At 44.2% G+C, this 114,988-nt stretch overlaps 1 protein-coding gene across 2 annotated transcripts; it reads left to right on the top strand.

Moving 5' to 3' along the window:
- The first annotated feature begins 8,124 nt into the window (after positions 1 to 8,124).
- On the top strand, positions 8,125 to 79,921 carry LOC311148865 (inositol hexakisphosphate and diphosphoinositol-pentakisphosphate kinase 2-like). 2 transcript variants are annotated; one of them, XM_084185859.1, is made up of 28 exons: positions 8,125 to 8,212; positions 18,115 to 18,761; positions 19,045 to 19,240; positions 19,659 to 19,749; positions 19,848 to 19,933; positions 20,400 to 20,554; positions 22,774 to 22,875; positions 27,883 to 28,044; positions 28,277 to 28,398; positions 33,690 to 33,791; positions 34,209 to 34,295; positions 39,966 to 40,041; positions 40,743 to 40,852; positions 45,159 to 45,244; positions 45,417 to 45,542; positions 55,859 to 55,980; positions 56,157 to 56,339; positions 57,006 to 57,147; positions 58,773 to 58,996; positions 59,456 to 59,583; positions 59,777 to 59,891; positions 60,194 to 60,301; positions 60,383 to 60,499; positions 60,595 to 60,732; positions 67,423 to 67,522; positions 77,829 to 77,966; positions 78,418 to 78,524; positions 79,773 to 79,921. In XM_084185859.1, exons 2-28 carry the CDS (start codon positions 18,606 to 18,608, stop codon positions 79,830 to 79,832), a joined length of 3,339 nt encoding a protein of 1,112 aa, XP_084041985.1. In that variant the 5' UTR covers positions 8,125 to 8,212; positions 18,115 to 18,605; the 3' UTR covers positions 79,833 to 79,921. The 2 variants fall into 2 exon arrangements, with proteins under 2 accessions (XP_084041985.1, XP_084041984.1); XM_084185858.1 differs by lacking the exons at positions 67,423 to 67,522; positions 77,829 to 77,966; positions 78,418 to 78,524; positions 79,773 to 79,921 and having other exon boundaries at positions 19,045 to 19,252; positions 60,595 to 61,284.
- Positions 79,922 to 114,988: the final 35,067 nt, after the last annotated feature.

Here is a 114,988-nt window from a genome sequence, read left to right as displayed (position 1 = left end):
GCACACACGCACACACACACACACTCACACATGCTCACACACACACACACTCACACACACACACACACTCACAGACAGGCAGACAGACAGACCCTGGTGTACTTTTATAAAGGCTGATTTATGACACTCCAAAATACCTTCATGATTTTGAAACACCCCTCTGAATGAGGCTGCATTCACACCTGAAATAGGGATTCTCAAATAAGACTCCCTGAGCCAGAAATATTGTCACAAGGCTCGGTTCATACATTACAGTCCCGTCATCTGGCATTAGTTACTCTGTTTGACTACGTCAGAATGCTTACATTACAAGCGCATTATAATGTTTGATAAAAAAAATCATTAGTATTTCATTATTAATTTAGTAGTCCTAATTCAACAAACCCACAAGGATGACACAGACGTATCACAATATAGTACTGTTTATTGGTAAGTATATTCATATATTAATAAAGAGCAGACATATGTTAAAAGTATTTGTATTTGAAATACTTGTTTTCTGTGTATTTGAGTATTTTTAAATAATGTGGCCAAATCAACTACTTATATTTGAAGTACTTAAAAGTATTTTCAAATAATTTCCTATAAATACTATTTACAACTTTTTTGAAATAGTTGTTTCCAAATACATTTCAAATACCCCTAGGACCAAACAGACCTGGGTTCAAGTATTTCAATATTTCAATATTTGTATTTTAAAATACATGCCAAGACTTTCCAAGTGTATTTCCAAATACAATTCAATATTCAACTACTTGTACTTTTTATTTTTTTACCCAATTTCGTGATATCCAATTACGATCTTGTCTCATAGCTGCAACTCCCCAATATGCTCGGGAGAGATGAAGGTCGAGTCATGCGTCCTCAGAAACATGACCCGCCAAACCGCGCTTCTTAACACCCGCCCGCTTAACCCGGAAGCCAGCTGCACCAATGTGTCGCGGAAACACCGTTCAACTGACGACCGAAGTCAGCCTGATGGCGCCCAGCCCGCAACAAGGAGTCGCTAGAGTGCGATGATCCAAGTAAAGCCCCCCCGGCCAAACCCTCCCCTAACCCGGACGACGCTGGGCCAATTCTGCGCCGCCCTATGGGACTCCCGGTCACGGCCGGTTGTGACACAGCCTGGGATCGAACCCTTCAAAATGTATTTGAAAGTAATTGAAATACAATATAAATATAATTTGAACCCTGGTCTGATAAAGAGAAAGAGAACATTACAATATTTCCAACGGACATTAACAGTAACACACAAATACAAGCACACAAACAAACTCCAGACTTCATTTTAAGAAGGTGGGATAAATGAATTCTCATTGATGGATTCCTGCCATTCACTCCTGCAGTTAATCTCCACAACCAACAGATGGCGCTGTCACTTGGAGACAGCAATGAGCCGCAGGGGATTATCCAAACTCTCCAGTCATCTATATGGGGTTTAGCTGTATGCTGCACTGTAATAGTCCCTCCCCTGGCGTTAATGCTTCTACTCATCACTCTCCTCCATCATGACGTGGGACCACAGGGCTAAACATAATGGCTCCTTTCACTCAGCCTTCAATCTCCTCTCCTCCGCTCAGGGCTCTGTTGACACAGCCTCTCACTGTCTGTCAGGGGAAAAGACTGCTTTTTTTTTTTTTACAGCCCTCCATAGAAATGAATGGCTGTATTATGGAAGGCAGGGCCTAGTCACTAAATATATAGTCTACATACGCTACCATTCCAAAGTTTGGGGTCACTTAGAAATGTCCTTGTTTTCGAAAGAAAAGCTATTTTTTTGTCCATTAAAATAACATCAAATTGATCAGAAATACAGTGTAGACATTGTTAATGTTGTAAATGGCTATTGTAGCTGGAAACGGCTGATTTTTTTATGGAATATCTACATAGGCGTACAGAGGCCCATTATCAGCAACCATCAGTCCTGTGTTCCAATGGCACGTTGTGTTTGCTAATCCAGGTTTATCATTTTAAAAGGCTAATTGATCATTAGAAAACCCTTTTGCAATTATGTTAGCACAGCTGAAAACTGTTGTGCTGATTATTATTATTATTATAAAAAAGCAATAAAACTGGCCTTCTTGAGACTAGTTGAGTATCTGGAGCATCAGCGATTCTGGATTCGATTACAGACTCAAAATGGCCAGAAACTCGTCAGTCTATTCTTGTTCTGAGAAATGAATGCTATTCCATGCGAGAAATTGCCAAGAAACTGAAGATCTGGTACAACGCTGTGTACTACTCCCTTCACAGAACAGCGCAAACTGGCTCTAACCAGAATAGAAAGAGGAGTGGGAGGCCCCGGTGCACAACTGAGCAAGAGGACAAATACATTAATGTCTAGTTTGAGAAACAGACGCCTCACAGGTCCAGGTTAATTAAATAGTACCCCTAAAACACCAGTCTTAGAGTCAACGGTGAAGAGGCTACACCGGGATGCTGATCTTCTAGGCAGAGTTGCAAAGAAAAAGCCATATCTCAGACTGACCAATAAAAATAAAATATTAAGATGGGCAGTCTGAGATATGGCATTTTCTTTGCAACTCTGCCTAGAAGGTCAGCATCCCGGAGTTGCCTCTTCACTGTTGACGTTGAGACTGGTGTTTTGCGGGTACTATTTAATGAAGCTGCCAGTTGAGGACCTGTGAGGTGCCTGTTTCTCAAACTAGACACACTAATATATTTGTCCTCTTGCTCAGTTGTGCACCGGGGCCTCCCACTCCTCTTTCTATTCTGGTTAGAGCCAGTTTGCGCTGTTCTGTGAAGGGAGTAGTACACAGCGTTGTACCAGATCTTCAGTTTCTTGGCAATTTCTCGCATGGAATAGCCTTCATTTCTCAGAACAAGAATAGACTGACGAGTTTCAGAAGAAAGTTATTTGTTTCTGGCCATTTTGAGCCTGTAATCGAACCCACAATTGCTGATGCTCCAGATACTCAACTAGTCTCAAGAAGGCCAGTTTTATTGCTTCTTTAATCAGCACAACAGTTTTCAGCTGTGCTAACATAATTTCAAAAGGGTTTTCTAATGATCAATTAGCCTTTTAAAATGATAAACCTGGATTAGCAAACACAACGTGCCATTGGAACACAGGACTGATGGTTGCTGATAATGGGCCTCTGTACGCCTATGTAGATATTCCATAAAAAATCAGCCGTTTCCAGCTACAATAGCCATTTACAACATTAACAATGTCTACACTGTATTTCTGATCAATTTGATGTTATTTTAATGGATAACAAATAGCTTTTCTTTCGAAAACAAGGACATTTCTAAGTGACCCCAAACTTTTGAACGGTAGTGTATGTGTTTATGCAATTTATACCTCAATTTATGGCCCCCATAATGTTGCTATGCCAACTTATTGGGATGTCTGCAAACTGGACGTACTGGAAATCATCTCTTGAACTGAATTATGGGAATAGACTGGTGAATGACATATGTAGAGTTACAGGTAGGTAGTTAAAGGCACAGTTCATTGATATATTTTTAAATATTTTGCCAGGCGACAAAACAGTGGATCAAAAGTGACGTTTTAATCATACACTGAGACTAGAGTGAAAGTTGGAGCTGTTATAGCTAGCTTAGCTACACGTAGCTTAGCGACACAGGAACACACGTTTGTATCACATTGTAAATCACTATGAATAATGAGTGAGAAAGTTACAGAGGCATACATATCATCCCTCCCACCCCAAAACGGAACCTCCCCTGTTGTAATGGTGAAGGGGTTAGCATGTCTTAGGGGTATGATATTTGTGCGTCTAACTTTCTCACTCATCATTATTCACGATTCATTCAGGATTATCCGTAATCATGGTAGCATCCACACTAATGTAGAAGTGTTTAGATATAATTTTCTATTGTTATTTACAATAAAAGTGACCCCAAAATGACACTACATTATTTACCATTCATTTCTATTGGGCACAAAATAATAATCTGAAACACAACCAAAACAAACAGAAAATGCATCCAACAAGTTTGTAGAGTCACAAGCTTGATGTAATCTTTGCATGCTAGGAATATTGGACCAAATAGCCGACTAGGTGAAAAATCTGTCGATGTGCTCTTAAGCAATGCACTTAACCCTAATTGCTCCTGTAAGTCGCTCTGGATAAGAGCGTCTGCTAAATGACTAAAATGTAAAATGTAAATACTAAACTTTTGACTACTTTAGTACACATAAGTTAATTTGTCCCAATTTCTAAACGGTTCACCCGATATGGATGAAAACACCCTCAAATTAAAGCTCACAGTCTGCACATTAACCTTATAGTGATTGTATCATTTCAAACCCAAAGTGCTGGAGTACAGAGCCAAAACAACAACAAAATGTTAACTGTCCCAATACTTTTGAAGCTCACTGTAAGTCTCCAACTGGACACGTTTCCTTTTTTACCATTGACTATGTGGCTAATTTAGTCAGGACAAACAACAACACACACAGAGTTTATCCAACTTTTTTCCCAAAGCTTACATCCCTCTCTGATGGTTCTAAATGTTCTAAACGGCTCACCATGGAAACCGGGGCTAAATGACATGCCGCTGCGTTCTTTACACAAACCTATTCACCCCAGATTTCCTCTAGTTCTCTTTCCTTGTAAACCATATACTAGGAACAAGGCCCTGGTTTCTTCCCAGGAAAACCAAGATGGCCACCACTGACCCAAGTGCACTGGCACCAGAGGCGGCCGGTCGACCAATTAGGCTCTGGGGAGAAGAAAGTGCGCCTAAAGAGGGTATTACTGCTTTCACTTTTATTACATAATCATATCCAAATGTACACTGTAGAGCCAGAGTGGTGTCTGAGAGGTGGAGAGTGGTGAGTATTGGTTTTTAGGGAACACTGATTCCTTATGCCACAGTACAGGCTGGCCTCTTATGTCCTGTTGCATGATGGGACAGGGAGCCTCCCCACACCGGCTTCTTGACAGAGAGCCAGACCCACACAGACCCGTCTGCAGCCACGCCAGTGCTGTCTATGTCTTTGCCTGAGTGTCAGTGTGCAAATGGATCATCCTCAATTATACAGTATATCTACTGTATGACCATGGAAATTCATAAGGGCTGTTACTAATTTCACGCCTCATGTGGCCATGTTTGAATTTTACTGTATTTAGCTCATTCAACTTGTATTCAGCTTGAATTCTTAACGTTTTATACTTGATTCAACACTACTTTATACTTGATTCAACACTACTTTATACTTGATTCAACACTAATTTATACTTGATTCAACACTAATTTATATTTCATCCAACACTACTTTGGTCACACTACTTTAGTCATTACCTTATTCAGCTGTTGATACAGTGGTAGTCAAAGTAATACTTTAAAGAAAAATACATTATTCTTAAAAGTATATACTTTTGTTCATATGTCATTGTCATGGCTATAGTGATCAACGTTGTCCAGAAGATATTGCTGTTCATATTTTTAATCCATGGATTTTCCAGACCTCCTGTACTGTTGCTGCACTGGCAACATACTTTGATATCACTGCATAGTCAACCAGACTGAGCTTACCATTATATAACTTTATATATGTTTTTGAAGTCACTAGGTTTAATGTCTTTGTTTAGGGTCAATTAGTCTCTCTTGGGAGAGAGAGGGGAACACTGCCTCTAAAATGAGTTTTTCTGAGGAACATGACACCGACACCAAAGCTAAGAGGTGGGGGAGAAGGGTTTGTTTGTGTGTGTGTGTGTGTGTGCGTGCGTGCGTGCGTGCGTGCGTGCGTGCATCAATAACTTTATGTTCTCTCTGTTGTGTTGAAGCCCAATCCTGTACCCAGCTGTGTGTCAATGAAGAGACCAGACTCACCTGTACCCAGCTGTGTGTCAATGAAGAAAGACCAGACTCACCTGTACCCAGCTGTGTGTCAATGAAGAGAGACCAGACTCACCTGTACTCAGGTGTGTGTCCATCAGGAGAGACCAGACTCATCTGTACCCAGCTGTGTGTCAATGAAGAGAGACCAGACTCACCTGTACCCAGCTGTGTGTCCATCAGGAGAGACAAGACTCACCTGTACCCAGCTGTGTGTCCATCAGGAGAGACCAGACTCACCTACACCCAGCTGTGTGTCCATGGAGAGACCAGACTCACCTGTACCCAGCTGTGTGTCCATGAAGAGAGACCAGACTCACCTGTACCCAGCTGTGTGTCAATGAAGAGAGACCACACTCACTTGTACCCAGCTGTGTGTCCATGAAGAGACCAGACTCACCTGTACCCAGCTGTGTGTCAATGAAGAGAGACCAGACTCACCTGTACCTAGCTGTGTGTCCATCAGGAGATACCAGACTCACCTGTACCCAGCTGTGTGTCCATGGAGAGACCAGACTCACCTGTACCCAGCTGTACCTGAGAGGGCTGGATCTGAGTGACAATGACCTGCAGGATTCTGGAGTGAAGTGGCTCTCTGCTGGACTGAGACTCCACAATGTAAACTGGAGACACGGAGGTCATTTGGCTATATGGAATTTGTTTGTGAACTTTTTGTTTATTTGTGCATTTCTTGTTTAGGTGTTGATTGTTTGAGGAAATGTTACATGACCTATCAGGAAGGCTCATAGCAGGTTGGATCTTTATTATATTGAGAAAAATTTTGAGTCTAGAGACCATTTTGATTATTTTAGTAACACAGTTATGGTGACAAGAGTCCCGTGGAGTCTGGTGGGAGGAGCAATAGGAGGACAGGCTCACTGTAATGGCTGGAATAGAATTAATGGAATGGAGTCAAACATGTGGTTTCTATATGTTTGATGTGTTTGATACGTTCCATCAATTCCATTATAGCCATTACAATGAGCCCATCCTCCTATAGCTCCTCCCACCAGCCACTGCAAGAGTCGTAGCCTTATCAAGTTGAAATATGATATTTACAGCCATTTTATGATGTTCATCTCTGCAGGTGTCATACCCCTGAAATAAATGACACGGCGATGTAGCTTGCTTCGGCTTCAAGTCACTGGTAATGAATCAGCTGGGAACACGGTCTTTGGCTGGGAAGCCCCATGCGCCCCTATAGGAATTCCTAGGTATATCAAGTCAAACTCAGAAATGGTCACAGGTGCTGTGTAGAGATGGTCTGACTGAGCAATGTTACTGGGAGGTTGAGTGGAGTGGGCCAACCGCTTATATAGGAGTGGCATATGAAAGAATCCACAATGACATATCTTGGAGCCTGAGGTGTTATGATGGCATGTACACTGCTGGCACAACGATAAGGGCACTTTCTTCAGTAACCCCTTCTCCAATATAGTAGGAGTGTGTCTGGCCTGGCAAACCAGCATGCTGTCCTTCTACCGCATCTCCCATGACACAGTGACCCTCCTGCACACATTTGAGACCACATTCACTAGCTTAGTGGTTAAGCCGAGCCGACTAGGTGAAAGAATCTGTCGATGTGCCCTTGAGCAATGCACTTAACCCTAATTGCTCCTGTAATTCGCTCTGGATAAGAGCGTCTGCTAAATTACTAAAATGTAAAAATGTAGATGCCATGGCAAGAACCCCCCACTTAACTCAAAGGTTATCGGGCAAGAGTTCTCCAAGGAACCTTAAAAGCTTCATTTTTTTCAGTGTAGGTAGAATGTTTATTTTTCAGGTTGACACAACAATACTGTTTCTCAGTGAACTCTTTTACACTGAGTGGAATTTATATGTTGTGACATTTGATTTTGCTGTTTTTTTTTAACCGATGAGAGAAGATTATGGCTTTTCAATCAATTGAGTCCTACCAACCTGTGCTCTGTACCAATCTTTCAGCCTAAGAGGTTTTTCTTGTCATTTAATTGTATTTTTATTTACAAAGGCAACATTGTAAATCGAATGCTTGTCAAAGACACCCTCCCCACGATTTCATATCCCTAGCCTGTCAAATGGATAATAGGTAGCAGAACTCTCCTTCTAAATAGAATAAACATACCAAGAACGTAATAATTTCAAACATTGTAAATCATTTGTTTCTATATACTTATGATAGCAGTGTCAGCTCATGATCAGAAACACAAATGGATTTTCAATCAATGTCATGTTTCCACACACTCCAGACGGTAGATGGCAGTGACCAAGCCCTTTGATTTTAAAGGACAAAATCATACTTCAAAGGAAAGAGGAAGCCCCCGGAGGTCACCGTTCGCGCGTGCACGACAAAACAACTACCCAAGGGACAAGGAAGTTGACAGCTGGTTAATATTTAGCGGTACGTAACTTTATTTTAACACCGCAACACTCATTACCATTCTTTATTGTCACTGCAGTGTGTTGGCTGTAAGGTAAAGTTAACTAGCGAAGTGGGCTACGTTGTAACTATTTATTTGCACACTAAACACCTTGGCATGGGGGCAAGGTTGTTACAGTGTACACGCAGTTCGCGCCCGGCAGCAAGAACATTGAAAATTGTCACTCTTCTTGACATGAATACACACGAACCATTCGTGACAGACAGGTTCCAAAGCTTGTTCCCAAAAGAAACACAGCTGACTAAACTCAACTCCATGGTGAAGAAAGTTTCTGATGAACTCCAACGGAGTGGAGCAGAGACCTGGGGCGTATTTCCATTACGGAAACCGTTTACCGTTTATGAACCAAACGGAGCAAAACGAGAGTTTATATTGGACACATTCAGGTAGGTCCCTCCCTGTTGCGTTCCGTTTGCATCTGTTTAATAAACGTTTTACAACAATTGCCCCAGGGGTGCATTCATTTACCATTTAAGAACCAAACAGGAGCAAACAGAACGAAACGGGAAGGGAACTACCTGAATTTGTCCAATAGAAACGATCGTTTCGAGTAAACTGTTTACAACAGAATGGCATAATGATTACAGGATTTGTGGAATTCAGCTCATACTACATCAATTCGCCCAAGGTCAATACTTTTGTTCTCTGTAGTTGTGTGCCTTTTTTCATTTGCTAAAATCCACACTTTTTCATTAAACGTTAATCAAATACAACCACCAACTGTTTCCATGTTGAGATTCAATTGGCACACGCCACTTGCGCTGAGTTGGCATCTTACAGCAACAGTAATGAGCAAACAGTCGGTGGTTGTATTTGATTAACGTTTATTGAAAAAGTATGGATTTCAACAAACAAAGGCACACATCTACAGAGGTTAAAACAAAGGTAAAAATGTTTTGAAGTGTTGACCTTGGGCGAATCCATGTAGTTGGAGCTGAATTCCACAAAAGCCTGGTCTTTGTTCCACTCCATTGGTGGAGTATCGGAGTGGAGCTGGAGCGGAGCGAGTAGTTGAGCATGCCCAATTTGACTGGAGGTCGGAACGAAATTCCCAAAGGCTGAAGCATTGGCCTTCATGCCCGATCCAGTAGCGCTCACTTCACGAGCTCAGGTCATGCCGGCCCAGCATGCATTTGTGTGCTGCTATTGCTTTAGCTACTGTCATGGGGTTTGCTAAATATTTTTTTATTATAAAGAAACTGATAAGACACATGTGCTAAATCAAGGTGACTTACAAAGATGAGGACCAAGAGCAAGAGGGGGAGTGCGGGGATGTAGTGTCCACAACTAAATAATCATTATCTGAAAAGACCGGTATCCCGAAAGCATGATGTTGTAGTTACTACGTCCACATGCTACAAGGTGGGTAGATAATTTAAGTGTTATTGTAGTAAATTATTTATTTTTAAAAAGCAGATCTCTTAAAATGTTTGTTCATTTTTGTTATATTATCTATACAAGGAAATGTTGTTTAAATGCTGAGAGCTTTATGTCCCAACCAGCCTAGTGTGTCGCACTCGCTTCACAACGCGTTTCTTTGTAGGATATAATATAGCCTAAATAATTGATTTTCCTTCCTTCTAAGGCTCCCTGTCTGGCTCCTGACCTATTTAGAGTGTTTATATGCTGTTTAATATGACATGTAGACTATTTGAAATTATGTTCGCTTCTTACTTTCACCTTTTCATGTTTATTCAAAGACTTTTCATTCAGTTTCAATACTTCAAAACCAAATAGTAGGTCCATCTAGTCAGAAAAATAGATGGGTGTTGGTTAAATTGTGATTTTAATGAATGGAGCGAATTTGGAGCGGCAGTTTTTTTTCTCCCTGTGAGCTCGGAGTGATTTTTAGCAGAGCAGTTGGAAAAGAACGTGGAGCACAGGAGTGATGCGCAAGCACTGATCCATGAGCTATGAGTGGGATTTACAACCACTCAACTCCACTCACATACTGGAGTTCATCAAACTTCCTTCACCGTGGAGTTTAGACAACTAAAGTGATGTATGGTAATGTCCAATCAGTCAGTTGTGATGATTTTGACTTCTGTTTCATTGTTTGACAATTGCCTTGCTTTCCCCTTGTGTAATGCAGCTGGGTCACCAACTCTCAGGTTGGTTGCCTAGAGCTTCATAACTAACCACTCAGATGTGTTACAAAATGTCAAATTTACTCTAACCGTAAGAGGGTCAAGGAAAACAAATGTCTAATAGTTAATAGAGGGTTCCGAAGACCGCACTTCAACTGGCATAGTTCCAAGAAGTGCAAAATGGGATGTCAGTGGGCGTCCTCCCACCTTGTACAATGTCTCGGGTGGCATAGGTAAAGTTGGCTCACTTGAGGTGACGTTTCCATACGTTGCCTTGTCTTCTGCTCAAGGTACTGTATGCGGGCCCTGTGGACTAGGACTGCCCACATCTTGACACACCTCTGACGTCTTTCTCTGCTCACTTTTTTACTAACTCACCTTTGACACATTCATGCTTGGTCTCTACCAACGGAGGGTTCACATTTTAAGGCATTGTCAGAATTCACATGCCTCTCGACTAAACAGCTGCTTCCTGCAGTGCTCTGGTCCTTCTTTACCCTGGCAGAGAGGCATAGAGTGTATATAAAACACTGCAGGTGGATTAACCCTTGGCTGTATGGCTGAGCTACACTGAATGCGCTCAACACTCACTAGCACAGATTGGTATATCTTGTTCAATATTGCTGGTATTTGTAGGCATGTAGCGATAATGATTGGGACATCTTTATATGCTTGTACAGTAAGCATTTGTCATGCATTCCTCAAAACCTTGAGTATTGTCTGTGCTGTAGATATCATCTGGGTCAAGGAGTGTTGGTGTATGGAGACTAGGGGGCTTAGGCTATTTTTGTGATGGGTGGCTGGTGGGGGGAATGAGGTATTGGCATTCCTCTTCTGTACGTTCACAACTTCAGGCCTTCAGTCCACTCCAGACTATTGAACATAATGATCAACAGTTTTGTTAAAGATTTAGCATTTTTAAATATAAAAATAATTAATTAATTAATCGCCTGTGCAGAGTAAAGACAGTCTCGCTTCAGTCTCAGTGTTCTGATAATAACTGTTAGGCTGTATGACGTCTCAGTGTTCTGATGATAACTGTTAGGCTGTATGACGTCTCAGTGTTCTGATGATAACTGTTAGGCTGTATGACGTCTCAGTGTTCTGATGATAACTGTTAGGCTGTATGAAGTCTCAGTGTTCTGATGATAACTGTTAGGCTGTATGACGTCTCAGTGTTCTGATGATAACTGTTAGTCTGTATGACGTCTCAGTGTTCTGATGATAACTGTTAGGCTGTATGACGTCTCAGTGTTCTGATGATAACTGTTAGGCTGTATGACGTCTCAGTGTTCTGATGATAACTGTTAGGCTGTATGACGTCTCAGTGTTCTGATGATAACTGTTAGGCTGTATGATGTCTCAGTGTTCTGATGATAACTGTTAGGCTGTATGACGTCTCAGTGTTCTGATGATAACTGTTAGGCTGTATGAAGTCTCAGTGTTCTGATAACTGTTAGGCTGTATGACGTCTCAGTGTTCTGATGATAACTGTTAGGCTGTATGACGTCTCAGTGTTCTGATGATAACTGTTAGGCTGTATGACGTCTCAGTGTTCTGATGATAACTGTTAGGCTGTATGACGTCTCAGTGTTCTGATGATAACTGTTAGGCTGTATGAAGTCTCAGTGTTCTGATAACTGTTAGGCTGTATGACGTCTCAGTGTTCTGATGATAACTGTTAGGCTGTATGACGTCTCAGTGTTCTGATGATAACTGTTAGGCTGTATGACGTCTCAGTGTTCTGATGATAACTGTTAGGCTGTATGACGTCTCAGTGTTCTGATGATAACTGTTAGTCTGTATGACGTCTCAGTGTTCTGATAACTGTTAGGCTGTATGACGTCTCAGTGTTCTGATAATAACTGTTAGGCTGTATGAAGTCTGTTCTGATAATAACTGTTAGGCTGTATGACGTCTCAGTGTTCTGATAATAACTGTTAGTCTGTATGACTAACTAGTCATATGATGGCCTACTTTGCATCTATGCTGCTGTCAATCAGCACAAGTAAATGGCAAGTGGCAGACAACAATACTCTGACTGTGCCGGTCTTTGCAGTCTACTTCAATCCCTTTAGAAATGAAACACCCTTAACCTCTTAAGGATCTAACCCCTTTTTTTTTTTTTTTCAATTTTCGCCTAAAATGACATACCAAATCTAACTGCCTGTAGCGCAGGACCTGAAGCGAAGATATGCGTATTCTTGATACCATTTGAAAGGAAACACTTTGAAGTTTGTGGATGTGAAATGAATGTAGGAGAATATAACACATTAGATCTGGTAAAAGATAATACAAACAAAAAACATGCGTTTTCTATTATTATTTTTGTTCCATCTTTGAAATGCAAGAGAAAGGCCACAATATGTGTGCAAAGTTTCAGATTGATCCAGTGAAGCATTGCAATACTGGACTATTTTGTATAAATAATATAATAATAATATGCCATTTAGCAGACGCTTTTATCCAAAGCGACTTAGTCATGTGTCCATACATTTTTACGTATGGGTGGTCCCGGGGTTCGAACCCACTACCCTGGCGTTACAAGCGCCATGCTCTACCAATTGAGCTACAGAGGACCACAAAGTCTGCCCAAATGTGCCGAATTGGTCAATTGATACATTTTCAAGTACATAACTATAGAGAACATACATTTCTGTATTACCATATCATTTTTGTAATTTTACACACTCCCAGGAATGTCATACATGATGGATCATTAGCTTATACACAAACCTTCACACATCAGACAGCAGGGGTTCAAACTGTAGAACCCAGTTCCTATATTTGAATATAGAAATTGATTTTATCAAACAAAACTATGCTACATTTTATCTCTGGGACCCTCAGGATGACAAATCAGAGCAAGTTTACTGAATGTAAGTACATTATTTACCTTCAGTGGTGAATATATCAAACCAGTTGCCGTGATAAGTTGTTTGTTGTTGTTCACTCTCCTCAAACAATAACATGGTATTTTTTTTCACTGTAATAGCTACTGTAAATTGGACAGTGCAGTTAGATTGACACAAATCTAAGCTTTCTGCCCATATAAGACATGTCTATGTCCTGGAAAGTTTGCTGTTACTTACAACAGTCATGCTAATCACATTAGCGCACATTAGCTCAGCCGTCCCGTAGAGGTTAATGGACAGCATATTGCTCCTCTATTTGCACAGACAGTTTTCTGTGTCAATGGCAGTGGCGGCCCCCCCCCGAAAAAATTGTTGAATTATGTTTTAAATGCTCATAAAAGTGCGGTAAATGTGTATCCTGTAAAAATATATATTTCGTTGTAAACAAGCTGTGCAGTTACTTACTACTCTGCCCCTCAGTGACTGGCTGCAGCTGCAGCTCTACCTCCGCGGACGCATAGGCCGTGCGGACATTGCTTGGACTGTTTTGCCAGCTATTCGCTAGGAAGGAGAACTGCCTCAAGGAAATGGCAGGATTTCATGGCATAAATTATAACATCACGAAGTAAATGGACTGTCCTGGGATGCTCAAATGTACGTTCAGTCAGAACTTCTGGGTATGCTCTAGTCTTCCTCCCAATGAGTCTCTCGCAAACAGACTGCTTACTTCTGCACATGACACTAGATCTGCTCTATCAGGTACAGATGGTGCTAAAGCAAAAAGCTAATTGTAATTAACTTAATATAAATAATCATAATAGTCATGGGAGCCTGGGACCTTATAATCCGGATATAATATCCAACACGAGTCGAAGGACAGAAGGATACACTAGCTAGAACCTCATCGCAGAGCTGGTAGGTTAAAAAAAGCATGATGGTGGCTGGCCAATTTTATTGTTCCCCACCAATGTTGTTCATCAGGTTCTACTGTAGCTAGGCAACGGGGCGACACGTTGTGTGGACTAAAACAGCATAAAACCTGGTGTATCACAAAGCATAATCACATTAATTAGCCAACTGCAGTCATGAGAAACATTAAGAAATAGTTTGGTCGACGTTTGTTGTTGTTGGTCAAATTGACCAGTTATCTTCTGTTGATAAGCAGCTAGCTGGTAGTTTGCTAACTAGTTAGCTCCCATGCCAATTTCAAGTCTTTCTAAACTAATATCTGACTAACTCAGAAATATGAAGTTATTTCAGAATGAAATTTGGCTAGCGCATCATGCTTTGTGACATTGTTAGCTAGCTATCCCCAGTTAGATAATGTGTTTTCACTTATTGTATCTGCGTGCTTGTTGCGTTCTCCCTGGTGCACTCGTTAATTCGTGAGCTGACTGCTCATTCTACATAGTATAATCTAATCAGTGGCAGAATGTGCAGCAGTGGTCATTCGGGTTTTGACATGCAAAATTGAAATGTGTATTTATGCTGTTGTTCAAATGCACAGATCACTTTATATATGTTCTCCAAAAAATTACAGCTAGTTCGAAAACTTGCCATCATATTTTTTTCATGCTGCTTTGTTGACAACTCCAACCACCTCACTCCCCGTGTATTCAGCCAATCAGCAGCCGCCACTGGTCATTGGGCCTGTTATCAGTGAGTGTGATGGTGAGTGCCTTTCTGAGAGCTCAATTGATGATCCCACCCTAATCATAAACATTGGTGGAAGCAAGGCCTTTCTACAGGATACTGTCTCAAAGGTTAAAAGCCTTTATTGGGGTCGTCACACTTTGGGTGGCGGAGGTGACTGACTGCCAGACAGCCAGTGGGTCGGTCAATGCCAGAGGGAGATGGGGACTTGTTCTATTAGCCCTTTGGTTTATTAGTCGGAGGACGTCATGCCTTTTAATGAAGGAAGAAGAGAAATGTATGGCGAGGTAAAGGGATGAATGAGGCTCAGCAAGGAACGGAAGGTTGGAGACTAGAAACAAGGAGTGTTGTGCAGGCAGACACAGACATAACGACCGACACAGGCAGGCAGACACACAGACATCAAATCAAAATGTATTTGTCACATGCGTCAAATACAACAGGTACTTGCAAGCCCTTAACCAACAATTCAGTTAAAGAAAGAGTTAAGAAAATATTTACTAAATAAACTTAGGACAGGCAGACCGACAATGACACAAACTCCTAATACTTTAAAGCGGCAATCTGCAGTTGCTACATCCCATTTTTGCACTTTTTAAAATAATGACGTATACCCATTGATTCTTGAAGGGTATAACTTCATAATAGAATATAACAGTAATATCAGTAATCTACCAGATTGAAAGACAACCATCACTAGTTGTTCAACCATCAACACTAGGTGTTCAACCATCATACATTAGCCATCAATTATTAAAGGAAATGGAAGAGGCCAGCATTACAGTACCTAGGACTCACTAATCTCCTCATCCTCAACCCAGTAGTCCTATCTCCCCCAGTAGTCCTATCTCCCCCAGTAGTCCTATCTCCCCCAGTAGTCCTATCTCCCCCAGTAGTCCTATCTCCCCCAGTAGTCCTATCTCCCCCAGTAGTCCTATCTCCCCCAGTAGTCCTATCTCCCCCAGTAGTCCTATCTCCCCCAGTAGTCCTATCTCCCCCAGTCACTCAAGGCCGGATAGCCTTACTACTGTGTGGCTTAGAGAATGGTGGTGTCGAGTGTCTTCACACTGTCGTTGTATCTATGTATTTATGAGTTTGTTTATCTCCTGTCCTCGGGTGTCCGTGATGGGCTTCCACTTGGTTTAGTGCGGCCTGTCGGTGTCAACGCCTTAGAGGAGAGCGATGAGTTATGTTTGGGTAGCGTTACTAGTGTAGGCCTCCGCACCCGATACTTTCTCTACCCCGTCACCCCCACCCCTCTTATGCCGGTTTCCCCTTTCAACCCCTTGAAAGGAGGGCATGCTATTCTGGGGACCAGGGTTACCAGTGGTCACACGTTATGTGTGGGCAGGAGCATGTGGTTTTAGCTAGCATGCTAGCATTCTATAGCATGATATAGTATGTCATGAAAGGAGTTGGTTTTGTTTCAAATCAGATCAAATTTTATTTGTCACATGCTTCGTAACCAACACGTGTAGACTAACAGCGAAATGCTTACTTACGGGCCCTTCCCAACAATACAGAGAGAAATATAATAACACAAAGAATAAATACACATAAAACGGGGGGTGTTCCTAATGTTTTATATACTCAATGTATTTAACATTCTTATGGCTTGGGGGTAGAAGCTGTTTAGGGTCCTGTTGGTTCCAGACTTGGTGCATCGGTACCACTTGCTGTGCAGTAGCAGAAAGAACAGTCTATGGCTTGGGTGGCTGTAGTCTTTGACAATTTTTAGTGATGTACTGGGCCGTACGCACTACCCTCTGTAGCGCCTTGTGGTTTGGATGCCAAGTAGTTGCCATATGAAGCGGTGATGCAGCCAGTCAAGATGCTCTCAATGGTGCGGCTGTAGAACTTTTTGAGGATCTGAAGGCCCATGCCAAATCCTTTCAGCCTCCTGAGGGGGAGGAGGCGTTGTCATGCCCTCTTCACGACTGTGTTGGTGTGTGGACTATGATAATTCCTTATTAATGTGGAAATTTGCAGCTCTCGACCTGCTCCATTACAGCCCCGTCGACGTGGATGGGGGGGGGTGTTCGGCCCTCCGTTTCCTGTAGTCAGCTCCTTTGTCTTGGTGACGTTGAGGGAGAGGTTGTTATCCTGGCACCACACTGCCAAGTATCTGAACTCCTTCCTGTAGGCTGTCTCATCATCGTCGGCAAACTTAATGATGGTGTTGGAGTCGTGCGCAGCCATGCAGTCATGGGTGAACAGGGTGTACAGGAGGGGACTGAGCACACACCCCTGGGGGGGGCCCTCGTGTTGAGGGTCAGCATGGCGGATGTGTTGCCTACCCTCGGCCCATCAGGAATTCCAGAGTCCTTAGCTTAGTGATGAGCTTGGAGGGCACTATGGTGTTGAACGCTGAGCTGTAGTCAATGAGCAGCATTCTGTCGTAGATGTTCCTTTTGTCCAGAAGGGAAAGGGCAGTGTGGAGTAGGGTTGGGCGGTTTCCAGATTTTAATATCGTCATACCGTCCTACTCTCAATAACTAACCATCCAACGTTATACCTTTTTGAGTTTAGCTTCTTCAACTTGCTTAATGGTCACAACCTTTATGCATAACTCCAGTTGACGTTTAGGTCTTACAAAATGTTTTGAACCAAATATAATGCTTTAAGTTTTGAGCTGTATTTAAGACCAGTTTATTATTAATCAGCCATTCTGATACTGACTGTGACTCCTTATTTAGAATTTCAGTGAGCTCACCGGCTTTGGGTACAGACATGTAGTGTGTGGAGTCATCCGCATACATAGTCATTCTAGCTTTGTGTAAGACCAGTGGCAAATCATTTGTAAAATAGAGAAGCGTAACGGCCCAAGGCAACACCGCACTGCACATATGTGACGCGCTCTATCATAATCAGTTGGAAATTGCTATGGCTAATTTGCATATAAAATGATGTTTTTGTCAATTGACATTTGCTCACTGTTTGGGGATTTCATCTGGTTTTAACAAAACAATGTCTTTGCAATGAGGCTATGTGATTTCGGGCTAGAAAATAAGGATGGACTAAGACTTTAACGAAACGACTGTATATCACAGGACACAAAATAAGGACAGTTTTATTTATGCTCTTCACGGCATGTGGCCATAGCAACTCCAAACAGTGGTACGACACCCAGCAGATGAGTAGAGCTGAGTTAGTTGGAGAGATGAGGCTGCATTATTAGACAGCATGCTGACTTCTTCACAGGCACTGAACTCTGTCTCTCAGGGTTGGTCTGTTTCTCAGTCTTTCTTTCTGTGTTGTCCTCTGTAGGTGGTAACTGGTGGTGAGACTGTGGAGGAACCTTTGTGAACCAGTCATCTCATCTCATCGCCCTAAGCCCAGAGCGATGCCACTTTGCGGGATGAGACCGTTCTCCTGACACAGGGAGGGTACTCCTCCCCCAACCTTAGCAACCCGGACTCTGTCCTCTACCTACCTACCTACCTCAACCCTGACCCCCATTACCTCACCCCTGACTAACCCATAAACCCTCCCCTCGAATTACTACCTCAGCACTCTCCTCTATGTAAACCTGCTGCTCTTAAACCGCTCTGTCCCCACCCTCCTGAGTATTTCCCTCACCCAACTCAATTCAATTACATTTTATACACCTATATCAACCCCTGAGGGGCAATTAAAAAAGCATTGTCAGTGCCAGGTGTCCATTTTGTACCCAGAGTGGAGTCCTCAGTAGGATGCTCTAACCTGTGTACTGGCACGCAACGATGCTGCTGAACTTCCAGTGACGTCCCCACTCTGTGATGTCAGAGGCTAGAGGAGAGGGGCGGGACCAGAGTGGGAACCCCACGTTTGTGGTTGGCTGTGTCGATGAAGACCACCGAGGCTCAGAAGGAGGAGGAATGAAGAACGAGGGAGAGATGCGAAAAGGAGAGGAGGAGGACGAGGATTATGACTCGGTGTGTACATGGAAGCAGAGAGAAAGAGGCTCTTCATCTTTCCTTGCTTCCTCTCTCCTCACCTCCTTGTCAAAACGCATTTGAGGAGCAGAATCCAAGATCCCGTCTCCTTGGACCTTCTCCTCCAATAGATTTTGAGAAGGAGGCGAGGAGAGATGACAAGACAGGAAAAAACTTGCCTTTGCCTTCACCTCACACAAGTAATCTTATAACACATCATGTACATTTAAATGACAAACGGTGAACTTTACATCCACTTCCCCCCTTCTCTCTGGTCCCCCAGCCTCCAGAGAGGCAGATTGTGGTGGGCATCTGCTCCATGATGAAGAAGTCCAATTCCAAGCCCATGACCCAGATCATGGAAAGGCTGTGCAAGTTTGAGTACATCACGGTGGTCATCTTCCCCGAGGAGGTCATCCTCAACCAGCCCGTTGACAAATGGCCCCTGTGTGACTGCCTCGTCTCCTTCCACTCCAAAGGTACAAACCAACGTACGTATGTGCAACCACCGCACACTATTAAGTGCATCAGGCACTGGCTTTCTCACATGTACATTGCACAGATACAGATGAATACTGTATATGCATGTCTATAGTAGACGTGCATACAAATCTCTACATTAAGCATGCGTATGCACGAATGAAGGATATACCGAATGCACACACACACACACACTGTCATTCCTGTCTTGCCAGTGTTTAGTCATAGTGTACATCTGACCTGGTTTATATTGGCCCAGTCTTAGAACAGAGATCAGTAAAAAGGAAATGTACATGGGGGAATGGAAACGTGTTTAGCTCTATACAAATAATGTAATGTTTAAGAAATGTATTTCCTGTATTTATTTACATGGTTGTGCTTGTGTTTATGAATGTATGTATGGGGGTGGATGTGTAGGTTTCCCATTGGACAAAGCGGTAGAGTACGCCAAACTCAGAAACCCACTTCTCATCAATGACCTGAACATGCAGTACTATATACAGGACAGGTATGATGGGAAACACACTCAGTCATTCCTGTCCTGCTCATACTTTGTAAAAGTGTACTGACTCGTTCCGTCATAAACGTTGTATTATGTCTCTTCAGGAGGGAGGTGTATCGTATCTTGCTGGAGGAGGGCATTGATCTTCCTCGTTACGCTGTGTTAACCCGAGACCCAGACAGACCTGAAGGTAGGCGTTAGAACGCAACTTGTCTCTTGCGACAGACTGGTACTATTAAATCAATTAGCTAGCTAGATAGCATGCATGCTACCAAGATTTGGTTGTGGGTGCCAAGATTATAAGTGTAGCCTCTTGCACTGCTGAATTGGGCCTTTTTCCATAGCGCGATTGGTTAGAACGCTTCAGCCGTGCGGTTCAATGTGCTTGAGTCTCGGTATGAGCTAGATCGGGAGGAAGTGTTGCGGTGGCACAGTGACTTCCTTTACATTTTCTAGACTTTCTGTAGACCTCAGATTCTGCCTAAACTAATGAAGATGAAGGCTGTTACTGTATTACTAACCCCTACCCAATACTTTCAGATCTAAAAAGTGCCTAGGAGTAGGGGTGATAGGAATTGGGCCATATTTGAATGGGGCATAATTCAAGTGTGCTTCGAGGCCCTGTCTCTGATTGGCTGGGTGATGTGTCCTTCTAGAGTGTAACCTGGTGGAGGGGGAGGATCATGTGGAGGTGAACGGGGAGGTGTTCCCCAAGCCCTTTGTGGAGAAGCCTGTGAGTGCTGAGGACCACAACGTCTACATCTACTACCCCACCTCAGCTGGAGGGGGCAGCCAGAGACTCTTCCGCAAGGTACTGAGGGACTAGGGAGGAACAGTCTGCTTGAAACGAGTCCGACGCTGTATTGTATAGGAACTGCTGTTGGAATTCTAGTGGATGGGTGGAGGCTTTTGGAGCCATGCTGTACAGAATGGGCTGAAACTCAACTATACACGCTTAACAAATACAACACCCTTTCTGCCAGTCACATTCTGTTAAAAGGTCCCCAAAGCACACACACCCCTGGGTCGTTCCTCTTTTCAGTTCGCTGCAGCTAGCGACTGGAACATGCTGCAAAAAACACTCAAACTGGACAGTTTTATCTCCATCTCTTCATTCAAAGACTCAAATCATGGACACTCTTACTGACAGTTGTGGCTGCTTCGCATGATGTATTGTTGTCTCTACCTTATTGCCATTTGTGCTGTTGTCTGTGCCCAATAATGTTTGTAGCATGTATTGTGCTGCTACCATGTTGTGTTGCTACCATGTTGTTTTCATGTTGGGTTGCTACCATGCTGTGATGTCATGTGTTGCTGCCATGCTATGTTGTTGTCTTAGGTCTCTCTTTATGTAGTGTTGTGTTGTCTCTCTTGTTGTGATGTGTGTTTGGTCCTATATATATATATATATATATATATATATAACAGCTCTGGAAAAAAGTAAGAGAGCACTGCAAAATGATCAGTTTCTCTGGTTTTACTATTTATAGATACAGTTGAAGTCGGAAGTTTACATACACCTTAGCCAAATACATTTAAACTCAGTTTTTCACAATTCCTGACATTTAATCCTAGTAAAAAAAGTCCAGTTATGATCACCACTTTATTTAAAGAATGTGAAATGTCAGAATAACAGTAGAGAGAATGATTAATTTCAGGTTTTATTTCTTTCATCACATTCCCAGTGGGTCAGAAGTTTACATACACTCAATTAGTATTTGGTAGCATTGCCTTTAAAGGTTTAACTTGGGTCAAACGTTTCGGGTAGCCTTCCACAAGCTTCCCACAATAAGTTGGGTGAATTTTGGCCCATTCCTCCTGACAGAGCTGGTGTAACTGAGTCAGGTTTGTAGGCCTCCTTGCTCGCACACGCTTTTTCAGTTCTGCCCACAGATTTTCTATAGGATTGAGTTCAGGGCTTTGTGATGGCCACTCCAATACCTTGACTTTGTTGTCCTTAAGCCAGTTTGCCACAACTTTGGAAGTATGCTTGGGGTCATTGTCCATTTGGAAGACCCATTTGCGACCAAGCTTTTACTTCCTGACTGATGTCTTGAGATGTTGCTTCAATATAGCCACATAACTTTCCTTCCTCATGATGCCATCTATTTTGTGAAGTGCACCAGTCCCTCCTGAAGCAAAGCATCCCCACAGCATGATGCTGCCACCCCCGTGCTTCACGGTTGGGATGGTGTTCTTCGGCTTGCAAGCATCCCCCCTTTTCCTCCAAACATTACGATGGTCATTATGGCCAAACAGTTCTATTTTTGTTTCATCAGACCAGAGGCCAAATTCTCCAAAAAGTACTATCTTTGTCCCCATGTGCAGTTGCAAACCATAGTCTGGCACCAAAGTACGTTCATCTCTAGGAGACAGAACGTGTCTCCTTCCTGAGCGGTATGACGGCTGCGTGGTCCCATGGTGTTTATACTTGCGTACTATTGTTTGTACAGATGAACGTGGTACCTTCAGGCATTTGGAAATTGCTCCCAAGGATGAACCAGACTTGTGGAGGTCTACCCTTTTTTTTCTGAGGTCTTGGCTGATTTTCCTATGATGTCAAGCAAAGACGCACTGAGTTTGAAGGTAGGCGTTGTAATACACCTCCAATTGACTCAAATTATGTAAATTAGCTTATCAGAAGCTTCTAAAGCCATGACATCATTTTCTGGAATTTTCCAAGCTGTTTAAAATATATATACTTTTTTTTCATCCCAGTCCCCGTCCCCGCAGGAGGCCTTTTGCCTTTTGGTAGGCCGTCATTGTAAATAAGAATTTGTTCTTAACTGACTTGCCTAGTTAAATAAAGGTTAAATAAAATAAAAAAGATACTCTAACTTTCAACACCTTATTCAGATATTTTAGCTGCACTTGATTGATTTTCCCTGACAGAATAAAAAAAAAATGGAATAGTCCCAAAAGTGCAAACCTGTCCCATCTAGCTGGCTCAATCAAACGCTCTGTCAATACTATTTGAACCCAGGTCTGATTGTCCCCTCTCTCTTATTTGTGATTCCCTCTCTCCTGTAGATAGGGAGCCGCAGCAGTGTGTACTCCCCGGAGAGCTGTGTGAGGAAGACTGGCTCCTACATATACGAGGAGTTCATGCCAACGGATGGCACTGATGTCAAGGTAACATCTTAAGTTGGTGTGTGTGAGCCTGGTTGTGTGTTTGGCTTTATGGTGTGTCTTTGTTGTTGATGTTTAGGTTAATTGGTTGGTGGACTGTATACAGTGTGTGTATATATATAAACAGTTTTTTTGAATTTTTTGCAAATTTACATTTTACATTTACGTCATTTAGCAGACGCTCTTATCCAGAGCGACTTACAAATTGGTGCATTCACCTTATAGCCAGTGGGATAACCACTTTACAATGTAATTTTTTTTGGGGGGGTGGGGTAGAAGGATTACTTTATCCTATCCCAGGTATTCCTTAAAGAGTTGGGGTTTCAAATGTCTCCGGAAGGTGATGAGTGACTCCGCTGTCCTGGCGTCGTGAGGGAGCTTGTTCCACCATTGGGGTGCCAGAGCAGCGAACAGTTTTGACTGGGCTGAGCGGGAAATGTGCTTCCGCAGAGGTAGGGGAGCCAGCAGGCCAGAGGTGGATGAACGCAATGCCCTCGTTTGGGTGTAGGGACCAGTGGCGGCTCCTGAAAAAATTCTCAGGAGGGGCAATTTTTCTGATGATTTAGGTGACCTACACACATTTTTAAAAAGATATGTCCAGCAACAACATGAAGACAGGGGCAGCATATAAGTCAATACCAGAAGCATTTATTGACTGATCTCAAAAGTGTTGGCTTACAAAAGCAAAATAAGTTATCACAGTAAAAATAATCAAGGGTGTTCTTTCACATTCCTCAACACTGCATAAACAATATGTATGGCTTTGTAAAAATGAACAACCATATTCTGGCCAATTGTATAGATTTGTAAATATGAACAACCATATTCTGGCCAATTGTATAGATTTGTAAAAATGAACATGAACAGATTTTTTATTTTTTTGAATGGCAGTACCTTTCAAACATGTCTGCTTGCAGTAAGGTAGCACTCACAAGGTGGCCAGAGAAAGAGAACCTTTCTTTGGTGTGATCCAGGATGGTGTTGCAGACATCTTCAGACAGCCTCTGCTTCTCCTCTTCTCTCAAAGCTGTTCTGGGTCTTTTGGCTCCTGTTGCTTCTTGCAGCTGCTGTTGAGAGGAGTCCCTGAAGGCAAACAGACCAATGTGTTTGTTGGCTTTGTACAGTATTGTTGTCTATGTGATGCACAGGTATATGCAATGTATCCATGTATAGTACAAATACTTCAGTTCCACTTAAAATGGGCAGGGATGCATAAAGTCTTTAGTGTTTAAGTTAGCCTTTGTGTCTCACATAGCCTGGATGTTCAGCACAGTATACAGTGGTGCTCATAAGCTTATGATCCCATGCTAAAGTTGACTAAAAAGAGGAATAAAAAAGAAAAGAAAATTGGTGTCCTTAAAGGTTGGATTTTCCAACTTTTTTAATTAAGTCATTAAGATCAATTTACAAAAGATGATTTTTTTATTTTTGTATTCCTCTTTTTAGTCAGCTTTAGAATGTGTTCATACACTTATGAGCACCACTGTACAGTACACATAGTATATAAAATAAGATAGATTACACCACTGGCCATATATAATGACAATAATGTAATTTCAAACACAAATGCAGTCTCCTTTCATGCATACATTTTCAAATAAAGCTCTGCTTTGAGAAAGATCGAATGATATTGTTTAATCTTTATCTTACCTTATGGCCTGCACACTGCTTGCGAAGCTGTCGAGGGCACGTTTGATAAAGACAGCATCGATGTCCTTATTCTGTAGCTTCTGGTACGGTGGGCTGGTCAAATGAACCCAATGAACCCGTCCGGATGGCTTCAAAACATTCTATGAGGTCGTCTCGATTCTCGTAGACAGTGTTCACGACTCTGCTGTTGCTAACCTCATCGTTGTGGCGGCGGACAGCTAGCCTGTATCCCTCATCCAGTTGAGTGGCAATATTCACTCTCACCAAAGCAGACAATCTCAAACAGCTATCAATGTGGGTCTTTGACAGCTCATTTTTCTTAATCTTTTCTGAAAGATGGTGCATGTCGGTTACACCAGTCGCTGTCCAAGCGTTGCTGTCTGCCGTTCATGGTTACGTTACGTTACGTATGACGAAAGCGCGTAAGTGCAAGCCCTCAGACACCCATAGAGAATGTATTGAAAGCTCAGAAATTTGAAAAAAAAAAATTTTACATTAGAGGCTATGAGAGACTTCTGGGCGATTTTCAACCTGACTGAAATCGCCCCAAAACGGGCGGGGACATTTGAAGCACGACTTTAGCCTGATTGGACATTTAGTGGCTGGCAGATCAGACGTGAACACTGAACTACTGTTGCCATGATATAATTGATTAGAAAAAAAATCCCTTCCTTTTCCCGTTTGGCAGTGCGTCGCCCATATCGCCCTATTGAACACACCGCCCATGGTAGGGACTGATCAGAGCCTGAAGGTACGGAGGTGCCGTTCCCCTCACAGCTCCGTAGGCAAGCACCATGGTCTTGTAGCTGATGCGAGCTTCAACTGGAAGCCAGTGGAGTGTGCGGAGGAGCGGGGTGATGTGAGAGAACTTGGGAAGATTGAACACCAGACGGGCTGCGGCATTCTGGATGAGTTGTAGGGGTTTAATGGCACAGGCAGGGAGCCCAGCCAACAGCGAGTTGCAGTAATCCAGACGGGAGATGACAAGTGCCTGGATTAGGACCTGTGCCGCTTCCTGTGTAAGGCAGGGTCGTACTCTCCGAATGTTGTAGAGCATGAACCTACAGGATCGGGTCACCGCCTTGATGTTAGCGGAGAACGACAAGGTGTTGTCCAGGGTCACGCCAAGGCTCTTCGCACTCTGGGAGGAGGACACAACGGAGTTGTCAACCGTGATGGCGAGATCATGGAACGGGCAGTCCTTCCCCGGGAGGAAGAGCAGCTCCGTCTTGCCAAGGTTCAGCTTGAGGTGGTGATCCGTCATCCATACTGATATGTCTGCCAGACATGCAGAGATGCGATTCGCCACCTGGTTATCAGAAGGGGGAAAGGAGAAGATTAGTTGTTTGTCGTCAAATCAGGTTACCATGTCAGTTTCTTTAGGATGAGGGTGTGTGTACAAAGTGCACTGATGATTACTTGGTGGATGAAACGCTTCTGTCTCAGCGGAGTAAGGGATGTACTGCTGGTGGTGTGGGTTTGGCTCCTCTGCCCAGTACCCTGCCCTGAACCTTAGTCACTTTTACTAGCCGGCTACCACCACTCAACCCTGCACCTTAGAGACTGCTGCCCTATGGACATATATCATTGACCATTATGGACATATATCATTGACCATTATGGACATATATCATTGACCATTATGGACATATATCATTGACCATTATGGACATATATCATTGACCACTGGTGACTTTAATAATGTTTACATACTGTTTAATTATACATACCATCATATACAGTGCCTTCAGAAAGTGTTCATACCCTTGACTTATTCCACATTTTGTTGTTACAGCCTGAATTCAAAATGGATTAAATATATTTTATTTCTCACCCATCAACACACAAAATACCCCATAATGACAAAGTGAAAACATGTTTTTAGAAATGCTTGCAAATTTCTTAAATGAAATGCAGAAATATCTCATTTACGTAAGTATTCACACCCTTGAGTCAATACATGTTACAATCACCTTTGGCAGCGATTACAGCTGTGAGTCTTTCTGGGTAAGTCTCTAAGAGCTTTCCACACATGGATTGCGTAACATTTGCCCATTTTCTTCAAGCTCTGTCAAATTGGTTGTTGATTATTGCTAAACAACCATTTTCAGGTCTTGCCATAGATTTTCAAGGAGATTTATGTCAAAACTTTAACTCGGCCACTCAGGTACATTTACTGTCTGGTTGGTAAGCAACTCCAGTGTAGATTTGGCCTAGTGTTTTAGGTTATTGTCCTGCTGACAGGTGAATTAATCTCCCAGTGTCTGGTGGAAAGCAGACAACCAGGTTTTCCTCTAGGATTTTGCCTGTGCTTAGCTCCATTCCATTTATTTTTGATACTGTATCGGGTGTACACTGTGGGGACTAGGGCTGGGAATTTTTAAGGACCTCACGATATGATATTATCACGATACTTTGGTGCCGATACGATATGTATTGCGATTAGATACTGTGATTATATTTTTTTTGTATTGCGATTCAATGTTCCAAACATATTGCTTACCATATGTATGCTGCGGAAGGTCACGATAGATGCCATGAGAAAACCAAGTTTTGATCAGTCATGGAAATAAACATGCAGGTACACCCAACTAGCGCAAAAATAATAGTCAAAACGATACGATATATCGTCAAAAATAATATCCCGATATGTCACTGTATTGTCCCCCCTACCCCCTCATCACTACTGGGGACCTGAATGTGTGTATGATGTCAGGTGAACACTGGGGACCTGACGATGTGTTTATGGTATGATGTCAGGTGAACACTGGGGACCTGACGATGTATCTATGGTATGATGTCAGGTGAACACTGGGGACCTGACGGTGTGTCTATGATGTCATGTGAACACTGGGGACCTGACGATGTCTATGGTATGATGTCAGGTGAACACTGGGGACCTGACGATGTCTATGGTATGATGTCAGTGGAACACTGGGGACCTGACGGTGTGTCTATGGTATGATGTCAGGTGAACACTGGGGACCTGACGATGTATCTATGGTATGATGTCAGGTGAACACTGGGGACCTGACGATGTATCTATGGTATGATGTCAGGTGAACACTGGGGACCTGACGATGTCTATGGTATGATGTCAGGTGAACACTGGGGACCTGACGATGTGTCTATGGTATGATGTCAGGTGAACACTGGGGACCTGACGATGTATCTATGGTATGATGTCAGGTGAACACTGGGGACCTGACGATGTGTCTATGGTATGATGTCAGGTGAACACTGGGGACCTGACGATGTGTCTATGGTATGATGTCAGGTGAACACTGGGGACCTGACGATGTATCTATGGTATGATGTCAGGTGAACACTGGGGACCTGACGATGTGTCTATGATATCAGGTGTATACAGTGGGCCCTGACTATGCCCATGCTGAGGCAAGGAAGTCCCCAGCCCTGGACGGGAAGGTGGAGAGGGACAGCGAGGGGAAGGAGATCCGCTACCCTGTCATGCTCACCGCCATGGAGAAACTGGTGGCCCGCAAGGTCTGCCTGGCCTTCAAGGTGAGGCTTTTCAACCAATCAGACCACTCTGTGTGTGTCTTATCAACCTGAAGCCATCTTAAACTCGCGGAGCATCCCAATAGTCTGAAGAGGCTTCCTCTCCTCAACCTCGTCTTATCAGATGAATGAAAGTAGATGAAGGGAGGAAATCTCTTTAGACTATTGGGATGCACTCGACTTGATTGGCTACGTTCAGTTTCAATGTCTGACTGACACTCTCTTTCACTCCCAGCAAACTGTGTGTGGCTTCGACCTCTTGAGAGCAAACGGCCACTCCTTCGTCTGTGACGTCAACGGCTTCAGCTTTGTGAAGAACTCCATGAAGTACTATGATGACTGTGCCAAAGTCTTGGGGTAGGTGAGGCAGGCTGTCGTGCTGAAGGTTCAACTAGCGCTCATCCTTGCATCTCAGTTCCTAACTTTACTTTAGTACATTTAGTTTTACAGGGACAGTGCACATTAATCAACATTACTAGAAAAGTGCCAGTTTTAGCCAGCCGGCTAATTGTCAACTGCAGTCCCTGGTTTAACCCCTGATTTCCACATTGACACCCAGGGGTCAGCTGGGTAACTAGAGCCATACTGTACATTGACACCATGGGGTCAGCTGGTTAACTAGAGCCATACTGTACATTGACACCATGGGGTCAGCTGGTTAACTAGAGCCATACTGTACATTGACACCATGGGGTCAGCTGGTTAACTAGAGCCATACTGTACATTGACACCCAGGGGTCAGCTGGTTAACTAGAGCCATACTGTACATTGACACCATGGGGTCAGCTGGTTAACTAGAGCCATACTGTACATTGACACCATGGGGTCAGCTGGTTAACTAGAGCCATACTGTACATTGACACCATGGGGTCAGCTGGTTAACTAGAGCCATACTGTACATTGACACCATGGGGTCAGCTGGTTAACTAGAGCCATACTGTACATTGACACCCAGGGGTCAGCTGGTTAACTAGAGCCATACTGTACATTGACACCATGGGGTCAGCTGGTTAACTAGAGCCATACTGTACATTGACACCATGGGGTCAGCTGGTTAACTAGAGCCATACTGTACATTGACACCATGGGGTCAGCTGGTTAACTAGAGCCATACTGTACATTGACACCATGGGGTCAGCTGGTTAACTAGAGCCATACTGTACATTGACACCATGGGGTCAGCTGGTTAACTAGAGCCATACTGTACATTGACACCATGGGGTCAGCTGGTTAACTAGAGCCATACTGTACATTGACACCATGGGGTCAGCTGGTTAACTAGAGCCATACTGTACATTGACACCATGGGGTCAGCTGGTTAACTAGAGCCATACTGTACATTGACACCATGGGGTCAGCTGGTTAACTAGAGCCATACTGTACATTGACACCATGGGGTCAGCTGGTTAACTAGAGCCATACTGTACATTGACACCATGGGGTCAGCTGGTTAACTAGAGCCATACTGTACATTGACACCATGGGGTCCGCTGGTTAACTAGAGCCATACTGTACATTGACACCATGGGGTCAGCTGGTTAACTAGAGCCATACTGTACATTGACACCATGGGGTCAGCTGGTTAACTAGAGCCATACTGTACATTGACACCATGGGGTCAGCTGGTTAACTAGAGCCATACTGTACATTGACACCATGGGGTCAGCTGGTTAACTAGAGCCATACTGTACATTGACACCCAGGGGTCAGCTGGTTAACTAGAGCCATACTGTACATTGACACCATGGGGTCAGCTGGTTAACTAGAGCCATACTGTACATTGACACCATGGGGTCAGCTGGTTAACTAGAGCCATACTGTACATTGACACCATGGGGTCAGCTGGTTAACTAGAGCCATACTGTACATTGACACCATGGGGTCAGCTGGTTAACTAGAGCCATACTGTACATTGACACCATGGGGTCAGCTGGTTAACTAGAGCCATACTGTACATTGACACCATGGGGTCAGCTGGTTAACTAGAGCCATACTGTACATTGACACCATGGGGTCAGCTGGTTAACTAGAGCCATACTGTACATTGACACCATGGGGTCAGCTGGTTAACTAGAGCCATACTGTACATTGACACCATGGGGTCAGCTGGTTAACTAGAGCCATACTGTACATTGACACCATGGGGTCAGCTGGTTAACTAGAGCCATACTGTACATTGACACCATGGGGTCAGCTGGTTAACTAGAGCCATACTGTACATTGACACCATGGGGTCAGCTGGTTAACTAGAGCCATACTGTACATTGACACCATGGGGTCAGCTGGTTAACTAGAGCCATACTGTACATTGACACCATGGGGTCAGCTGGTTAACTAGAGCCATACTGTACATTGACACCATGGGGTCAGCTGGTTAACTAGAGCCATACTGTACATTGACACCATGGGGTCCGCTGGTTAACTAGAGCCATACTGTACATTGACACCATGGGGTCAGCTGGTTAACTAGAGCCATACTGTACATTGACACCATGGGGTCAGCTGGTTAACTAGAGCCATACTGTACATTGACACCATGGGGTCAGCTGGTTAACTAGAGCCATACTGTACATTGACACCATGGGGTCAGCTGGTTAACTAGAGCCATACTGTACATTGACACCATGGGGTCAGCTGGTTAACTAGAGCCATACTGTACATTGACACCATGGGGTCAGCTGGTTAACTAGAGCCATACTGTACATTGACACCATGGGGTCAGCTGGTTAACTAGAGCCATACTGTACATTGACACCATGGGGTCAGCTGGTTAACTAGAGCCATACTGTACATTGACACCATGGGGTCAGCTGGTTAACTAGAGCCATACTGTACATTGACACCATGGGGTCAGCTGGTTAACTAGAGCCATACTGTACATTGACACCATGGGGTCAGCTGGTTAACTAGAGCCATACTGTACATTGACACCATGGGGTCCGCTGGTTAACTAGAGCCATACTGTACATTGACACCATGGGGTCAGCTGGTTAACTAGAGCCATACTGTACATTGACACCATGGGGTCAGCTGGTTAACTAGAGCCATACTGTACATTGACACCATGGGGTCAGCTGGTTAACTAGAGCCATACTGTACATTGACACCATGGGGTCAGCTGGTTAACTAGAGCCATACTGTACATTGACACCATGGGGTCAGCTGGTTAACTAGAGCCATACTGTACATTGACACCATGGGGTCAGCTGGTTAACTAGAGCCATACTGTACATTGACACCATGGGGTCAGCTGGTTAACTAGAGCCATACTGTACATTGACACCATGGGGTCAGCTGGTTAACTAGAGCCATACTGTACATTGACACCATGGGGTCAGCTGGTTAACTAGAGCCATACTGTACATTGACACCATGGGGTCAGCTGGTTAACTAGAGCCATACTGTACATTGACACCATGGGGTCAGCTGGTTAACTAGAGCCATACTGTACATTGACACCATGGGGTCAGCTGGTTAACTAGAGCCATACTGTACATTGACACCATGGGGTCAGCTGGTTAACTAGAGCCATACTGTACATTGACACCATGGGGTCAGCTGGTTAACTAGAGCCATACTGTACATTGACTGAGAGTAAAGGTCTCTAGCCACAACTCATTCCTTGAACTGGCTAGAATCCAAACTCTGCTATAACTCACGCCATTGGTTGGTAGGACCTAAACACTGCTATAGCTCACGCCATTGGTTGGTAGGACCTAAACACTGCTATAGCTCACGCCATTGGTTGGTAGGACCTAAACACTGCTATAGCTCACGCCATTGGTTGGTAGGACCTAAACACTGCTATAGCTCACGCCATTGGTTGGTAGGACCTAAACACTGCTATAGCTCACGCCATTGGTTGGTAGGACCTAAACACTGCTATAGCTCACGCCATTGGTTGGTAGGACCTAAACACTGCTATAGCTCACGCCATTGGTTGGTAGGACCTAAACACTGCTATAGCTCACGCCATTGGTTGGTAGGACCTAAACAATGCAATAGCTCACGCCATTGGTTGGTAGGACCTAAACACTGCTATAGCTCACGCCATTGGTTGGTAGGACTTACAGTGCCTTCGGAAAGTATTCAGACCCCTTGTTTTTTTCCTCATCACACAATACCTCATAATGACAATAATAAATAAAAATTGAAATATTAAATTTACATAAGTATTCAGACCCTTTACTCAGTACTTTGTTGAAGCACCTTTGGCAGTGATTACAGCATCAAGTCTTCTTGGGTATGACGCTACAAGCTTGGCACACCTGTATTTGGGGAGTTTCTCCCATTCTTCTTTGCAGATCCTCTCAAGCTCTGTCAGGTTGGATGGGGAGGGTTGCTGCACAGCTATTTTCAGGTCTCTCCAGAGATGTTCAAGTCTGGGCTCTGGCTGGGCCACTCAAGGACATTCAGAGACATGTACCGAAGCCACTCCTGCGTTGTCTTGGCTGTGTGCTTTGGGTCGTTGTCCTGTTGGAAGGTGAACCTTCGCCCCCAGTCAGGTCCTGAGCGCTCTGGAGCAGGTTTTCATCAAGGATCTCTCTGTACTTTGCTCCGTTCATATTTCCCTCGATCCTGACTAGTCTCCCAGTCCCTGCCGCTGAAAAACATCCCCACCGCTTGATGCTGCCACCACCATGCTTCACCGTAGAGATGGTGCCAGGTTTCCTCCAGACGTGATGCTTGGTATTCAGGCCAAAGAGTTCAATCTTGGTTTCATCAGACCAGATAATCTTGTTTCTCATGGTCTGAGAGTCTTTAGGTGCCTTTTGGCAAACTCCAAGCGGGCTGTCATGTGCAGTTTACTGAGGAGTAACTTCCGTCTGGCCACTCTACCATAAAGGCCTGATTGGTGGAGTGCTGCAGAGATGGTTGTCCTTCTGGAAGGTTCTGCCATCTCTACAGAGGAACTCTAGAGCTCTGTCAGTGACCATCGGGTTCTTGGTCACCTCCCTGACCAAGGCCCTTCTCCCCCGATTGCTCAGTTTGGCCAGGCAGCCAGCTCTAGGAAGAGTCTTCGTGGTTCCAGACTTCTTCCATTTAAGAATGATGGAGGCCACTGTGTTCTCGGGGACCTTCAATGCTGCCAAAAAATGTTGGTGCCCTTCCTCAGATCTGTGCCTCGACACAATCCTGTCTCGGAGCTCTACAGACAATTCCTTTGACCTCATGGATTGATTTTTGCTCTGACATGCGCTGTCAACTGTGGGACCTTATATAGACAGGTGTGTGTCTTTTCAAATCATGTCCAATCAATTGAATCTACCACATGTGTACTCCAATCAAGTTGTAGAAACATCTGAAGGATGATCAATGGAAACAGGATGCACCTGAGCTCAATTTCGAATCTCATAACAAAGGGTCTGAATACTTATGTAAATAAGGTATTTCTGTCTTTTTATAAATTTGCAAACATTTATACAAACCTGTTTTTGCTTTGTCATTATGGGGTATTGTGTGTAGATTGCTGAGGATTGTCATTTATTTAATCAATTTTAGAATAAGGCTGTAATGTAACAATGTGGAAAGTCAAGAGGTCTGAATACTTTCCGAAGGGACTGTAAATATTACTCTAGCTCACAATCGATTGGTTGGTAGGACCTAAATACTGCTATAACTCACTCCATTGGTTGTTCCCTCCACAGGAACATGGTGATGCGAGAGCTGGCCCCTCAGTTCCACATCCCCTGGTCCATCCCCTTGGAGGCTGAGGACATACCCATAGTCCCCACCACCTCAGGAACCATGTGAGTCCTCCTCCCTCTCCTCCTCCTCTCTTCTTCTCCCCCTCTCTTCCTCCTCTCTTCTCCTCCTCCTCCTCTCTTCTTCTCCTCCTCCTCTCTTCCTCTCTTCTTCCTCCTCTCCTCTTCTTCCTGTCCCACCCTCATCTCTTCCAGAGGTAGTCTGAGGTGTTTTAGTGAACTATACTCACGTCATGACTAACCTCTCTTGAGACTTGAAGACTTGTTTGCTCTCACATCTAACTCCTAGGCTTCATCTCATTGGGCTAACACAGTCCTGAGTCACGCACATTACCTAGTTTGATACCCGGTATAGAACTGCTTTCCATCTCCATCAGCCTATTGGTTTTCAAGCCCTCATCCTATTGAGATGATCAATAATAAACGATGAATACAATAAACATAATGTCACATGTCCCGCAGGATGGAGCTGCGCTGTGTCATCGCCGTCATCCGCCACGGAGACCGCACCCCCAAACAGAAGATGAAAATGGAAGTCAGACACCCTCTGTGAGTCTAAGCATTTCACTGTAAGGTCTACACCTGTTGTATTCGACGCATGTGACAAATACAATTTGATTTGATTAAATATCTATATACCTCAAATACCCCCCTCTCCCTATTCAGAGTGGGCAAAATTTGACACACTGATGTATTAATGACTTCATGTTCTGTTTGTCATATAACAAATACAACTTGTAATTCACCTTCCCCAGTCCTGTTCCATTTCAATGTTGTATCGGTTGTCTTTAGATTCAATGTTGTATCTGTTGTCTTTAGATTCAATGTTGTATCGGTTGTCTTTAGATTCAATGTTGCATCTGTTGTCTTCAGATTCAATGTTGCATCTGTTGTCTTTAGATTCAATGTCGCATCTGTTGTCTTCAGATTCAATGTTGTATCTGTTGTCTTTAGATTCAATGTTGCATCTGTTGTCTTTAGATTCAATGTTGTATCGGTTGTCTTTAGATTCAATGTTGCATCGGTTGTCTTTAGATTTAATGTTGCATCTGTTGTCTTTAGATTCAATGTTGTATCGGTTGTCTTTAGATTCAATGTTGCATCGGTTGTCTTTAGATTCAATGTTGTATCGGTTGTCTTTAGATTCAATGTTGCATCTGTTGTCTTTAGATTCAATGTTGCATCGGTTGTCTTTAGATTCAATGTTGTATCGGTTGTCTTTAGATTCAATGTTGTATCGGTTGTCTTTAGATTCAATGTTGTATCGGTTGTCTTTAGATTCAATGTTGCATCGGTTGTCTTTAGATTCAATGTTGCATCGGTTGTCTTTAGATTCAATGTCGCATCTGTTGTCTTTAGATTCAATGTCGCATCTGTTGTCTTTAGATTCAATGTTGTATCGGTTGTCTTTAGATTTAATGTTGCATCTGTTGAATTTAGATTCAATGTTGTATCGGTTGTCTTTAGATTCAATGTTGCATCGGTTGTCTTTAGATTCAATGTTGCATCTGTTGTCTTTAGATTCAATGTTGTATCGGTTGTCTTTAGATTCAATGTTGCATCGGTTGTCTTTAGATTCAATGTTGTATCGGTTGTCTTTAGATTCAATGTTGCATCTGTTGTCTTTAGATTCAATGTTGCATCGGTTGTCTTTAGATTCAATGTCACATCTGTTGTCTTCAGATTCAATGTTGTATCTGTTGTCTTTAGATTCAATGTTGCATCTGTTGTCTTTAGATTCAATGTTGTATCGGTTGTCTTTAGATTCAATGTTGCATCGGTTGTCTTTAGATTTAATGTTGCATCTGTTGTCTTTAGATTCAATGTTGTATCGGTTGTCTTTAGATTCAATGTTGCATCGGTTGTCTTTAGATTCAATGTTGTATCGGTTGTCTTTAGATTCAATGTTGCATCTGTTGTCTTTAGATTCAATGTTGTATCGGTTGTCTTTAGATTCAATGTTGCATCGGTTGTCTTTAGATTTAATGTTGCATCTGTTGTCTTTAGATTCAATGTTGTATCGGTTGTCTTTAGATTCAATGTTGCATCGGTTGTCTTTAGATTCAATGTTGCATCGGTTGTCTTTAGATTCAATGTTGTATCGGTTGTCTTTAGATTCAATGTTGTATCGGTTGTCTTTAGATTCAATGTTGCATCGGTTGTCTTTAGATTCAATGTCGCATCGGTTGTCTTTAGATTCAATGTCGCATCTGTTGTCTTTAGATTCAATGTTGTATCGGTTGTCTTTAGATTTAATGTTGCATCTGTTGAATTTAGATTCAATGTTGCATCGGTTGTCTTTAGATTCAATGTTGCATCGGTTGTCTTTAGATTCAATGTTGCATCGGTTGTCTTTAGATTCAATGTTGTATCGGTTGTCTTTAGATTCAATGTTGAATCGGTTGTCTTTAGATTCAATGTCGCATCTGTTGTCTTTAGATTTAATGTTGCATCTGTTGTCTTTAGATTCAATGTTGTATCGGTTGTCTTTAGATTCAATGTTGCATCGGTTGTCTTTAGATTCAATGTTGTATCGGTTGTCTTTAGATTCAATGTTGCATCTGTTGTCTTTAGATTCAATGTTGTATCGGTTGTCTTTAGATTCAATGTTGCATCGGTTGTCTTTAGATTTAATGTTGCATCTGTTGTCTTTAGATTCAATGTTGTATCGGTTGTCTTTAGATTCAATGTTGCATCGGTTGTCTTTAGATTCAATGTTGTATCGGTTGTCTTTAGATTCAATGTTGCATCTGTTGTCTTTAGATTCAATGTTGTATCGGTTGTCTTTAGATTCAATGTTGCATCGGTTGTCTTTAGATTTAATGTTGCATCTGTTGTCTTTAGATTCAATGTTGTATCGGTTGTCTTTAGATTTAATGTTGCATCTGTTGAATTTAGATTCAATGTTGCATCGGTTGTCTTTAGATTCAATGTTGCATCGGTTGTCTTTAGATTCAATGTTGCATCGGTTGTCTTTAGATTCAATGTTGTATCGGTTGTCTTTAGATTCAATGTTGCATCGGTTGTCTTTAGATTCAATGTCGCATCGGTTGTCTTTAGATTCAATGTCGCATCTGTTGTCTTTAGATTCAATGTTGTATCGGTTGTCTTTAGATTTAATGTTGCATCTGTTGAATTTAGATTCAATGTTGTATCGGTTGTCTTTAGATTCAATGTTGCATCGGTTGTCTTTAGATTCAATGTTGCATCGGTTGTCTTTAGATTCAATGTTGTATCGGTTGTCTTTAGATTCAATGTTGCATCGGTTGTCTTTAGATTCAATGTCGCATCTGTTGTCTTTAGATTCAATGTCGCATCTGTTGTCTTTAGATTTAATGTTGCATCTGTTGTCTTTAGATTCAATGTTGTATCGGTTGTCTTTAGATTCAATGTTGCATCGGTTGTCTTTAGATTCAATGTTGTATCGGTTGTCTTTAGATTCAATGTTGCATCTGTTGTCTTTAGATTCAATGTTGTATCGGTTGTCTTTAGATTTAATGTTGCATCTGTTGAATTTAGATTCAATGTTGCATCGGTTGTCTTTAGATTCAATGTTGCATCGGTTGTCTTTAGATTCAATGTTGCATCTGTTGTCTTTAGATTCAATGTTGTATCGGTTGTCTTTAGATTCAATGTTGAATCGGTTGTCTTTAGATTCAATGTCGCATCTGTTGTCTTTAGATTTAATGTTGCATCTGTTGTCTTTAGATTCAATGTTGTATCGGTTGTCTTTAGATTCAATGTTGCATCGGTTGTCTTTAGATTCAATGTTGTATCGGTTGTCTTTAGATTCAATGTTGCATCTGTTGTCTTTAGATTCAATGTTGTATCGGTTGTCTTTAGATTCAATGTTGCATCGGTTGTCTTTAGATTTAATGTTGCATCTGTTGTCTTTAGATTCAATGTTGTATCGGTTGTCTTTAGATTCAATGTTGCATCGGTTGTCTTTAGATTCAATGTTGTATCGGTTGTCTTTAGATTCAATGTTGCATCTGTTGTCTTTAGATTCAATGTTGTATCGGTTGTCTTTAGATTCAATGTTGCATCGGTTGTCTTTAGATTTAATGTTGCATCTGTTGTCTTTAGATTCAATGTTGTATCGGTTGTCTTTAGATTTAATGTTGCATCTGTTGAATTTAGATTCAATGTTGCATCGGTTGTCTTTAGATTCAATGTTGCATCGGTTGTCTTTAGATTCAATGTTGCATCGGTTGTCTTTAGATTCAATGTTGTATCGGTTGTCTTTAGATTCAATGTTGCATCGGTTGTCTTTAGATTCAATGTCGCATCGGTTGTCTTTAGATTCAATGTCGCATCTGTTGTCTTTAGATTCAATGTTGTATCGGTTGTCTTTAGATTTAATGTTGCATCTGTTGAATTTAGATTCAATGTTGTATCGGTTGTCTTTAGATTCAATGTTGCATCGGTTGTCTTTAGATTCAATGTTGCATCGGTTGTCTTTAGATTCAATGTTGTATCGGTTGTCTTTAGATTCAATGTTGCATCGGTTGTCTTTAGATTCAATGTCGCATCTGTTGTCTTTAGATTCAATGTCGCATCTGTTGTCTTTAGATTTAATGTTGCATCTGTTGTCTTTAGATTCAATGTTGTATCGGTTGTCTTTAGATTCAATGTTGCATCGGTTGTCTTTAGATTCAATGTTGTATCGGTTGTCTTTAGATTCAATGTTGCATCTGTTGTCTTTAGATTCAATGTTGTATCGGTTGTCTTTAGATTCAATGTTGCATCGGTTGTCTTTAGATTTAATGTTGCATCTGTTGTCTTTAGATTCAATGTTGTATCGGTTGTCTTTAGATTCAATGTTGCATCGGTTGTCTTTAGATTCAATGTTGTATCGGTTGTCTTTAGATTCAATGTTGCATCTGTTGTCTTTAGATTCAATGTTGTATCGGTTGTCTTTAGATTCAATGTTGCATCGGTTGTCTTTAGATTTAATGTTGCATCTGTTGTCTTTAGATTCAATGTTGTATCGGTTGTCTTTAGATTCAATGTTGCATCGGTTGTCTTTAGATTCAATGTTGCATCGGTTGTCTTTAGATTCAATGTTGTATCGGTTGTCTTTAGATTCAATGTTGTATCGGTTGTCTTTAGATTCAATGTTGCATCGGTTGTCTTTAGATTCAATGTCGCATCGGTTGTCTTTAGATTCAATGTCGCATCTGTTGTCTTTAGATTCAATGTTGTATCGGTTGTCTTTAGATTTAATGTTGCATCTGTTGAATTTAGATTCAATGTTGCATCGGTTGTCTTTAGATTTAATGTTGCATCTGTTGAATTTAGATTCAATGTTGTATCGGTTGTCTTTAGATTCAATGTTGCATCGGTTGTCTTTAGATTCAATGTTGCATCGGTTGTCTTTAGATTCAATGTTGTATCGGTTGTCTTTAGATTCAATGTTGCATCGGTTGTCTTTAGATTCAATGTCGCATCTGTTGTCTTTAGATTCAATGTCGCATCTGTTGTCTTTAGATTTAATGTTGCATCTGTTGTCTTTAGATTCAATGTTGTATCGGTTGTCTTTAGATTCAATGTTGCATCGGTTGTCTTTAGATTCAATGTTGTATCGGTTGTCTTTAGATTCAATGTTGCATCTGTTGTCTTTAGATTCAATGTTGCATCGGTTGTCTTTAGATTCAATGTTGTATCGGTTGTCTTTAGATTCAATGTTGTATCTGTTGAATTTAGATTCAATGTTGTATCGGTTGTCTTTAGATTCAATGTTGCATCGGTTGTCTTTAGATTCAATGTTGCATCGGTTGTCTTTAGATTCAATGTTGCATCGGTTGTCTTTAGATTCAATGTTGCATCTGTTGTCTTTAGATTCAATGTTGCATCGGTTGTCTTTAGATTCAATGTTGTATCGGTTGTCTTTAGATTCAATGTTGCATCTGTTGTCTTTAGATTCAATGTTGCATCGGTTGTCTTTAGATTCAATGTTGTATCGGTTGTCTTTAGATTCAATGTTGTATCTGTTGAATTTAGATTCAATGTTGTATCGGTTGTCTTTAGATTCAATGTTGCATCGGTTGTCTTTAGATTCAATGTTGCATCGGTTGTCTTTAGATTCAATGTTGCATCGGTTGTCTTTAGATTCAATGTTGCATCTGTTGTCTTTAGATTCAATGTTGCATCGGTTGTCTTTAGATTCAATGTTGCATCTGTTGTCTTTAGATTCAATGTTGCATCTGTTGTCTTTAGATTCTTTTCGCTGTTTGAAAAGTATGGAGGCTACAAGTCAGGGAAACTGAAGTTGAAGAAGCCCAAACAGCTACAGGTCAGTCCAAATATCTCTTATTTGCCTATAACACAGAAAACCCTCTGTTGAGGGGAAGCCTATTTGCGGTGTTGGGGATGCTACTCTGAAAATATAGTTCACCAGGCTACCAATAACTTCACACTGGAAGAAGTTAAGCTACGCTAAAGCTAACCATAAGTAAACTAACTATATTTTACTTAAGTTTGAAAAAGTAGTTCACTACATCCAAACTACAGTACTTTGTGAAAAATTATCAAAATCTGAAATGGTGAGAATTAGGCAAGTCTAATGCCGAAAAATAAAGGAAATTATTGCCCATATTTTATTATATTTTTACAAAAAAGAGTGTGACGTACCAGTAGTTAGCTACATCGCTACATGCCAACAAAAGTTATTAACTACTGAAAACACTACGTAGATTTGAATTTAGTTCAACTACCACCAAGCTACTAGAAAATGTAGTTTAATTACTAGTTTAACTACAGGTACTTCACTACTCCCCAGGACTGCCTATTTGTGACAATAAGATAGTATTGCATATGGCCTCTACTTCTAATCCAATTATTTTCAAGGTTTGCATCACCTGGAAATTTTCCTGGCTACTGTCGCCTCTTTGTAGGGGTTAAATCCCTGGTTGATGTTAAGCACTTTGTGAGAAATGTCAGTTCGATTGACTGATGTCAGTCCTGTGTGTGTGTGTGTGTGTGTGTGTTGTGTAGGAAGTGCTGGACATTGCCCGGCTCCTACTGGCTGAGTTGGGACAGCACACAGACTATGAGATCGAGGAGAAGAAGGGTAAACTGGAGCAGCTCAAGACGGTCCTAGAGATGTGAGAGACGCTTATGGCTTGATTATGTGCACACCACACACACACACACACACACACACACACACACCAGGTTTGTCACGTGACCAGTATTGCGATATTCAGAAGTATCGTGGCAAGGAAACAACATGAAGTGGACTTCATTTCTTATGGAAAACAGTCCTAATGTTGACCCAAAAACAAAACATGAAGTGGACTTCATTTCTTATGGAAAACAGTCCTAATGTTGACCCAAAAACAAACATGTTTTTTTTTAAAGGACTGCTTTTAAATGTCTGCTTCGTGTTTTATTTTCTGCCATGGAAAATCTGGTATCCTAGTATACACTCACACACGTCAAGCCCTGATCTGTCCATTTGAACATCCATGCATCAGGTAGTGATCTGCTCTGCTGTGTGTGATGCTTGGTGGAGAAACCACCTCCATGTTGCTGTGTGTGATGCTTGGTGGAGAAACCACCTCCATGTTGCTGTGTGTGATGCTTGGTGGAGAAACCACCTCCATGTTGCTGTGTGTGATGCTTGGTGGAGAAACCACCTCCGTGTTGCTGTGTGTGATGCTTGGTGGAGAAACCTCCATGTTGCTGTGTGTGATGCTTGGTGGAGAAACCACCTCCGTGTTGCTGTGTGTGATGCTTGGTGGAGAAACCTCCATGTTGCTGTGTGTGATGCTTGGTGGAGAAACCACCTCCGTGTTGCTGTGTGTGATGCTTGGTGGAGAAACCTCCATGTTGCTGTGTGTGATGCTTGGTGGAGAAACCTCCATGTTGCTGTGTGTGATGCTTGGTGGAGAAACCACCTCCATGTTGCTGTGTGTGATGCTTGGTGGAGAAACCACCTCCATGTTGCTGTGTGTGATGCTTGGTGGAGAAACCTCCATGTTGCTGTGTGTGATGCTTGGTGGAGAAACCACCTCCATGTTGCTGTGTGTGATGCTTGGTGGAGAAACCACCTCCGTGTTGCTGTGTGTGATGCTTGGTGGAGAAACCACCTCCATGTTGCTGTGTGTGATGCTTGGTGGAGAAACCACCTCCGTGTTGCTGTGTGTGATGCTTGGTGGAGAAACCTCCGTGTTGCTGTGTGTGATGCTTGGTGGAGAAACCACCTCCGTGTTGCTGTGTGTGATGCTTGGTGGAGAAACCTCCATGTTGCTGTGTGTGATGCTTGGTGGAGAAACCACCTCCGTGTTGCTGTGTGTGATGCTTGGTGGAGAAACCACCTCCGTGTTGCTGTGTGTGATGCTTGGTGGAGAAACCACCTCCGTGTTGCTGTGTGTGATGCTTGGTGGAGAAACCACCTCCATGTTGCTGTGTGTGATGCTTGGTGGAGAAACCACCTCCGTGTTGCTGTGTGTGATGCTTGGTGGAGAAACCTCCATGTTGCTGTGTGTGATGCTTGGTGGAGAAACCACCTCCGTGTTGCTGTGTGTGATGCTTGGTGGAGAAACCTCCATGTTGCTGTGTGTGATGCTTGGTGGAGAAACCTCCATGTTGCTGTGTGTGATGCTTGGTGGAGAAACCTCCATGTTGCTGTGTGTGATGCTTGGTGGAGAAACCTCCATGTTGCTGTGTGTGATGCTTGGTGGAGAAACCACCTCTGTATTGCTGTGTGTCTGTAGCCCGGTGCTCCACACAGATTGACTTAGCCTAGTCCTTGTATTCCTGTAGCACTCTACCCTAGCAGAACACCCCCCTCCTCCTCTGTGTCTCTAATGCTGTTTTCCTCCCTCCTTTCTCTCTCCTCCTCTCTCTTTCCAAAGGGAATCCAGCTTGAATGACACTCGGTACGCACTCCCCATATTAACCAGTTACCAATGGCACCTTTTTGACAATAACCAAGGATCAAAACACAAAGGTCCATGACCTGTCTGGTTATTGATCTGCGAGGGTTATTGATGTGAGGGTCGGGGATTGGGGAATCCAGGAACAGTTTTAAAAAACACAGACCGTATCACCTATCAAACCCATTTTCCATCACGGGGCTATCATGTACTTGGTCTGTACGTCGTGTCAAACCAGATGCTCGTCCCGAGGAATCGTAATCTCTTTCCTATTACAGGACGGTACGTTTCCATTAGCGGCGGATATGCTAAATTATTACAATAGCCGGAGCATTGAACAGCTGAAGTTAGCCTAGTGCTGTCACAGCACTGTATCGTAAACCACGGGGGAGGAAGAGATAATTTCCCCCAACCGGGTGGGGTGTTATGCACTTACCAAAGACCTGTCACATCCAGAAGGACAGCGCTGGTATGGCACATAAGGGATTGACAGCAACACACAGTGACAGCGGGCTTCCAAAGGTCACACAACAACACAAAACATGTTTCCAGAAACCAGGCAGCTACAGTGGCATGCGAAAGTATTCACCCCTATTGGCATTTTTCCTATTTTGTTGCCTTACAATCTGAAGATGCAAAATAGAAATAAGACAAAAAAACAGAACTTGAGCGTGCATAACTATTCACCCCCCCCCCCCCCCCCCCCCAAAGTCAATACTTTGTAGAGCCACCTTTTGCAGCAATTACAGCTGCATGTCTCTTGGGGTATGTCTCTATAAGCTTGGCACATCTAGCCACTGGGATTTTTGCCCATTCTTCAAGCAAAACTGCTCCAGTTCATTCAAGTTGGATAGGTTCTGCTGGTGTACAGCAATCTTTAAGTCATACCACAGATTCTCAATTGGATTGTGGCATTTTCCTTGATGGCCAAAAAGCTCAATTTTAGTCTCATCTGACCATAGTACCTTCTTCCATATGTTTGGGGAGTCTCCCACATGCCTTTTGGCGAACACCCAACGTGTTTGCTTATTTTTTTGTTTAAGCAATGGCTTTTTTCTGGCCACTCTTCCGTAAAGCCCAGCTCGGTGGAGTGTACGGCTTAAAGTGGTCCTATGGACAGATACTCCAATCTACGCTCTGGAGCTTTGCAGCTCCTTCAGGGTCATCTTTGGTCTCTTTGTTGCCTCTCTGATTAATGCCCTCCTTGCCTGGTCCGTGAGTTTTGGTGGGCGGCCCTCTCTTGGCAGGTTTGTTGTGGTGCCATATTCTTTCAATTTTTTTATAATGGATTTAATGGTGCTCCGTGGGATGTTCAAAGTTTCTGATATTTTTTATAACCCAACCCTCATCTGTACTTCTCCACAACTTTGTCCCTGACCTGTTTGGAGAGCTCCTTGGTCTTCTTGGTGGCGCTTGCTTGGTGGTGCCCCTTGCTTAGTGGGGTTGCAGACTCTGGGGCCTTTCAGAACAGGTGTATATATACTGAGATCATGTGACAGATCATATGACACTTAGATTGCACACACAGGTGGACTTTATTTAACTAATTATGTGACTTCTGAAGGTAATTGGTTGCACCAGACCTTATTTAGGGGCTTCATAGCAAAGGGGTGAATACATATGCACGCACCACTTTTCCGTTATTTATTTTTTAGAATTTTTTGAAATAAGTAATTTTTTTTCATTTCGCTTCACCAATTTGGACTATTTTGTGTATGTCCATTACATGAAATCCAAATAAAAATCCATTTAAATTACAGGTTGTAATGCAACAAAATAGGACAAATGCAAAGGGGGATGAATAATTTTGCAAGGCACTGTACTTAGGCTAAACTAGCTAACTAGCTTGGCCTAGCCTGACTGACTGAGCACCTGCTAGCTAGCGTTTTGAAGCTTGTCGAAGACCTCTGAACCATGGTTCTGAAACGAAACGTGTCGTGTCCAACAGGGTTGGAGTCAGTTCCATTTAAAAATGGTCAATTCAGTCCAATAATTAATTGATTTCAGTCCACAGAAAAGTGTCATTTATGTTTTAAATACGGATATTTAAAATGTACTTCCTAAATTGAGTTCGATTGGAGTTGAGCTTAACGCTGGTCTTGACATATGTCACATGTCTGTAAGGTGTGTGTGTGTACTGCCCCTGTGTAATGATGACTTGAGCATCATTAAGGGTAGATCCCTGCCCCTGGGTAATGATGACTTGAGCATCATTAAGGGTAGATCCCTGCCCCTGGGTAATGATCCCTGCCCCTGGGTAATGATCCCTGCCCCTGGGTAATGATGACTTGAGCATCATTAAGGGTAGATCCCTGCCCCTGGGTAATGATGACTTGAGCATCATTAAGGGTAGATCCCTGCCCCTGGGTAATGATGACTTGAGCATCATTAAGGGTAGATCCCTGCCCCTGGGTAATGATCCCTGCCCCTGGGTAATGATCCCTGCCCCTGGGTAATGATGACTTGAGCATCATTAAGGGTAGATCCCTGCCCCTGGGTAATGATCCCTGCCCCTGTGTGTGTCTTCCAGGTATGGCCATTTCTCAGGCATCAACAGGAAGGTGCAGCTGACCTACCTGCCCAACGGACAGCCCAAAGCCTCCAGTGAGGAAGAAGGTAAGGAGGAGTTCATGCTCAAACTCATACACATACGTTTAACATGCACATTCTTGGCCTGCAGCAGGAACTAATGCAGTCGTGTGTGTGTGTGTGTGTGTGTGTGTGTGTGTGTGTGTGTGTGTGTGTGTGTGTGTGTGTGTGTGTGTGTGTGTGTGTGTGTGTGGTTCAGAGGGTCCAAAGGAGGGTCCGTCTCTGCTGCTGGTGTTGAAGTGGGGCGGGGAGCTGACCCCGGCAGGCAGGGTACAGGCTGAGGAGCTGGGCAGGGCCTTCCGCTGCATGTACCCTGGAGGACAAGGTACAGTATTCTACTACCTCTACACTATATACTACCTGTGGTTACACACCTCACCTCACCTCAACACTATATACACTGCTCAAAAAAATAAAGGGAACACTTAAACAACACAATGTAACTCCAAGTCAAATCACACTTCTGTGAAATCAAACTGTCCACTTAGGAAGCAACACTGATTGACAATAAATTTCACATGCTGTTGTGCAAATGGAATAGACAACAGGTGGAAATTATAGGCAATTAGCAAGACACCCCCAATAAAGGACTGGTTTTGCAGGTGGTGACCACAGACCACTTCTCAGTTCTTATGCTTCCTGGCTGATGTTTTGGTCACTTTTGAATGCTGGCGGTGCTTTCACTCTAGTGGTAGCATGAGACGGAGTCTACAACCCACACAAGTGGCTCAGGTAGTGCAGCTCATCCAGGATGGCACATCAATGCAAGCTGTGGCAAGAAGGTTTGCTGTGTCTGTCAGCGTAGTGTCCAGAGCATGGAGGCGCTACCAGGAGACAGGCCAGTACATCAGGAGACGTGGAGGAGGCCGTAGGAGGGCAACAACCCAGCAGCAGGACTGCTACCTCCGCCTTTGTGCAAGGAGGAGCAGGAGGAGCACTGCCAGAGCCCTGCAAAATGACCTCCAGCAGGCCACAGATGTGCATGTGTCTGCTCAAACGGTCAGAAACAGACTCCTTGAGGGAGGTATGAGGGCCCGACGTCCACAGGTGGGGGTTGTGCTTACAGCCCAACACCGTGCAGGACGTTTGGCATTTGCCAGAGAACACCAAGATTGGCAAATTCGCCACTGGCGCCCTGTGCTCTTCACAGATGAAAGCAGTTTCACACTGAGCACATGTGACAGACGTGACAGAGTCTGGAGACGCCGTGGAGAACGTTCTGCTGCCTGCAACATCCTCCAGCATGACCGGTTTGGCGGTGGGTCAGTCATGGTGTGGGGTGGCATTTCTTTGGGGGGCCGCACAGCCCTCCATGTGCTCGCCAGAGGTAGCCTGACTGCCATTAGGTACCGAGATGAGATCCTCAGACCCCTTGTGAGACCATATGCTGGTGCGGTTGGCCCTGGGTTCCTCCTAATGCAAGACAATGCTAGACCTCATGTGGCTGGAGTGTGTCAGCAGTTCCTGCAAGAGGAAGGCATTGATGCTATGGACTGGCCCGCCCGTTCCCCAGACCTGAATCCAATTGAGCACATCTGGGACATCATGTCTCGCTCCATCCACCAACGCCACGTTGCACCACAGACTGTCCAGGAGTTGGCGGATGCTTTAGTCCAGGTCTGGGAGGAGATCCCTCAGGAGACCATCCGCCACCTCATCAGGAGCATGCCCAGGCGTTGTAGGGAGGTCATACAGGCACGTGGAGGCCACACACACTACTGAGCCTCATTTTGACTTGTTTTAAGGACATTACATCAATGTTGGATCAGCCTGTAGTGTGGTTTTCCACTTTAATTTTGAGGGTGACTCCAAATCCAGACCTCCACGGGTTGATACATTTGATTTCCATTGATAATTTTTGTGTGATTTTGTTGTCAGCACATTCAACTATGTAAAGAAAAAAGTATTTAATAAGATTATTTCATTCATTCAGATCTAGGATGTGTTATTTTAGTATTCCCTTTAATTTTTTAACCTCTGGTTACACTCCTCACCACTACACTATATACTACCTCTGGTTACACTCCTCACCTCTACACTATATACTAACTCAGGTTACACTCCTCACCTCTACTCTATATACTACCTCTGGTTACACACCTCACCTCTACACTATATACTACCTCTGGTTACACACCTCACCTCACCTCTACACTATATACTACCTCTGGTTACACTCCTCACCTCTACACTATATACTACCTCTGGTTACACTCCTCACCTCTACACTATATACTACCTCTGGTTACACTCCTCACCTCTACACTATATACTACCTCTGGTTACACTCCTCACCTCTACACTATATACTACCTCTGGTTACACTCCTCACCTCTACACTATATACTACCTCTGGTTACACTCCTCACCTCTACACTATATACTACCTCTGGTTACACTCCTCACCTCTACACTATATACTACCTCTGGTTACACTCCTCACCTCTACACTATATACTACCTCTGGTTACACTCCTCACCTCTACACTATATACTAACTCTGGTTACACACCTCACCTCTACACTATATACTACCTCTGGTTACACACCTCACCTCACCTCTACACTATATACTACCTCTGGTTACACTCCTCACCTCTACACTATATACTACCTCTGGTTACACTCCTCACCTCTACACTATATACTACCTCTGGTTACACACCTCACCTCACCTCTACACTATATACTACCTCTGGTTACACTCCTCACCTCTACACTATATACTACCTCTGGTTACACTCCTCACCTCTACACTATATACTACCTCTGGTTACACTCCTCACCTCTACACTATACTACCTCTGGTTACACTCCTCACCTCTACACTATATACTACCTCTGGTTACACTCCACACCTCTACACTATATACTACCTCTGGTTACACTCCACACCTCTACACTATATACTACCTCTGGTTACACTCCTCACCTCTACACTATATACTACCTCTGGTTACACTCCTCACCTCTACACTATATACTATCTCTGGTTACACTCCTCACCTCTACACTATATACTACCTCTGGTTACACTCCTCACCTCTACACTATATACTACCTCTGGTTACACTCCTCACCTCTACACTATATACTACCTCTGGTTACACACCTCACCTCTACACTATATACTACCTCTGGTTACACTCCTCACCTCTACACTATATACTACCTCTGGTTACACTCCTCACCTCTACACTATATACTACCTCTGGTTACACTCCTCACCTCTACACTATATACTACCTCTGGTTACACACCTCACCTCTACACTATATACTACCTCTGGTTACACTCCTCACCTCTACACTATATACTACCTCTGGTTACACACCTCACCTCTACACTATATACTACCTCTGGTTACACACCTCACCTCTACACTATATACTACCTCTGGTTACACTCCTCACCTCTACACTATATACTACCTCTGGTTACACACCTCACCTCTACACTATATACTACCTCTGGTTACACTCCTCACCTCTACACTATATACTACCTCTGGTTACACACCTCACCTCACCTCTACACTATATACTACCTCTGGTTACACACCTCACCTCTACACTATATACTACCTCTGGTTACACTCCTCACCTCTACACTATATACTACCTCTGGTTACACTCCTCTCCTCTACACTGTATACTACCTCTGGTTACACTCCTCACCTCTACACTATATACTACCTCTGGTTACACTCCTCACCTCTACACTATATACTACCTCTGGTTACACTCCTCACCTCACCTCTACACTATATACTACCTCTGGTTACACACCTCACCTCTACACTATATACTACCTCTGGTTACACTCCTCACCTCTACACTATATACTACCTCTGGTTACACTCCTCACCTCTACACTATATACTACCTCTGGTTACACTCCTCACCTCTACACTATATACTACCTCTGGTTACACACCTCACCTCTACACTATATACTACCTCTGGTTACACTCCTCACCTCTACACTATATACTACCTCTGGTTACACACCTCACCTCTACACTATATACTACCTCTGGTTACACACCTCACCTCTACACTATATACTACCTCTGGTTACACTCCTCACCTCTACACTATATACTACCTCTGGTTACACACCTCACCTCTACACTATATACTACCTCTGGTTACACTCCTCACCTCTACACTATATACTACCTCTGGTTACACTCCTCACCTCTACACTATACTACCTCTGGTTACACTCCTCACCTCTACACTATATACTACCTCTGGTTACACACCTCACCTCACCTCTACACTATATACTACCTCTGGTTACACACCTCACCTCTACACTATATACTACCTCTGGTTACACTCCTCACCTCTACACTATATACTACCTCTGGTTACACTCCTCTCCTCTACACTGTATACTACCTCTGGTTACACTCCTCACCTCTACACTATATACTACCTCTGGTTACACTCCTCACCTCTACACTATATACTACCTCTGGTTACACTCCTCACCTCACCTCTACACTATATACTACCTCTGGTTACACACCTCACCTCTACACTATACTACCTCTGGTTACACTCCTCACCTCTACACTATATACTACCTCTGGTTACACTCCTCACCTCTACACTATATACTACCTCTGGTTACACTCCTCACCTCTACACTATATACTACCTCTGGTTACACACCTCACCTCTACACTATATACTACCTCTGGTTACACTCCTCACCTCTACACTATATACTACCTCTGGTTACACACCTCACCTCTACACTATATACTACCTCTGGTTACACTCCACACCTCTACACTATATACTACCTCTGGTTACACTCCTCACCTCTACACTATATACTACCTCTGGTTACACACCTCACCTCTACACTATATACTACCTCTAGTTACACACCTCACCTCTACACTATATACTACCTCTGGTTACACTCCTCACCTCTACACTATATACTACCTCTGGTTACACTCCTCACCTCTACACTATATACTACCTCTGGTTACACTCCTCACCTCTACACTATACTACCTCTGGTTACACTCCTCACCTCTACACTATATACTACCTCTGGTTACACTCCTCACCTCTACACTATATACTACCTCTGGTTACACTCCACACCTCTACACTATATACTACCTCTGGTTACACTCCACACCTCTACACTATATACTACCTCTGGTTACACTCCTCACCTCTACACTATATACTACCTCTGGTTACACACCTCACCTCTACACTATATACTACCTCTGGTTACACTCCTCACCTCTACACTATATACTACCTCTAGTTACACACCTCACCTCTACACTATATACTACCTCTGGTTACACTCCACACCTCACCTCTACACTATATACTACCTCTGGTTACACTCCTCACCTCTACACTATATACTACCTCTGGTTACACTCCTCACCTCACCTCTACACTATATACTACCTCTGGTTACACTCCTCACCTCTACACTATACTACCTCTGGTTACACTCCTCACCTCTACACTATATACTACCTCTGGTTACACTCCTCACCTCTACACTATATACTACCTCTGGTTACACTCCTCACCTCTACACTATACTACCTCTGGTTACACTCCTCACCTCTACACTATATACTACCTCTGGTTACACTCCTCACCTCTACACTATATACTACCTCTGGTTACACTCCTCACCTCTACACTATATACTACCTCTGGTTACACACCTCACCTCTACACTATATACTACCTCTGGTTACACACCTCACCTCTACACTATCTACTACCTCTGGTTACACTCCTCACCTCTACACTATATACTACCTCTGGTTACACTCCTCACCTCTACACTATATACTACCTCTGGTTACACTCCTCACCTCTACACTATATACTACCTCTGGTTACACTCCTCACCTCTACACTATATACTACCTCTGGTTACACTCCTCACCTCTACACTATACTACCTCTGGTTACATTCCTCACCTCTACACTATATACTACCTCTGGTTACACACCTCACCTCTACACTATATACTACCTCTGGTTACACACCTCACCTCTACACTATATACTACCTCTGGTTACACTCCTCACCTCTACACTATATACTACCTCTGGTTACACACCTCACCTCTACACTATATACTACCTCTGGTTACACTCCTCTCCTCTACACTATATACTACCTCTGGTTACACTCCTCACCTCTACACTATATACTACCTCTGGTTACACTCCTCTCCTCTACACTATATACTACCTCTGGTTACACTCCTCACCTCTACACTATATACTACCTCTGGTTACACTCCTCACCTCTACACTATACTACCTCTGGTTACACTCCTCACCTCTACACTATACTACCTCTGGTTACACTCCTCACCTCTACACTATATACTACCTCTGGTTACACACCTCACCTCTACACTATATACTACCTCTGGTTACACTCCTCTCCTCTACACTATATACTACCTCTGGTTACACACCTCACCTCTACACTATATACTACCTCTGGTTACACTCCTCACCTCTACACTATATACTACCTCTGGTTACACTCCTCACCTCTACACTATATACTACCTCTGGTTACACTCCTCACCTCTACACTATATACTACCTCTGGTTACACACCTCACCTCTACACTATATACTACCTCTGGTTACACTCCTCACCTCTACACTATACTACCTCTGGTTACACTCCTCACCTCTACACTATATACTACCTCTGGTTACACTCCTCACCTCTACACTATATACTACCTCTGGTTACACACCTCACCTCTACACTATATACTACCTCTGGTTACACTCCTCACCTCTACACTATATACTACCTCTGGTTACACTCCTCTCCTCTACACTGTATACTACCTCTGGTTACACTCCTCACCTCTACACTATATACTACCTCTGGTTATTCTCCTCACCTCTACACTATATACTACCTCTGGTTACACTCCTCACCTCACCTCTACACTATATACTACCTCTGGTTACACACCTCACCTCTACACTATATACTACCTCTGGTTACACACCTCACCTCTACACTATATACTACCTCTGGTTACACTCCTCACCTCTACACTATATACTACCTCTGGTTACACTCCTCACCTCTACACTATATACTACCTCTGGTTACACACCTCACCTCTACACTATATACTACCTCTGGTTACACTCCTCACCTCTACACTATATACTACCTCTGGTTACACACCTCACCTCTACACTATATACTACCTCTGGTTACACTCCTCACCTCTACACTATATACTACCTCTGGTTACACTCCTCACCTCTACACTATATACTACCTCTGGTTACACACCTCACCTCTACACTATATACTACCTCTGGTTACACACCTCACCTCTACACTATATACTACCTCTGGTTACACACCTCACCTCTACACTATATACTACCTCTGGTTACACACCTCACCTCTACACTATATACTACCTCTGGTTACACACCTCACCTCTACACTATATACTACCTCTGGTTACACTCCTCACCTCTACACTATATACTACCTCTGGTTACACTCCTCACCTCTACACTATATACTACCTCTGGTTACACTCCTCACCTCTACACTATATACTACCTCTGGTTACACTCCTCACCTCTACACTATATACTACCTCTGGTTACACTCCTCACCTCTACACTATACTACCTCTGGTTACACTCCTCACCTCTACACTATATACTACCTCTGGTTACACTCCTCACCTCTACACTATATACTACCTCTGGTTACACTCCTCACCTCTACACTATATACTACCTCTGGTTACACTCCTCACCTCTACACTATATACTACCTCTGGTTACACTCCTCACCTCTACACTATACTACCTCTGGTTACACTCCTCACCTCTACACTATATACTACCTCTGGTTACACTCCTCACCTCTACACTATATACTACCTCTGGTTACACTCCTCACCTCTACACTATATACTACCTCTAGTTACACACCTCACCTCTACACTATATACTACCTCTGGTTACACTCCTCACCTCTACACTATATACTACCTCTGGTTACACTCCTCACCTCTACACTATATACTACCTCTGGTTACACTCCTCACCTCTACACTATATACTACCTCTGGTTACACTCTTCACCTCTACACTACACAGTGAGGGGAAAAAAGTATTTGATCCCCTGCTGATTTTGTACGTTTGCCCACTGACAAAGACATGATCAGTCTATAATTTTAATGGTAGGTTTATTTGAACAGTGAGAGACAGAATAACAACAAAAAAATCCTGAAAAACACATGTCAAAAATGTTATAAATTGATTTGCATTTTAACGAGGGAAATAAGTATTTGACCCCTCTGCAAAACATGACTTAGTACTTGGTGGGAAAACCCGTGTTGGCAATCAGAGGTCAGACGTTTCTTGTAGTTGGCCACCAGGTTTGCACACATCTCAGGAGGGATTTTGTCCCACTCCTCTTTGCAGATCTTCTCCAAGTCATTAAGGTTTTGAGGCTGACATTTGGCAACTCGAACCTTCAGCTCCCTCCACAGATTTTCTATGGGATTAAGGTCTGGAGACTGGCTAGGCCACTCCAGGACCTCAATGTGCTTATTCTTGAGCCACTCCTTTGTTGCCTTGGCCGTGTGTTTTGGGTCATTGTCATGCTGGAATACCCATCCACGACCCATTTTCAATGCCCTGGCTGAGGGAAGGAGGTTCTCACCCAAGATTTGACGGTACATGGCCCGGTCCATCGTCCCTTTGATGTGGTGAAGTTGTCCTGTCCCCTTAGCAGAAAAACGCCTCCAAAGCATAATGTTTGACAGTGGGGATGGTGTTCTTGGGGTCATAGGCAGCATTCCTCCTCCTCCAAACACGGCGAGTTGAGTTGATGCCAAAGAGCTCAATTTTGGTCTCATCTGACCACAACACTTTCACCCAGTTCTCCTCTGAATCATTCAGATGTTCATTGGCAAACTTCAGACGGATATGTATATGTGCTTTCTTGAGCAGGGGGACCTTGCGGGCACTGCAGGATTTCTCTGCGATCTCCCCCACCGAAGGCACTCCACCATGACGTCACGTTGCTGCTGAGCTTCACATACAGGGCGTCATTGGAGCGCTTGTTCTAGGTTCAGTGGAAGAGACAGATACTCAAGCTTTTCTCTCTTCCTAAATCATATGGACATTTTTAGAAGATGCACTGTATTGCCGAGATGATCATTAATCCAACTAAATTTCTAACGGAAGTTGTGCAATTTTGTTGCATGGGTATACACAATGCAAATGTTGAAGTTCATGTGGGAGAAATAGTTGAAGACGCGCATGGAAGACTGTTAAACAACCTGCAGGAGTATTCATCATGGAAGACTATTAAACAACCTGCAGGAGTATTCATCATGGAAGACTATTAAACAACCTGCAGGAGTATTCATCATGGAAGACTATTAAACAACCTGCAGGAGTATTCATCATGGAAGACTATTAAACAACCTGCTGGAGTATTCATCATGGAAGACTATTTGTATTTATTATGGATCAGCCAAGGCAGCAGCTACTCTTCCTGGGATCCAGCAAAATTAAGGCAGTTAATACAATTTTAAAAACATTACAAAACATTCACAGATTTCACAACACACTGTGTGCCCTCAGGCCCCTACTCCACCACTACCACATATCTACAGTACAAAATCCATGTGTACGTGTGTGTATAGTGCGTATGTTATCGTGTGTGTGTATGCATGTGTCTGTGTCTATGTTTGTGTTGCTTCACAGTCCCCGCTGTTCCATAAGGTGTATTTGTTTCTGTTTTTTTTTTTTTTATGCTTGCATGAGTTACTTGATGTGGAATAGAGTTCCATGTAGTCATGGCTCTATGTAGTAAGGTCCTCCTCCCATAGTCTGTTCTGGACTTGAGGACTGTGAAGAGACCACTTGTGGCATGTCTTGTGGGGTATTCATCATGGAAGACAATTAAACACACTGCAGGAGTATTCATCATGTAATTTCCCAGGTCTTTAAGAGTAGTGGTTTAGGATTTCAACCTCATTCCTTGTGTTTTGAACCATTTTTTATCCCAGGTATGAGATGCACGAAGGACTGTTTCCTTTTCAGGTGAACAGAATTCAGTTGACATGTTTTTCAATCACCAAATAACCAATGTTACCTCCCTTATCAACTGCAGATGCACACCTACAGTGTATATTTGTTTTTGCACTGAGTCTGTGCTGTTGGTGGGTACCCTTTCTCCTCTCTCTACCTTACTTCCTCTGTGATGCCCTGTAAGCCTGATGTCACTTCCTCTGTGATGCCCTGTAAGCCTGATGTCACTTCCTCTGTGATGCCCTGTAAGCCCGATGTTCCTTCCTCTGTGATGCCCTGTAAGCCCGATGTTCCTTCCTCTGTGATGTCCTGTAAGCCCGATGTTCCTTCCTCTGTGATGCCCTGTAAGCCTGATGTCACTTCCTCTGTGATGCCCTGTAAGCCCGATGTCACTTCCTCTGTGATGTCCTGTAAGCCCGATGTCACTTCCTCTGTGATGTCCTGTAAGCCCGATGTTCCTTCCGCTCTGCTGTCCTGCAAGCCTGATGTTATTGCCTTGCTGTGTGTGACCCTGTAGGGGACTACGCCGGTTTCCCTGGCTGTGGTCTGCTCCGTTTACACAGCACCTACCGCCACGACCTCAAGATCTACGCCTCAGACGAAGGCCGTGTTCAGATGACCGCTGCCGCTTTTGCCAAGGTGTGTGTGTGTGTGCGCGCACCTGTAGATATTTCAGTATACGTGTGTGCAGTATGCTCACTAGCCTTGTTCCTTTAATTTGTGTTCAGTGTCATATCTCCAAACCTTTGCATATATAAACCCTTTCTGTGTACGGTATGTGTGAACATATGTGTATCTCTTAACTGTGTGTGTAGGGTCTGCTGGCTCTGGAGGGAGAGCTGACGCCCATCCTGGTGCAGATGGTGAAGAGTGCCAACATGAACGGCATGCTGGACAGCGACAGTGAGTCTCTGACCGACTGCCAGCAGAGGGTGAAAGTGCGACTCCATGAAATCATGCAGAAAGACCAGGACTTCACTGAGGCCGACTACGAAAAGGTACAGTCAGCAGACCCCTTACATTTACATCATTTAGCAGACGCTCTTATCCAGAGCGACTTACAAACCTTAGACCGCTAGTACCCAGTCAATCGTGGTCGAAAAAGCATAGGAGGAAAGCCCTGTTTTGAAATGGTTAACGACACTTGACTTACTGCATGCAGGTAGGTAGGTATAATGCCTTTATAAGTTGTTATCAGCATGAATGAGCTTATAATGTCTCATAAGGCATTCAACTAAGAATCGTTGAGATGTTAAGACATCATACATGTCCATTACAATTTTTACAATACATTATACTATACAATATTATATATTATTATTATATATTATTAGTAACTGCATCATATGTATTGTACCTGCAGGGTTTAAGTAAACTATTAGACAAATTGTTACCCACTACATATTGTTTCACTCCATCGACAATTCCATCAACTTGAGCAGTCTTTCAGTGTTCTTGAGATTAGAAACAATCTACCACCATGTTTCCTACTCATTCCTTACCGTACAGCCATCGACTGAGCATGACATCTCTGTCAATCTCCAGATAAGTCTCGCAGAGCATTTCATCACTAGCTGTTATGGATACCAACGTTTACTATTATTACTATTACGTTCACTATTAGTACCACTGTAATAACGTGTGACTGTTACTATGTGTTGCAGCTGGCCCCTACAGCCAGCCCCTCCCTGGTCGGCTCTATGAAAATCATAGGGAACCCAGTGAGGACGTGTGACCAGGTCTACGCCCTCATCCAGAGCCTCACCTCCCAGATCCGCAGGAGGCTGGAGGACCCCAAATCTGCAGGTCTGTCCTCTATCCCCCACCCTGTCGCAATGTAAACCAGGGCTCTCCAACCCTGTTCCTGGAGAGCTACCATCATCTAGGTTCTCTCTCCAACCCTGTTCCTGGAGAGCTACCATCATCTAGGTTCTCTCTCCAACCCTGTTCCTGGAGAGCTACCGTCCTCTAGGTTCTCTCCAACCCTGTTCCTGGAGAGCTACCGTCCTCTAGGTTCTCTCCAACCCTGTTCCTGGAGAGCTACCGTCCTCTAGGTTCTCTCCAACCCTGTTCCTGGAGAGATACCATCCTCTAGGTTCTCTCTAACCCTGTTCCTGGAGAGATACCATCCTCTAGGTTCTCTCCAACCCTGTTCCTGGAGAGATACCATCCTCTAGGTTCTCTCTAACCCTGTTCCTGGAGAGATACCATCCTCTAGGTTCTCTCTAACCCTGTTCCTGGAGAGATACCGTCCTCTAGGTTCTCTCTAACCCTGTTCCTGGAGAGATACCGTCCTCTAGGTTCTCTCTAACCCTGTTCCTGGAGAGCTACCGTCCTCTAGGTTCTCTCTAACCCTGTTCCTGGAGAGCTACCGTCCTCTAGGTTCTCTCTCCAACCCTGTTCCTGGAGAGCTACCATCATCTAGGTTCTCTCTCCAACCCTGTTCCTGGAGAGCTACCATCATCTAGGTTCTCTCTCCAACCCTGTTCCTGGAGAGCTACCGTCCTCTAGATTCTCTCCAACCCTGTTCCTGGAGAGCTACCGTCCTCTAGGTTCTCACCAACCCTGTTCCTGGAGAGCTACCGTCCTCTAGGTTCTCTCCAACCCTGTTCCTGGAGAGCTACCATCATCTAGGTTCTCTCTCCAACCCTGTTCCTGGAGAGCTACCGTCCTCTAGGTTCTCACCAACCCTGTTCCTGGAGAGATACCGTCCTCTAGGTTCTCTCCAACCCTGTTCCTGGAGAGCTACCGTCCTCTAGGTTCTCTCCAACCCTGTTCCTGGAGAGCTACCGTCCTCTAGGTTCTCTCCAACCCTGTTCCTGGAGAGATACCATCCTCTAGGTTCTCTCTAACCCTGTTCCTGGAGAGATACCATCCTCTAGGTTCTCTCTAACCCTGTTCCTGGAGAGATACCGTCCTCTAGGTTCTCTCTAACCCTGTTCCTGGAGAGATACCGTCCTCTAGGTTCTCTCCAACCCTGTTCCTGGAGATCTACCATCCTCTAGGTTTTCACTCCAACCCTAATCTAGCGCACCTTATTCTAATATTTGGCTGGTTGATAAGCTTAATCAGGTTAGTCACAACTGTAGTTAGAGAAAAAAACATATAGGGTGGTAGCTCTCCAGGAACACGGTTGGAGATTGTAGTGGAGACCCTTTGCTAGCTTTGGAGTCACTGTTACATTTGCTACCAAAGACTGGTGCGGTAGCTAACAGTAAATACGTGAATTGTTTCACCACAGTTAGCTAGACAAGTTAGTTCAGAAATGTACTGGTCATAGAACCACGTTTACTTGAGTAACCTACGATATCTGCTGAATGCTGTTGTGACAGAGCGGTTTCTGTTTTCAGACTTGGGTAAAAAGAACAACACTGAAAGCAATGGTTTTCTACACAGAAGTACCTGTAAGCTAAGTCCGTTCCTGTTCCCAGACCTGCAGCTGTACCACAGCGAGACCCTGGAGCTGATGCTGCAGCGCTGGTCCAAGCTGGAAAGGGACTTCCGGAATAAGAGCGGCCGCTACGACATCAGCAAGATCCCGGACATCTATGACTGTGTGAAGTACGACACGCAGCACAACGCCACGCTGGGCCTGGAGGACACGCTGGAGCTGCTCAGGCTGTCCCGTGCCCTGGCCGACATCGTCATACCTCAGGTGAGGGGAAGACACACACACATTCACCTTTTACCTACTAAGTCGGGACGAGAGCTGTAGTGTAAAAGACCTTAAGTGGTGACCCATGACCCTTGGATGTTTCTATGCCTCTGGTTGGATAGAGAAATGTGAACCCGCACGCACAGAGGGAGGAGGAGGGATTCTAGACGAGCCTGTTACTTCAAACTCTCATCCCCTCAGTCTCGGTGGATGATTATGGCTCAATATTGCATCTACCTCCTTTCTACCTCCCTTGTCATTTCCTTTTTCAATTCTTAATGCGGACCAAGCTTACTTTGCTACCCCTTCAAGTACAGTAATCCTGGCTCCTGATTACTGTTCTGTCTTTTCAGAAAATTATCAACAGAAGTAAAAACTTGAGCTGAGTCTTATTTGAAGGCAAAAATAATGTATTTATAACATACCTTTGAGCATGCATTTGTCTGTTTCTCTCTCTAGGAGTATGGCATCAATAAGGCAGAGAAGATGGACATCGCCCAGGCCTACTGCCTGCCCCTGATGAAGAAGATCCAGCTGGACATGCAGAGGACCCATGAGGACGAGGCCGTCAATAAGCTGCACCCACTGTGAGTTGCAGTGCCACTGTATGCAATGCGCTGGTCTGGATTCTGGAGTCACTCTGATACACTCCCACTGCTTGTGGCCACTGTTGGAGGCTCAGTGCCACTGAGCTAGGATCAGTTAACCCTCCTTTGAGGTGTGTCTCTCGAGCCCCAGTGAGTGATCACCCTTTGTCTTTCATTCCCTCTGGTGTTCCAGGTACTCGCGGGGGGTCATGTCTCCGGGGCGCCACGTCAGGACCCGCCTCTATTTCACCAGCGAGAGCCACGTCCACTCACTGCTCAGCATCTTCCGCTACGGGGGACTGCTGGACGTAAGTATCTTGGTCCCAGATTTGGCATGACAATGATCATAGGTCAAGGAGTTTGCAAGATGGCACAAACAGATCTGGGACCAGGTTTTGTTGTTGTAATGTAAAGGGATAGTTCACTGAAAGTACCAATTGTGATACTAGACGTGGTCATGAATATTGCAGACTTGGGTTCCCATACTATTTTTTTATTTTGCAGTTGTCTCATACAGACAAAGTACTGGCAGGATCCAGGTATCTCTGGTTGTAATGTCGTGTGTGTGTGTGTGTGTGTGTGTGTGTGTGTGTGTGTGTGTGTGAGACAGGAGGTGAAGGACCAGCAGTGGAAACAGGCCATGGATTACCTCAGTGCCGTCTCTGAACTCAACTACATGACCCAGATAGTCATCATGCTATATGAGGATAACAACAAGGTTAGTTAGGCCTGTCTATCTGTCTCTGAAGTTTAACATAATGTTTAATGTTTTGTGTTTCTCTGTGTGTGTGTTGATCAGGACCCTGGCTCAGAGGAGCGTTTCCACGTGGAGCTCCACTTCAGTCCCGGGGTGAAGGGCTGTGAGGACGAGGAGAACATCCCTCTGGGCTTTGGCTTCCGGCCAGCCTCCGCTGAGGTCTGTGTGTGTTGTCTGTGTGTGTTGTCCGTGTGTGTGTGTGTGTGTGTGTGTGTCTACAACCCCCCCTTATCGTTTTCTCTGATCCAAACCAGAACCAGGAGAAGCAGACCAACCAAGGAAGTCTGGAGGACCTATCACAGGACGAGACTGACCGGGCCCTGCCTCTCTCTGAGACAATCAGCATCAAAAGATCCCCCATGAGCCGCAACCGTAAGACTGGCTCCATGGAGGTACCTGACCAGGGTCACATCCATTACTGTGTGCCCTCTCTAACCCTAGCCCTCTCTCCCACATTCAGTACAATCCACCTCTGAATCACAGGCATAGCGTGAATCTGTTCAGATATTGAGTCTCTGGGATAGACCTGATTTTCTAAGACTGATGTTCATAGGTACCAAATAGAATAAAATAATTTGAAACAGAGAGTGACTATCTGGACAAATGTCTGTTTTCCGTTGCTAAACGTTTTGAAATGTTTTCTGTTGTGTAGCCTGATGAACAACACCCAGGCATTTGTGTGTGCTTTGCATCAAAGGCTCAGTAGATTACATTGTCTGTGTTCTATGTCCCTATTAGTGATGATTATTCACAGTGGTGGAAAAAGTACCCAATTGTCATACTTGAGTAAAAGTAAAGATACCTTAATATGAAATGACTCAAGTAAAAGTAAAATACTACTTGAGTAAAAGTCTAAAAGTATTTGGTTTTAAATATACTTAAAGGAAATGTTCAGCCATTTTGAATGTTATATTGTTTTTGTGCATCTCTGAGTGATGTTCTATTCAATCAATTTCAATCAATTTTATTTTATATAGCCCTTCTTACATCAGCTAATATCTCGAAGTGCTGTACAGAAACCCAGCCTAAAACCCCAAACAGCTAGTAATGCAGGTGTAGAAGCACGGTGGCTAGGAAAAACTCCCTAGAAAGGCAAAACCTAGGAAGAAACCTAGAGAGGAACCAGGCTATGAGGGGTGGCCAGTCCTCTTCTGGCTGTGCCGGGTGGAGATTATAACAGAACCATGCCAAGATGTTCAAAAATGTTCATAAGTGACAAGCATGGTCAAATAATAATCAGGAATAAATCTCAGTTGGCTTTTCATAGCCGATCATTAAGAGTTTAAAACAGCAGGTCTGGGACAGGTAGGGGTTCCATAACCGCAGGCAGAACAGTTTAAACTGGAATAGCAGCAAGGCCAGGCGGACTGGGGACAGCAAGGAGTCACCACGGCCGGTAGTCCCGACGTATGGTCCTAGGGCTCAGGTCTCTCAGTTGGCTTTTCATAGCCGATCATTAAGAGTTGAAAACAGCAGGTCTGGGACAGGTAGGGGTTTCGTAGCCGCAGGCAGAACAGTTGAAACTGGAATAGCAGCAAGGCCAGGCGGACTGGGGACAGCAAGGAGTCACCACGGCCGGTAGTCCCGACGTATGGTCTTAGGGCTCAGGTCTCTCAGTTGGCTTTTCATAGCCGATCATTAAGAGTTGAAAACAGCAGGTCTGGGACAGGTAGGGGTTTCGTAGCCGCAGGCAGAACAGTTGAAACTGGAATAGCAGCAAGGCCAGGCGGACTGGGGACAGCAAGGTGTCATCATGCCCGGTAGTCCTGACGTATGGTCCTAGGGCTCAGGTTCTCAGAGAGAAAGAGAGAACGAGAGAATTAGAGAGAGCATACTTAAATTCACACAGGACACTGGATAAGACAGGAGAAGTACTCCAGGTATAACCAACTAACCCCAGCCCCCCGACACATAAACTACTGCAGCATAAATACTGGAGGCTGAGACAGGAGCGGTCCGGAGACACTGTGGCCCCATCCGAAGAAACCCCCGGACAGGGCCAAACAGGAAGGATATAACCCCACCCACTCCGCCAAAGCACAGCCCCCGCACCACTAGAGGGATATCCCCAACCACCAACTTACAATCCTGAGACAAGGCCGAGTATAGCCCACAGAGGTCTCCACCACAGCACAAACCAAGGGGGGGGCGCCAACCCAGACAGGAAGATCACGTCAGTAACTCAACCCACTCAAGTGACGCACCCCTCCCAGGGACGGCATGAAAGAGCACCAGCAAGCCAGTGACTCAGCCCCTGCAACAGGGTTAGAGGCAGAGAACCCCAGTGGAGAGGGGAACCGGCCTGGCAGAGACAGCAAGGGCTGTTCGTTGCTCCAGCCTTTCCGTTCACCTTCACACTCCTGGGCCAGACTACACTCAATCATATGACCTACTGAAGAGATAAGTCTTCATTAAAGACTTAAAGGTTGAGACCGAGTCTGCGTCTCTCACATGGGTAGGCAGACTGTTCCATAAAAATGGAGATCTATAGGAGAAAGCCCTGCCTCCCGCTGTTTGCTTAGAAATTCTAGGGACAATTAGGAGGCCTGCGTCTTGTGACCGTAGCGTACGTATTGGTATGTACGGCAGGACCAACTCGGAAAGATAGGTAGGAGCAAGCCCATGTAACGCTTTATAGGTTAACAGTAAAACCTTGAAATCAGCCCTTGCCTTAACAGGAAGCCAGTGTAGGGAAGCTAGCACTGGAGTAATATGATCAAATTTCTTGGTTCTAGTCAGGATTCTAGCAGCCGTATTTAGCACTAACTGAAGTTTATTTAGTGCTTTATCCGGGTAGCCGGAAAATAGAGCATTGCAGTAGTCTAACCTAGAAGTAACAAATGCATGGATTAAATTTTCTGCATCATTTTTGGACAGAAAATTTCTGATTTTTGCAATGTTACGTAGATGGAAAAAAGCTGTCCTTGAAACAGTCTTGATATGTTCGTCAAAAGAGAGATCAGGGTCAAGAGTAACGCCTAGGTCCTTCACAGTTTTATTTGAGACGACTTTACAACCATCAAGATGAATTGTCAGATTTAACAGAAGATCTCTTTGTTTCTTGGGACCTAGAACAAGCATCTCTGTTTTGTCCGAGTTTAAAAGTAAAAAGTTTTCAGCCATCCACTTCCTTATGTCTGAAACACAGGCTTCTAGCGAGGGCAATTTTGGGGCTTCACCATGCTTCATTGAAATGTACAGCTGTGTGTCATCCGCATAGCAGTGAAAGTTAACATTATGTTTTCGAATAACATCCCCAAGAGGTAAAATATATAGTGAAAACAATAGTGGTCCTAAAACGGAACCTTGAGGAACACCGAAATGTACAGTTGATTTGTCGGAGGACAGACCATTCACAGAGACAAACTGATATCTTTCCGACAGGTAGGATCTAAACCAGGCCAGAACTTGTCCGTGTAGACCAATTTGGGTTTCCAGTCTCTCCAAAAGAATGTGGTGATCGATGGTGTCAAAGGCAGCACTAAGGTCTAGTAGCACGAGGACAGATGCAGAGCCTCGGTCTGACGCCATTAAAAGGTCATTTACCACCTTCACAAGTGCAGTCTCAGTGCTATGATGGGGTCTAAAACCAGACTGAAGCATTTCGTATACATTGTTTGTCTTCAGAAAGGCAGTGAGTTGCTGCGCAACAGCTTTTTCTAAAATTTTTGAGAGGAATGGAAGATTCGATATAGGCCGATAGTTTTTTATATTTTCCGGGTCAAGGTTTGGCTTTTTCAAGAGAGGCTTTATCACTGCCACTTTTAGTGAGTTTGGTACACATCCGGTGGATAGAGAGCTGTTTATTATGTTCAACATAGGAGGGCCAAGCACAGGAAGCAGCTCCTTCAGCAGTTTAGTAGGAATAGGATCCAGTATGCAGCTTGAAGGTTTAGAGGCCATGATTATTTTCATCATTGTGTCAAGAGATATAGTACTAAAACACTTAAGTGTCTCTCCCGACTATCTATTGATTCCCAGGGTCATTTCATGTTTTCATGTGTATCTGAGTTATTGGTGTTCAAGCAGGAACAAATATGTCTGGTATGACATAGCACTGTGATAAAGTCGCTCTCACTACACTAGAGTGCGAAAACATATCATACATGTCAGATTTCAATACTGGCAGGTGTCATAACTCAGGAGGATGTCTTCTCTCGAATGAGCCATTGATCATATTTTTGCGATATTCCTACCTCGAGAAATGTGTAATTTAACGGAGGGTCTAGCACATTTTTCCTATCTGTCTGCCTCTAGTCCAGGGTGCGGTGCATTGTATGGTGCCGTAGCCAGAGAATTTGACATACCAATTAGGATCTGGCTAAAAATACTTGAATCAGTTATAGAACCCATTGCCCTTTATGGTTCTGAGGTCTGGGGTCCGCTCACCAACCAAGAATTCACAAAATGGGACAAACACCAAATTGAGACTCTGCATGCAGAATTCTGCAAAAACATCCTCCGTGTACAACGTAAAACACCAAATAATGCATGCAGAGCAGAATTAGGCCAATACCCGCTAATTATCAAAATCCAGAAAAGAGCCGTTAAATTCTATAACCACTTAAAAGGAAGCGATTCCCAAACCTTCCATAACAAAGCCATCACCTACAGAGAGATGAACTTGGAGAAGAGTCCCCTAAGTAAGCTTGTCCTGGGGCTCTGTTCACAAACACAAACAGACCCCACACAGCCCCAGGACAACAACAACAACAACACAACTAGACCCAACCAAATCATGAGAAAAAAAAAAGAGAATTACTTGACACATTGGAAAGAACAAACAAAAAAACAGAGCAAACTAGAATGCTATTTGGCCCTAAACAGAGAGTACACAGTGGCAGAATACTTGACCACTGTGACTGACCCAAACTTAAGGAAAGCTTTGACTATGTACAGACTCAGTGAGCATAGCCTTGCTATTGAGAAAGGCCGCCGTAGGCAGACCTGGCTCTCAAGAGAAGACAGGCTATGTGCACACTGCCCACAAAATGAGGTGGAAACTGAGCTGCACTTCCTAACCTCCTGCCAAATGTATGACCATATTAGAGACACATATTTCCCTCAGATTACAGCGATCCACAAAGAATTCGAAAACAAACCCAATTTTGATAAACTCCCTTATCTACTGGGTGAAAAACCACAGTGTGCCATCACAGCTGCAAGATTTGTGACCTGTTGCCACAAGAAAAGGGCAACCAGTGAAGAACAAACACCATTGTAAATACAACCCATATTTATGTTTATTTATTTTCCCATTTGTACTTTAACTATTTGCACATTGTTACAACACTGTATATATACATAATATGACATTTGAAATGTCTTTATTCTTTTGAAACTTCTGAGTGTAATGTTTACTGTTAATATTTATTGTTTATTTCACTTTTGTTTACTATCTACTTCACTTGCTTTGGCAATGTTAACACACGTTTCCCATGCCAATAAAGCCCTTAAATTGAAATTGAATTGAATTGATATTATAGAAAGGAGACAGGAATCCAATGAATGGAGCAACGTATAACGCCCCACCCAGCAGACTGTCGACCAATCGCGTTCACGATGTCATGCTGCGTCACGCGGTTGCTAAGCCAATCGTCACGCAATCCCTTCTCAAAGTCAGTGTATATGTCGAGAAACGTGCCTATTTTCCTCGAAAGTACGCAATGTCACGATTCCAAAGCTATATGATACTACAGTTAGAAAGTTCATTATCTCAAATCTCTGAAAACATTTGTAATGTTGTACTTCTTGTTGACGAAATTTGTGCTAATGTTGGGTTTTTGAGCTAGCGCCCATTAGACTCCCATTCTCTCCTCGAAGGAGAGCTCTGCTTGTCCCAGAATCGCCCAGAATGCACCGCGTGGCCCACTGACGTAGCATGGGCAACGTTTCCTATCTCCTCAAAAGTATATCTGCTGTTGCGAATGTTAGACTCCACTCTGTGAGGCACGTCGATCTGCAGGTTCAAGATGGTGATATTGTAGACTCCTAAATTGATAGAGCAATTTTAGGTGATTTTACAGCTAGCTAGCTATGTTACATGCTGATATCGTCTTTGGTATTATTGTGTGTAGCCATGTTTGCTAGCTAGCCAGCCAGCCCATAGAGAGAGCATTGCATTGTGGATTTTGTAGTAGATTTGAGATGCAATAGATTTCCACAACGATCCATTACATTTTAGTAATTTAGCAGACGCTCTTATCCAGAGCGACTTACAGTTAGTGAGTGCATACATTTTTTCATACTGGCCCCCCGTGGGAAACGAACCCACAACCCTGGCGTTGCAAGCGCAATGCTCTACCAACTGAGCTACAGGGGACTAACGGCAAAATGAAACATTTGTTGACAAAAAAATATTGTTCTCACATATTAGTGTTATTTAACACTGTAAATTAAAGGAATGAGTGGTTTTGGGTGGATTTTTCTTTTAAGTATCAAAAGTAAATGTAATTGCTAAAATATACATAAGTATCTAAAGTAAAAGTATATAAATAATTTCAAATTACTTATATTACGCAAACCAGACGTCACTATTTTTGAGTTTATATTTAGGGATAAACACATTCCAACACTCAGACATAATTTACAAACAAAGCTTGTGTATGTAGTGAGTCTGCCAGATCAGAGGCAGTAGGGATGACCTGGGATGTTCTCTTGATCAGTGCTTGAACTGTACCATTTTCCTGTCCTGCTAAGCATTCAAAATGTAACAAGCACTTTTGGGTGTCAAGGAAAATGTATGATGTAAAAAGTACATTATTTTCTTTAGGAATGCAGTAAAGTGAAAGTTGTCAAATATAAATAGTAAAGTACAGATACCCATAAAAACTACTTAAGTAGTACTTTAAAGTATTTTTACTTAAGTGCTTTACACCACTGATTATTAAACTTGGGCTCAGTAGACTACGTGGTCTGTGTACTATGTCTTTATTAGTGATGATTAGTCAAGTCATTTTTGTGTTTTTACAAGTAAATCCAGACTGCATGTCTGCCTGGTTATTTAACTACCTGTCTGACAGTCAGCTGTTTGTCTGTCGCTGTCTGTCTCACTGTGACCATGTCTCCCTGTCCCCACCCAGGCCCTCTCCGAGACCCTGCCCACCTCCTCCAAGGGTGCCTCCTACCGCCTCTTCCCCTCATGCTCGCGCCAGTCCCCCGAGATTAAACAGACTGGCCTAGGTGGGTATCTGGTTTCTGCTCCCCTGTGCCAACCACTGCTGCCACAGTCATATTTCTGCCCCCCTGTGCCAACCACTGCTGCCACTGTCATATTTCTGCCCCCCTGTGCCAACCACTGCTGCCACTGTCATATTTCTGCCCCCCTGACATCAGCACTATCTTACTGATCTCTCTGGGTCATGTGAATGACCTCACTATCTGTTCGTTCTCTCGCTCTCGCACGCTCTCTGTCGGTCTGCGTGTCTTTCTGTCTCTCCCTCTGTCTGTGGCTGTCGCTCGCTAGCTCTCTCTCTCTTTCTGTAGCTCTCGCTCTCTTTCTTTATCTCTCTCTCTCTCTCTCTCTCCCTTTCTGATGGCTGCATAGCTGACATCACTGCATACAGTAGGTAGGTCCAGCAGCCAAAGCTCCCAGGTCAGAGTAGCCTGGGCTATGTAGGCCAGAGGTCAGAGTAGCCTGGGCTATGTAGGCCAGAGGTCAGAGTAGCCTGGGCTATGTAGGCCAGAGGTCAGAGTAGCCTGGGCTATGGGGGCCAGAGGTCAGAGTAGCCTGGGCTATGGGGGCCAGAGGTCAGAGTAGCCTGGGCTATGGGGGCCAGAGGTCAGAGTAGCCTGGGCTATGGGGGCCAGAGGTCAGAGTAGCCTGGGCTATGGGGGCCAGAGGTCAGAGTAGCCTGGGCTATGGGGGCCAGAGGTCAGAGTAGCCTGGGCTATGGAGGCCATAGTTCAATAGAGAGTCAGAGTGGAGAGAATGTATCTAAGTCTGCGGAGGCCAGAGGTCAATAGAGAATGTATCTATGGCTGCGGAGGCCAGAGGTCAATAGAGAATGTATCTAAGGCCCCCCTCTTTCCCTCCTCCTTTCTTCAGTCTCTAGAACAGGGATGTCAAACACATTTTGCCCCAGGGGCCGCATTCGGTCTTCAACGAGGTCCGGAGGGCCACACTGAAAATTGGTTGTTACCTTGCCGTCAAAAGTTGCCCCAAAAAATGTGGGGGATTTTTCGATGCTCCCTGACTGTCTAGCTTTCATTTAGGTAATTATTAGCGTGCTGGACACGGTCAAGAAACTGTAGGAATTTAGTAGGTCCATTATCATTTCTACAGTTTCAATGTGGTTTTAGTCATTTGACACCCCTGCTTTAGAGCAATCCTCTGCTTGAGGGATTCCCCCCAACAGCATGACAGAGACCGCATTCGTGATTATATGCTAAGAATTGTTTGACTACACAGTGTATGCTGAGCATGATTGGTATTGGACACAATCAAACACGTTACCCATGACCAATAATCTCGCTTTTCCTAATCAAAGCAATATGGCCATTCGTTGATTACGTGACATAACCTGTGTGTGATTAGGTAAATCTTGTCTATATTTTTGATATGCTCTGTGTCAGTGTGCATGTCATATGGTAGTCATAGCTAGGGGGGGAAAGGATTTGTTAATCAACAGGGAATTTTCGCTATCAGACTGCTATCTACAGAAATGTCTGTTTTTAATCGTTAACCCTTTAATTTGGGGAAACCCTGGATTGTAAATGGATCAAATCTGTTTTGAGATCGATTTAATCCAGCATTACATAATTCCCAGTTGCTTACCACAATTTCCTGACTCACTATAGAGTGAGACAGTGAGTTGACTATTATTGGAGCCATAAACATGAAACTCTGATTATCCCAATGTTTTCATCAGGGCATAACTGGTATGACTGGGAATGTTGGAGCGCATAGATTGGCCAAAAGAATTGTGACCAACTTTTTTTATTTAGTTTTGTATTTTTTCTTCGGGGGGGGGGGGGGGGGGGTGACTGGTACAAAAACAATCAAACAAATGCGTACAAAGATAACCCCGACCCATCCCCCCCCCCTCAGTCCCCATCCACCCGCCCGCATCCTCCCACCCCACTGGATTGGCTTAAAGGACATACTTACTGTATGACCTGCCCCATGCATGTGGAGAGGATAGGTTGTCCCACTGCGGGTTGAACTGAAGTTCCCATTTTGTCCACTGGCCGTCACTGTGTACTTTGTTTCCACCATACAGGTGATGTCACGCTTCATGAAATGGTTGCTTTAATATTATGATTTGAGATGTTATGGCATCTTTTGCTTTTATGAGACTAGAGAGTTTGACAAGTGTGTTTTTTTTAGAATAACACCAAAGCTTTTCTCTGATGGTGTGTGTGTGTATAATGGGGTGTGTCTCCAGTGTTTTAAAGTGTGATTTTGCAACCCTCTATTTCTCACAATTCACTGGTAGGTTACAAAGACGAATAAGCAATAATGATTGTGTTTACAGACACAAATCCAGATGATTACAGTATTTCAATATAGGCGTATTGGTGTTCAATTTCACTTGCCTTCATCGTATGTTTAATTTCCAGATCATTCCAGATCATTTTGTCATAGACTGAAAAGTCAGTTAGTGTTCCAGAAAGATTAAAGTTGAGCTAAAGGACATTTTTAGGCAATCGGTGATGTCTTCAAAAGCCCACTTCACCAGTGCCTAATGTCAGTCCTCTGTCTGCACACCGTTCAGAACAACCACAGCTGAGTTGTACATTCACTTTGTGATCCCATCCACATTCTCTGTTATTCCTCCGTTAGCCCTTCCCGTGCTGCGTATGGCTCACCACGGACAGAGACACACACACCCACCCATAATGTAGCTGCAGCATCCGAGAGGGGCCCTACTTCAGAGAGTTTGAAGACACGCATGGGGTCAGGAAAACAGACACAGACACACACACACACGTACACATGCACTCAGACACTAGATACGGGCGTGTTAACAGTAACACCCTTCTTATTTCCTCAGAGCTGTTCTCTACGCCGGCAATAAAGAGATTTTCTGTGTCGTATGCCAGGCATCCGACTAATGGTATGTCTGCTTTTTTTTTTCCCCCACAAGTATACCTCGCCACTCCTCAGTTTCCCTTCATCTTGCATGTATTTTAGGGGAAACTATTTGGGTTTGACATTGGCTGCATAATTACATCATTATATCAGGATCTCCATTTCTCTTGAGTTTCTACTTCACAAAACGTCCTGTCTCCATCTGTTTGGTTTGGACCCTCACTCTTAACACCATCTGTGTTCTGCCTTGACACTGATTTCACCTGTTAATACACGTCTCTCTGACCCGCCGTTTTCCTGCAGGGTGTATGTACATGGAATACATCGCCTTGTGTGGCTGTGTGTACATATCATCACATGCTCCTTTTGTTCATTCAAACCCATTCTCTGGAGAGATGGTTAGCCCCTCCACCATTCCAGTCTACTTTTTGATAAGCACAACCCACGTGTTTAAAGCTAATTCATCGCCTTTCAAAAACAACCTTTTTATTTCTGAAATAACTGGCAAATCTCTTGTTCAACTCTTGGATGAGAGCTCATTCATTTTGACCCAATGAAAACTATGAGTTCATGCTAAACCTACTGATTTAATACGATGGGTAAAGGATGAAAGGGTTAACATGAAACCTGGTCCCATCACTCACACTCATAACCATGTCGGTGAATCTATCAAATTCATTTTAATGAATGGTTGGTGTTCAAACGTGGCCGAACCAATTAGTGACTGACTGAGAGAAAGGGTATTCACGTTACACCGTGCGCTATAGAAGAGATGTTGCAGTATACGTGTTGCTTTATGTGAACGTGTTCACAATAATGTTTTCCCCATCTGTTTTACTGGTCTGAAGCGAGTCGTGTTGCTATGCACTGTGCTATGAAAGATATTGGTACGGTATAGATGTCCAGGCAGCGGTTGGATGAGTTTGTAATGCATGGATGAATCCTTTGACATGTCAGACAATGTTTAGGAGCTGAGCTGCTGTGGTATGAAAGTAAGAGTGGTTGAATTCAGCATTTTTGCCCGACACAATGGCTTTAGTGTTATATACTGTACAGATATAAATACATGTTTTGTGAATTACACCTGATGGTATTTTCCTGTAGCTTGGAGAATGAAGAGGTAGAGGGACACATTCAAACTGCCGACCCTGGGCCTGGCTTTCACTCAGTTAAACAGATTGAGTGAGTCTTGCATTGAATTAGGGTAAAAAAAGCACTATTAGATGTTATCCAAGTGCCTGGGTCATCTGGCTACTAGGACCAGACTGGACACAGCCTCTGTACTGGGACCAGACTGGACACAGCCTCTGTACTAGGACCAGACTGGACACAGCCTCTGTACTAGGACCAGACTGGACACAGCCTCTGTACTAGGACCAGACTGGACACAGCCTCTGTACTAGGACCAGACTGGACACAGCCTCTGTACTAGGACCAGACTGGACACAGCCTCTGTACTAGGACCAGACTGGACACAGCCTCTACTAGGACCAGACTGGACACAGCCTCTAATTGCGATATTCGATACATGGTTTCTGCGTCTGTGTTGACAGATTTGGACGAACTTCTACTGGCACTCACTGCAATGTGGTTTTATACTAGGCCCTAGGCCTAGGGTCTGTGCAGCCCACGCCGAGAGGTGGGTTGGTTTCAGTAAGGTCTGGCCCTGCATCAAGTATGAAGCATAAATAAAGCTGTGTAATCTGGCAGTACTTACTGAAAAGTGGGGTGGACAAATGGTGTAGTGTCTCCACACTCCATAGTGTGCCGCCACCTCTTTCGGGACACCCTCAGAATGGAACGTACAGTATGTTCCTGAACCGGGCGAGAACAGGGATATGCTCAGTTTGTATTTTATTAGGGATCCCCATTACTACTCTTCCTGGGGTCCAAACACATTAAGACACTTACATCACACATAAAACAAAATATAAAACAGGACATCATATAACACTGTCAGACCACCACATATTCACAACACAAAATGTATGATGCCACCATACAACAATATTACAATGTACGTGTGTGTGTCTGCTAGCGCCCGTGTGTGTTACTGAGGCACAGTAACTCTTCTGTTCATACGACCTACGGTTCCCAACAGACCTCCTCATCCATGTAGCGAACCTTCTCCATCTGCCCATTAACAACTGTTGTCTTTGGGTTCAGACCTCTATGCAGACGGTGTTTTGACTTTTGAAGTTAGACATCACACAGTCAAGGTGTCACCATACTGTGTTGGAACGAAAGATGCCTTTAGATCAAAGGTAGATATATTTTGAGATTGACATTGTGCTAATATCTGAGGCAGATATCTCTGTCTGTGCAGTAGTTTAGTCTTTCTGAAGGTACTAGGTACTACTCAGAAGTCTCTGTTCCCATTGTCTGGTATTCTGGTTGACCTTTCTATGAACTCTATTCCCCTTGAGATTACACTTTGGATTCTAAATGAAAACATTGATGCCTCGTTTGTAGTTGCAGTTCAGTGTTATGTCTGGATAGAAAGCATTGTCCTTTCTTTGATGTTGAGAAGCCTTCTCTGTCTCTGGTGATCATGACTAGCAAGGAGGCATTTTGACTGACATGCCTGTCATTGCATTTTAAAGCTTCCAATGTGCATTACCCCATGAACATCAAAGATGGTGACTCTGTCAATTGAGTGGATGAGAGAGCCTGGGACATGCAGCCTTCTTTATTTTGAATGATTGAATGAATTATTGTGAACATGCTTGTCCACCTACAGCCTTTCACTCCTCCTACGCCTCCTCCTCCACCGTGATCTCTTCTTCGCTCCGCCTCTTCCATCTCAGAGGCCCTAGACGAGCACCATGTAACCCAGCTGCTGAAGGGGTTCTCCACTGACCCGGCCCTCCTGTGTTTTTCCTCTCTGGACGGGGCCGTGGCCCTCCACCTGCAACAGTGCCCTTACCACCGGTGCCGCCTCAGGCACTGTCTGGTGTCCGGCCAAGACCTCCCTGAGTGCCTCTACGGTCAGCCTGCCCCCTGTAGACCTCTCATGTCCTGTCCTACCCTCCACCCCTTCGTGCTGGGGCTGGGGTGGTGCAGCTGCAGACTACTCCTTTCTCTCTCTTCTCTTTTCTCCCGTTGTCTTTCTCTGTCCCTCTTCCTGTTTTTGTCTCTGTCCCTCTTCCTGTTTTGTCTCTGTCTCTCTTCCTGTTTTGTCTCTGTCCCTCTTCCTGTTTTGTCTCTGTCCCTTATGTCCTCCATGACTTTTTGATATCTAATTCAGTATCACTGTCTACATGACCTTTGTTGGCCTATTTCCCTTCATGTTGTTCTCTTAACCTGTCTGCATGCCTGCCAGAGAATGCAGTCGTGGCAACTATATAAGTGTTCATTCTCCAATCAATGGATCAATATCCTTTACTCATTTTTCTGCCGAGGCTTTTCATCCAAAAGGATCTTTGCCAGTTTTAATTTATTTTCGAGATCTTTTGATCTTTACGATAAAAATGTTTTTAAAAAAGTCCCTGCTCTTGAAACTGCATGACAAGGAGTACAATGCTTCTGCATTAATACTGAATGACCATGGACAAACCTCTTCTTCTTGAAGGGTTTCAGCTGCTGAGTGAAGCGTTTGCAATGCATGCTACTCCCTAGGTTGGAGTAACACACAGCAAACACTATGAAGAGGTGGGAATGAATGGGAAATGGCACACACAACTACTGTAATGTGAAATGGGCGGCAGGTAGCCTAGTGGATAGAGCACGGCTAGGTGAATAATATGGTGATCTGCCCTTGAGCAAGGCACTTGACCCTAATTGGTCCAGGGTCGCCGTCAATAATGGCTGATCCCTGGCCGATCCCTGGCCGTGACCCCACTCTCCGAGGGTCTCGCAGGGGAGTGGGATATGCAAAAAAAACACATTTCCATTTCACACCACTCACGTTTACAGTGGGGAAAAAAGTATTTAGTCAGCCACCAATTGTGCAAGTTCTCCCACTTAAAAAAATTAGAGAGGCCTGTAATTTTCATCATAGGTACACGTCAACTATGACAGACAAATTTAGAAAAAAAAATCCAGAAAATCACATTGTAGGATTTTTAATGAATTTATTTGCAAATTATGGTGGAAAATAAGTATTTGGTCACCTACAAACAAGCAAGATTTCTGGCTCTCACAGACCTGTAACTTCTTCTTTAAGAGGCTCCTCTGTCCTCCACTCGTTACCTGTATTAATGGCACCTGTTTGAACTTGTTATCAGTAAAAAAGACACCTGTCCACAACCTCAAAAAGTCACACTCCAAACTCCACTATGGCCAAGACCAAAGAGCTGTCAAAGGGCACCAGAAACAAAATTGTAGACCTGCACCAGGCTGGGAAGACTGAATCTGCAATAGGTAAGCAGCTTGGTTTGAAGAAATCAACTGTGGGAGCAATTATTAGGAAATGGAAGACATACAAGACCACTGATAATCTCCCTCGATCTGGGGCTCCACGCAAGATCTCACCCCGTGGGGTCAAAATGATCACAAGAACGGTGAGCAAAAATCCCAGAACCACACGGGGGGACCTAGTGAATGACCTGCAGAGAGCTGGGACAAAAGTAACAAAGCCTACCATCAGTAACACACTACGCCGCCAGGGACTCAAATCCTGCAGTGCCAGACGTGTCCCCCTGCTTAAGCCAGTACATGTCCAGGCCCGTCTGAAGTTTGCTAGAGTGCATTTGGATGATCCAGAAGAGGATTGGGAGAATGTCATATGGTCAGATGAAACCAAAATATAACTTTTTGGTAAAAACTCAACTCGTCGTGTTTGGAGGACAAAGAATGCTGAGTTGCATCCAAAGAACACCATACCTACTGTGAAGCATGGGGGTGGAAACATCATGCTTTGGGGCTGTTTTTCTGCAAAGGGACCAGGACGACTGATCTGTGTAAAGGAAAGAATGAATGGGGCCATGTATCGTGAGATTTTGAGTGAAAACCTCCTTCCATCAGCAAGGGCATTGAAGATGAAACGTGGCTGGGTCTTTCAGCATGACAATGATCCAAAACACACCGCCCGGGCAACGAAGGAGTGGCTTCATAAGAAGCATTTCAAGGTCCTGGAGTGGCCTAGCCAGTCTCCAGATCTCAACCCCATAGAAAATCTTTGGAGGGAGTTGAAAGTCTGTGTTGCCCAGCGACAGCCCCAAAACATCACTGCTCTAGAGGAGATCTGCATGGAGGAATGGGCCAAAATACCAGCAACAGTGTGTGAAAACCTTGTGAAGACTTACAGAAAATGTGTGACCTGTGTCATTGCCAACAAAGGGTATATAACAAACTATTGAGAAACTTTTGTTATTGACCAAATACTTATTTTCCACCATAATTTGCAAATAAATTCATTAAAAATTCTACAATGTGATTTTCTGGAATTTTATTTCTCATTTTGTCTGTCATAGTTGACGTGTACCTATGATGAAAATTACAGGCCTCTCTCATCTTTTTAAGTGGGAGAACTTGCACAATTGGTGGCTGACTAAATACTTTTTTCCCCCACTGTATGTGTGTGAAACAGGACAAATATAAGCACCCCACTTATTTGACCTTTGTACAGTCCAGTTGGGACTTTTGGCTGTCAAGTTAGTTGCTTTACATATGGACCCTTGATTGGAGTGATGGGGAGATTGCACTTTGGGAGGCCCTGACTGGCTACCATTTGAGAATCCCTTAGCTCTCATGAATTATGTTTTGGTATTTTGGCCAGATTTAAGATCTCAGATCTGTGAATAATATTTAGGTTATCTTGTCATCCCTCATTTTTAATTAGCCAAGTAAGCTGTAGTCTGTCCTTAAACTACAGATTTTAGGGGTGTTTCTGGAGCAAGAATCGATGCTGTGGTCCCCCTTTTTAAGCCTACGCATCCCCACATGAGCGTACTAGACATCAGCCCAGAACTCTGTAGCCGTACAGGAAATCACTGAGAAATACCTCATAACTTATTTATATTCCCTTGGTAGACTTGGAAGAGATTGATAAGAATATTACATTTCCATAGGTAATTGACTGGGCACACTTGGAGTTGTCAAAGCCTGACGTTTTTTCTCTCTTCCATTTCCCTCCTCCCTACCACTCCCTTGTTTCATTCCATATCTTCATTCGCTGTGTCTCTCTCCCTCCCTTACCTTTATTTAACTAGGCAAGTCAGTTAAGAACAAATTCTTATTTACTGTAATATAATATAATATGCCATTTAACAGACGCTTTTATCCAAAGCGACTTACAGTTATGCGTGCATATATTTTTAGGTATGGGTGGTCCCGGGGATCGAACCCACTACCCTGGCGTTACAAGCGCAATGCTCTACCAATTGAGCTACAGAGGACCACAATGACGGCCTACACCGGCCAAACCCGGACGACGCTGTGCCAATTGTGCGCCGCCCTATGGGACTCCCAATCACGGCTGGTTGTGATACAGCCTGAAATCGAACCAGGGGGTCTGTAGTGACGTCTCAAATACGGAGATGCGGTGCCTTAGACCGCTGCGCCACTCGGGAGCCCATGTAGCATCAGTGTCTTCTGCTATATCTGGTGTGTGAGCTGAATTTAATATCCATATGGAGGGAAAATGGTTGCAACACGTAGCGAGAGAAGGGGTAGAGACAGACCGAGGCAAGCGGAGAGAGAAGGGAAAGGCAAAGAAATCTAGAGATCTGATCAGGCCTTCTCCACAGAAGTCTGGGCCGATATTCTTTAGCGTTGTCATCAGAGACTTTGACAGGAATAACCCTCTCATGTTCTACTCTGACCTTGTCTTGCCCAGGTGAATAATGAAGCTGAAACTGCTTCTGGTTGAAACTCGGCAAGCTCAAAGGCTCCAGTAAAGGCTTCACCAATCACAACACTCAACAGAATCTTTGGGGTTGGTGAAAGTCCATCCTGACCAAGTTGACTTGTTATTTGTGACATTAACACGTTGATTAATCTCAATTAAACTGTCAGTTGGTTGGGGAAGATTAAGTACGAAACATTACGTCAGAAGACTGTAAAATGTGGACCTTGGAAGGTTTGTGCTGACCGTCAAGTGCTGTTGGGATTTAGTTTACAACAGTTGGACAGTTCGGGGAGAAGGCTGACGGCATGCATTCTGAGAAATGGATGGATGGATGACTCATTGCTTGACCTCATTCATTCCTTGTTTTCGTGTGGTGGTGTAACTTCCATTGTGGTGTTCTTTTGGGCTGCACTGAATGTCAAAGGATTGAATGGCCGCACAGGCTGTCGTCACACACCACAAGGCCTCAGTGCAGGACGTGTGTACTGTACGCCGTTCACGATGCAAAGCCTGTCCTTGGTCGAGCTGGTCTATGGCTTGGTACTTTTGCGTGAATGACTGGGCTGGATTTTTTGGCATGGTCCTTGCACAGTGCTCTGAGGGACGCCCAATATCTATCTTTCGGTGGTACCACCGTGTGTTTGTGTGTCTCCTCTCCCCTGCAGGCTTTGAAGGTTGCTCCATGGTGCCCTCTATCTACCCGCTGGAGACGCTGCACAACTCGCTGTCCCTCAAGCAGGTGGACAAGTTCCTCAATGCCGTGTGTGAGCACAGCAGCGATGCCCACGCCAAGACCATGAAAGGTAGGCATTATAGCCAGAGCCATGCATTTAGAGAGTTGGGCCATTGAGGTTTCTGCATTATGATGCATTTACATGACACTACAACGTTTTATGGCTGCCATGTTAGCTCCACATTAACATTACATGGGGAATAGAATGTCTAGAATGAGTGTTATGAAGCATTTACATGACACTACATCATTAATTCTAGGAGCGACATACCTAGCCTGTACGCTACAGACCTGATCCAAGATCTGTTTATGCTGTCGTACCAACTCCTATGGTCATTGGCCTGATAACGACCATAAGAGTTGGCAAGACGGTACAAACAGATCTGGGACCAGGCTGACAAATTAACATATTTGGTGTCAGTCATCACTGTCTTTCTCAGTGGTGTATATAATACATATCTACTAATATGATGTTTAGTAGCGAACATCTTGTATAAATACCATTCATCGTTTCTCTCCAGCTCTCTCTGCCTTGTTCGACACGTCGAATCAGGGGTACGGTCAGGCACCCCCCAGCGAAAGCCCTGTGCTCAAACTCCTGTCCGGCCCCTCGAATGTCCGCTATGGCGTGAGTATACTGTACCGATGTCCATGTTCTTCCATCCGTCCGACCAATCATATCAAGCTCTTTTTTTTAAATGCGAGAATATTAAACGTAAATGCTAAACTAAATACAGAGCACTAAACGTCACCATACTTGTACCACGGAGTAACGTACTGCTACAGTAGGCCTAACTGACAGTCTGGCGCCTCGGCTTCTTGCACTGCTGTAGTGAGTTGGATGCGTACGCAAACCTTTACAATCAACGCAGGTTCAAATGCATGTCCGTCCGACCACAACCCGTAGCCCTTGCCTAAATGGGTTTGAGCAATATGGCGGAAGCGTCCCCCCAACCCCATGGGTAGGTTAGGTTGAGATTACACCCACTCAGTCCCTTCAGATCTGCAAACGTGAAAGTGATGGTAGGGGCTTGGGAAAGGGTTTGTTTTAGAACCCAACACTACAGTGGCAATGCACATTTCCATTGTCCTAGAACAGGGTCGTGTTCAACGGGGCATGCAAATGTTTTACAACAAAACAAGTGTCTTATTGAACAGTCTGTTTTCTTCAGTTTGGAGCCTATTACTGCCTAATGAACACGGTTAACAGGCCAACCAGCACCAATAAGACCGCAAACACTCTGCCTTGGCCAAGAGAGACAGTTTTCCTAGAGTAGGACATGATAAAAAGCCTAAAACTGCCAGACTAACTGAGAGCCCTTTATTTTTTGTCTTTCATTGACAAGAAGAGAGGCACTATTAATTAAGACTTCTGTAAAATAGGACTCAGGATAATAACCCCCCTTAGTTTTGTCTAGCCATCCATTGTTGTCGGTGCCCCACCCCCCACCTCTGCCTCATCGTAACTCCAGTGTTGATTAATTTGTCCCTTCACCAGTCTTTTAGGATTGTTTCAACCCAGCACTGTGTCCAGTGGTAGAGTTTCACCCAGCACTGTGCCCAGTGGTAGAGTTTCACCCAGCACTGTGCCCAGTGGTAGAGTTTCACCCAGCGCTGTGCCCAGTGGTAGAGTTTCACCCAGCACTGTGCCCAGTTGTAGAGTGACTGATATTCAATTTCAAACTCGATGTGTTGTTTATTAATGTTTGACACATTGTAAATAATAATTTGTTCTTAATTGACTTACATGTATAAATAGAGGTAAAAAGAGAAAATCTATCACAACTCAATTACTTGCTTATGTTCATGTTTGTGTGGGTCTCTCTCTCTCTCTCTCTCTCTTTCTTTTTGTGTGTGTGTGTGTGTGTGTGTGCAGACAGCAGTGGCCCGTCTAGCACAGTGTCCAGTTCAGGGCCCTCCTCCCCCACCTCAGTGAACCCAGCCATACATTTCAGCTTCAGTGAGTACACCGCAACCCCTTCACCGGATCCCACAGAGGAACTAGAGGACAACACAACACCTGGATCCACTCCCTATTAATCCATCCATCCACCCATTCATCCATCCATCCACCCACCCATCCATTCATCCATCCATCCATCCATCCATCCACCCACCCATCCATTCATCCGTCCACACTGTTCTACCTGCCTGTGAGTGCCTGCAAACTAGTAATCACAGTCACATACAGTGCGGGACGCTGAGGACCGTCCATCTCATTCTGTGGACAAAAACAAACCAAAACCAACTGGCTTCTCCCCTCAGGCAGATGTATGTCCAACCAACACTCTGCCTCAGTTGAGCTACAGCCAGGGGAGCCTTTCCCCAGGCTCCTTTGCAGGGTTTATACGGGCCTGAGGCTGGAAGCATCCCTGCTGTCTGTCCTGGATTCGTACTGTGCTGTCCTGCCGTCTGTCCTGGATTCAGACTGTGCTGTCCTGTCGTCTGGCCTGGATTCAGACTGTGATGTCCTGTCGTCTGTCCTGGATTCAGACTGGCCTGGATTCAGATTGTGCTGTCCTGCCGTCTGTCCTGGATTCAGATTGTGCTGTCCTGGATTCAGACTGTGCTGTCCTGCCGTCTGTCCTGGATTCAGATTGTGCTGTCCTGGATTCAGACTGTGCTGACCTTCCGTCTGTCCTGGATTCAGACTGTGCTGTCCTGCTGTCTGTCCTGGATTCAGACTGTGCTGTCCTGCCGTCTGTCCTGGATTCAGACTGTGCTGTCCTGCCGTCTGTCCTGGATTCAGACTGTGCTGTCCTGCAGTCTGTCCTGGATTCAGACTGTGCTGTCCTGCCGTCTGTCCTGGATTCAGACTGTGCTGTCCTGGATTCAGACTGTGCTGTCCTGTCGTCTGGCCTGGATTCAGACTGTGCTGTCCTGCCGTCTGTCCTGGATTCAGACTGTGCTGTCTTGCCGTCTGTCCTGGATTCAGACTGTGCTGTCTTGCCGTCTGTCCTGGATTCAGACTGTGCTGTCCTGCCGTCTGTCCTGGATACAGACTGTGCTGTCCTGCTGTCTGTCCTGGATTCAGACTGTGCTGTCCTGCCGTCTGTCCTGGATTCAGACTGTGCTGTCCTGGATTCAGACTGTGCTTTCCTGGATTCAGACTGTGCTGTCCTGCTGTCTGTCCTGGATTCAGACTGTGCTGTCCTGCTGTCTGTCCTGGATTCAGACTGTGCTGTCCTGCCGTCTGTCCTGGATTCAGACTGTGCTGTCCTGCCGTCTGTCCTGGATTCAGACTGTGCTGTCCTGCCGTCTGTCCTGGATTCAGACTGTGCTGTCCTGCCGTCTGTCCTGGATTCAGACTGTGCTGTCCTGGATTGACTGTGCTGTCCTGCCGTCTGTCCTGGATTCAGACTGTGCTGTCCTTCCGTCTGTCCTGGATTCAGACTGTGCTGTCCTGGATTCAGATTGTGCTGTCCTGGATTCAGACTGTGCTGTCCTACTGTGCTGTCCTGGATTCAGACTGTGCTGTCCTGCCGTCTGTCCTTGATTCAGACTGTGCTGTCCTGCCGTCTGTCCTGGATTCAGACTGTGCTGTCCTGCCGTCTGTCCTGGATTCACTGTGCTGTCCTGCCATTTGTCCTGCATTCAGACTGTGCTGTCCTGGATTCAGACTGTGCTGTCCTGCCGTCTGTCCTGCTTTCAGACTGTGCTGTCCTGCCGTCTGTCCTGGATTCAGACTGTGCTGTCCTGCCATCTGTCCTGCTTTCAGACTGTGCTGTCCTGCCGTCTGTCCTGGATTCAGACTGTGCTGTCCTGTCGTCTGGCCTGGATTCAGACTGTGCTGTCCTGTCGTCTGTCCTGGATTCAGACTGTGCTGTCCTGTCGTCTGTCCTGGATTCAGACTGTGCTGTCCTGGATTCAGACTGTGCTGTCCTGGATTCAGACTGTGCTGTCCTGGATTCAGACTGTGCTGTCCTGCCGTCTGTCCTGAATTCAGACTGTGCTGTCCTGGATTCAGACTGTGCTGTCCTGCCGTCTGTCCTGAATTGACTGTGCTGTCCTGGATTCAGACTGTGCTGTCCTTCCGTCTGTCTTGGATTCAGACTGTGCTGTCCTTGATTCAGACTGTGCTGTCCTGCCGTCTCTCCTGGATTCAGACTGTGCTGTCCTGGATTCAGACTGTGCTGTCCTGCCGTCTATCCTGGATTCAGACTGTGCTGTCCTGGATTCAGACTGTGCTGTCCTGCCGTCTGTCCTTGATTCAGACTGTGCTGTCTTGCCGTCTGTCCTGGATTCAGACTGTGCTGTCCTGCCGTCTGGCCTGGATTCAGACTGCGCTGTCTTGCCGTCTGGCCTGGATTCAGACTGTGCTGTCTTGCCGTCTGGCCTGGATTCAGACTGTGCTGTCCTGCCGTCTGTCCTGGATTCAGACTGTGCTGTCCTGCCGTCTGTCCTGGATACAGACTGTGCTGTCCTGCTGTCTGTCCTGGATTCAGACTGTGCTGTCCTGCCGTCTGTCCTGGATTCAGACTGTGCTGTCCTGGATTCAGACTGCTTTCCTGGATTGACTGTGCTGTCCTGCTGTCTGTCCTGGATTCAGACTGTGCTGTCCTGCCGTCTGTCCTGGATTCAGACTGTGCTGTCCTGCCGTCTGTCCTGGATTCAGACTGTGCTGTCCTGCCGTCTGTCCTGGATTCAGACTGTGCTGTCCTGCCGTCTGTCCTGGATTCAGACTGTGCTGTCCTGGATTGACTGTGCTGTCCTGCCGTCTGTCCTGGATTCAGACTGTGCTGTCCTTCCGTCTATCCTGGATTCAGACTGCTGTCCTGGATTCAGATTGTGCTGTCCTGGATTCAGACTGTGCTGTCCTGCCGTCTGTCCTGGATTCAGACTGTGCTGTCCTGCCGTCTGTCCTTGATTCAGACTGTGCTGTCCTGCCGTCTGTCCTGGATTCAGACTGTGCTGTCCTGCCGTCTGTCCTGAATTCACTGTGCTGTCCTGCCATTTGTCCTGCATTCAGACTGTGCTGTCCTGGATTCAGACTGTGCTGTCCTGCCGTCTGTCCTGCTTTCAGACTGTGCTGTCCTGCCGTCTGTCCTAGATTCAGACTGTGCTGTCCTGCCGTCTGTCTTTGATTCAGACTGTGCTGTCCTGGATTCAGACTGTGCTGTCCTGAAGTCTGTCCTGGACTGGATTCAGACTGTGCTGTCCTGGATTCAGACTGTGCTGTCCTGCCGTCTGTCCTGAATTCAGACTGTGCTGTCCTGGATTCAGACTGTGTTGTCCTTCCGTCTGTCCTGAATTGACTGTGCTGTCCTGGATTCAGACTGTGCTGTCCTTCCGTCTGTCTTGGATTCAGACTGTGCTGTCCTTGATTCAGACTGTGCTGTCCTGCCGTCTCTCCTGGATTCAGACTGTGCTGTCCTGGATTCAGACTGTGCTGTCCTGCCGTCTGTCCTGGATTCAGACTGTGCTGTCCTGGATTCAGACTGTGCTGTCCTGGATTCAGACTGTGCTGTCCTGCCGTCTGTCCTGGATTCAGACTGTGCTGTCCTTGATTCAGACTGTGCTGTCCTGGATTCAGACTGTGCTGTCCTGCCATCTGTCCTGCATTCAGACTGTGCTGTCCTGGATTCAGACTGTGTTGTCCTTCCGTCTGTCCTGAATTGACTGTGCTGTCCTGGATTCAGACTGTGCTGTCCTGCCGTCTCTCCTGGATTCAGACTGTGCTGTCCTGGATTCAGACTGTGCTGTCCTGCCGTCTGTCCTGCTTTCAGACTGTGCTGTCCTGCCGTCTGTCCTGGATTCAGACTGTGCTGTCCTGCCGTCTGTCCTGCTTTCAGACTGTGCTGTCCTGCCGTCTGTCCTGGATTCAGACTGTGCTGTCCTGAAGTCTGTCCTGGATTCAGACTGTGCTGTCCTGAAGTCTGTCCTGGACTGGATTCAGACTGTGCTGTCCTGCCGTCTCTCCTGGATTCAGACTGTGCTGTCCTGCCGTCTGTCCTGCTTTCAGACTGTGCTGTCCTGCCGTCTGTCCTGGATTCAGACTGTGCTGTCCTGCCGTCTGTCCTGCTTTCAGACTGTGCTGTCCTGCCGTCTGTCCTGGATTCAGACTGTGCTGTCCTGCCGTCTGTCTTTGATTCAGACTGTGCTGTCCTGGATTCAGACTGTGCTGTACTGAAGTCTGTCCTGGACTGGATTCAGACTGTGCTGTCCTGGATTCAGACTGTGCTGTCCTGCCGTCTGTCCTGAATTCAGACTGTGCTGTCCTTGATTCAGACTGTGCTGTCCTGCCGTCTCTCCTGGATTCAGACTGTGCTGTCCTGGATTCAGACTGTGCTGTCCTGCCGTCTGTCCTGGATTCAGACTGTGCTGTCCTGGATTCAGACTGTGCTGTCCTGGATTCAGACTGTGCTGTCCTGCCGTCTGTCCTGGATTCAGACTGTGCTGTCCTTGATTCAGACTGTGCTGTCCTGGATTCAGACTGTGCTGTCCTGCCATCTGTCCTGCATTCAGACTGTGCTGTCCTGGATTCAGACTGTGTTGTCCTTCCGTCTGTCCTGAATTGACTGTGCTGTCCTGGATTCAGACTGTGCTGTCCTTCCGTCTGTCTTGGATTCAGACTGTGCTGTCCTGGATTCAGACTGTGCTGTCCTGCCGTCTCTCCTGGATTCAGACTGTGCTGTCCTGGATTCAGACTGTGCTGTCCTGCCGTCTGTCCTGCTTTCAGACTGTGCTGTCCTGCCGTCTGTCCTGGATTCAGACTGTGCTGTCCTGCCGTCTGTCCTGCTTTCAGACTGTGCTGTCCTGCCGTCTGTCCTGGATTCAGACTGTGCTGTCCTGAAGTCTGTCCTGGATTCAGACTGTGCTGTCCTGAAGTCTGTCCTGGACTGGATTCAGACTGTGCTGTCCTGCCGTCTCTCCTGGATTCAGACTGTGCTGTCCTGCCGTCTGTCCTGCTTTCAGACGGTGCTGTCCTGCCGTCTGTCCTGGATTCAGACTGTGCTGTCCTGCCGTCTGTCCTGCTTTCAGACTGTGCTGTCCTGCCGTCTGTCCTGGATTCAGACTGTGCTGTCCTTCCGTCTGTCCTGGATTCAGACTGTGCTGTCCTGAAGTCTGTCCTGGACTGGATTCAGACTGTGCTGTCCTGCCGTCTCTCCTGGATTCAGACTGTGCTGTCCAGGCAGGTTGTCATTTCTCAGAAGGGAGGCAGGTTCAGTCATTTCTCAAAAGGGAGGCAGGTTTAGAATATTCTGCGTTTTGAATCATGGCAGACATGTTCATTGGAACACAGATAGTGGAGCCAGTTGATCAAATATGGACTGCTTTATCGGTGTTGTCCCTCTTTTTGTATACTGTTTGGGTGGCCGTACTTAATATGTATTGTACCCTTTCCCCAAAATCAATGGGAATACTGTTTCCTGGCATTGTCTACACAGCATTTTGACACCACTTTGTCACAAAATAACTCATTTTATACACATACTGGTTATGTTAGTGTAAAATATATTTCCTATACCTCCTTCAACCTACCAAACATATAAACAATACAAATGCCTCAACTCCTTACACAAGAATCTGTGTTAGTAAATATATTTTTACAGTGTTTCAATGGTAAACCACTCCAGAGGAAATGGCTGACTGTGCCTTTAGGCTACCTCAGTCCGCACTGGTTCGGGTCCTCAAACTATTAAAAAAATGTCTGCAATCTGCTGTCTTACCAAAGTTATGTTTTTAATGTTAATATAAATGATTCTGTAACAAATGGTGTAATAAATATTATTTGGTCATATGTGTTGCACCTGAGAGGATAAATAAAGTTCTATTGAATATGTAATTATGGATAAAAATTCATTTTTTAGATGGGAGGGTTAACAGAACGTTTCAATGGATTATAAAGAGAACATGCGTGTATTTGTAGTTTGTATGGAGTCGGTTTGTGTTATTTCAAGGATGCTCTCAATTGCACTAATGTAGACCTAGCACTGCTCAGCCTGTAGAACAAACCTTTATTTTTCTGTGACTTTTCTTTTGTTTTTATCATGATAGTAATGATTTATTTAACGATTGGTGTTTGTAGGTGCAATTAGGGCTGTATTTGTGATTACTTAATGTGACATATAATGTCAGCCAAAGATTTTTGACGCTGTATAGAATCCTCTCCTTTCATTAGTAAAGTCTGGAAATAGAATACCAAGGTTGTTTTATTAAAATATCTTATCTCTGGAGGTTGTGGTTCTCCATTAAGCTCAGGCAAAAAAAGTCATAATTTTAACTCGTCTGATCGGGGCACGTGTGGGTGGACGGACGGGTGGGTGTGGGTGGGTGGGTGGATGGACGGACGGACGGGTGTGTGTGTGTGTGTGTATGGACGGGTGCACGAGGGTGTGTGTGTGTGGGCATGCGGGTGTGTTTGTGGGTACAGCAAGATTCACTACCATATTATAGAGCCCTCAAACACAACTCTGGACCTCGAAGCCAGTTCCACTGCGTTATTTCATTGTTCCCTCTAATCAGGGACTGATTTAGACCTGGGACACCAGGTGGGTGCAAGTCATTATCTGGTAGAACAGAAAACCAGCAGGCTCCGGACCTCGTAGGGTAAGAGTTGAATACCCCTGTTATAGAGGATGATCACTACTCACATGTAGTTATCAAATAAGTGTTAAACAAATCAAAATATATTTTATATTTGAGTTTCTTCAAATAGCCACCCTTTGCCTTGACAGCTTTGCACACTCTTGGCATTATTTCAACCAGCTTCACCTGGAATGCTTTTCCAACAGTCTTGAAGGAGTTCCCACATATGCTGAGCACTTGTTGGCTGCTTTTCCTTCACTCTGCCATCCGACTCATCCCAAACCATCTCAATTGGGTTGAGGTCGGATTATTGTGGAGGCCAGGTCATCTGATGCAGCACTCCATCACTATCCTTCTTGGTAAAATAGCCCTTCCACAGCCTGGAGGTGTGTTGGGTCATTGTCCTGTTGAAAAACAAGTGATAGTCCCACTAAGCCCAAAACAGATGGGATGGCGTATCGCAGAAGAATGCTGTGGTAGCCTTGCTGGTTAAGTGTGCCTTGAATTCTAAATAAATCACAGACCGTGTCACCAGCAAAGCACCCCCACACCATAACACCACCTCCTCCATGCTTTACGGTGGGAACTACACATGCAGAGATAATCCGTTCACCCACACCGCGTCTCACAAAGACACAGCGGTTGGAACCAAAGATCTCCAATTTGTACTCCAGGCCAAAGGACTAATATCCATTGCTGGTGTTTCTTGGTCCAAGCAGGTCTCTTCTTCTTATTGGTGTCCTTTAGTAGTGGTTTCTTTTCAGCAATTCGACCATGAAGGCCTGATTCACACAGTCCCCTCTGAACAGTTTATGTTGAGATGTGTCTGAGACTTGAACTCTGTGAAGCATTTCTTTGTGCTGCAATTTCTGAGGCTGGTAACTCTAATGAACTTGTCCTCTGCAGCAGAGGAAACTCTGGGTCTTCCATTCCTGTGGCGGTCCTCATGAGAGCCAGTTTCATCATAGCGCTTGATGGTTTTTGCGACTGTACTTCAAAGTTCTTGAAATGTTCCATATTGACTGACCTTCATGTCTTAAAGTAATGATGGACTGTCGTTTCTCTTTGCTTATTTGAGCTGTTCTTGCCATAATATGGACTTGGTCTTTTACCAAATAGGGCTATCTTCTGTATACCCCCACTACCTTGTCACAACACAATTGATTGGCTCAAACGCATTAAGACGGAAATAAATTCCACAAATTAACTTTTAAGAAGGCGCACCTGTTAATTGAAATGCATTCCAGGTGACTACCTCATGAAGATGGTTGAGAGAATGCCAAGCGTGTGCAAAGCTGTCATCAAGGCAAAGGGTGGCTATTTGAAGAATCTAAAATGTATTTTGATTTGTTTAACACTTTTTTGGTTACTACATGATTCCAAATGTGTTATTTCATAGTTTTGATGTCTTCACTGTTATTCTACAATGTAGAAAATAGTAAAAATAAAGAAACTCTTGAATGAGTAGGTGTGTCCAAACTTTTGACTGGTAGTGTATGTATGTATGTATGTATGTATGTATGTATGTATGTATGTATGTATGTATGTATGTATACATACAGTTGATGTCAGAAGTTAGGTTGGAGTCATTAAAACTCGATTTTCAACCACTCCACACATTTCTTGTTAACAAACTATAGTTTTGGCAAGTTGGTTAGGACATCTACTTTGTGCATGACACAAGTAATTTTTCCAACAATTGTTTACAGACAGATTATTTCACTTATAATTCACTGTATCACAATTCCAGTGGGTCAGAAGTTTACATACACTAAGTTGACTGTGCCTTTAAACAGCTTGGAAAATTCCAGAAAATGATGTCATGGCTTTAGAAGCTTCTGATAGGCTAATTGACATCATTTGAGTCAATTGGAGGTGTACCTGTGGATGTATTTCAAGGCCTACCTTCAAACTCAGTGCCTCTTTGCTTGACATCATGGGAAAATCAAAAGAAATCAGCCAAGACCTCAGAAAAACATTTGTAGACCTCCACAAGTCTGGTTCATCCTTGGGAGCAATTTCCAAACGCCTGAAGGTACAACATTCATCTGTACAATTAATAGTACGCAAGTATAAACACCATGGGACCACGCAGCCATCATACCGCTCAGGAAGGAGACGTGTTCCGTCTCCTAGAGATGAACGTACTTTGGTGCGAAAAGTGCAATGCAATCCCAGAACAACAGCAAAGGACCTTGTGAAGATGCTGGAGGAAACAGGTACAAAAGTATCTATATCCACAGTAAAACGAGACCTATATCGACATAACCTGAAAGGCCGCTCAGCAAGGAAGAAGCCACTGCTCCAAAACCTCCATAAAAAAGCAACTGCACATGGGGACAAAGATCGTACTTTTTTGAGAAATGTCCTCTGGTCTGATGAAACAAATATAGAACTGTTTAGCCATAATGACCATCGTTATGTTTGGAGGAAAAAGGGGATAACTTGCAAGCCGAAGAACACCATCCCAACCGTGAAGCATGGGGGTGGCAGCATCATGCTGTGGGGGTGCTTTGCTGCAGGAGGGACTGGTGCACTTCACCAAATAGTTGTTTTCATGAGGAAGGAAAATTATGTGGATATATTGAAGCAACATCTCAAGACATCATTCAGGAAGTTAAAGCTTGGTCGCAAATGGGTCTTCCAAATGGACAACGACCCCAAGCATACTTCCAATGTTGTGGCAAAATGGCTTAAGGACAACAAAGTCAAGGTATTGGAGTGGCCATCACAAAGCCCTGACCTCAATCCTATAGAAAGGAGGCCCTACAAACCTGACTCAGTTACACCAGCTCTTTGAGGAGGAATGGGCCAAAATTCACCCAACTTATTGTGGGAAGCTTGTGGAAGGCTACCCAAAACGTTTGACTCAAGTTAAACAATTTAAAGGCAATGCTACCAAATACTAATTGAGTGTATGTAAACTTCTGACCCACTGGGAATGTGATGAAAGAAATAAAACCTGAAATAAATAATTCCCTCTACTATTATTCTGACATTTCACATTCTTAAAATAAAGTGGTGATCCTAACTGACCTAAAACAGGGAATTTGTACTAGGATTAAATGTCAGGAATTGTGAAAAACGGAGTTTAAATGTATTTGGCTAAGGTGTATGTAAACTTCCGACTTCAACTGTATATATATACACACTAAACAAAAATATAAACGCAACATGCAACAATTTCAAGGATTTTACTGAATTACAGTTCATATAAGGAAATCAGTTAATTGAAATTAATTAGGCCCTAATCTATGGATTTCACATGACTGGGAATACAGATATGCATCTATTGGTCACCGATACCTTCAAAAAAAAGTAGGGGTGTGGATCAGAAAACCAGTCCGTATCTGGTGTGACCACCATTTGCCTCATGCAGCGTGACACATCTCCTTTGCATAGAGTTGATCAGGCTGTTTATTGTGGCCTGTGGAACGTTGTCCCACTCCTCTTCAATGGCTGTGCGAAGTTGCTGGATATTGGCATGAACTGGAACACGCTGTTGTACGTGTCGATCCAGAGCATCCCAAACATGCTCAATGGGTGACATGTCTTGTGAGTATGTAGGTCATGGAATAACTGGGACATTTTCAGCTTCCATGAATTGTGTACAGATCCTTGCGACGTGGGGCCGTGCATTATTATTCTGAAACATGAGGTGGTGGATGAATGACACGACAATGGGCCTCAGGATCTCATCACGGTATCTCTGTGCATTCAAATTGCCTTTTGATAAAATGCAATTGTGTTCGTGGTCCGAAGTCTATGCCTGCCCATACCATAAACCCATCGCCACCATGGGGCACTCTGTTCACAACGTTGACATCAGCAAACCGCCCGCCCACAGGATGCCATACACGCTGTCTGCCATCTGCCCCGTACAGCTGAAACCGTGATTCATCTGTGAAGAGCACACTTTTCCAGCGTGCCAGTGGCCATCGAAGGTGAGCATTTGCCCATTGAAGTCGATTACAACGTCGAACTGCAGTCAGGTCAAGACCCTGGTTAGGATGACAAGCACGCAGATGAGCTTCCCTGAGACGGTTTCTGACAGTTTGTGCAGAAATTCTTCAGTTGTGCAAACCCACAGTTTCATAAGCTGTCCAGGTGGCTGGATGTCGAGGTCCTGGGCTGGCGTGGTTACACGTGGCTGCCAAATTCGCTGAAATGACGGAGGTGGCTTATGGTAGAAAAATGTACATTCAATTCTCTGGCAACAGCTCTGGTGGACATTCCTGCAGTCAGCATGCCACAAGGTGCACCTGTGTAATGATCATGCTGTTTAATCAGCTTCTTGATATGTCACACCTGTCAGGTGGATGGATTATCTTGGCAAAGGAGAAATGCTCACTAACAGAGATGTAAACAAATTTGTGCAAAGAATTTGAGAGAAATAAACTTAAGATAAATAAACTTTAGTGTAAGAGCTGTTTGAAAAAAAAAATGCCTGAAATGTCAGCCTGTTTTGGTGGGATTGAGTCTTGGCCTACCAGGTGACATCACCAGGCGGTAATAAATGAGTTAATAGACCAATAACGAAGAGTTCCAAACCTCTCTGCAAATAACAGCTAGTTTTCAGTTTCATTATTGCTTTGCTAAAAAGCATTTTTTTTGCCAATTTTAATGGAAATCTATTACAGTATCTACTTAACTGTTACCCAGAAATGATTTGATATTGATATAAAAACGTCTGCATTGGGCCTCTACCAAGCCTTTATTGTACAATTCAGGAATGTCCATACAGAGATTTAATGCGACAGAATCAGGAGAAAGACAAACTCCCTCAATCTTTTAATCTATTAGTTATCCCTCCTCACATAGGGAAGAGTGGGACTGAAGTTGCTATGTTTATCTTGATCACCAAAGATCCTGAAGCCTATAGAGTACCATGTTGGACACATATCCTCCTCCAGCTCTAGAGTCACTGCAATGTATACAGTGGGGAAAAAAAGTATTTAGTCAGCCACCAATTGTGCAAGTTCTCCCACTTAAAAAGATGAGAGAGGCCTGTAATTTTCATCATAGGTACACGTCAACTATGACAGACAAATTGAGAAGAAAAAAATCCAGAAAATCACATTGTAGGATTTTTTATGAATTTATTTGCAAATTATGGTGGAAAATAAGTATTTGGTCACCTACAAACAAGCAAGATTTCTTTTTCTTTAAGAGGCTCCTCTGTCCTCCACTCGTTACCTGTATTAACGGCACCTGTTTGAACTTGTTATCAGTATAAAAGACACCTGTCCACAACCTCAAACAGTCACACTCCAAACTCCACTATGGCCAAGACCAAAGAGCTGTCAAAGGACACCACAAACAAAATTGTAGACCTGCACCAGGCTGGGAAGACTGAATCTGCAATAGGTAAGCAGCTTGGTTTGAAGAAATCAACTGTGGGAGCAATTATTAGGAAATGGAAGACATGATGACCACTGATAATCTCCCTCGATCTGGGGCTCCACGCAAGATCTCACCCCGTGGGGTCAAAATGATCACGAACGGTGAGCAAAAATCCCAGAACCACACGGGGGGGCCTAGTGAATGACCTGCAGAGAGCTGGGACCAAAGTAACAAAGCCTACCATCAGTAACACACTACGCCGCCAGGGACTCAAATCCTGCAGTGCAAGACGTTTCCCCCTGCTTAAGCCAGTACATGTCCAGGCCCGTCTGAAGTTTGCTAGAGTGCATTTGGATGATCCAGAAGAGGATTGGGAGAATGTCATATGGTCAGATGAAACCAAAATATTACTTTTTGGTAAAAACTCAACTCGTCGTCTTAGGAGGACAAAGAATGCTGAGTTGCATCCAAAGAACACCATACCTACTGTGAAGCATGGGGGTGGAAACATCATGCTTTGGGGCTGTTTTTCTGCAAAGGGACCAGGACGACTGATCCGTGTAAAGGAAAGAATGAATGGGGCCATGTATCGTGAGATTTTGAGTGAAAACCTCCTTCCATCAGCAAGGGCATTGAAGATGAAACGTGGCTGGGTCTTTCAGCATGACAATGATCCCAAACACACGGGCAACGAAGGAGTGGCTTCGTAAGAAGCATTTCAAGGTCCTGGAGTGGCCTAGCCAGTCTCCAGATCTCAACCCCATAGAAAATCTTTGGAGGGAGTTGAAAGTCTGTGTTGCCCAGCGACAGCCCCAAAACATCACTGCTCTAGAGGAGATCTGCATGGAGGAATGGGCCAAAATACCAGCAACAGTGTGTGAAAACCTTGTGAAGACTTACAGAAAACGTTTGACCTGTGTCATTGCCAACAAAGGGTATATAACAAAGTATTGAGAAACTTTTGTTATTGACCAAATACTTATTTTCCACCATAATTTGCAAATAAATTCATTAAAAATCCTACAATGTGATTTCCTGGATTTTTTTTTTCTCATTTTGTCTGTCATAGTTGACGTGTACCTATGATGAAAATTACAGGCCTCTCTCATCTTTTTAAGTGGGAGAACTTGCACAATTGGTGGCTGACTAAATACTTTTTTTCCCCACTGTACATATTAAAAACCTCCAGCTCTAGAGTCACTCCAGCTCGTCCATCTGGCTCTCACTGGCCAATAGAGATAGAGGACTCATCTTTATATCGGTGCCTTTATAGCGTCTGTGACAGCATAGGCAGGGCCATTGAGGCTACAACCCATAGGAATCCCCACCCAGTTGACTACTATGACTACTTTAAAATGGCGGAAGCATGGTGGAAGCCCTCAATGGCGCTGCCCATGCTAAAATTGCCTTTTGGCCACTAGAGGCCGCTATCCTTCTCTATGCTCTTGCCTCTGTGTTCCTCAGCTCCACCATGTCTCTCAGCGCTCTAATGTCAGGTTGCGTGGTCTCCGTAGCTCCGATCCTGTGACCGTGTTGAGTCATGGCATTCTCTCTGCCCCTGACCCCATGCCCCAGACAGACAGAACAGCAACACCAGCGGAGCTAAAGCACCTCTCATCCTGAAACAGAAATGATGCATCCATGAGGCTCAGTCCTCTTCTTTTTATATATATATATATATATATGAGTGCCACAGTATGAGTCCTAATACCCATAACACCTAGCGGTCAAACAGGGAAATGGTTCCAATAGTTCTTCCACCATAACACTTAAAATAAGGAGTGTGTTTCGTGTAGACTAACCCTGGCGTGACGTTTTGACAACCATGTAAATCTCTCAAGGACATAATTCATTGGGTGAATGGGCAAGACAAAATATTTAAGTGCCTTCGAAGGGGGTATGGTAGTAGGTGCACCAGTTTGTGTCAAGAACTGCAATGCTGCTGGGTTTCTTACGCTCAATAGTTTCCCGTGTGTATCAATAATGGTCCACCACCCAAAGGACATCCAGCCAACTTGACACAACTGTGGGAAGCATTGGAGTAAACATGGGCCAGCATCCCTGTGGAACGCTTTCGACACCTTGTAGAGTCCATGCCCTGACGAATAGTCTGTTCTGAGGGCAAAAGGGGGGTGCAACTCAATATTAGGAAGGTGTTCTTAGTGTTTTGTACACTCAGTGTATCTCTGTGTGTGTGCGTGAGACTGGTCCCATCAAGTTGAGACAGGGAATTCTTCAGTATCTCTGCTTAAGGTCTAGACAGGCTGGGTTGTGTTAATGGTCCATATCGGGCAGAAGGTCTAGACAGGCTGGGTTGTGTTAATGGTCCATATCGGGCAGAAGGTCTAGACAGGCTGGGTTGTGTTGTTGATCTATAAAGAAAGAGAGGGTGTCGCCTGACAGCTGAGTCACTGCTCTGGGCTGGGACACCTTTCTGTGTCCCTCTCCTCCCCTCTCTCTCTCCTCTCTCCCCTATCCATCTCTCTCCTCCTCTCTCCTCCCCTCTCTCTCTCCTCTCTCCCCTATCCATCTCTCTCCTCCTCTGACCTACCCTCTCTTCCCCTCTCCCTCCCTACCAGCGAACAATAATGATGACTCATTCCTTGGCTCCAGCGCCAATGCGTTGCTATGGAGACCGCTTCATTTCAGCTACCCCCCACGTAATTGACTTCTCCTGAGAGACGGTGGGTGAATGCAGAGAGCTGTGTCACCCGACAGGGAGAGAGAGGGTGGGTGAATGGAGAAGGTGGGTGAATGGAGAGAGCGGTGTTACCCGACAGGGAGAGAGAGGGTGAAAGCTGTGTCTGCCTTCTCACCGGATGCCAAACACTGATGTCATTCATACCAACCACTCAGCCACACACTGACATGCACTGGCACCCATACACATACACACACCTCTCTCTCGCTCACCTCTCACCGCTCTCCTCTCTCCTCTCTCTCCTCTCTCTCTCTCCCTCTCTCACACACATCTCTCTTGCACACACACATAGCACAATCAGCTCATTGCTATTTTCAATGATTTATGAGGAGCTCACAGCCAGAGGGGAATCGAACTGATGCCAGTGGTCTCCGGCTGTTCCCCACAAGGACCATGTAAATCCTTTACTGAACGTTCCTTTCTGCACTGAGATGTCCTTGCAGTGCCTTTTTGTCCTTGTCACCAGAACTTGATATGCAAACAGCAAATAGCCTTGTGAGATGAGATGACTCATCGTTAGAGTTGTAAAGGTCTTTGTATGGTTGTGAAAAGAACCACTTGCCATCAGCCTTGATAGATGTAATAGGTAAATGTACATGTACATTTGTACAGATTTTCTAGGTCCTAGTGTGTGTGTGTGTGTGAGAGAGAGAGAGAATGAGATTTCAACTGCGAGTTAAATGTATCATATTACGCAAGGTAAGGATATTCATATTCACCTATTTGTTCAAATTAGGTTTCAAATGGGTTGTGTTCATTAAGCACCAAACCAGAAACAGGGAGGGAATACCTGGACTTGTTTAATAAGAAATGTCCTTTGCAAAACGATTTCCCGCTGTGTGCTCTAATGAAGGGGCCTGTCTCTCTCCGTTATGGTCCACTGACAGGTCACTGACTTACTGGGACATCAGGCATGCAGCCATCGGTATCTAATTACACTTTCTAAAGCTAAATGGGTCACCGTGGCAACCCCTGTTCCGTTCCTAGGGATACGCCTGCAAGAGGCTGTTTTACTTGGCAGGATGGCATCCAGGGTGGCAGAGAGGCTGTGTGGGTCTGGTCACCTCAGAGAGAGAAAGAGGTTTGCCAGCTGGACATGGACCAGCCGAGCTCTACTCACTCTCCTTCCTTCCTTGCATCTGCAAAGTGTGTGTGTCTCTCCTAGGGTACAGAGAGTCATGAAGAATCCTTCACGTCTGTAGATGACAAAATGTATAAGGAGAGAAAGAGTAAAAACCAGATATCTACACTGAGTGTACGAAACATTAAGAACAACTTCCTAATATTGAGCTTCAGAACAGACTATTTGTCGGGGCATGGAAGCGTTGCAGTTCTGTCAAGCGTTCCACGGGGACGCTGGTCCATGTTGACTCCAATGCTTCCCATAGTTGTGTCAAGTTGGCTGGATGTCCTTTTGGTTGGTGGATCATTCTTGATACACACGGTAAACTGTTGGGCATTTTAAAAAAACTTCTGGAAACAGCAGAGGGTGCACCCCCCTATCCACATCGACGGGACCGCAGTGGAGAAGGTGGAAAGCTTCAAGTTCCTTGGCGTACACATCACCGACAAACTGAAATGGTCCACCCACGCAGACAGTGTGGTGAAGAAGGCGCAACAGAGCCTCTTCAACCTCAGGAGGCTGAAGAAATTTGGCTTATCACCTAAAACCCTCACAAACTTTTACAGATGCACAATTGAGAGCATCCTGTCGGGCTGTATCACCGCCTGGTACGGCAACTGCACCGCCCACAACAGCAGGGATCTCCAGAGGGTGGTGCGGTCTGCCGAACGCATTACCGGGGGCAAACTACCCGCCCTCCAAGACACATACAGCACCCGATGTCACAGGAAGGCCAAAAAGATCATCAAGGACATCAACCACCCGAGCCACTGCCTGTTCACCCCACTATCATCCAGAAGGCGAGGTCAGTACAGGTGCATCAAAGCTGGGACCGAGAGAATGAAAAACAGCGTCTATCTCAAGGCCATCAGACTGTTAAATAGCCATCACTAGCACATTAGAGACTGCTGCTGCCTATTGAAATCACTGGCCACTTTAAGAAATGGAACACTAGTCACTTTAATAATGTTTACATATCTTGCACTACTCATCTCATATGTATATACTGCATTCTATTCTATAATATTCTACTGTATCTTAGTCCATGCCGCTCTGTCATTGCTTGTCCATATATGTACACTGCTCAAAAAAATAAAGGGAACACTAAAATAACACATCCTAGATCTGAATGAATTAAATAATCTTATTAAATACTTTTTTCTTTACATAGTTGAATGTGCTGACAACAAAATCACACATGATCAATGGAAATCAAATTTATCAACCCATGGAGGTCTGGATTTGGAGTCACACTCAAAATTAAAGTGGAAAACTACACTACAGGCTGATCCAACTTTGATGTAATGTCCTTAAAACAAGTCAAAATGAGGCTCAGTAGTGTGTGTGGCCTCCACGTGCCTGTATGACCTCCCTTCAACGCCTGGGCATGCTCCTGATGAGGTGGCGGATGGTCTCCTGAGGGATCTCCTCCCAGACCTGGACTAAAGCATCCGCCAACTCCTGGACAGTCTGTGGTGCAACGTGGCGTTGGTGGATGGAGCGAGACATGATGTCCCAGATGTGCTCAATTGGATTCAGGTCTGGGGAACGGGCGGGCCAGTCCATAGCATCAATGCCTTCCTCTTGCAGGAACTGCTGACACACTCCAGCCACATGAGGTCTAGCATTGTCTTGCATTAGGAAGAACCCAGGACCAACCGCACCAGCATATGGTCTCACAAGGGGTCTGAGGAGCTCATCTCGGTACCTAATGGCAGTCAGGCTACCTCTGGCGAGCACATGGAGGGCTGTGCGGCCCCCCAAAGAAATGCCACCCCACACCATGACTGACCCACCGCCAAACCGGTCATGCTGGAGGATGTTGCAGGAAGCAGAACGTTCTCCACGGCGTCTCCAGACTCTGTCACGTCTGTCACATGTGCTCAGTGTGAACCTGCTTTCATCTGTGAAGAGCACAGGGCGCCAGTGGCGAATTTGCCAATCTTGGTGTTCTCTGGCAAATGCCAAACGTCCTGCACGGTGTTGGGCTGTAAGCACAACCCCCACCTGTGGACGTCGGGCCCTCATACCACCCTCATGGAGTCTGTTTCTGACCGTTTGAGCAGACACATGCACATCTGTGGCCTGCTGGAGGTCATTTTGCAGGGCTCTGGCAGTGCTCCTCCTGCTCCTCCTTGCACAAAGGCGGAGGTAGCAGTCCTGCTGCTGGGTTGTTGCCCTCCTACGGCCTCCTCCACGTCTCCTGATGTACTGGCCTGTCTCCTGGTAGCGTCTCCATGCTCTGGACACTACGCTGACAGACACAGCAAACCTTCTTGCCACAGCTCGCATTGATGTGCCATCCTGGATGAGCTGCACTACCTGAGCCACTTGTGTGGGTTGTAGACTCCGTCTCATGCTACCACTAGAGTGAAAGCACCGCCAGCATTCAAAAGTGACCAAAACATCAGCCAGGAAGCATAGGAACTGAGAAGTGGTCTGTGGTCACCACCTGCAAAACCAGTCCTTTATTGGGGGTGTCTTGCTAATTGCCTATAATTTCCACCTGTTGTCTATTCCATTTGCACAACAGCATGTGAAATGTATTGTCAATCAGTGTTGCTTCCTAAGTGGACAGTTTGATTTCACAGAAGTGTGATTGACTTTTTGATTTTTTTGAGCAGTGTATATATTCTTAAATCCCATTCCTTACTTTTTTGTGTGTATTGGGTATATGTTGTGAAATTGTTAGATATTACTGCACTGTCGGAGCTAGAAGCACAAGCATTTCGCTACACCCGCTATAACATCTGCTAAACACGTGTATGTGACAAAAAACATTTGATTTGATTTATACTATCTTATCAATACTCTAAACTATTCTATACTTCCCTATCAATACTCTCTACTATTATATACTACCATATCAATAATATATACTATCCTATACTACCATATCAATACTCTATACTATATTATACTATCACACCAATACTCTATACTATCATATACTACCATATCAATACTATATACTATCATATACTACCACATCAATACTCTATACTATCACACCAATACTCTATACTATCCTATACTACCATATCAATACTCTATACTATCCTATACTACCACATCAATACTCTATACTATCCTATACTACCATATCAATACTCTATACTATCATATACAGTGGGGGAAAAAAGTATTTAGTCAGCCACCAATTGTGCAAGTTCTCCCACTTAAAAATATGAGAGAGGCCTGTAATTTTCATCATAGGTACACGTCAACTATGACAGACAAATTGAGAAAAAAAATCCAGAAAATCACATTGTAGGATTTTTAATGAATTTATTTGCAAATTATGGTGGAAAATAAATATTTGGTCACCTACAAACAAGCAAGATTTCTGGCTCTCACAGACCTGTAACTTCTTCTTTAAGAGGCTCCTCTGTCCTCCACTCGTTACCTGTATTAATGACACCTGTTTGAACTTGTTATCAGTATAAAAGACACCTGTCCACAACCTCAAAAAGTCACACTCCAAACTCCACTATGGCCAAGACCAAAGAGCTGTCAAAGGACACCAGGAACAAAATTGTAGACCTGCACCAAGCTGGGAAGACTGAATCTGCAATAGGTAAGCAGCTTGGTTTGAAGAAATCAACTGTGGGAGCAATTATTATTAAATGGAAGACATACAAGACCACTGATAATCTCCCTCGATCTGGGGCTCCACGCAAGATCTCACCCCGTGGGGTCAAAATGATCACAAGAACGGTGAGCAAAAATCCCAGAACCACACGGGGGGACCTAGTGAATGACCTGCAGAGAGCTGGGACCAAAGTAACAAAGCCTACCATCAGTAACACACTACGCCGCCAGGGACTCAAATACTGCAGTGCCAGACGTGTCCCCCTGCTTAAGCCAGTACATGTCCAGGCCCGTCTGAAGTTTGCTAGAGTGCATTTGGATGATCCAGAAGAGGATTGGGAGAATGTCATATGGTCAGATGAAACCAAAATATTACTTTTTGGTAAAAACTCAACTCGTCGTCTTAGGAGGACAAAGAATGCTGAGTTGCATCCAAAGAACACCATACCTACTGTGAAGCATGGGGGTGGAAACATCATGCTTTGGGGCTGTTTTTCTGCAAAGGGACCAGGACGACTGATCCGTGTAAAGGAAAGAATGAATGGGGCCATGTATCGTGAGATTTTGAGTGAAAACCTCCTTCCATCAGCAAGGGCATTGAAGATGAAACGTGGCTGGGTCTTTCAGCATGACAATGATCCCAAACACACGGGCAACGAAGGAGTGGCTTCGTAAGAAGCATTTCAAGGTCCTGGAGTGGCCTAGCCAGTCTCCAGATCTCAACCCCATAGAAAATCTTTGGAGGGAGTTGAAAGTCTGTGTTGCCCAGCGACAGCCCCAAAACATCACTGCTCTAGAGGAGATCTGCATGGAGGAATGGGCCAAAATACCAGCAACAGTGTGTGAAAACCTTGTGAAGACTTACAGAAAACGTTTGACCTGTGTCATTGCCAACAAAGGGTATATAACAAAGTATTGAGAAACTTTTGTTATTGACCAAATACTTATTTTCCACCATAATTTGCAAATAAATTCATTAAAAATCCTACAATGTGATTTCCTGGATTTTTTTTTTCTCATTTTGTCTGTCATAGTTGACGTGTACCTATGATGAAAATTACAGGCCTCTCTCATCTTTTTAAGTGGGAGAACTTGCACAATTGGTGGCTGACTAAATACTTTTTTTCCCCACTGTACATATTAAAAACCTCCAGCTCTAGAGTCACTCCAGCTCGTCCATCTGGCTCTCACTGGCCAATAGAGATAGAGGACTCATCTTTATATCGGTGCCTTTATAGCGTCTGTGACAGCATAGGCAGGGCCATTGAGGCTACAACCCATAGGAATCCCCACCCAGTTGACTACTATGACTACTTTAAAATGGCGGAAGCATGGTGGAAGCCCTCAATGGCGCTGCCCATGCTAAAATTGCCTTTTGGCCACTAGAGGCCGCTATCCTTCTCTATGCTCTTGCCTCTGTGTTCCTCAGCTCCACCATGTCTCTCAGCGCTCTAATGTCAGGTTGCGTGGTCTCCGTAGCTCCGATCCTGTGACCGTGTTGAGTCATGGCATTCTCTCTGCCCCTGACCCCATGCCCCAGACAGACAGAACAGCAACACCAGCGGAGCTAAAGCACCTCTCATCCTGAAACAGAAATGATGCATCCATGAGGCTCAGTCCTCTTCTTTTTATATATATATATATATATATGAGTGCCACAGTATGAGTCCTAATACCCATAACACCTAGCGGTCAAACAGGGAAATGGTTCCAATAGTTCTTCCACCATAACACTTAAAATAAGGAGTGTGTTTCGTGTAGACTAACCCTGGCGTGACGTTTTGACAACCATGTAAATCTCTCAAGGACATAATTCATTGGGTGAATGGGCAAGACAAAATATTTAAGTGCCTTCGAAGGGGGTATGGTAGTAGGTGCACCAGTTTGTGTCAAGAACTGCAATGCTGCTGGGTTTCTTACGCTCAATAGTTTCCCGTGTGTATCAATAATGGTCCACCACCCAAAGGACATCCAGCCAACTTGACACAACTGTGGGAAGCATTGGAGTAAACATGGGCCAGCATCCCTGTGGAACGCTTTCGACACCTTGTAGAGTCCATGCCCTGACGAATAGTCTGTTCTGAGGGCAAAAGGGGGGTGCAACTCAATATTAGGAAGGTGTTCTTAGTGTTTTGTACACTCAGTGTATCTCTGTGTGTGTGCGTGAGACTGGTCCCATCAAGTTGAGACAGGGAATTCTTCAGTATCTCTGCTTAAGGTCTAGACAGGCTGGGTTGTGTTAATGGTCCATATCGGGCAGAAGGTCTAGACAGGCTGGGTTGTGTTAATGGTCCATATCGGGCAGAAGGTCTAGACAGGCTGGGTTGTGTTGTTGATCTATAAAGAAAGAGAGGGTGTCGCCTGACAGCTGAGTCACTGCTCTGGGCTGGGACACCTTTCTGTGTCCCTCTCCTCCCCTCTCTCTCTCCTCTCTCCCCTATCCATCTCTCTCCTCCTCTCTCCTCCCCTCTCTCTCTCCTCTCTCCCCTATCCATCTCTCTCCTCCTCTGACCTACCCTCTCTTCCCCTCTCCCTCCCTACCAGCGAACAATAATGATGACTCATTCCTTGGCTCCAGCGCCAATGCGTTGCTATGGAGACCGCTTCATTTCAGCTACCCCCCACGTAATTGACTTCTCCTGAGAGACGGTGGGTGAATGCAGAGAGCTGTGTCACCCGACAGGGAGAGAGAGGGTGGGTGAATGGAGAAGGTGGGTGAATGGAGAGAGCGGTGTTACCCGACAGGGAGAGAGAGGGTGAAAGCTGTGTCTGCCTTCTCACCGGATGCCAAACACTGATGTCATTCATACCAACCACTCAGCCACACACTGACATGCACTGGCACCCATACACATACACACACCTCTCTCTCGCTCACCTCTCACCGCTCTCCTCTCTCCTCTCTCTCCTCTCTCTCTCTCCCTCTCTCACACACATCTCTCTTGCACACACACATAGCACAATCAGCTCATTGCTATTTTCAATGATTTATGAGGAGCTCACAGCCAGAGGGGAATCGAACTGATGCCAGTGGTCTCCGGCTGTTCCCCACAAGGACCATGTAAATCCTTTACTGAACGTTCCTTTCTGCACTGAGATGTCCTTGCAGTGCCTTTTTGTCCTTGTCACCAGAACTTGATATGCAAACAGCAAATAGCCTTGTGAGATGAGATGACTCATCGTTAGAGTTGTAAAGGTCTTTGTATGGTTGTGAAAAGAACCACTTGCCATCAGCCTTGATAGATGTAATAGGTAAATGTACATGTACATTTGTACAGATTTTCTAGGTCCTAGTGTGTGTGTGTGTGTGAGAGAGAGAGAGAATGAGATTTCAACTGCGAGTTAAATGTATCATATTACGCAAGGTAAGGATATTCATATTCACCTATTTGTTCAAATTAGGTTTCAAATGGGTTGTGTTCATTAAGCACCAAACCAGAAACAGGGAGGGAATACCTGGACTTGTTTAATAAGAAATGTCCTTTGCAAAACGATTTCCCGCTGTGTGCTCTAATGAAGGGGCCTGTCTCTCTCCGTTATGGTCCACTGACAGGTCACTGACTTACTGGGACATCAGGCATGCAGCCATCGGTATCTAATTACACTTTCTAAAGCTAAATGGGTCACCGTGGCAACCCCTGTTCCGTTCCTAGGGATACGCCTGCAAGAGGCTGTTTTACTTGGCAGGATGGCATCCAGGGTGGCAGAGAGGCTGTGTGGGTCTGGTCACCTCAGAGAGAGAAAGAGGTTTGCCAGCTGGACATGGACCAGCCGAGCTCTACTCACTCTCCTTCCTTCCTTGCATCTGCAAAGTGTGTGTGTCTCTCCTAGGGTACAGAGAGTCATGAAGAATCCTTCACGTCTGTAGATGACAAAATGTATAAGGAGAGAAAGAGTAAAAACCAGATATCTACACTGAGTGTACGAAACATTAAGAACAACTTCCTAATATTGAGCTTCAGAACAGACTATTTGTCGGGGCATGGAAGCGTTGCAGTTCTGTCAAGCGTTCCACGGGGACGCTGGTCCATGTTGACTCCAATGCTTCCCATAGTTGTGTCAAGTTGGCTGGATGTCCTTTTGGTTGGTGGATCATTCTTGATACACACGGTAAACTGTTGGGCATTTTAAAAAAACTTCTGGAAACAGCAGAGGGTGCACCCCCCTATCCACATCGACGGGACCGCAGTGGAGAAGGTGGAAAGCTTCAAGTTCCTTGGCGTACACATCACCGACAAACTGAAATGGTCCACCCACGCAGACAGTGTGGTGAAGAAGGCGCAACAGAGCCTCTTCAACCTCAGGAGGCTGAAGAAATTTGGCTTATCACCTAAAACCCTCACAAACTTTTACAGATGCACAATTGAGAGCATCCTGTCGGGCTGTATCACCGCCTGGTACGGCAACTGCACCGCCCACAACAGCAGGGATCTCCAGAGGGTGGTGCGGTCTGCCGAACGCATTACCGGGGGCAAACTACCCGCCCTCCAAGACACATACAGCACCCGATGTCACAGGAAGGCCAAAAAGATCATCAAGGACATCAACCACCCGAGCCACTGCCTGTTCACCCCACTATCATCCAGAAGGCGAGGTCAGTACAGGTGCATCAAAGCTGGGACCGAGAGAATGAAAAACAGCGTCTATCTCAAGGCCATCAGACTGTTAAATAGCCATCACTAGCACATTAGAGACTGCTGCTGCCTATTGAAATCACTGGCCACTTTAAGAAATGGAACACTAGTCACTTTAATAATGTTTACATATCTTGCACTACTCATCTCATATGTATATACTGCATTCTATTCTATAATATTCTACTGTATCTTAGTCCATGCCGCTCTGTCATTGCTTGTCCATATATGTACACTGCTCAAAAAAATAAAGGGAACACTAAAATAACACATCCTAGATCTGAATGAATTAAATAATCTTATTAAATACTTTTTTCTTTACATAGTTGAATGTGCTGACAACAAAATCACACATGATCAATGGAAATCAAATTTATCAACCCATGGAGGTCTGGATTTGGAGTCACACTCAAAATTAAAGTGGAAAACTACACTACAGGCTGATCCAACTTTGATGTAATGTCCTTAAAACAAGTCAAAATGAGGCTCAGTAGTGTGTGTGGCCTCCACGTGCCTGTATGACCTCCCTTCAACGCCTGGGCATGCTCCTGATGAGGTGGCGGATGGTCTCCTGAGGGATCTCCTCCCAGACCTGGACTAAAGCATCCGCCAACTCCTGGACAGTCTGTGGTGCAACGTGGCGTTGGTGGATGGAGCGAGACATGATGTCCCAGATGTGCTCAATTGGATTCAGGTCTGGGGAACGGGCGGGCCAGTCCATAGCATCAATGCCTTCCTCTTGCAGGAACTGCTGACACACTCCAGCCACATGAGGTCTAGCATTGTCTTGCATTAGGAAGAACCCAGGACCAACCGCACCAGCATATGGTCTCACAAGGGGTCTGAGGAGCTCATCTCGGTACCTAATGGCAGTCAGGCTACCTCTGGCGAGCACATGGAGGGCTGTGCGGCCCCCCAAAGAAATGCCACCCCACACCATGACTGACCCACCGCCAAACCGGTCATGCTGGAGGATGTTGCAGGAAGCAGAACGTTCTCCACGGCGTCTCCAGACTCTGTCACGTCTGTCACATGTGCTCAGTGTGAACCTGCTTTCATCTGTGAAGAGCACAGGGCGCCAGTGGCGAATTTGCCAATCTTGGTGTTCTCTGGCAAATGCCAAACGTCCTGCACGGTGTTGGGCTGTAAGCACAACCCCCACCTGTGGACGTCGGGCCCTCATACCACCCTCATGGAGTCTGTTTCTGACCGTTTGAGCAGACACATGCACATCTGTGGCCTGCTGGAGGTCATTTTGCAGGGCTCTGGCAGTGCTCCTCCTGCTCCTCCTTGCACAAAGGCGGAGGTAGCAGTCCTGCTGCTGGGTTGTTGCCCTCCTACGGCCTCCTCCACGTCTCCTGATGTACTGGCCTGTCTCCTGGTAGCGTCTCCATGCTCTGGACACTACGCTGACAGACACAGCAAACCTTCTTGCCACAGCTCGCATTGATGTGCCATCCTGGATGAGCTGCACTACCTGAGCCACTTGTGTGGGTTGTAGACTCCGTCTCATGCTACCACTAGAGTGAAAGCACCGCCAGCATTCAAAAGTGACCAAAACATCAGCCAGGAAGCATAGGAACTGAGAAGTGGTCTGTGGTCACCACCTGCAAAACCAGTCCTTTATTGGGGGTGTCTTGCTAATTGCCTATAATTTCCACCTGTTGTCTATTCCATTTGCACAACAGCATGTGAAATGTATTGTCAATCAGTGTTGCTTCCTAAGTGGACAGTTTGATTTCACAGAAGTGTGATTGACTTTTTGATTTTTTTGAGCAGTGTATATATTCTTAAATCCCATTCCTTACTTTTTTGTGTGTATTGGGTATATGTTGTGAAATTGTTAGATATTACTGCACTGTCGGAGCTAGAAGCACAAGCATTTCGCTACACCCGCTATAACATCTGCTAAACACGTGTATGTGACAAAAAACATTTGATTTGATTTATACTATCTTATCAATACTCTAAACTATTCTATACTTCCCTATCAATACTCTCTACTATTATATACTACCATATCAATAATATATACTATCCTATACTACCATATCAATACTCTATACTATATTATACTATCACACCAATACTCTATACTATCATATACTACCATATCAATACTATATACTATCATATACTACCACATCAATACTCTATACTATCACACCAATACTCTATACTATCCTATACTACCATATCAATACTCTATACTATCCTATACTACCACATCAATACTCTATACTATCCTATACTACCATATCAATACTCTATACTATCATATACAGTGGGGGAAAAAAGTATTTAGTCAGCCACCAATTGTGCAAGTTCTCCCACTTAAAAATATGAGAGAGGCCTGTAATTTTCATCATAGGTACACGTCAACTATGACAGACAAATTGAGAAAAAAAATCCAGAAAATCACATTGTAGGATTTTTAATGAATTTATTTGCAAATTATGGTGGAAAATAAATATTTGGTCACCTACAAACAAGCAAGATTTCTGGCTCTCACAGACCTGTAACTTCTTCTTTAAGAGGCTCCTCTGTCCTCCACTCGTTACCTGTATTAATGACACCTGTTTGAACTTGTTATCAGTATAAAAGACACCTGTCCACAACCTCAAAAAGTCACACTCCAAACTCCACTATGGCCAAGACCAAAGAGCTGTCAAAGGACACCAGGAACAAAATTGTAGACCTGCACCAAGCTGGGAAGACTGAATCTGCAATAGGTAAGCAGCTTGGTTTGAAGAAATCAACTGTGGGAGCAATTATTATTAAATGGAAGACATACAAGACCACTGATAATCTCCCTCGATCTGGGGCTCCACGCAAGATCTCACCCCGTGGGGTCAAAATGATCACAAGAACGGTGAGCAAAAATCCCAGAACCACACGGGGGGACCTAGTGAATGACCTGCAGAGAGCTGGGACCAAAGTAACAAAGCCTACCATCAGTAACACACTACGCCGCCAGGGACTCAAATACTGCAGTGCCAGACGTGTCCCCCTGCTTAAGCCAGTACATGTCCAGGCCCGTCTGAAGTTTGCTAGAGTGCATTTGGATGATCCAGAAGAGGATTGGGAGAATGTCATATGGTCAGATGAAACCAAAATATAACTTTTTGGTAGAAAGTCAACTTGTCGTGTTTGGAGGACAAAGAATGCTGAGTTGCATCCAAAGAACACCATACCTACTGTGAAGCATGGGGGTGGAAACATCATGCTTTGGGGCTGTTTTTCTACAAAGGGACCAGGACGACTGATCCGTGTAAAGGAAATAATTAATGGGGCCATGTATCGTGAGATTTTGAGTGAAAACCTCCTTCCATCAGCAAGGGCATTGAAGATGAAACGTGGCTTGGTCTTTCAGCATGACAATGATCCCAAACACACCGCCCGGGCAACGAAGGAGTGGCTTCGTAAGAAGCATTTCAAGGTCCTGGAGTGGCCTCGCCAGTCTCCAGATCTCAACCCCATAGAAAATCTTTGGAGGGAGTTGAAAGTCCGTGTTGCCCAGCGACAGCCCCAAAACATCACTGCTCTAGAGGAGATCTGCATGGAGGAATGGGCCAAAATACCAGCAACAGTGTGTGAAAACCTTGTGAAGACTTACAGAAAACGTTTGACCTGTGTCATTGCCAACAAAGGGTATATAACAAAGCATTGAGAAACTTTTGTTATTGACCAAATACTTATTTTCCACCATAATCTGCAAATACATTCATAAAAAATCCTACAATGTGATTTTCTGGAATTTTTTTCTCATTTTGTCTGTCATAGTTGACGTGTACATATGCTGAAAATTGCAGGCCTCTCTCATCTTTTTAAGTGGGATAACTTGCACAATTGGTGGCTGACTAAATACTTTTTTTCCCCACTGTACGACCATATCAATACCAGATACTATCTTATACTACCACATCAATACTCTATACTATCACATCAATACTCTATACTATCATATACTACCATATCAGTACTCTATACTACCATATCAATACTCTATACTATCATATACTACCATATCAATACTATATACTATCATATATTACCATATCAATACTCTATACTATCCTACACTACCATATCAATACTCTATACTACCATATCAATACTTTATACTATCATATACTACCATATCAATACTCTATACTATCCTATACTACCATATCAATACTTTATACTATCCTATACTACAATATCAATACTTTATACTATCATATACTACCATATCAATACTTTATACTATCCTATACTACCATATCAATACTTTATACTATCTTATACTACCATATAAATACTATATACTATCCTATACTACCCTATCAATACTCTATACTACCATATCAATATCCTATACTACCACATCAATACCCTATACTACCCTATCAATACTCTATATTATCATATACTACCCTATCAATGCTCTCTAATATCCTATACTATCCTATCAATACTCTCTATACTATAATATCAATCATCTCTATAATATCCCATACTTCCCTATCAATACTCTCTATACTATCCTATCAATACTCTAAACTATTCTATACTTCCCAATCAATACTATATATACACTATGCTATACTATCCTATCAATACTCTATAATATCCTATCAATACTCTACACTATCCTATCAATACTCTACACTATCCTATCAATACCCTACACTATCCTATCAATACTCTATAATATTCTATCAATACTCTAAACTACCCTATACTTCCCTAACCATACTCTCTATACTATTATATACTACCTTATCAATACTCTATATACTATCCCTTCCTCAAACATTTCAACCTGAATGGATTTCTGAAGGAATTCATCCATTGTTTGGTGTCCATATAGTGTATGGTGTCCATATTAGGACAACCTCAGAGTACATTTTTTTTCCATAGTTATTTCATTCATTTCTCCTTTTGGCTACCTTCGGGCTAATAAATCTTTCACGATGTGTTCAGTTTAGTCTGCATATGCCCCTCCCCCCCTCATTTACATAGGAGTCACAACACAACACTGACTCACATGAGAGAGAAAGATCCCAAAACGACAACAGAGGCTCATGGTCTGATTTTAATAAATGCATGTTTATTGGTGGTCACCAGGCGGTTTCCCTTTTACATCTGCAGTAGGCCTAGTTCTAGGTTTGGATTTTAGATTTAAAGAGAGAGACAATTTTCTACAATTGCACTGAAGATAGTAACAGAACTAGGATTAATACAGCGACAAAGACGTAAGAACTACAACATTTTTCTTAATTATAACAACATCTTAGGGCCAAACACTAAAGAACAGCCCAGTAATAGTATATGCCATCCCAGAACCAGTTAGACAATCAGCTGTTTCAAATACACCGTTTTTAAAATAGCATTTTTTGTTTTCATTTCCATGTTAATAAACAATTACATTCAGGATTATAACCAAATAGTTCACATGCAGAGAGATAAGATGGGACAATGAGATATGTTCAAATGAGTTAATCTTTTCATGATGAGAGAGTTGGGAGAATGGAAATGAAACTGAAAGATGTTTATTTTTTAGCTACCTAGTTAGCATTGGCTATGTTTCTTTGTTCAAGGCTTGGGAGTTTTGATCATACACTTGATTTAAAATCTGCTAAAATAACAAGAAGGATCATACGTTTCATAACATATCTATTTAGATTTTGTCTTAAGGTGTATATACATAGTTGTGTACAGTACATAAATGTACATGTATCATTGATTTGATTAATTTGTTTGTTTTTTTGTCTCCAATGTGTTTTCAAGTCATATTCAGGAAAAGTTTCAGCTGCAGTTAGTTTGTGTTATTGTAAGTGTGTTTCTGTTAGTATAGGACACCGAGTCTTTGTGTTGTCGGAAATCACAGTTTTCTCCTCTTGGGACAGAACCGCAAACGAAACAACAGCCACTGCAATGTGAATAAACTGTGCTATCCGTTTTGAGTTACAATCGTTGTTCTAGAAATTCAATCTGAATACAGTAGTCTGTCGCTTCCTTAGGCTATCCTCCACCGATATATTTCGTATATATTTGTATTTTTTTGTCCAGCAGCCTTCAGTACAGTACCAATAGGATTATTTCAGGTTTAGTGCATTCTGCAAAGTCATATTTTGTATATATTTTTTATTGAGCGTTTCACAGCCATCTGCCAAGGCCCCAGGGTGCTTGATCCTAAGGCTGGGTATTTGGAATCAAACCACCAAGATGCTCCACCACAACTTAAAACAAACTCAGGCTTGAGTCAGACTTGAGGACAATACACCATGTCAGCCCATTCAGAAAACCCATACCATATACAGTATACGTTAAACAGCCCATCTTGACCCTGGTTCAGATTTCCCCCTCAGTACTAGGTCTGTACCTGCCGTACAGTGTCAAAAAGGGGTAGAGAGACTTAGATTGATATGATCAGTTTAGAAACACTTGTTCGTTACATTGTAATATATCCAAGGCCATATATTTGTACCTTCATAGGCTTAGTGTTGGCCCTCTATCCCGGGATATGTACTTGTGCGTACCCAGCTATTTGATTAACATCCTCCATCTCTATCCCCCCTGAGTGCTCTCACTCAGCGTAGCAGCTATTCTGACCTTCCTATGCCTGCCTCCACATTATTCAACATGACATATCATGGCATATCAACGCATTTGCAGTGCATACTAACTCTGAAGCTTACAAATTGAGTATCTCAATAATACTGAAAGAAACCATTCACCCGGAGCCGCGAGTCTGGCTAGCTCTGCTGCGTTGCTAGTCAGAGAGTGGGCCGGGCTAGGAACAGACCTGGGGGAAGCTGTCCTGCAGACTATTATAGCAGCTTACATTTGAGTAAGTTCAGAAAAACGACAAAGATGGCACTGTTTTCAGGCTAGCGCAAGATGTTTTCAGGCTAGCGCAATATGTTTTCAGGCTAGCGCAAGATGGCTGCAGACTGTGGCTTTATGGGTTTAGCCTGAGAGGAGACTCAGTTAGGTTCTGGATCCGATAGAGGGGGAGAATGTCCCCCTTGCAGGTCGATGTAAAGGATCTCTGTCTGTCTGCAGACTATTTATTTTTTATTTTATTTTACCTTTATTTAACTAGGCAAGTCAGTTAAGAACAAATTCTTATTTTCAATGACGGCCTACACCGGCCAAACCCGGACGACGCTGGGCCAATTGTGCGCCGCCCTATGGGACTCCCAATCTCGCCGGTTGTGTAACAGCCTGGAATCGAACCAGGGGGTCTGTAGTGACGCCTCAAGCACTGAGATGCAGCGCCTCAGACCGCTGCGCCACTTGGGAGCCCATGACTATGAATCATAGACAGTCTCTCCAGCAATCTCCGTCTGCCCCACCCAGTCCACTCTCTCTGGCCTCAACTCAGGAGCCCCTTAACACACAACACAGCAGCTCTAAAGAGAAACACGTTACATTTAAGAATCACTAAGCAAAAAATGATAAATCTGACGCTTATTATAAAATACGTTTTTAGCCAGTCGTCTTTTCAAAAATACAATCTAAGAAATGTAAACAAAAGAGACAATCATAATTGTTAGTCCTATATGTAACTGAAGTATTGAAAAACGATTCAAATCAATAAAAAAAATATAATACTGATGATTTATGCATAAATGTATTTGATTAATACAACTACAAAAAAAACTACCAGAAAAGTACAATAAAATAATCCAAAAGTGACTATAAGCTCTATGGAATTGAACACAAATCTGAATCACGTTTTGTAATGAGCTCCAATGAGCAGTGCGACAAAGTAAGAAGCTCCACCTCTTACTAACCAACAGAAATACCCACTGCACACGGTCATTTTGAAGACACACTATGCTGTCCCTGTCTCTGTGTGTGTCACTCAAGCACATGCTTCCAACACAAAACGTAATTCTACTTGTAAGACCTGTGGTACACATGCCACATCTCTACCCACTACAATCAACAACCATCACGTTCATGTTCGTTTGATAAATATGATCTTAGGGTTAAAGTCTACCAAGTTTTTTTTTTTAATGTATTAGATAAATAGCTACCTGCGTTATTTTTGTAACCTCTTCACATACAGTATGGAGTGCTTGCTCTAGCTACCTATTCTAAAATCAAAGGCTACCATAGTGCACGTTATGGTAAAGAACAATGAAAAATAAAACGTGTGCTTCTCTCACTAGAACCACAGCCCCACTCCTAACCTCCTCTTTCTCACTAGAACCACAGCCCCACTCCTAACCTCCTCTTCTCCCTCTGAAAAGTGCATTCTTGCTCTTTGATCACGTTATTGTCTGATGCATTTTCTGGGTGGCACTTTAAGATAGGGGACAAACGCTAACCAGCAATAAACTGATGTAACTGAATCTAAAATGTGCTGGCTAATGACCTTTTCATCTACCAACTGTGTGCATATAGAGCATCCATCCATATGGTTCAGACTAGACAGTATTCCTGGACAACAACTATTGATTTGTATTCTAAAGTGTTGCATTTTTCAGGTTCCCCTCTCCACAGTTTCTTGTGTTATCCCTGGATACAGGTTCCCCTCTCCACAGTTTCTTGTGTTATCCCTGGATCCAGGTTCCCGTCTCCACAATGGCTACCATGAAAGAGAAGCCCTCATAATACTACTCTAACCCTTCTCTTGACCAACATACCCCAACCAGAAGGCACATGAGAGCGACTGTCTACCACCGCATTCATCACCCACACAACCTGCACACAACCCAGGCTCAGTGGGACGGACTCTATTGCTACATTCGCCATGGAAGATCACTGCAGTTTCCATCGCTTCATTAAATAGTTTCATACAGACAGTATAATATAACTAAAACGGGAGAAAACGTCAAACTTAATACTCCATACATTCATCTCGGTTGCCTCTGTCCCGACCAATCAGCTGCATTCATTTAACATTCTTCTCTAATGTGTTAAAACACAATCACTCCATTTATCAATATATCATGTTTATACTGTATGTTTTAATTAATCTAACACAACCAATAAAGACCATGATAATGGCTTCAGATCACAGGAGGACGGGCTCCTGGTAACAGCTAGAGCGGAATCAGTGGAATGGTATCAAACACATGGTTTCCAGGTGTTTTGAGGCTGTTCCATTCGCACCGTTTCAGCCATTATTATGAGCTGTCCTCCCCTCAGCAGCCTCCACTGCTTCAGATATTCATAAAGAACTATTACATCCAGCAGAAATATGGTAAACATTGGAGTACCATTTCTTTGCCCGGTGCCTACAGTGTAACGTTCACTTCAGCAAACACACAGCCAAACGGTAAGGTATTGGAACACGTTTATAGGCCACTCACTACTTGGAGACTGCGAGGACTAAACCCTCTACTTCCTCGAGGAAGGAGTCTGAGCTAAATGCAAGCATCATGCTTCAGCTACTGAGGAAAATAATTCCTAAAAGCTAGCTAGTTATTTAAACTAAAAGTGGCACCTTCAGGCACCTCCTAAAGCTTCACAACAAGCTATGTGGTAATAGTCCTTTGTAACACCAGTTGACGTAGTTGGAGCACTGAGAAAGCCAAACGTTTTAGCATAGAGAGGCTGCATCTTACATAAGATCTCCTAACAGGAGTAATGTCTCATAACGAAAAAACAAAGCCTCAGCTTAGGATACTTACTAAAATACAACCATTATACAACATTGTGCGTCCATGCTAGATCAAGTAACTGTTCCATCTTGTAACAGTTTTGGACTTATTTTGGAGAACGTTAACACTGGCCGCGTCCGAATATCCATACTTGCATCCTAAATAGTAGGCTTTTTGAGTATGCGAAAAAAAGTTTTATAGTATGTGTAATTTCAAAAATCGAGTATACTTGAAATGCCCAGATGTCATACTTACTTAGGCTGTTGGTCTGGTAGAATTTGCTGCACACTATTGAAGTGAATAGTTTTTTCACACCCATGCTCGTTCGACACCGCTCTACAAAAAATGAACGAATGGCGGGGAACAAGTGCGATAGCGCATTCGATGACGCCTTCTCAGTATGGATGAGTAGTATGTTGATATTTGTTGCTTACTGCATATGTTTTTACTAAGTACATTGTAATTAGTATGTAGTACGATTAGTATACAGTTTAGGTAAGTAGTAGGCAAGCTAGATTTCGGACACAGCCACTGTCTTACCTGTTTTGGCACTTACTTTGGCCCTTTGGATAAGCAATATGTACATTTTATTTTCATTTTGTATTTCTCTGTTGAGTTTAAGACAATAAGTAAGACTGTTTTAAGTTTCACATGTTGAATGTGACTTAACTGTGCACCATCTTAATGGAGCATTAGGCACTAGATGCCCCAACAACGCCAGACAAATCAATACATTGTTAAGATAGCACTTTTAGTTTCAAAGTGTTGTCCATTTTAGATGTGGATTTGGGGTGCAGTATGATTTGAAAGCTGAAATAACTATTGAGGATCATCCTCGTCACAGATGACGTGCGTGATCACAATATGTGCATGTTGGGGAGGTTATATGTGAAAAAACAATATTGTTTAAGACCGAATCTAATAAAAATGTGTTTTTATCGCGCAGTTATGTTGTTTAAATGGAAAGCGTAATTAAAACAAATACTTTTGTACAGGTACCATGGACCCAAAACTCTAGCAATGTTTCTGCCTGACATAGGTGGCTGTTGTCAGATAACATTGACCAGTTGGAAGCCAGTGCACAAGCTGAAGACGACAGCAAAATGCAATGGAATCTTACATCGTGAGAGGGCATGGTGTAGAGCTGACAGAAGGGAAGGCTATGGGAGAATAGAGAGTAGCACAGGACCTCTACATCCGAAGATGCAGTGCTACAGATAAGGGAAGCAGGAGAACTTAGAACTCAATCTTGCAGGCAGGGAAGGACTCGTCCTGCATGACCACCGTGCTGCTGCTGGCCAGGACCATGATGTTCAGGTCCTGCTGTTTCTCGTGTGTCTGCTGGTACCAATCCCGCGTCACCGCCGTGTCATGAGTAGGGATCAGAGTCACCTAGGTTTTAGAGAGAGAGGACATGTATCAGGTCAAAATTCACCAATACATTGATCAAGCAATCAGCCCAGCCGGTCAAAATTAGGCAGCATAACGTCATGAACAGTTTTTTCTGGTCTCTGGATAAGAGCGTCTGCTAAATGACTAAAATGTAAGAATACATCATATAAACAG

Source organism: Coregonus lavaretus, assembly GCF_964263955.1.
Source record: "Coregonus lavaretus genome assembly, chromosome: 21".
Lineage (NCBI taxonomy): Eukaryota > Metazoa > Chordata > Actinopteri > Salmoniformes > Salmonidae > Coregonus > Coregonus lavaretus.
Note: the sequence above shows the minus strand (reverse complement) of the source record. Positions and strands in the feature narration are given on the sequence as shown.

What these genes read in the sequence shown, in the direction of transcription:
- LOC311148865 (XM_084185859.1), top strand. Translation starts at nt 18,606, where the DNA reads ATGTCAGAGGCTAGAGGAGAGGGGCGGGACCAGAGTGGGAACCCCACG. An exon ending in CGTCTCCTTCCACTCCAAAG is followed by an intron (nt 19,241 to 19,658) that starts GTACAAACCAAC and finishes GTGGATGTGTAG; the next exon opens with GTTTCCCATTGGACAAAGCG. An exon ending in AGGTCTGCCTGGCCTTCAAG is followed by an intron (nt 28,045 to 28,276) that starts GTGAGGCTTTTC and finishes TTTCACTCCCAG; the next exon opens with CAAACTGTGTGTGGCTTCGA.